Source organism: Vitis riparia, chromosome 11, assembly GCF_004353265.1.
Source record: "Vitis riparia cultivar Riparia Gloire de Montpellier isolate 1030 chromosome 11, EGFV_Vit.rip_1.0, whole genome shotgun sequence".
NCBI lineage: Eukaryota > Viridiplantae > Streptophyta > Magnoliopsida > Vitales > Vitaceae > Vitis > Vitis riparia.
In genome coordinates this window covers 15,929,044-16,070,069 of record NC_048441.1, presented here as the reverse complement: position 1 = coordinate 16,070,069, position 141,026 = coordinate 15,929,044, and the positions used below count along the sequence as shown (strand labels likewise).

The 141,026-nt window shown below is 34.3% G+C and overlaps 15 protein-coding genes and 1 pseudogene across 34 annotated transcripts in view; 13 read left to right on the top strand and 3 right to left on the bottom strand.

The window, feature by feature from the left end:
* The window catches only part of LOC117925198 (glucan endo-1,3-beta-glucosidase 8), a 2,936-nt gene extending 1,520 nt beyond the window's left edge, over window positions 1-1,416 (top strand). Inside the window, exon 2 of the mRNA XM_034844129.1 lies at window positions 185-1,416. Coding sequence (XP_034700020.1) covers window positions 185-1,292 — 1,108 coding nt within the window. The 3' untranslated portion in view covers window positions 1,293-1,416. The remainder of the gene's footprint in view (window positions 1-184) is intronic.
* A 949-nt stretch (window positions 1,417-2,365) lies between these two features.
* On the top strand, window positions 2,366-7,195 carry LOC117925721 (syntaxin-32). The gene is made up of 5 exons (XM_034844810.1): window positions 2,366-2,888; window positions 4,192-4,442; window positions 4,558-4,730; window positions 5,769-5,960; window positions 6,545-7,195. Exons 1-5 carry the CDS (start codon window positions 2,651-2,653, stop codon window positions 6,702-6,704), a joined length of 1,014 nt encoding a protein of 337 aa, XP_034700701.1. The 5' UTR covers window positions 2,366-2,650; the 3' UTR covers window positions 6,705-7,195.
* Window positions 7,196-18,928: 11,733 nt separating this feature from the next.
* On the top strand, window positions 18,929-23,485 carry LOC117924611. Its single transcript, XM_034843288.1, has 4 exons — window positions 18,929-20,136; window positions 21,973-22,191; window positions 22,326-22,417; window positions 22,607-23,485. Exons 1-4 carry the CDS (start codon window positions 19,024-19,026, stop codon window positions 23,313-23,315), a joined length of 2,133 nt encoding a protein of 710 aa, XP_034699179.1. The 5' UTR covers window positions 18,929-19,023; the 3' UTR covers window positions 23,316-23,485.
* An 839-nt stretch (window positions 23,486-24,324) lies between these two features.
* Window positions 24,325-29,491, top strand: LOC117924613 (nucleolar protein dao-5-like). Its single transcript, XM_034843290.1, has 3 exons — window positions 24,325-24,978; window positions 28,104-28,359; window positions 28,952-29,491. Exons 1-3 carry the CDS (start codon window positions 24,655-24,657, stop codon window positions 29,335-29,337), a joined length of 966 nt encoding a protein of 321 aa, XP_034699181.1. The 5' UTR covers window positions 24,325-24,654; the 3' UTR covers window positions 29,338-29,491.
* A 149-nt stretch (window positions 29,492-29,640) lies between these two features.
* Window positions 29,641-31,705, top strand: LOC117924612 (omega-hydroxypalmitate O-feruloyl transferase). Its single transcript, XM_034843289.1, has one exon. It carries the CDS (start codon window positions 30,105-30,107, stop codon window positions 31,497-31,499), a length of 1,395 nt encoding a protein of 464 aa, XP_034699180.1. The 5' UTR covers window positions 29,641-30,104; the 3' UTR covers window positions 31,500-31,705.
* Window positions 31,706-36,056: 4,351 nt separating this feature from the next.
* LOC117925764 (polyadenylate-binding protein-interacting protein 5-like) lies at window positions 36,057-39,745 on the top strand. Of its 3 annotated transcripts, XM_034844869.1 has the most exons (4): window positions 36,060-36,189; window positions 36,258-36,363; window positions 38,122-38,585; window positions 39,357-39,745. In XM_034844869.1, the coding sequence occupies exons 3-4, from the start codon at window positions 38,148-38,150 to the stop codon at window positions 39,513-39,515; spliced, it is 597 nt and encodes a 198-aa protein (XP_034700760.1). In that variant the 5' UTR covers window positions 36,060-36,189; window positions 36,258-36,363; window positions 38,122-38,147; the 3' UTR covers window positions 39,516-39,745. The 3 variants fall into 3 exon arrangements, with proteins under 3 accessions (XP_034700761.1, XP_034700762.1, XP_034700760.1); XM_034844870.1 differs by lacking the exon at window positions 36,258-36,363 and having other exon boundaries at window positions 36,057-36,257; XM_034844871.1 differs by lacking the exon at window positions 36,258-36,363 and having other exon boundaries at window positions 36,058-36,189.
* Window positions 39,746-41,273: 1,528 nt separating this feature from the next.
* LOC117924591 (dnaJ homolog subfamily C GRV2) lies at window positions 41,274-66,511 on the top strand. Of its 3 annotated transcripts, XM_034843249.1 has the most exons (22): window positions 41,274-42,134; window positions 43,366-43,599; window positions 43,808-43,895; window positions 44,040-44,248; window positions 48,241-48,342; window positions 48,420-48,482; window positions 48,618-50,888; window positions 52,067-52,429; window positions 53,079-53,219; window positions 56,019-56,411; window positions 56,532-57,026; window positions 57,633-57,856; window positions 57,964-58,308; window positions 58,928-59,222; window positions 60,059-60,517; window positions 60,591-60,936; window positions 61,016-61,359; window positions 61,443-61,910; window positions 63,267-63,391; window positions 64,508-64,631; window positions 65,388-65,456; window positions 66,014-66,511. In XM_034843249.1, the coding sequence occupies exons 1-22, from the start codon at window positions 41,661-41,663 to the stop codon at window positions 66,206-66,208; spliced, it is 7,827 nt and encodes a 2,608-aa protein (XP_034699140.1). In that variant the 5' UTR covers window positions 41,274-41,660; the 3' UTR covers window positions 66,209-66,511. The 3 variants fall into 3 exon arrangements, with proteins under 3 accessions (XP_034699140.1, XP_034699141.1, XP_034699142.1); XM_034843250.1 differs by lacking the exons at window positions 41,274-42,134; window positions 43,366-43,599 and having other exon boundaries at window positions 48,231-48,342; XM_034843251.1 differs by lacking the exons at window positions 41,274-42,134; window positions 43,366-43,599; window positions 43,808-43,895; window positions 44,040-44,248; window positions 48,241-48,342 and having other exon boundaries at window positions 48,468-48,486.
* Window positions 66,512-67,788: 1,277 nt separating this feature from the next.
* Window positions 67,789-68,802, top strand: LOC117924593 (protein YLS3-like). The gene is made up of 2 exons (XM_034843268.1): window positions 67,789-68,286; window positions 68,394-68,802. The coding sequence occupies exons 1-2, from the start codon at window positions 67,956-67,958 to the stop codon at window positions 68,654-68,656; spliced, it is 594 nt and encodes a 197-aa protein (XP_034699159.1). The 5' UTR covers window positions 67,789-67,955; the 3' UTR covers window positions 68,657-68,802.
* Window positions 68,803-73,194: 4,392 nt separating this feature from the next.
* Window positions 73,195-77,824, bottom strand: LOC117924592 (E3 ubiquitin-protein ligase At4g11680-like). 14 transcript variants are annotated; one of them, XM_034843256.1, is made up of 6 exons: window positions 77,716-77,824; window positions 77,162-77,320; window positions 75,472-76,305; window positions 74,360-74,485; window positions 73,990-74,275; window positions 73,195-73,608 (listed from the first exon to the last, which is right to left on the bottom strand). In XM_034843256.1, the coding sequence occupies exons 3-6, from the start codon at window positions 76,149-76,151 to the stop codon at window positions 73,417-73,419; spliced, it is 1,284 nt and encodes a 427-aa protein (XP_034699147.1). In that variant the 5' UTR covers window positions 76,152-76,305; window positions 77,162-77,320; window positions 77,716-77,824; the 3' UTR covers window positions 73,195-73,416. The 14 variants fall into 14 exon arrangements, with proteins under 14 accessions (XP_034699147.1, XP_034699148.1, XP_034699151.1 ...); XM_034843257.1 differs by lacking the exon at window positions 77,162-77,320; XM_034843260.1 differs by lacking the exon at window positions 77,162-77,320 and having other exon boundaries at window positions 75,472-76,293.
* A 6,124-nt stretch (window positions 77,825-83,948) lies between these two features.
* On the top strand, window positions 83,949-85,417 carry LOC117925477 (ornithine decarboxylase-like). The gene has a single exon (XM_034844494.1). The coding sequence runs from the start codon at window positions 83,964-83,966 to the stop codon at window positions 85,197-85,199; it is 1,236 nt and encodes a 411-aa protein (XP_034700385.1). The 5' UTR covers window positions 83,949-83,963; the 3' UTR covers window positions 85,200-85,417.
* Window positions 85,418-87,296: 1,879 nt separating this feature from the next.
* LOC117924932 lies at window positions 87,297-88,775 on the top strand (annotated as a pseudogene).
* An 11,052-nt stretch (window positions 88,776-99,827) lies between these two features.
* On the top strand, window positions 99,828-106,553 carry LOC117925270 (palmitoyl-acyl carrier protein thioesterase, chloroplastic). 2 transcript variants are annotated; one of them, XM_034844239.1, is made up of 8 exons: window positions 99,828-100,107; window positions 100,181-100,236; window positions 101,178-101,796; window positions 101,959-102,092; window positions 103,687-103,800; window positions 104,167-104,338; window positions 104,453-104,521; window positions 105,859-106,553. In XM_034844239.1, exons 3-8 carry the CDS (start codon window positions 101,290-101,292, stop codon window positions 106,126-106,128), a joined length of 1,266 nt encoding a protein of 421 aa, XP_034700130.1. In that variant the 5' UTR covers window positions 99,828-100,107; window positions 100,181-100,236; window positions 101,178-101,289; the 3' UTR covers window positions 106,129-106,553. The 2 variants fall into 2 exon arrangements, with proteins under 2 accessions (XP_034700130.1, XP_034700129.1); XM_034844238.1 differs by lacking the exon at window positions 100,181-100,236.
* A 2,178-nt stretch (window positions 106,554-108,731) lies between these two features.
* On the top strand, window positions 108,732-111,668 carry LOC117924554 (auxin-responsive protein IAA1-like). Its single transcript, XM_034843204.1, has 5 exons — window positions 108,732-109,046; window positions 109,149-109,333; window positions 110,564-110,675; window positions 111,176-111,237; window positions 111,344-111,668. Exons 1-5 carry the CDS (start codon window positions 108,766-108,768, stop codon window positions 111,376-111,378), a joined length of 675 nt encoding a protein of 224 aa, XP_034699095.1. The 5' UTR covers window positions 108,732-108,765; the 3' UTR covers window positions 111,379-111,668.
* Window positions 111,669-112,995: 1,327 nt separating this feature from the next.
* LOC117924552 (serine/threonine protein phosphatase 2A 57 kDa regulatory subunit B' kappa isoform-like) lies at window positions 112,996-118,870 on the top strand. 2 transcript variants are annotated; one of them, XM_034843201.1, is made up of 5 exons: window positions 112,996-113,348; window positions 113,767-113,868; window positions 114,551-115,725; window positions 116,997-118,522; window positions 118,667-118,870. In XM_034843201.1, the coding sequence occupies exons 3-4, from the start codon at window positions 114,586-114,588 to the stop codon at window positions 117,354-117,356; spliced, it is 1,500 nt and encodes a 499-aa protein (XP_034699092.1). In that variant the 5' UTR covers window positions 112,996-113,348; window positions 113,767-113,868; window positions 114,551-114,585; the 3' UTR covers window positions 117,357-118,522; window positions 118,667-118,870. The 2 variants fall into 2 exon arrangements, with proteins under 2 accessions (XP_034699092.1, XP_034699093.1); XM_034843202.1 differs by lacking the exon at window positions 112,996-113,348 and adding an exon at window positions 113,383-113,694.
* A 506-nt stretch (window positions 118,871-119,376) lies between these two features.
* Window positions 119,377-123,313, bottom strand: LOC117924553 (protein PGR). The gene is made up of 5 exons (XM_034843203.1): window positions 123,073-123,313; window positions 122,738-122,851; window positions 121,479-121,701; window positions 120,631-120,879; window positions 119,377-119,668 (listed from the first exon to the last, which is right to left on the bottom strand). The coding sequence occupies exons 1-5, from the start codon at window positions 123,216-123,218 to the stop codon at window positions 119,537-119,539; spliced, it is 864 nt and encodes a 287-aa protein (XP_034699094.1). The 5' UTR covers window positions 123,219-123,313; the 3' UTR covers window positions 119,377-119,536.
* A 1,437-nt stretch (window positions 123,314-124,750) lies between these two features.
* LOC117925464 (tudor domain-containing protein 3) lies at window positions 124,751-133,841 on the bottom strand. The gene is made up of 7 exons (XM_034844475.1): window positions 133,553-133,841; window positions 132,864-133,031; window positions 128,139-128,385; window positions 126,734-126,910; window positions 125,853-126,118; window positions 125,242-125,450; window positions 124,751-125,101 (listed from the first exon to the last, which is right to left on the bottom strand). Exons 1-6 carry the CDS (start codon window positions 133,799-133,801, stop codon window positions 125,295-125,297), a joined length of 1,263 nt encoding a protein of 420 aa, XP_034700366.1. The 5' UTR covers window positions 133,802-133,841; the 3' UTR covers window positions 124,751-125,101; window positions 125,242-125,294.
* Between the last annotated feature and the right edge of the window lie 7,185 nt (window positions 133,842-141,026).

Here is a 141,026-nt window from a genome sequence, read left to right as displayed (position 1 = left end):
TCTTTTTGGTTGCTGAGAAAATTGAGATTTGAATTGGGGTTTTCCCATGCAATGGTTTCCCCTGTTTTTCTTATTTTTCTTTCACCTTTTCCACTTTTGAAGCTCCCAGTTTCTCTATGTGCTTCTGAATGGGCTTTCATTTCTTTTGATGATCAGAAATCACCTTTGGCAATCTGTTTTGTAGGTATGTTGCTGTGGGCAATGAACCCTTCCTTCAAACATACAACGGCACCTTCCTAAAATATATACTACCAGCCCTCAAGAATATCCAGCAAGCCTTAAACAATGAAGGGCTTGAGTCGGTCAAGGCCACAGTGCCCTTCAATGCCGACATCTACTACTCTCCTGACTCCAACCCAGTTCCATCCGCTGGTGACTTCCGAGCAGAAGTCAGGGACCTCACCATTGAAATAATCCAATATCTACATTCAAATGATGCCCCTTTCACTGTCAACATCTACCCATTCCTCAGCCTGTATGGCAACGCTTACTTCCCCATGGACTACGCCTTCTTCGATGGCTCAAACAAACCCATAAAAGATGGCAACAACGTCTACACAAACGTGTTTGACGCAAATTTCGACACTCTTGTATGGGCACTAGACAGAGCCGGATACCCAGATGTGAAGATCATGGTCGGAGAAGTAGGGTGGCCAACAGACGGCGATAAGAACGCCAATGTAAAAAATGCAAAGAGATTCAACCAGGGTTTGATCCATCATGTTCTGAGTGGGAAAGGAACCCCAGCTCGAAAGGGTAAAATTGAAGCTTATCTATTCAGTCTGATCGATGAGAACGCCAAAAGCATTGCGCCAGGGTGCTTTGAGAGACACTGGGGGATTTTCGAGTATGACGGGAAGCCAAAGTATGAATTAGACGTATCAGGGTCAAGCGAGAACAAAGGTCTAGTTGCAGCAGAAGGCGTGAAGTATATGGTAAGGAGGTGGTGTGTGTTGAACCCCAATACAGATGATTTGGAGGACTTACCAGATAGTATTAACTACGCATGTTCCATGTCTGACTGCACTGCTTTGGGCTATGGCTCTTCTTGTAATCATCTCAGTGTGGCTGGTAATGCTTCTTATGCCTTCAACATGTATTATCAAGTTAACAATCAGCAGAGTTGGGACTGCGATTTTTCGGGTTTGGGCATAGAGACAGAGGAGGATCCCTCCGATGATGAGTGCCTGTTTCCGGTGATGATTGCCCATGGCTCTTCACTGGCACTGCATAGACTGGATATTTTGGCGTCGATTGTAGGAGGGTGGATGGTGTTTTTGCTTATGGTATAATAGGAAAAGCTTCGGGAGTCTGTCCTGGTTATTTCTTTCAAAGGAGATTTATGAGCCTGTAGGCTATAGGTTATTATAAAACTGATTGCTTTGTCAGTGAATTCATGTGCAGAATCTTAATGAATTTTGGCCTTAATTTAAATGAATCGACATCAACACTGAGGGCTGAGCAATGCTAGCTCAGAGGTTTGGACCTACAGTATAAATTGCTTCTCACCAGCATATCAAATAAATAAATGAAATATGAGATCCATGATCCAACCCTCAAGCAAGGAGATCCCATTTTTTGGGTGCTGAAATTGGAATCTATTTAGAAAATAGAGAACAAAGTCAAGACGAGGGTGACCCCATCCCACACCCCTCCATCCTGATATCCTTGGAAATTGAAAACCCTAAAAAAATAAATAATAGTATTTTCATATATATATATATATATATATATATATATATATATATATATAAATAAATAAAAGAATGACATCTTTCATTATATTTCATATACAAAACCTTATTCAGTATTTGATAAATTAATTTAATAATTTAAATAAATTTAATAACTTAATTTAAATCAATATATAAATTAAATATATTTGATAAAATCACTTAATAGTACAACTTAAAGTTAAAAATAATTTAAAGTAAAAATAATTAACTTATTTTTAAATTTATATTTTCATTTTACTTTTTTTTTTTTTATCATAATTTACCTTAATTACCTTTATGATTTTTTTTGCTATTTCACGATCTTCATTATCACTTGACATCCTTTACCTTAATTATAATTTATAAAAATAAATATATTAATTTGATGATTTAAGATAAATTTTAAGTTAATTAACCTTAATATTTAAAATAAAAATTAAATAATAAATTTTAATTCATTAACTTAAATATAATTTAATTTAAAATCAATTTAAGTAATAAGAATTAAGGTTTTATCAAACACCCATTATATGATTTCATATAGTTATACTTTTATTCAATAGTCTAAAGCAAGGTGTGGTGTGAGCATTAAGTTCGGGGTGTGAATAGCACTTGTATGCATATATATAATTTAAATGCCGTAAACATTTTAACCATGAAGATAATTAAGGTGTTGTAACGGGGTAGCCTTGAGAGAGTAGGCGTTGGAATCATTTCATCTTCAAAGCAAATCGCAATTTCCCCGAAACACTATGCAGATCCACTCTGCTCTCTTCAATTCATAATTTGCGTGCTAGCTAAGTCTTTCCTCTCAAATTTACAAATCCTAAACACTCCTCCAACCAGATCTAGGGTTAGGGTTTCAGATCTCGGCATTTTCACTCTGATCGCCCTCGTATTGATGCAATTGTATACGATTTGGCCTTCCTTTTGAAATGTCCATGAAGTCAGCGCAGTCGTCTTACCGCGATCGAACGCAAGAGTTTCTGAACGTTGCCGAGAGGCTCAAGAAGTCATTCTCTTCGGCTGCGCCGAATGCGGTGAGCAGTAGTGGCGCGAAGCCCGACGGAACGCGATCTTCGCTCGCGATTCAGAAGGAATTCAAAGACAGGGCTTCGCGGATTGGATATGGGATTCATCAGACCTCGCAGAAGCTCGCCAAGCTAGCGAAATGTGAGTAATTGAATTGGCGTTGTATTTTAATTTGATTGTTCTGACGTTATAATGATTTTAACAACATATAGCATCTGCGTTAACTGGGATGTTTTTAGGTCGAACATTGTGTTGGGTGTGAGAAACTTAGGCTGGTTTGGATGCGCGAAATCCTATTTGATTAGGAATTTTGGGTTGGTAGAATCCGGAAATTTTGGCTTTAATGTAGAATTGTTAGTATGATTTGGCGTTTGTGGAATTTGAGTTTTGGATCAATTTGTTTATGATGCAACCAAACAGTACCCCAATTTCACTTCCATTCAGCTAAAGTATTCTTTAGCATTTTTAGCTGCTGCTTTTGAGGCTTTAAAATCAGAACATCAAACATAAGAATTCGGTAGATGAGAGTGCGTTCATAATGCAAGAATAGAGAAGAATGGGTTGATAAGTTCATTGAAGTTTTTATCAAGTTCCTTTACTCCTTTTATCGTAAGTAAACCCTAGGTGGTGAAACATGCACAGTTTCAGTTTGGTGTTTTTATTTCTCTTTTGGTCAGTTTGGATTTGTTTGTAGACGGTTCCTGATAATCATGAAAGATATTGACTCTGTTCTCCATCTTGACAACAGGGACATAGGGAGTTTCCAAGATATAGTGTATACTGTTGTTCTTCTATTGTTAACTTCTGCATTATATGTAAATAATATATGATAACTATTAGAGGTATCAATTTTGTTCTTCATGAATACCAATAAAGGAGGGTTCTCCATGTGGAGAGGGGTTATGTCTTTGTTGAGATGAAGTTTTTTTGGTATCATATTTTGATTTTGCATTAAAAAAATTTAGTGGAATTTAGATTGAAAATGTAAACAGGTGGGAGAAAATTTTGTCCTTGCTTAATAATTTTATAGATAATAAGCAACATATGTTGAAGTTATTCTTGAAGAGGTCATATACGTGCTTTTAACATGAAGTGAAATGGTGTCATTTTTTTGTTTTAAGAAAGCATTTTATTTAAAATTATGTGACTCTAACAATTGCTTTCTATATTTCAGGCATGATACTTGAACGTGCTAATAAAAATAATTGAAATGTCCTATAAAAATAATTGAAAAAAGTTTGAAATTGAAATATCAAATATAGGAATTCACTTGATGCAAGTTTAAACTGAAAATTAAATTTAGGAACTCAGTATTTTAAACATTAATAGTAGTAATAAATCATGTGGCATGCAGTGAGGTTGTTGTTGATCTGTGATTGTGCACAGAAATGCAAATCTTTTGGAGAAAAAAGATTTTGAAATATTTACTCTGCTGTATCACCAGTGGCAAAGAGGACATCAGTTTTTGATGATCCAACAATGGAGATCCAAGAATTGACAGCTGTTGTCAAGCAGGATATTACTGCACTAAATGCAGCTGTAGTGGACCTACAACTCCTTTGTAACTCCCAAAATGAAAGTGGCAACATCTCAAGCGACACAACCTCCCATTCAACAACAGTTGTAGATGACTTAAAAAATCGCTTGATGAGTGCCACAAAGGAGTTCAAAGATGTTCTCACCATGCGAACAGAGGTATATTGATCTTGCTGTGCACAAGGTCTTGATTTCCCGCTACTAATTCCATCCTTTGGAACTTGTTATTTAATCATTATTATATTTATCAGTTGAATTTGTTGGATAACTACAGAATTTAAAGGTTCATGAGAACAGAAGGCAGTTATTTTCTTCAACTGCTTCAAAAGAGTCCACAAATCCTTTTGTTCGGCAGCGTCCATTGGCTGCAAAATCAACTGCCACTGCATCATCATCCCCTCCTCCTTGGGCCAATGAATCTTCATCCTCATCTCCCCTCTTTCCAAGGTAAAGATCTTTCTAATTGTTTTGGGTGACTTTTGACTATTCTAAGCATCATATAAATAAAAATGGTCATTTTTTGTGCTTGGCTTGGGCCTCCTTTTTGATAGGTGCCTTCTAATTCAATTTTTCTTTGCCTATAAAAAATTGATCATGTACAGAATCATCGTTTATATTTGGGAAAAATTCATAGGAAGTTTTCTGAAGTTGGAATATAGGATACCAACTAGTTGGTATTAAACTAGAAATTTCTGGTTGGAAGTTTCCATCCTCCAATATTTTGGAAACTCAAATTCTTTTGGTTACCTAACCATAAATTATTAGAGTATATGGATGCACTCAATGGGATCATGTTGATATAAATCAGATCAAGCCATTCTTTGGCTTAAATAGTCCATAAATGTATGGTGCCCCTGGAAAAAGATGGTCATCTTTAGTTTATATTTGGGAATTCTTCTAATAATTTTAGGATATAATCTCTTTTACTAATCTGCTTTTTGACAACTCTATCTCACTCAAACAGAAACATTTGGCAACCTTTGGAGCGCTTTTATCTTTTGGATATTTGACTGAATGCAAATCCTGTTGTGTAAAGAAAATCATTGTTTGGAAAGTTGAAATGATTAATAACACAAGCTCTATCTTTACCTATCAAAAAAAAAAAAAATAACACAAGCTCTATCTTTACCTATCAAAAAAATAAATAAAATATAACACAAGCTCTATCTTTGCAGTGAAATCAAAAGTCTATTTTTGAAGAATTTTGTTGTTTATTTCCTTTCAGCTTCTTGGAAACTTGACAAACTATTTCATAAAAATCCTTTTTCTACTTTATCCTTTCTGATGTATAGCTTTATGAATAACAACCAATAAGAAATTCAATAGACCATAAGAGAAAAAATAAATTCAACGGCATAAGTATTGATTTTTGGCTGGACGTTCCTGCATCACTCTCTAGTATATGATCCCTCTGTTCTCTATTGTTGCAGAGCCAAATTTTGATTTAAAGGATTCTGAAGATTGTATGTTTGTTTTCCTTCCCAGGAAACAGGGAAATGTGGAATCTCAACCATTGCTGCAGCAGCAGCAGCAGCAACAGTTGGTTCCTCTGCAAGACAGTTACATGCAGAGCCGAGCTGAAGCTCTTCAAAATGTGGAGTCAACCATTCATGAGCTTAGCAACATCTTCACACAACTGGCTACTATGGTTTCACAGCAAGGAGAGCTTGCAATCAGGTTGGTTAATCAATTACTGTGTTAATATGCACATGTAGTAACAGAAAAAAACATGTGTGTGGCTAGGTTTATGGTCATTAAACACCCACAAGTACATCCACTTCAGTGTAGGTTGACTTGTAAGGGGGTGACTATGCCCCTTTCTCTTCTGTACATTTTGAGTTGCTATTTTAGCGCCTCTTAGCAATACAATTCTTTTCTTACTTATAAAAAAAAAAATAAATAAATAATTGTGTAATTTGTTTTACCAAAGAGATCTTTTCAAACCAGACATTACAGCATTTGGTCTTTCTGGTGACCAATAACTGAATATCTCACTCTGGCACCGATTCCATTGCACTGAAAAATTTCATCAAACAACCAGGCTTCTAAATCCTCACCATGTGGTGAAAGAAGAAGTCAACTACTTAGGAATCAGTACATTTGACCATAGGAGGAGGAAGATAATTGACAACATAAGAATGCCTTAATAACTAAATTTGACATTGAAGAAAATTATTTCATATGTATCACCATTTATTTATTTGATGAATTTAGAAGTATCAAAGTCACCAGTCACAACTAGATAATGCTTTGGCTGGCAGGATTGATGAGAACATGGAGGATACACTGGCAAACGTGGAAGGAGCACAGGGACAACTGGTCCGGTACCTTAACAGCATATCATCCAATCGATGGTTGATGATCAAGATATTCTTTGTATTGATTATATTTCTTATGATTTTCTTATTTTTTGTGGCATAAGAACATTTTTAAAAAATAGGAAAATAAAGGGAACAATAGAGCATTTCCTTTTTTACTTTTTGCAATTGCTCCTTCATAGAAAATGGGGAATGCCCTCCAAGAAAAAAGTGTTATACTTTATCTAAGAAAAAGAGGTCAAATTTTGATGTGCCGATGCTCCTAATTAGAGAGGTTGTCATCCTATTATTGAAAAAGTGGGAGCCATCATCGGTATTATTATCATTTACAAATGGATCTGATGGTGTAAATTCTGTTTCCTGTTCAGTGACATTGTTTTTGCCTCGTTTTTTCTCGGCAATATATGGAGAGTTGGCCTCTGCTTGTTTATGTGCTTGTAACATTGGATCATGATAGGATGCTTTTGTGGTCTGTTTCTATTATTGTCATTTACAAATGGATCTGATGGTGTAAATTCTGTTTCCTGTTCAGTGACATTGTTTTTGCCTCGTTTTTTCTCGGCAATATATGGAGAGTTGGCCTCTGCTTGTTTATGTGCTTGTAACATTGGATCATGATAGGATGCTTTTGTGGTCTGTTTCTATTATTGTAATGTTCTGTGTTTGGATGATAAGAGGACCCCCTAACTGCAGATGGCCCTCTCTGAGTCCTCACCGGAAACAATAAAACTGATTGCTGCGGCTGTAATGTGGCCAAATATTTTGTTGCAGAACAATCTATCCCTCCCTCCCTCGTTCAGCCTTGATATGAGTTGGGCTTCCCCTTTGAAGCATGTTAGTCAGATATGATGTACCGACTACTTCTTTTCAGTCCATGTAAAATGTAAGCTAGGACCTAGAGTGTCAACCTTTTTCAGTTCTAATAGGCTTGGGATATGAATTGCGAAAGTTACCAAATTGTGACTTGAAGGCTAATTTGGGATATTGGTGCTGGGGATGGATGGCAAGGTGGCTGGTTTCGGAACAGTCAGCTCATTTTGATCTCTTCCTGACCATTTGAATCCATTCCCATCCCCATCCCCTCCCCCCCCCCAAAAAATAATAAAAAATAAAGGATATCTTCTTGTTCTATTTTTTATGTTATAATTTTTATTTTATTTTATAAGAAATCAATTTTTATATTGTTAAAAAAGGAAAATAAAAAATAAAATAATTTTTACTTAATTATTTATATATATTGAGTGGAGTGAGTAGGGGCAAAGTTATATCTAAATCCAAATCTGTTTCGATTTAATTTTCTTTTTAAACTTGCTTCTAATCTATTTATATTCGATTTAAGTATCTGACAAAACTTATTCCATTCTCTCATTGGTGTTGATTTGTAATTGCCATCCTAGTTGGTATTAATTTAACATTCTATTAGGTGATTTCAGCACAATCGTCTGAATTGCACTTCTATTTTTATTTCCACCTCTGGGCTCGAAAAACCAAAGAATGTATTAAGATTGTCTTTGTTGAACCTAAAAAGGCTTTGAACAAACAAATGTTTTGACTAACCATTAGAGTTAAATCAAAATGACGCTACACTATATAATAAAGTCTGTTTTCCTTTGATTGAAAAATCAAAATTAATTTCTAGTTATGAAAAATGAAAATAAAATTTATGAAACATTTTTTTTGACCTATTTTAAAAAATATCAGTAAAGCAAAATTCAAAATCCATTCGTTGGTGCCACACCATCTGATAAGCAGAGTAAATAAACTCATAACACATCTGCATCTACCCCTGCTCCAGTGACTCGCCAAAATACCCAAACCACCGAGCAAACCCAGTATCTACTCATTGGTACACAATCTGTTCTTCCACCATTACCAAATCTTCCCTCCTTGCATCAATCTCTTACTGTGAAGCTTGATGAGAACTACTATCTCATTTGGAAAAATCAACTACTCAAAGTCATTATTGCAAATGGATTGGAAGATTTCATCGATGGGTCTCATCCTTGTCCAACCAGATTTCTTGATTCTCTAATGCAAATCGTTAATCTAGACTTCACTGCTTGGCATCGCTTTAATTGACTCATTATGAGCTGGATTTATGCCTCTCTGACTGAAGAGATGCTATCTCAAATTGTTGGCTATCCAACTGCTCTGGAGATTTGGAATGCTCTCAACCAGATCTACTCTGCTGCGTCCAGGGCTCGTCTGACTGAGATTCGTGTTAAGATACAAAATTTGAGGAAAGGGGGAATGACTGTTATGGAATATATTAAAAAACCGAAGCATCTCTGCAAGACCCCAGATACCTCCCTTTCATCTTATTTTGCACCTACCACTCAATCCACCCCAAACAAGTCCAAACCTCAATGCCAAATCTGTGGAAAACTTGGCCATAAAGCCAACATTTGTTATCATAGGACAAATCTCAATTACCAACCAACCCAGCATCCTCCTAAGTACTTCACTTTTTTTTTTTTTCCCAAAAATTGAGACCACCAATCCTCCAATGTTCAACATGATGTCTAGCAACATTGCAAACTTGAGAGCTACTCATCATTTCATACCAGATTACTCCAAGTTGACCTCAGCAACACCATTCACAGGGTCTGATCAAGTGTCAGTTGGGGATGGTAAGAAAATTTCATTAATACATAAGCTTCTTATTATTCATTGATGATCATACCAGGTTTCCTTGGCTTTACTTGCTTAACACCAAAGATGAGGCTTCTTCCATGTTTCTTAAATTCCAAGCTATGGTTCAAACTTAATTCAATGCTACAATTCAATCTGTTCAATTTGATTGGGGTAATGAATACAGGTCTCTCTCCAAATTGCTTGAGTCTCAGGGTATCTTCCATAGAATTTCATGTCCATGTACCCCACAACAAAATGGTAAGGTAGAAAGAAAAAATCGCCATGTGGTTGAAATGAGATTGTCTCTCCTAGCTCATGTTCATATGTCTCTTAGTTACTGGCCCTTTGCTTTCCAAACTGCTTCTTACATCATCAATAGGTTGCCGACTCCAATTCTAGCTCATAAATCTCCTTACCATCTTCTCTATCACACACCACCATCTTACTCACATTTCAAAAAAATTTGGTTGCTTTTGTTTTCCTTTTTTACTACCTTTCAATGATAACAAGCTGCAATTTCGGTCTTGTAAATGTGTCTTCATCGGTTATAGTTCACAATATAAAGGTTATTTATGTCTTGATCGCCTCAGGCAGAAATTATATTTCTAGGCATGTTGTGTTCAATGAACTCTCTTTTCTCTTCTCTAATATTCAATCACCTTCTCCTTGTACAATTTGTCCATATTTTCCTATCACTATTCCCATTTTCCCTTCTTCTACTACTCATATTTCCCCTTCCATCTCAAACTTTACACCTACTCCCTTATCTTCTTCTTCTCTCTTACCTTCCTTTCCATCTCTCCGTCTGACCGGTGTTCTGATTCACCCACTACAGCCACCTCTTTTCCTCCACCACCACAACCTTCTACCTTTTCCACCATCTTGGTAGAGGACTTGCATATCTCTCCAGAGTAAACCAGACCACCAACTCACAATGATCACCCCATGGTGACAAGGTCAAAGTCTGGAATTTACAAGCCTAAGCTACTTTTGAGCACTCTTGCAGGACTTCAGGTTGAACCATCTACTTACAGCCAGGCCGTCAAACATGCTCAGTGACAACATGCTAAGCAAGCTGAATATGATGCTTTGATTAAGAACAAGACTTGGCACTTGGTTCCTTCTCCTGCTTATGGTAAAGTCATTAGCTGTAAGTGGGTATAAGAGCTTAAACTGAAAGCTGATGGTTGTATTGATCGATATAAAGCTCGTTTGGTAGCTAAAGGCTATCACCAAACAGATGGCTTGGATTTTTTTGAAACATTCAGCCCGGTAGTCAAGCCTGTTACAATCCGTGTGGTTCTCACCTTTACCATCTCTCAAAATTGGCCTATTTGACAATTAGATGTCTAAAATGTGTTTTTGCATGACGACCTTATTGAAGAAGTTTTTATGATGCAACCACCAGGTTTTGTTCACCCTGAATTCCCCAATCATGTGTGTAAATTGGAGAAAGCACTCTACGGTCTCAAACAATCTCCATGTGCTTGGTTCACCACCAAACTAAGCCATGCTCTTTCTCAGTGGGGCTTCACTAGTTCTCTTGCAGATTCTTTCATGTTCATCTACAAGTCAAATTCTATTTTTCTTGTCGTACTCATCTATGTTGATGATATCATTGTCACGGGCACTCATTCTAAGTCTATTTCCCAGCTTGTCCTTTCACTTGGTCATCATTTTGCCATTAAAGATCTAAGACCTCTTCACTATTTCTTAGTCATAAAGGTGCATCGTTCTACTTCTGGTCTACATCTCAGTCAGCATAAGTACATCACAGATCTTCTTGCTCGCACCTCCATGACTGATTCTAAGTCGTTTCATTCCCCTATGGCTTCTGGTTCTGCTCTATCCATTCATGATGGGACTCCTCGTGAAGATGGGCACTACATACAGAAGTGTAGTTGGGGCACTTCAGTATTGCACATTAACAAGGCCTAATATTTCCTTTGTTGTGAATAAAGTTTGACAATTTATGCATTCTCCTTCTAATGTTCATTGGCAGGCTATAAAAAGCATTTTACGCTATCTGAAAGGGACTTCTCATTATGGCCTTTCAATCCAAGCCACTCTAGATTACAATTTAACATGTTTCTCATATATTCCTTTGCATTTATCTCATTGTAATTGAGACAAGAAATATACCAGAATTATTTTCTTCCTCCTCTGTTTTCTTTTATGGCTTTCTTCTTCTTTTTCTTCTCCTCCAACTTAAAGTTTTTCTCTATCTAGTCGTAGCCTCAAGACTATGTAATAGTGTACTTCCAAAAAAAAATGTCTTTTTTAAACAAATTTATTTTTGGCTTTTAAAATACATGTTTTGTAGGAAAAAATAATTCTAAAAATATGCACTCAAATAATAACAATGATTAAAAGTTCAAAATTACCCTTTAAATTTCATTAGAGGATGAATCACTGATTGTTTGATCTTATCCCACAATATCATCAAAGAAATCAAGCAAAATCATCTTGAGATGATATAGTAAGTCTGAAACGAAACACTCTAGATCAAGACCTAAGAACACTTCACTAATCCCTCTATAAACAAAATATTTTCACAGGAATTGTCTTGATTGTCAAATATTATTGAGAAATAGTTATTTAACGATTTCTTATAATTCTTCCTAATATAGAATCCATGAAAATTCAAGTTTTTAATTAAAATGAGTTTTGTACACACCGTAGTCTTCTTTCAATCATTTTCGATTGTAATATAAGCAACAATGATAGAAAACAGTCCACTTTATCTCCTTTTTGAATATGACCCTATTGACTTAGATATCCCCCATATCCTTTAAAGCCAAGTGGAACTCTTGTCTTGAATAGGCATAAGGGTTGACATATGACCCTATTGACTCAAATATTCCCCCTATTCTCATTTTGAATTGGCATAAGGGTTTGCTCACCATGCTTTCCTTTCTTTCCTGCAACCCAACTAATTCATATTTTTTTTTAAATCTTAATATAACAAGTCAAGATACCTCCATCATGCTTTGGTATTTTTACACATGACACGTGACAAACCAATATGACACATTATTTTTCGTTTTTATCCCTCTTCTTCCATTTTACCTAAAATGTGATGTCACTTTTGATTTTTTTTTTTTAAATATGCTATTTACACATTTTTTTGATGAAATCTTTATAATTATTTTTTCATATTTATTAATTATTTATGGATACTTTAAAATAAGATAATAATATATAATAAATTAATATAAAAATAAATACGTAATGAACACATTCAAAATTTTTGGACATAAGATTCTATATATTCATGTTAAATAAAATATTTATTTATTTGATAAATCTTATCATATATAAATGAAATTAAAATATTTTTATCATATTATTTTATTATTTATACTATTTTAAAATTTTCTTGTGATAATCAAAATCAATGAACATGGTTTTAACTTTTTTATTTATATAAAACAAAAAATAAAATATATTTTTAGCAAAAATTGTATTTACTATTTTATATGAATTTTCTCTTAATTTATTAGGAATTATTATTATTATTATTTTTGCATAAAAATGTACACCTTTCAAGTCCCCTAAGAAAAAACACCCACAAGGGCACCAAGAAAAAATAGAACACCCTCAAGAAATATAAAATATTAAATATGCTATAAAATATGAGATACTGTACTACTATGGTAACTTGTAGATGATCATCTATAAATATTTTGTGTAACTCCCTATAAAAGGGAGAGACCCTAATGAAATTCAAGAGAGTTTTATATAGTCTTTACAAAAGAAATATAAAGATTTTTCTCTATTTAAAGAAATAAGAAAGACGTTCTTCCCTTTAGAGAAATAGAAATATCTTCTCTCTTCTTTCTCACAAAAAGGTATATGATAAACTTATATCATGATTTTCTACTTTATCACCCTTTGACTCTCTATTTTCACTTATTTTATTTGAATATATAAATTTGTACAATCCTTATAACCAGAAATTATGAGATAAATTATAAATTATAAGGTAAATTTATAACCTGAAGTTATGAAAAATATGTGCAATCCCTATAACCAAAAGTTATGGGAAAAATTATAAAATTACAAATAAATGACTAGAAGTTATGTATATGACCTCTAATTATTTATTTTTAATTATACGGTATAACTAGAACAATATTATAGCCAGAAGTTATAAAGTAAATAAATAAATAAACGTTCATAGTCTGAAGCTATGTACAAATCTATATAATGAAAGTTCATAGCCCAAAGCTATGCACAAATCTACCCAATGAATAGTTCATAGTTTGAAGCTATATACAAATTTATATATATATAAAACAGTTCATAACTTGAAACTATGTACAAATTTAAATATTTTCTTGTTTTGACAAAATAATCATGACCTAAAGCTATAAAAGATATTAATTTTTAATTTCTTTTAATTATATTGTGTAACTAGAAGTTATACATAAATAGTTCATAGCCTGAATCTATGTACAAATTTGCATATTTTCTTGTTTTTGACAAAATGATCATAATTTAAAGTTATGAAAAATATTGGTTTTTAATTTTTTATTTTGTACTCACTTATTTTTCACAACAGAAATTATGGAAAATAATTTTTATTAACAATAGTTTCATAGCCAGAAACTATGCATACAATTTATAATTCTCTTGTATAACCAGAAGTTATTCAAAACAAAATTGTCAATGAATCTTGGAGTTATGATCAAAGAAGCAAATCAAGCATTCTTGTAGGATCGCGCAAAAATACCGATTTTCCTTTGTCATCATCTCCATGAAGGTTTAACAAAAAATGAGCTTTTGATGAGAAATCACTAGTCTCGTCCAACTAGATCTGAATCATTCCCTGAAGTGAATGCAATATTGTCCCAAACTCGTGGACGATGACGATGACGTGGTCGTGGAAGAAATCCCCAATACCATGGTTCTTATAGTAATAATTTACCAAATTTTTAGAAAATAAAAGCCTCGTTGCACCACCAGAAGTAGAATAATACTGAGGTAAAACAACAAAATGGAAAGTGTTTACAAGATAAACCTCCTGAGAACCATGAGAATAAGTTTCATAGATGTGGCATGAAAGAACATTGGTCATGTACTTGTCGTACTTCAAAACATTTTGTTGACCTTTATCAAGCCTCAATAAAAGTAAAAGGAACGGAAGTTGAAATGAACTTCATTGATAGTGATGGCCCAATGAATCTAACCCATTTAGATGTTTCAGATTTCTTTGAGAATCCTAATGGGAAAATTGATCATCTAATTGGTGAAGAAATTGTTTGTTATGATTGAACGTTATGTTTTTATTTAGTTCTTTGCAAATAGGTTTATTTTGTTATCACCTTTGAACACATTGTCTATTGCTCATATTTTATAGTTTATTTCACATTTTATTATTTATCATTTAAATTATTTTCTTTTTTTATACTTGAAGATACATGGATCTCTCTTATATACCTTGATCCATCACTACAATTAGTTTGATTATTGAAATACTTCCTAGTTATTTCATGTATAAATTGTTCCACACTTACAAAATCAAATGTGTGAGATACTTACGAAATATATAACTTTAAATTATCTTTTCATATTTGTTTTATTGTGTTATAGATGCTTTCATTGTTTTTACACAAGTTATTAAGTTATGTCATCATCAATTATTAATATTTTTCCATTGATTTTAACTATTTCTCTATGATAATATTTCTTCAATGCTATAAAGACGAGGTCTTTATGACAATGTTTTATGACTTGTTACTTTGATGAAAATCTTGTCTCATTAATTGTACAACATTGATGATAGACAATGTTAATACTATATCAGGTGATAGAAACCTGATTAAAGGTTCCAGAAGAGTTTATACCATTTCACTAGTAGAATTTGATTCCATGTGAATGACACTTTATACTATGCTAGATCCAGAAGAATCTTGTAAGGCCAACTTGGTCCTCTAGGGTAAAATGTCGTATGGATGTATATTATAAAACTAGAAGTTTTTATTTAGTAACTAGTCTACATACACACTTAAAAGGTATAATGACATGTTGTGTAAATTATCATTTTAATGAAACAAATTTCTCGCCGTTAGGGGGAGAAGAGCCAGTTTCAGAAGAATAACATGAAATTATTTGGAATGTATTAACTTTGACTCATCTTAATCCTCGTACAAATCAATATGAACTAGAAGTTCAAAGGATCATTCATTTGCAAAATCTTGCAAATCAATTACCAGATGCATTCATTGATACAAAGAAAATGACAAAGTTATATATCCCGACTGCAAATACTCCAACACGGATTGATGTCCATGTAGGACAGTTAACAAATGAATCTAAGATATGCCTGAAACGTGGTAAACCTATCGGCTCAAATGACGTAACCCCCCGGAAGAGGAGAACCCAAGAAAAACTTGGCACTCTAGAAGAGACTATCAAAATGTCTGATCAGTTTAAAATTGATAAATCTATAGCCCTAGAAGAGACACAAATAATATAGAAAGCCCTTGAAGAGGCACATATTGAACAAGAAGCCCTTGAAGAAGCACATATTGAACGAGAAGTCCCCTAAGAGGCACAAGTACCTGAAAATTGTGAGATCTCAATAAGTTATGTGCACACGGGAGAAAAATGGGATAGAAATAATATTGTTATTAACAATATTTTCGCTTTCCAAGTGGCCTCCGATATCATAAGAAATGATGAAGATGTCGAACCACGAAATGTGGAAGGATGCTAACATAGAAATGATTGGCCAAAATGGAAAGAAGCTATGCAAGCAGAGTTAAACTCATTAACAAAACGAGAAGTTTTTGGACCTGTAGTCCAAACATCTGAAGATGTAAAGCCTATTGGGTACAAATGAGTATTTGTACAAAAACACTAAGAATAATAAGATTATAAGATATAAAGTGCGATTAGTAGCACAAAGTTTATCGCAAAGACCTGGTATTGACTACGAGGAAACATTCTCTCCTGTTATGGACACAATCATATTTTGTTTTTTAATTAGTTTGGCAATCCCAAAAAGACTAGATATGCGTCTCATGGAGGTTACTACAATATATTTATATGGATCCATGGATAATGATATATACATGAAAGTCCTTGAAGAATTTAAATTGTCTGAAGCAACTTTTACAAAGCCTCGTAGCATGTACTCAATCAAGTTACAACAATCCTTGTATGGATTAAAGCAATTTGGACGCATGTGGTACAATCGCCTTAGCAAATACTTGCTAAAAGAAGGGTATATGAATAACCCTATATGCTCATGCATCTTCATTAAGAAATCAAAAACGGGATTTGCAATTATTGCAGTGTATGTTGATGACTTAAATCTTGTTGGAACTCTTGAAGAGCTCACAAGAACAACAAATTACTTGAAAAAGAAATTTTGAGATGAAAAATTTTGGAAAAATAAAATTTTGTCTCGACTTGCAGATAAAACATTTCTAAATGGAGTTTTAGTACATCAATAAACATATATTAAGAAAGTTTTGAAGCGTTTTTATATGGATAAAACGCATCTTTTAAGTTCTCCAATGGTTGTTAGATCACTTGATGTGAAAAAATAACTCATTTCGTCATTGCGAAAAAAGTGAAGAATTACTTGGTCCTGAAGTACCATATCTTAGTGCTATTGGTGCACTTATGTATCTTGCCAATTGTACATGTCCAGACATTGTTTTTTTTTTTTTTTTGTCAATTTATTAGCAAAATATAGTTCCGCCCCAACTTGAAGACATTGGAATTGTATCAAACATATATTGCATTATCTTCGCGGAACTACTAATATGAGTTTATTTTACTCAAAGGAATCAAATCAACAATTGCTTGGATATGCAGATGCAGGATATTTTTCAGATCCACATAAAGGTAGGTCACAAACAAGGTAAGTGTTTAATTGCAATGGTACTGCTATTTCATGAAGATCTGTCCAACAAATAATGGTGGCCACATCATCAAATCATTAAGAAATACTAGCAATTCATGAAGCAAGTAGTGAATGTGTATGACTAAGGTCAATGATCCAACATATTCAAGAAACATGTGGACTACCTTCCATCAAAGGCAATGCAACCAAGTTACATGAAGATAATTCTGCTTGTATTGCACAAATTAAAGGGGGATTAATAAATAAAAGATGATAGAACTAAACATGCCTCCCTAAATTTTTTTATACTCATGAGCTCCGAAAGAAATGTGAGATCGATGTTCAACAGATTCGATCATGCAATAATCTAGCAGATCTATTCACAAAGGCGTTACCTTCAACCACATTAGAAAAGTTAAGGTATGACTTTGGAATACGAAGATTGAGAGATCTACCATTTGAAATGTTGAAGAAATCATAATTATGTTTACATTAGGGGGATAATGATAATATGAATATATTGCACTCTTTTTTCCTTCGTCTAGATTGTCCCACACTAGGATTTATTGGCAAGGTTTTTAACGAAACAGTTGTAGTAATCCAAAAGAATATTGTACTCTTTTTCTTTCATTAGGATTTTTCCCATATGGTTTTTCCTAGTAAGGTTTTAATGAAACATATTCTTATGATCATCCAAGGGCGAGTGTTATAAAATATGAGATTATGTACCATTATGGTAACTTGTGGATGATCATCTATAAATATCTTGTGTAATTTCTTATAAAAAGGAGAGACCCCTAATGAAATTCAAGAGAGTTTTCTCGTGCATTCTATTATTTCCTTCTTGTTTTTTTCTTTTCTCTCTTTGTTTTACAACAAGATATAATTTTTATGAAAAATATATTTTATTTTTTATTTTATATAAATAAAAAATTCAAAATTTTAACCAAACAAAATGTTAGAATTATGGTCAAGTTTTTATTTTATATAAATAAAAAATTAAATATTTTAATCAAGTAAAAAATAAGAATTACATTCAAGTTAGAATCATAAGTAAAAAGTTAAAACCATGATCATTAATTCTAATTTTCATATGAAAAATTGAAAAATATAAATAATAAAATAACATGAGAAATATATTTTTATTTAATTTATATATAATAAAATTTATCAAATAAATAAATATTTTATTTAGCATAAATATATAAAATCTTATATCATAAAATTCTAATTGTATTTACTATGTATTTATTTTTATATTAATTATTTTATCATATATTATTATTTTATTTTTAAATATTAATAAATGCAAAAAGATGAAATAGTTAAAAAAAAAATGAAATTCTAAATATTTTATGAGAACATGTGTAGTTAACATATTTAAAAAAACAAAAAAAGAGTAAAAATGACGTCATATTCTAGGTAAAGGGTAGAAAGGGGAAAAATGAAAAATAATAGGAAATATTGGTTCGCCACGTGTAAAAATTTAAAAATGAAAATTGAATTAATTGATTGCATGAGAGAATAATAAAAAGGTAATACTTTAATTATTATTTTTATTGGAGTGCATGCTTTTGAAATTATTTTTCTCCACATGTATTTTGAAAATCAAAAATAAAATTTCTTGGAAAATCTATTGCTTTGGGCAATGCGATATTACATGGTTTTTCCTTAAAAATTTATCCTGTAGGAAAAGTACAATGTTTTTGAAAAGGTAATGCCAGCGCAGCAAGTAAAACCTGGCCCGTTACATCATGTCCGTACCACCCCCTCTGAGTTTGAACTCGACGATTATAGCGCGCATTTGAATTTGAAATGCCTGCAACGGTCACATTTACTGGTCCACTCCTTCTATTATACATCTCTTCTCTCTCTCTAACACTAACACAACCCACACACATTCTCTCTCTAAGCCCTTGCTCTCCCTACAATGGCTTCTCTCACTCCAGGTATCCTTCTAAAGCTCCTCCAATCCATGAACTCTAACACCAAAGTCGCCGGCGAGCACCGTTCCGCCCTCCTCCAAGTCATCGGCATCGTTCCTGCGCTCGCCGGCTCCGATCTCTGGCCCAACCACGGCTTTTACGTCCAGCTCTCCGACTCCCTCAACTCCACCTACGTCTCCCTCTCTGACCGCGACACCGACCTCATCCTCACTAATCGTCTCCAACTCGGCCAATTCGTCTATGTAGATCGCTTCGACTTCGACTCTCCCGTTCCCCGTGTTTGCGGCATCCGCCCAATTGCTGGCCGCCACCCATTTGTTGGAAGTCCTGAACCACTCATTGCTCGCATTTCCCCTTCGAAAAAGGATTTTGTCATTCAGCCCGTTTCAGATTGGGATCAGTCGGTTGATCCAATTGCGGCCTATTTGTCGAACAAGAAAATTGACGATGTGAAAAATGATGGTAAGGAATCGAAAATTGAGACCAAGGGGGAAAAGGGTAGAACAAGGCAGGTTCTTGGTACTAGGGACAATAATGGGGATTTGGACGAAACTAAGGTTTCGGATAGGCCTCAGCGGTTCTCATCTCCGGCAGGTGCGAAAAGATCAGTCTCTGCTGGGAAGAAGAATGTGGCGGTTGTGGAGAGAGATCCGTCTCCAGCAGGGAAAGGGAAAAGGTCAGCGTCACCAGTACCATCTAAGTGTATGGTTCCTAGTTTGGTTGTGGCACGAGAAGAGAATAGGAAGACATCGAGGGAACCTGCAATTATAGTGCCTTCGAGGTATAGGCAGCCATCTCCAAATGGGCGGAAACAGGCCTCACCCAATGCAAGGAGAGCTTCAATTTCTCCAGGGAGAAGGTTGTCAGGCGGTTTGAAGTTTTCTCCTGCTGTTGGGGGTGCCCCAGATTCTACTAGCAAGAAGAAGATGGCAACTATAGTTGCTGGGATTTCAAAGGTTTCTGAAGCTCTGGTTGGGTCTGCAAAGGCAGGTAGGAAGAGTTGGGACGAACCACCAGCGGCGGTGGGCTCTGGGGAGCTGAAAGAGAAAAGCCTTTCAAAAATTAAACCAGATGTGCAAGCTATTTTGCGAACTCAGGTAATATTCTGTGCATATTTTCATAATTTCAGAATATTCACTTGTTTAATACTTTGTCCTGAACATCTGGTCACATAATTGAGATATATGATCTTACATAAGGAACTGAATTTTTAGATCCAGGGTAGATCATCATGATCGTAGGGGACTTTCTCCTTATATCATACTTAGTTGCTTCTGATATTTTTTGCAATCAAATTCATTTTAAAATTTATTCTGTCCCCTTTCCCCAATCACCCATCTCATATTTTGGTGATTGTGATATCATGGAGCTGCAAATAATGACTTCCAACAAGCCTCACGCTAACCATGTATTTTGATCATTAGGCTAATTCACATATGGATCTGATTCTTCTTGAAGTTTCAATCCACATTAATATTCCTCTCTAATGGAGAACTAACTTGGATTAGACCATTGCTTGTGCTAAAATTGAAAAAATGTCTTTGTGGGATGGAACATATAGAAGACCTAGTTCGAACACTTTGCAAGATATACCATTGTTGTGAAGCAAGTATGATTCATAAGCTCGTGCTCAGCCCCAGGAATAGACCTTGGAACTTCAAACACTTAGTCGCTTATTCATGAAAACTTTTAGCAAGAAATGGACCAAATAGTTCATTTGCTAATGGAGAAGCTCAAAGTTATGCAAGAAAGCTGTATGCTTATCAAAAAAAAAAAAAAATTAAAGACTTCATGAAAATCCTTGTTGACACAACCATCTCTGATACAACTATGCAATAGACTTTTCCCCCGTCATCGTATACAATATGATTAATGGCTCTGCAGTCTAGTAGGATATGTAATAATTTTCATTTTGTTTTAGGATTTGATTTATTCCATGCTTTAACCATTGCAACTATGCCAATACCTAGTGTACTAAGTACTGAAATTTCGATCACTCCCAGCTTACTACCTGCTAGCTGCTAATGCTCTTTCCTTGTGATTCTCAGAATATCAATTAATCTGTCCTGCATCATGTGCATATGGAAGTCCTGTTTTTCTTTTTCTTTATCTTTTTTATTTTTTATTATTATTGTACATACATGAATGCAAGTTTGATAATTAAGGCAAGGTAGAAGCTATTCCTATATAAAAGGATAATAGAGAAGTTAGGTAGTATGATTTATCTCTTTAGCTCTTCCCTGTGATAACTCTATCCAAGACTATATTAGGGTCAGTTCTTAAAAATGGTTATCAGTTGTTTTTAGGAGTAAATTTCTGATTGGGAACTCAAATATGAATAACAGTTTTCTCTACTTATTCTCCATAAAATGCCAATGTGCATTATACAATGCAAATGTTTGTGACTTACTTTTCTCTTTCTTCTTGTTTTGAGAGCAAATGTTTGAAACTCAAAACAAGTTACAAAAAGCATTTGAAAACAACTTAAATTTCTTCTAAAAGATCACTTTAGTTTTGTAATAAATTCTGAAAAAAATATTTTCAATCCAAAATTTGTTAAACATGTTTTTGAGGTTTGGAAAATTATTTTTTGTTCTAAAGAATTAAAACTTGTTACTGAGAACAGTTTCCAAATAGGCTCTTACTAACCGTACTCCCAATCCTTACAGGAACATGCAAGTTTTATGAAATGATTCTTATATATAAAATCGTGCTTGTCTGGCAGTTTAGGTGTTCATAAACTTTAAACGTGTGGCAATAATGCATAGAGATGAGAAGAAACTCTGTGCCTGGCACTTTCTGATGTTCAATTTAATTTTAGTACTTCTTTAATGTTTATACGGTTCATTTGCTGCATTTTCTTTGCCCTTGCATACTTAGCATGATATATACCCGCCTTCTGATAATTCTAACTTAGACGTGCAATCTTCCAGGCTGCTATTTCTAGGCGTCTAAGTGATGTGCATGGTCGACAAGCAAACCAGGATGATTCTTCTACCAATGAGAAAACAAAACCTAACTCAGCAGAAGGATGTCTGGTACCAGAGAAGCCGACCTGTGAGGCTCCAGCAATTACAGTTCATGAGAAGAAATGGACTGATGGCAGTGTTCCATTGGATACAGTCTCTTCCAGCCTTGCAAAACTAGGAAAGGTATGGATAATGATTAGAATGGAACTAAGACTCATTTGCCAGCAGTAACTTGGAATTCATAACATCTATGTTGAATCCCTTAGCGTGCTTGGAAGATTAAGAAAATGGGTTTCGCATATGTTGATTAAATGCAGGAGGCTATGCAAAGGAGAGTTCTTGCTTCTAAAGCCGCAGCTGAAGCTTTGGAAGAGGCCAATGCTACGGAGTCTATTATAAGGAGTTTAAGGTAATCATCCTATTTCTTCCGACACACATTAATCACTAAACCTATCTTAAGATACCCACCACATCTTTATCCTCCTTGTATCAGCAAAAGATGTCATAACACTAGTCTAAAGTACACTAATCATTGTTCAATATGCAAGGTTGGAAATCCTTGAACCACTGTTGACTGATTTTTGTCAATGTATTTCAGTATGTTTTCAGAGCTTTGTTCAAAATGCAAGGTTGGAAATCCTTTACCCACTATAGATCGATTTTTGTCAATCTATGATGAAGTCATGAAATCAACCGCATTCGCTGAATCAGTTAGCACTAGTCACCGCTCTGACATACCTCATGACAATTCAAATTCTACTTCTCTTTGGGTTGAAGCTGCTTTAGCCACTGATCTTGGCATAGTCTCACTCCTAACGGGCCTGAATATCGACTCTCAGCCAACATTGCAGAAGAGTACATCAAAACGACAGGCTCTCACTGCACCTGCCAAAAACCATCTGAAGGTTTCCTCATTGCCAGCTTCAGATCCTACTGTCGGTTCATGGAAGAGGGGTAATGGGATGAAAGAGACCATAGAACTTGCAATGAATTTGCAGTCTGAGATGCAAATGTGGTTTGTGAAGTTTGTTGAGGAGTCCCTAGATGCAGGTTTCCGGGTGTTTAGGGAGTCCAAGGCTGATGTCTGCAGCATGCTGCCTCCAGAATGTGGCCCAATTGCAGCAATCTTATCACAGTTGAAGAGAGTAAACGATTGGTTAGATCGCGTGGCTTCAAAACAAGATGAGTTGCTGACAGAAAAGATTGAACGATTAAAGAGAAAGATCTATGGATTTGTTATTCATCATGTGGGAACAAGTCTGGATAACTCCTCCTCCATCCCTTCCTCTTGCATCTCCATGTCCTAGTTGCTTAAGCCCATTAAGACAACTCAGGCCTCTCGACTGAATTGTTTCATTCTTAATGTAACCAGCCCCTCCATTTTCATTGAAAATGATATTTGCTTCATTCTCAGAACAGCTAGTTTCTTCTATCAGTAAATCATTTGAGATTTTGCTTCCTTGCAAAAGAAAGAAAATCATGACTAGGATTCTTGTTGTTTGGTAGTGGAAATTATGGCATTAACTTTATGCCCTTTTCTTGTCAAGAGGATAAGGGATAAACAAATTCGTACAAACACAGCACATGATGGAATTCTGATGGCCAGGGTAACAGGAGTATTGTGCTGTTTTCTTTTCTTCCTGAATTTTTCCTTTTTGGTGAAATTGGTAGGGGTTTTACATGTTGTTTCATTGGAAGGCTAGACTTTACACAAGATCCCTTGTCCGTCCCGTCAGTGCTTGTAAATTATTTATTTTAATTTTAAAAAATAAAAAATAAAAAATAAATTGCCGACCCTCTCACTGCCATAGGAGGTGAAATTGAATTCCCAATGTGTTTTGATTCTTGTCCTTGAAGTGAAAAAGGGGTTTAGTCATTTTCTGGATACGTTTCTCATATGTTTGGGCCCATAGGGCCCCTCTTAGCACCACAAGTTTGACCAAACTCTTCGTTGCTTTTCATATTCTTTTCCCCCTTTGGATCCAATCATAATTCGTATGAAAACAGAAAACCTACCACTCAAGATTTGTTTTTGAAAACAGTTTATTTGTTTTCAAAACAAGATTTTATGAACTGGTTTCTATTTTGAGGCCCATAACAGAACCAAACCGAGGCCCATTAACGCGCATGGGTGCCAAGTGTCCTCATCCACAACCACACGTAATGAGAAGCAGGTGCCGCCAAGTGGCAGTAGGGTCCACAAGAACCCATCTTGATGGGGTGCACGGTGTGGGCGCGAAGCTGAGAATCAACGCCCAGGAGCCACGCCGAGGTGGGGTGGTCACCCTGGGGGAGCTGGAGAGGGTTTCTTTCGCTGGTTTCTGTATTTATATATAAAACGCAGCCCCATTTTTTCATTATTCAGGTCTCGTCACCAGCTACGTTATCTGAATCTCTCATATGTACACTATCTTCACAAACCCTCGTCTCCGCATTTCGAAACCCTAACCCTACCCTTATCATCTACCTTTTCTCTCCCTATCTCAATCCTCCGCTCTCGCTCTCTTCCTAGATCCTTCCGATCGATCCGCCGCTGCCGATTCTTGGAAGAATCTGATCATCGGCGTGTTCTCGGAACTCTAATTCGTCGATTTGATCTCTGATTTTTCCTTGTTTGGAGGATTGAGCTTGTTGTTTGTGAGGGGAATGGCGGGAGGAGGGAATCGGAGGGACGACGGATCTCTGGTGATAAACAGCACGAATGTGTTCGCGGCGCTGGGTTCTCTGAGAAAGAAGAAGAAGTCGGAGAAGGAGAGTTCGTCGTCGTCGAGGAGCAAAGGGGCGTCGAAGAAGGCGGAGTCGACGGAACAGCCGCAGGTGTTTTGGGCTCCGACGCCTCTGACGGTGAAATCTTGGGCCGACGTTGATGACGAGGATGACGATGATTATTATGCCACCACGGCTCCGCCTCAACCGGGTTGGGGGCCGGCGGATCCGCCCAAGGCTAAGGAGAGTGTGACTCCTGTAGAGGTTTGGAGATTTTCTACCATTGTTTTTCAATTGGTCTGTTTTTTATTTATTTATTTATTGGATTCAGCATTTCTTCCTTGGATAAAGGATTGGTTATTGCTATTGAGTTTTATATTTGAATAATAGTGAATGTAGGGGAATATTTATATGTTTACACATTTTATGCCGAGACGTGCAACTAATCCTGTAGCAGGTTTCTGTGGTTTCGTTTGATGCTAATGAATTTTTGCATGGATAAGGTGGGCTGAAATTTCGAACCACTTGTTGGTTTATGCTTTTTACTCGATTGGAGATTTAGGGGTTATCACTATATGCGCTCTGTTATGTAATCCTTGGTGGGAGTGATTTATGCATCTCTTCATGAAGAGAGAGAGAGAGAGAGAGAGAGAGAGAAGGGGGAGTGGTTTGGGGAGGGCGGCAAACAGTTATGTATGTAAGGAAGAGGCGGCTTCCTACAGTGGTTTAATAGGAGAGGAATAAAAACAATGCTAGTGAAAATGGTGGGCTTGGGAAAGTATTTTTGTTCCCACTTGAATGACTGGGTTTATTTACTGTTGTTGTAAATTTACATATGTTAATTTTATGGATAAATTGAAAATCCCCTAGTCATGCAAGTGGCAGCTTTGTTGTCATTCCAAAGAAAAATGAATTGAGAGCCTTTTAGCGGGTGACATGGTGTATCTTTGATGCAGTGGGAGACAACTGTTGTTGAGTTTCCTGTGCCACTAGACTAACATGTAAAAAGATCCTCCAATTTCAGGCTATAGTTATGCTGCATTAATTCTGCCCTCCCACATTCACTCGAGGAACTTGTTTGCTTGGGAGCAAGCTAAGGGCACTGAAAAATATCTTCTAGCTTTTGGGAATACATACATTGCATGTTATTAATGTTAACTTAATTTTACTCGGTGGATAAGAATATGCAAGTAGTCTTCTCCTGTGCCTGGAGCTCCCTTTCAGTAATTTTTTTTTCATGACAAGGTGACTGGATTGCCATTAGTCATAAATCCTCAAGCACCACCCTTTTGTGAAGCAATGCTCCTTGTCTTATGTTGTGTTACAAGATGGTAAATTATTAATTTGATTCATTCTGTAACTTTCATTTAATGTCTAAATGCTAAAAATTTTAGGAGCCTAAATGACAACCTTTCTTGTAGCACAATTGATGGAGACTTGCTTACCATTTTATCATTATGGAGAAACTGCACCGGCATTGATCAAAATCGTTAAATCTATGCCCTAACTGAATCTCTAGATCTTTCTCTCCTTTGTTCTGTTTCAATAGGTAATTTACTACTGTTTTACAGATATCCATTTATAAACTTGAATTAATGCCTAATACTCTAGATGTCTAGTGGAGGCTAGTAGCTCAGGAGATGGCTTTTGATTTGGACATCTCAAATATAGCACATCCTACATGGTAGCTGTTGCACTGTTGTTGTTAAGAACCGTTTTGTTTGAATCTCAATGAGATCTTTAGGCTTTTACAAGATATCAAAGCTATTACAATGAATAAAGGACGCTGAGGATATGATGTAGCTCGTGGTTGTGGGAATCCCTTTATTGCCCATATTCATGTCAATTTGGCATTTGGCTTGATGAAGGCAACTCATAAGGTCAGAGATGGTTTGTTTGTCTCAAAGCTTCCCCATTTATTTGAATATTTTTTTAAAAAAAAATGAAAACTGTCTTTGTGTTAAGCATTGCTACACACCTCGCAAATCAATGGGTCTTTATGCTCTTTTGTATTATAGATGGTAATTTTTAGTTTAAAATACTCAAGTTATAAATCCAAATCAATGTTTAGTTGTGAAAACATGTAGGTGGGCTTAAGTGACAACCTTGCCAGTTGTCTTGTATTTGGGTGACTAGTGTAAATTTCAGATATGGGATGTCATCCATTGTATTTTGCTTTATTAACTTGGAGTGTGATTTCAAATCTTAGAAGGGGATATGTACCTGTTGAGAGTTGTTTAGAATCCCCATACCAGAATCAATTATGCAGATGATAGATATAGACATGCATAGTTGAAATCATGGAAACAACTTATAATAGTGAGAATGAGAACAATGTTATAACTAATTGAGTATAGCAGCAGGAAAATGCTTAGCTTTGAAAAAACAATACAAAAAGTTTTGCACAAGGCCAGATTTAGTCAAATCTGATATTTTAGCAAGGTCATGTTACATTTATAATTGGCCAGTATGGGTGAAAGGAATTGCATTTGGTCATGTTTTAGTTAGGAGCTCATTCAAGATGAAAAACATGTTCAATTGTTTTTTGGCAAGTGGTTTGCTGCTTATATTGGTTACTGGGTATACATTTGTAGGAAGCATTTTAGTTAATAGTGAAAACAGAACAGAGATAATCCTATAATCAGAAGCTGCATTTCTGTTGAAGACAGAGAATTAATTGAAATGCTAGTTAAAAACAAATAAAATTGGAAAAAAAAAACTCTAAGCATCAATTTCTGCATTGGAAGAAAATATGTGTCTGAATAATTGCTTTAGGTTCAGTATCAAGCGAAAATCATAGGATCTATGGAATGTTGACTCTCACAAAGCCCAAAGTGCTTGTGTCAACATGACTTGAATGTATCCTTACTACATTTGTTTATCTATCTCTTTGTCAAGCGATTATTCTGATTACCTAAGATTTATCACTGCTTGGTAAAATGTGAATTTAGATGCATGCTTGTAACACATGGATTGAATGCCCAAGTGGCACAGGTGCGTGCTTGGGTGATCAAAAGTGTACTGTGCTAGTGGGTCTTTGATAGTGATATTTCTATATTTAGAATTCATTCAAACTGGTTCCTAAACAATGTGTTCTCTAAATATTATAAATTACTTGGAACATCTTTATCCCTTTATGTTGATCTTGAGAATCAAATTTTAAATTTGCTGCACTAATTTTACCTTCCTTTTTATGCTCTTCTATTGTTTCTCCTAAAGTTTATTGTTATTTCTTAGTCTGTGCTGACTATTTTTTTTTTTTTTTTTCATTTTAGATAAGTTAGATGTCAGAATATGAGGAGTATTTCATGAAGGGCCTCTGTGCCTTGAGCTAAATTCATTAATTTACAGATTTTTTGGATTTAGTATTTTTCTGTACTGGATTCCAGGAAAGTGAAAGTGAAGAAGAAGGTATTGATGAAATTGATGATGATAACGAGGAAGAGCATGAGCATGAACATGAACCTGAGGTACCAGTGGAAAAAGAGCCAGTCATTAAGAAGCCTCCTGCAGCTTCTTTGCCACCTAAAGATACAGAAAGGCAGCTTTCAAAGAAGGAATTGAAGAAAAAGGGGCTGGAAGAACTAGATGCTGTTCTAGCTGAGTTGGGTTTGATAGAGAGCAGTGGCCAAGATGAATCCCATGGTAATTTAGTGATCTATTATAATACTTGAGCACACCCATGAGTTCCTTCTGTTCCAATGTGGATGGTATGATTGAGAGTTTTGTGCATGTGAGCTAGCTATGTGAAACAATATATGGAAGCTGATGGTTTTAGCTTCCAATGCCTTAGAGATGCTTTTCTTGATTAGTACCTCCAAGCCATAAGTTGAGTAAACCCCTCCCACCCTTCTACTTGTAAAATCTGAGTTTTAATTGTTTCTGGATCAGATCAAGTTTCATTTGATTGCTGGGAGGCTGAGACTTGTGTAATCTTACTCTCATTCTATCTCCTCCCCTAAAATTTTTTATTTTTTAGAAATCAATTATGTTCTTGCCTTTAGTTATAATGCCTAGGATATGTTATAGTGTTTTGCTCTTAAGGGGCCAGTGGAGTGATAGTTATCAAGCTTTAGTTCTTTTATTATATTGATCTTTTTTTTTACACCAAACATGCATGCATTTGGCTTGTGGTTGCAACTGGAGCTTCCTTCTAGCTTCCAGATATTGTTATAGCTGTGCATCTTCCCATTTGCTCTTTGATTCTTCTTACATGTTCTCCTTCTTGTATACCCAGGTGCTGGGGAAGAGAAAAAGGCAGAGAATCTCAGTGGAGAGTTAGAAAAGAAGGAGAATGCTCCTGGAGAGAGCAAAAGTGCGAAAAAGAAGAAGAAGAAGGATAAAGCTTCGAAGGAAACTAAAGAACCACAAGACCAGCCAAATGATGCTGAGGAAGGAAATGGGATGGAAGAAACTACTGTGCCCGAGAAGGCAGAAGATGCATCTGCTGTTGACATGAAAGAGAGACTAAAGAAAATGGCATCTATGAAAAAGAAAAAATCAAGCAAGGAGTTGGATGCTGCTGCCAAAGCCGCTGCTAGTGAGGCTGCTGCAAGGAGTGCAAGGCTTGCTGCTGCAAAGAAAAAGGAAAAGAATCACTACAACCAGCAGCCTGTGCGCTAAGATCCTTAATCCTTCTCTCTTCTTTCACATGTATGAGCATGTATCCTCTTGTTCATTTGTTGACTGGAAAATAATCATTGGGATATTTTCGAATGACTTTTAATAGGAGACTTTTGTTCTAATTAGAAAAGAATTATGGTTCTCTCTTTCTCAATGGTTTTCTCCCACCCTTGTGGCAGTTAAGCTTATGCGGAAACTTTCATAATTATTAACATGGTCTTGAATTTTTGTCTCATTGCTGCTGTTAGGTACTTATTTTTAATTTTTGGTTGCTTCCTTTTGCCGTGGAAAGCTAGAGCAGCAATTTTAGGAATGAACCAGGGTCGAGGGTGCCATTCTAATTCAGGTCTTTAAGTGTTTTTCTTCCCCAATGTTTCTCCATGTATTGCATTGATCTGTACCCAGGATCAATCGTGAGTTATTTAAGGAAGGCTAAAAGAGAATGTGCAGATGCCTCAATAGGGGATTGGAAACTGAATGGCTGGCAGGTGGGGGTTTTATTATTAGCCTTCAACAACTTCCTTTCATGCATTTTTCATGTATTATTCTTTCTCCCAACCCCACAAAATCATCCTCACGTCACACAAAGGATGAAGCAAAATTGACAATGGAGAAAGCTGAGAATTATGGTATTACTGGTATCACCAAAGGAATAATTTAAGATCCAATTCATATAAAGCCCAACTATCTTTGCATGCCAACGCAAATTCTTATGCTAAACTAGTACAAGTTGCACTACTTTGGCACAAGCATTAAGCCCTCCATCAATGGCTCCATGGGTTGAAGAACTCCATTTCCCTCACTTGGAAATTCCTGTAACCATTTCTCATGTTGGTCTTGTCATGCCATCCGGGATCGTTCCGACCGCACCTGGCCACACCCTCTACCTCTCTAACCTGGATGATATAATTGGTGCCCGTGTTTTCACTCCAACTGTATATTTTTATCCATCTCATGCTCTGAGTTCTGACCGGAAACTGGTCATGGAAATACTCCGCAATGCTCTTGCCAGTGTTTTAGTCCCTTACTACGCCTTTGCCGGTAGGATCAGGGAGACCAAAAATGGGAAGCTGGAAGTGTTTTTTGGGCAAGAACAAGGTGCACTCATGGTTGAGGCACGCACAGAAATGGCCTTAGCCACCCTAGGAGACCTTACAGTTCCAAACCCAGCATGGCTTCCATTGGTCTACTTCTGCCCCAATGAAGAGCCATACAGACTCATTAACATGCCATTACTCATAGCTCAGGTTACCTTTTTCAGCTGTGGTGGCTTCAGCCTCGGCCTGCGGCTCTGCCACTGCCTCTGCGATGGCCTCGGTGCCATGCAATTCGTTCGTGCGTGGGCTGCCACAGCAAAAGCGGGCACCTTAATAACAAATCCTAGGCCATGTTGGGATCGAGAATTCTTCAAGCCACGGAACCCACCCATCATAAAATATCCACACATCGAGTTCATGAGGATTGATGATGGCTCCAGCCTAACAATGAGTCTATGGAAAAAGAAGCCAATTCAAAAGTGTTATCGAATTAGCCCAGAATTTCAAGCTCAACTCAAAGCTTTAGGACAACCAGCTGATGGCAAGTTCACATGCACCACATTTGATGCCATGGCAGCTCATGTTTGGAGGTCCTGGGTGAAAGCCCTTGATGTGCAGCCATTAGACTACAATCTTCGCCTTACCTTTTCGGTCAATGCTCGGCAGAAGCTTCAAAACCCGCCATTAAAAGAGGGGTTTTATGGCAATGTTGTGTGTGTGGCATGTGCCACCAGCACAGTATCCAATCTTGTTAATGGCCGCCTCTCTGATACCGCCAGGTTGGTTCGAGAAGCAAGGCTCAGCATCTCAGAGGAGTACCTGAAATCTACACTGGACTATGTTGAGGTGAACAGGCCAAGAAGGCTTGAATTTGGTGGGAAATTGACCATAACACAATGGACTAGATTCTCAATATATGAGTCTGCAGATTTTGGGTGGGGAAGGCCAGTTTATGCTGGAACCATAGACCTCACTCTCACACCACAGGTTTGTGTTTTCCTTCCTGAAGGAGGGTCTGATTCAAGTGGTACAATGGTGGTGTGCATTTGCTTGCCTGAGTCTGCTACCAACAAGTTTACAAAGCATTTAAGTATGATATTGGATTCAAGCCATGAAAATTGTTGATAGCAGCAAACCGTATATCAGTTGTTGAAGCTGGGAATCATGCAATGCTGCATTTCATGGTTCATAAACATTTGATTGTTGAACAAAAATTTATAAATTCATTTAATTTGGGTGGGTGTGACTTCTTGTTCACTTTTTGTGTGTGAAACTCCCTTCATGGTTTTGTCAATTTAGAAGCTCTTTGCCCACATCTTTGTTGGAGAGAATTAGGATATATATATATATATAACACAAATATGGATTATCACATAGGATTATTATTATTTTCTTTTGTAAAAAGTAATATTTCAAATATTATTCTTTTTTGGAAGATAATTTTAAGAAAAAAAAACGAGTAATCTTAATATTATAAAAATATTTTTCAAGAAAATTGTAAAAATGATTTTTTTATACAAATTTTGTTAGGGTTGCAATAATGTTGTTTAGTTTAATCGAATGTTATAAAAGATTTCACTTTCTTCACTATACATCAATTGATTTTCAATAATCATCAAAAGTCAATTTAACAAATAGTATGAGATTCGAATTATTATAAATACCATATTGATGGTGGATGACGGACACGAAATTACCTCTTTCATTAATAAAATAAAATGTCATTGTCTCTCCCTTCGTTACTTGCATTTATATTATTAAATATAAAGCTTTTTTTAAGCCTATGAGAAGGGATCTTCCACCTATGAAAGGGACATTCTTAAGAATATTTTTTGAATTTCTCTTCATTCCCCTTTCTACCTTACATTACTTTTTATTTTACTTTGTAAGACATTATTAGTATGTCATTTTAAACAAAGAGTGAAATTCTTTCTTGTATTAGATACTTTCGAATTTTAAGTGTTTCAAATCATGTCGAACCTTGTGAAACTTGAGTTTGGACACTTCTAAAAACCATTATCTATTATAGATACCTAATGTTGAAATCCATTTTGATGTCATAAATCTTAAGACAACAATCAAAGAAGACAACAAGGCGTTCTTATGGGATTACATTAAAATTGCTTTCATACTTTAGACTGATTTGAAAAAACAATATAACCACTAAAAGATTATAATCCTTCCAAAGGCTAATTATGATTTGATGCATTTGAGGTTGCAAATCTTCGGCAAATATAATTTTGCATTATTCAAAATTATCTTTCAATTGAAGTTATGGAAATAAGGTACGTTAGGAAAAATATAAACTATTTTTCATGCCTCAAATGTGCTTCTACACCATCAATATTGAGTGTGAATTTACAAAGTGCTTTACATTGATCTCATGTCTTCTTGTTGTTTGAGCAAAACAATGAGCTTTTGCTAAAAAAAAATTATTATTTTCATCTAATTGGTCTTGTGTCATTGCTTAAAGCAAATGTCATCTTAGCTTATGATTTCAAACATAGAGGTAGACATAAACTTGAGTAAGAACATTTCATGTCATACCACTAGAAATGAAATAATATATGGATAACATAAGAAAATAAAAATAAAAAGATAAGCTTATCAAGACTTATGAAAACAAATGCTACAAATGTGACATGAAAAGACATTGGGTGTATACCTGACACCAAAACATTGAATTGAGTTTTATTAGGATTTAATGAAAGTATAAGGAAAATATATAGAAATTAATTTTATTGATAGAAATAAACTTATAGTTTAAGTTTGCTTGATGAAAAAGAATATGTATATTTTGGGATATCGTATCCCATTAAATAAGAAATGCATATTTAAGAATATTATTTGCAAGAAGATATGATATCTTAAGGTAGTATATTTAATGAAATATATTAGAATTTTTTTACTTTTACCACTTTATGTAGATTTGTCTTAGTGTAGGTAACAATGACAAAACCTCCAATAACTACTGATCAAGATTACCAAGAATCTTTAATATCAAGGAATGTACGATTATACCATTTCCTAAGTCAAACTAACTTTAGAAGATATTTTGATTTCAATATCGATGCTCTAACTTTTCATTCATTCCATCAGTAGTTCAATCTCACCCATTGTTTCCTTTTAGATATAATCTTAAGTTTTAATGTTTTTTCGCCGTAAGATAACTTTTTAACCTCTCATGAGTGTATTTTTACACACACAAACCATAAAAGAATGAGAAAGAATATTTCTTAATTTTATATCATTTCCGAAGTCAAATTAGAGGATATTTTTATTTCAATATCGATGCCTTAACCTTGAATTCATTCCATTAGTAGTCCAATTTCACCCATTGTTTCCTTTTAAATATAATTTTAGGTTTTCATGTTTTTCACTCTAAGATAACTTTTTAGCCTTTCATGAATGTGTTTTTACACACACAAACCATAAAAAATTAAAAATAAAAAGAAAGAAAGAATCTTTCTTGATTTTAATAAAATTAAAAATAATGCTTTATTCAATAATGTGAATGAGAAAGAAACCAAACCAAGAAAAACCTTGAATGTCTTTCTTCTTTCCCTAGAATCATCCAAAAAAAATCTCTTCACTTCCCCAAAAATATAAAATATGGGTTTTATATCAAAAATAAAAATTAACATGTGACATACTCATATAAGCCACTTATTTATCAAATAATTTCCTAAAAATAACAAAAGAATACTAAAATCTCAAATTCTAATCATGTAGGGCCCACTTAAGGTTGGTAGAGTGCCCAAGTTCTAATTCCCAAGGTGGAGAAAGCAAATCTCAAAGCGGCAATGGGTGATTTCGAAATGGATTTTGAAATCATAAGTTAAATTTTCTCAATCACCATTTTGAATTCAAAATAACTCTACTCTACCTAATTGTCTTTAAATGACCATAACTCCTTCATTTCAATTTCAATTTGCACATTGTTTGAAACATCAAACTCATAACTTCTCAAACTTCGAAATGATATATAATTTGATCAAAATTAACCTCACACAAGTTCTTTAAAAATTATGTCAAATTTAAGATATATATGTTGTTGTCAAGTTTGAATTCAAATTCCTATATTGAACTTTGAGCTAAAACCTCCAATCTTCTTTTTCATGTTTGCTTGTTCTCCATATCTCTCCATAATATTCATTTATTATCTCTTATATTATGCATTGCTCCATTTGCATTTGTTGCAACTTTCATCGTGTTCAAGAACTCTTAGAGCTCCTTTACTATCATGGATGAAAAAGGTTCCCGTAACTTGTGTCATTTTCATATCTTAAACTTGGATTTTAACTCATGATATATGTTGGATTCCTGACTAAGGTTTTAACAACAATTTAAGTTAAGTGGGATAAATTAAACATTTTTATCACATAATTTACTCTCTAATTGCACTATTAGAGCACAATTTGTGGCTACGATCACTAGGTCATTTAGGATTCTTTATGATACATCATATTCTAATTCAATTCTCATGGATATCCTTTAAGGAATTAGAAAATTCTTTTACCTAATGATTTCCATTGTGTTGCTTGCTAATAAGGTAAATTGGTTGTTAAATCAACTTTCACTAAAGTTATCTTCAAGTCACTTATGAGAGTGGGCTTATGATGAGAGAGTAGCTTGATGAGAATCACTAAAATGTCCATGGATGTCCAATCCATGGTGGTGAGACATTGGTCCTTTAGAATGAATTTAAGGGAACATATGTGGAATATATAGTTTTATTTTCATTTTTTTAATTTAGTTGCTTTTGACCAAGGTAGACCTTTGTTTTCACTATCTTTTATCTAACTCTTGTTTGCTTTATTAACATATTTTAATTACGTTATATCCTTTAGATATTCTATATTTATTTATTTATTTATTTATTTTTATAACCGTGGATGTTTGGGCTAATCCCACGAAACCTTGAATGGATTCGAATTGGTGTCCATTAAGGAGCAAACCCAAGACTGAACTAAATGAGCTACCCCTAAGGGTTAAAAACTAAAGAAAAAAATATGAAAGTAGTTTTTATATCAATATATTTTTTTTCCTTAGCTAATACTTGTTTAGAGAATGCGTGTTAGTTTGTGGTGACATTTATCAAGGACCGTTGAATTAGAAAAATTAACTAATAAAATATGACAAGTTAATGCCATTGAGAAAATGCACAAAGATTAATTCAATCTTTTGACCCCTACTCCAAACTTAAGTAGGTCTAAAAATTTTAAGTGCTATGGCACTAGGCATCTTCTGTATCTTTATATAACGATAACACAAATTAGATGATTTTTATCTTGAAAAAGCCTAAAGACAACTATAATACATATCATAACAAAACAAGAATTAGCCATTGAAAGCAACAATTGAAGGTGATGTTGAGTTACTATGGACTTCATTTACCATCGTAACACAAATGCTTTCATAATAGGTTAGAAATAATAAGAATCATCTATATGTTCATCAATCATAAGCCTTAGTATAAGTATATATATATATATACACGTATCATGTATATATTTGTTGGTGTCCTTTTAATGACTTCTGTGTCGATTATAAAGTTACAAATGAAAGAAAAATGAAAATTGATCAATTTTCCAAATAAAGCCATGGAGACGTAACCCAATTCTAAGTTTCTGACAAGCCAAACGCGGCACAACCTGAAATAATTACAACTAAAGCCCCAGCGTCAGCATCAAAAATCAATATATGGTTTCGTCAGCGCGCTTCTGCGTTACATTCACCTTTTCGACACTCTCCAATGGCTTGATCGATCTCTCTCCGATTCGATTCGATTTCCGATCCTTCTCGCTCCGTACAGGTTCTCATCTCTCTCCACCCTTCCACTCACGCCTTCAACGATTCTCACGAACTCTCTGACTTCATTAGGTATATGCGGGTCGTGCGATCTTCCGCTAGGGTTTTTATTTTCGATCAAGACGGAGTTCGGAGGTTGCTTGTGTTTGTGTTCTGTTTGGTTGCTGAGAAATAAAAGGTAGGCGAAGAGGAGAGAAGAAAATTATTTTTATGATTAAAATTTTTTTAATCTTGGAGCTTCCGACTCAATTCAGCATCATGATATGACTATTCGGTCTAGTTTTGACGTGGAGGTCACTTTTGAGTTTTAAGGGAACGAAAGGGATGGAATATTGTTTTCTTTTATGTCTTGCGGTTTCTCAGCAACCAAACGGAGTGTCACACTGTCTGTTTCTCTTTGTTTTGTGATGTTTATTTGTCTTGAAAGTTTTACGGTCATTTGCGGTTGTTTTCTGTTTGTTTCTTTCATTACCTTCCATTTGGAAGCTAAGAAAATGGAAGATAAAGAAGGAGAAAGTTTTAAGTCTTATGTTCTCTGTTGTTTTTGTTTCTTGCACATGAAAAAGTTGACTCATCTCAGGCCAGAAGTCCAATTAGGCTCTGAATTTTGGTTTCTTTTGTTTTCCTGCCTTTTCTCGGCAACCAAGCAGGGACATTTTTTATTTTTTATTTTTTATATTTTTGATAAACTCTCTGATTTTAACGAATGAACTTGTTCTACTCAATGCTATAATTTCTTGAAAGTTCTTATCATGAATCATGTGAATGGTATTGCCACTTTCTGTCTGTCTCTTTGGATATTAGATCCCTTGCTTGAACCTTTTGTCTACACTTTTGACTTCAACATTTCAATTTTCAATTACATGGCAAAAGTTATTATTTGAATCCTTTTCTCTTCTCACATTTACGTGCCTTTACAGTTTCATATTCCCATGGACTTCTAATTTATAGAATGGAGTTGGACTCCATTTATTGAAGTTAATAGCTAAGCGATTTATTGATTTCATACTGCTGTCCATGCAAATATAAGATTGCTTTCTCCTGCCAGCTGAACTCAGCCATAGGATGTCTTGCTTATTTTCTCTAGGAGAATACTCTTGGAAACTTGACCTTTGATATAGATGTAAAATGCATAAATGTTCTGTATTAATACATAGGACATACAGATTCATAGGCTGCAAGATATATAAATATCTTTAGGTATGTTATGCAGATTGGACCATAGATCGTAATTCTTTTAAGAACATAGGTTGTTGATTTCTATTTTTACATGATATGCTTCTAAAAGCTTCAGTTTTAATGAATACTTCTTATTATTCTGTCTTTTCTTGTTTTGAAGTTTTTCTGTGCGTGCAATCAACTTTGATTTGGAGGACAATGCCAAGAGCTAGTTTTTTTTTTACTTCAACCACCAATTAATGCAGTTAATTGAAAATCTTCTTTTGAAATGAAGGAAGCAATCAAATAAATCTGGGAATAGTGCCTCTCTTCTTGCCTAACTTGAATATTCAAATACATCTTTCAAGTTATTATTAACATCACAAAAGACAAGAAGAAAAGTAAAGCAAGCATTATGAGGGAGATTGAACACATTTGATTGCTTATTGTGATTGACATTATCATGAGAGAAAGCAGAAACTAGTGTTGCTTATAATTATTGATTTGCAAATATAACCAGACTGAAATGTTAGATTTTGTTGCTAATTATAGTTTTGATGACTATTCATGTGCTTTATGGAAATGCCTTTGTAATTTAATCAAATTGATACTATGTTCTTTAATATTAACCAAATTCATGTAAGCAAAGTGCTGCTTGCATTTCTCCAAATTAGAAGGATATTCTTATTTATATAAACATATGGCTTCTCTTCTAAATTGCTAAATGATATATTTTTTCCCCTGATAGTCACCATTTCTTTGCTTGTCTTTTCGACAGTGTGATCTGTTATACGAATTGAGACAATGAAGTCAGGAACATCATCTTTGAATCCATTTGCAGAATCTTACATACCGCTCTCCAAGAGAGAACCTAAAAATGAGGGCAAAGCTGCTGAGATCACAGCAGAAAATTCTTCAAAGAGTAGTGATGAGACTACTTGGTTTGACACTCGTTCTCAAGGCCCCAAGGTGACAAAACAAATCTATCTTCAAAGAGATGCTTCTTTTGACCTGAACATACATGGCATTGAGGAGCTACTCATTGGTGAAGATTTCATGAAGAAGGGCCATGAGAATCCAAGTAATGAGACAGAAAAATATTACACAGATGAAGACTCTCAGATGGATTTGGCTTATCTGGGGACCTTGTTTCCTGGTATATCAGATCAGTCCCTCCTGGATGTATACACTGCAAATGGTGGTGACTTGGAAGCATCTATCGATATGCTGAACCAACTTGAGGTACAAGTCTTATGCTCTAAAAGAAAATTTTTAATTATTTAATGGACCATCTTTTTATAGGTAATTTTTTTGTTCCTTGCTACATGCAATTAAATGGAGAACCTCACGATTCCCACCCCCAACCTTTGCCACCTGAGCCAGGCCTCAGGGGCTTTCATTGTTTAATGAACAATGTTAATTGGTAAGGGCAATATCACTTGGTCGTACTGTTACAGTTGTTTTAATGTTGTCATGACATTGTTAGCTATGGCGGGTTCTAATCCAGTTACAAGCTATTGCAGTAATTAAAAGGCCCAGAAATGTTGTTCTTGTCCAGCATTGCCACTTTGTTGAATTAATAATATTTGAGAGATGCTAGGATTCTGGATTTACGTGTGAGTTCTGTTTTGAAAATTTTCAACCCAGATTGGAAAAAGATTGGACCTTATCAATTGGGAATCATTTTAACATCATTTCTGCAAATTCCAAGAATTTGAGCTCATTTGTAATGTGGTATATTTTTGGAAGCCTTTTTACTTTCACAGCCCGTGGTTTGTTTTTGTTCTTTTGATATATTTTCTCTCATTTAGTTTGGTCTCATCCTCATATCTAAAACAAAACTTCCCTCCCACTTGTTTATAAATTTTCCTTTCATGCTATATGAAGGATGGGAGACCCACATTTCTTTCCATGGTATGTGGTATGCCAGATTCAATCCCAAATTTTTACCTTCATTCATTCAGTTTCTGATCATTTCCACACTGGATTGTTTTGATTATTTTGAATATGCAGTTCTACCCTGTTGATGCTCGCAGACATCTTCCGGAGAGCTTGGACATTGGTGATGTCTCAGATGTCAAATCTTCAGCTGAAGGTTCCTCCAAACTGAAGGGCATCTGCCCTGGAGAAGCCTGTGGGTCGTCTTCGTCTGGTCCTTCTCCATCCCCATGACTGGATTTGATTGAAGAAATCCTGCTGAGAGGGCTGTGGCTTAATTTTCTTAAGAAAGAATGATGGTTTTCTTTGGATGCGTGGCTGAATTTACAGTTTCTTCTTTGGTTCTTGTAGCTTGCATTTCAAATATGGTTCCTTCATTGTCTATCCCTCTGTGCAGTTCTCTTACAAGTTGAGACTTTTTGTTTACTCTATAAAAAGAGGAAAAAAAGAAAAAACATAAATAACGTGCCTTTTAAGTCTTTAACAAAGAACCTTTTCTTGTATGGGTCAATCTTGTGGATCACATTCACTCATCATGGTCAGCTCAGCGACCTTTCAATTGTTTGGCCCCAAATAAAAAGAAGGCCCAAACCAAAATTGTTCCTTTCAAGTGCTTCTGAAATTGAAAGGGAAGCTAAAATCCCTCAATCTCCGGAGCCAGAAAGTTTGGTGAGGGGGTAAAATAAAAATTTTGAATATTATAATAAATACAAATAAATTTTCATATTTTAAAAATGGTAACATCGGCGTCTTTCAATAAAAGAAGCAATTATTAATATTAGCTATAAAAGGAAAAAAAAATTATAATATGATAAATTAAATAATGAAAAGATTAAAAATATTGATAATAGAGTTTTAGATTTTATTGAAAGTTTATAAAAAAAATTAAATAATATTTGTGAATTTTTTATTTTAAAACATAGTAAGAAATTTGACCACAATTTTTAAAAATATTTTGGTAAGGAACTTTTAGAAACATTTAATAATTTATACACTAATTTTAAATAGTTAAATATAAATCACTTGATAAGATTTGGATTGTCAACTCTAAATTATTAAGTATTTAATTCAACCTAAAAATCTAAACATTTGTAAATATTTCTAAATTAAACTAAAAATAACCTACCACTAAACAAGATATTTAATAAAATATCAAATATTAAAACAAAATTAACTTTGATAAAAAATTAAATAAAATATATTTGAATAATTATGTACATATTCATGCTTAATTATACCAAAAGCGTCAACATCTAAGAAATCTCAAAATTAAACAAAATATTGCCCCAAAAAAAATTAATAAAGTATCAAATACAAAATTATAAAACATTATTTTGTTAGATTTATTATATATATATATATATATATATATATATATATATATATATAGATTTAAATCAATTTAATTTTATCAACATTAAATAAATTTAAAAGTCCAAACAAATTAATGTTTTATAAAATCTATTTAATATTCATATATTTTTTTCACACATAAAATTAGTTTTTTAAAAGGGAAAATTTTCTATATTTTTAACTTTCTAAAATTCCTAAATCAATAAAAGGATTTTTTATTTTATTTTATTTTATTTTTTAAAATTTGACGGAGTGCATGTGCCCCTGAGCCTATGGTGGCTCCGCCCCTGTCAGCTGCTTTCTTGTAAAATTATTGTATAAATGTGAAATAGAATGATGATGCAGTCACAAGGAAAACGATGGAAAGATGTACTTAAATTAGCGAGATGCTCTTAAAGCTCAGCGCGTTTTACCCATTTTCCTTTTGGGATATTTATGGCCCGTTGGTTCAATTTCTGGTACAGCTTCCCACGCTATGCCCAGGATTGTGAATTTTCTTGTAAGGTTCCAGTGCAAAAGAGGACAATTGATAAAGCCTGTACCGCCAACGTGCTCCAATTAGAACTCCGCACGTGGAACCAGAAACCCCGTAAGGTCACCGAGTTGTGAGGATAGTCCATCCAACACGTTCACTATTGACAGGTTGGTCATGACAAACAAGAGCCTTCCTCCCGTAGCTGGCTGCAGTTTCTCTCTCTAAAACCTCCTTTGGGATCCCGCTGGATCCATCCCACTCTTCTGATCCAAACAAATCTTTTCATTTTCTGCCATTTAATGTTAAATTTCGAAACCTAATCCACGGATTCTAATTTTCTTAATTCACTTGTTTTTTCTCCCAATTTTCCCTATATGAGATTGGGACTTTTAGGGTTTAGTAATCATCCAATCAAAACGATCCGGTAAATATCGTCAGAGCTGGGGGCGAATCAGTCTCACAATCGCCCGGCAGCGGCGCAATCCGGCATCGGAATCTTCTTCCTTCGCCCTAATGCGCCACGCACCCACACCCTCCAATATCTCCACCACATGGACTCCATGAACCGCCGCGCTGCCGAGCACCCTCCGTCTTCCTCCGCCGATTCCTCCTCTTCCCCTTCTCCCGCTTCCTCCGCCCCTCATGTCCCCGAAGAGCCTGAGTACTTGGCTCGATACATGGTTGTCAAACACTCCTGGCGTGGCCGCTATAAACGAATCCTCTGTATATCAACCTCTGCGATCATCACTTTGGATCCGTCTACTTTGTCGGTGACAAATTCGTATAATGTGGCGACGGATTATGAAGGTGCCACGCCGATCATTGGCCGCGATGATAATTCGTTTGAATTTAACATCAGTGTGCGGACGGATGGACGTGGGAAGTTTAAGGGCATGAAGTTTTCGTCAAGGTTTAGGGCGAGTATATTGACTGAGTTGCATAGGTTGAGGTGGAATAGGATTGGCGCTGTGGCAGAGTTTCCGGTGCTTCATCTGCGGAGGCGGACTGGGGAGTGGGTTCCCTTTGTAAGTTGCGCTTTTCTTAGATTAATCATTTTTTTTTCGCTAAGTAAGAGAATGTTTTAAAATGTGCTAAAAACTCAATAGTACACAGGACTTTTCTTGGATTAATCATAATGCAGTTTTGGATGATGCACCATGCTGGAAGCTAGTTTCTTGAATCTGCTTGTATGAAACATTTTAGTCTTTGGTTATTTATAGTTGCTAACTTGCTAGAGCCATGTAAGTGGAAATGGTAAAAAAAAAAAGAAGGGATCAATGCTTAATGGATTACAATCTGCACTTTAAACCACGCAGAAACACCAAACATCTACCTTAACATTGACTTTGAATTCTAGATAAGTGGGATAGATTTTAGAACTCAAGCTAATATTTGGGAGGGACAGACAGATGAGAAAATGGATGTTTCTTACTCCTATAGAACTCAAGCAAATTACTTATGCAGCCTTCTTTTATGATATCATTTTTTTAAGATTTCAAAACACGGTAAGGAGGTCAGAGGAGTCTTTGGCTCTCTACCCATCTCCTAGAGAAATTTATTCAAGGTGGGAATCATTTCCTTCGACCATGTAGACAAGCTCATTAGGATTTTATTTATTATTTATTATTGATTATATTTATTTTTTGTCTTTTTTTTTTTTTAAATTGGCCAAACTTCTATGTCAAACCAATAAAAATAGGAATTATGGTTTCCCAAATGTAGCTGTGCTACTATCATGTGGATGGATTCAAGTTCAGCCTTGTGTTTGGAGGCATCCTTTGCTATGATCTGTTTCTCCCTGTTTGGGAAGTTAGCTATTGTCATTGGTGTTAGGCAATTCTCACACCAGCTAAAAAATTGTCAATCCAATTACATATTTATTCTATTGTGGTGTTTTTGGCTATATTGGAAGTACTTGATGAAAGCATTTACATCTTTAATAAATTATTGGTAGAAATAGAAAAAATAGGATAAATCTTGGTCACCGATTAAATGTAGCTAGGATGTTATGGAATTAAATGGTGATTCATGTAGTTATAAAATCACCACTCCTTTGAAAGCCTAATTTTATCATTGGGCCTTGAATTACAATAATTAACCTCCCATTGATACTGGTATAGCTATACTTATATCAAGTGGCTGTATCAATGTCGTAATGTTTCAAGTAATCAATTTCCAGCTTGCCTGATGTGCTGAATTTTCTGTTTAACTATTGAACTTCTGCATTGATAACTGGTGATCAAATGTCTTGTACAGAAAATGAAAGTTACTTATGTTGGACTTGAACTCATTGAATTGAAATCTGGAGATCTTCGCTGGTGTCTGGATTTTAGAGATATGAATTCCCCTGCTATTATTCTCCTCTCTGATGCTTACGGGAAGAAAAACACTGAGCATGGAGGTTTTGTTCTATGCCCTTTATATGGAAGAAAATCTAAAGCTTTCCAAGCTGCTTCAGGGACTTCAACTACTGCCATTATATCAAATTTGGTATGGTTGTTTCTAAAGGTTTAATTCATATTTCTGTTTCAGTTGAATTAAAAATTGTATGATCTTCTGCTTTAAGGCTTCCTTCTTAGCTTCTAACTACCCTCCTCTCCACCCATAGGAAGGTTGTTTGAACTTGCCTACTGATTGGTGTTCCTGTGCTTGAAAATATTCTGCATCAGTTGTAATTTCATTGAAAAATTTTGTGCAGACTAAAACAGCAAAATCCATGGTTGGGTTGTCACTAGTTGTGGACAGTTCTCAGTCACTTTCTGTTGCCGAGTACATAAAGCGAAGGGGTAGCTTATTCTAAACCATGTTTCATGCGCTTATCCACCACTCTCTCTCTCCTTGTTTTTCCTTGTTTTTGTTTGTCCTATTACATTTTTCAAATGTGATTTGATTCATTCACACCTCCTATGTAACATATGTAAAAAATACAGCCAAAGAGGCAGTTGGAGCAGAAGAGACCCCTTGTGGGGGTTGGTCTGTGACAAGGTTGCGGTCTGCTGCTCATGGAACTCTTAATGTTCCAGGATTGGGTTTGGGAGTGGGGCCAAAAGGAGGACTTGGGGAGCAAGGTGATGCTGTATCTCGTCAACTCATTCTCTCAAAAGTTTCACTTGTTGAAAGGCGCCCTGCGAACTATGAAGTGAGCATATGAATTCATTGAATTTTAAATCATTGGCTTTAGATACATGTCAAAATGTTGAGAGATACACATATAATTCATCAAGGCTTTCTTAATTTCAAAGATGTATGCCTTTATGAGATAAGCAAAATAAATGGTTTGCCTCACGGAATTTGTTAATTTTAGATAGTTGATTGGTGTCTCTAAAGTTTAAGGGTTTATTTTTTTGCTTTAGGGACTGTCCCACTGGACATATATGAATGAATCACTGCAATTTTTGTTTTAATTTTTATTTTTTGAAAGTACCAAAATTTAATTTATTTTCATAATTTCAAATTTTATTTTATTTTATAAGGATAAGTTAAAAGGAACTTAAGATGTACTTGAAATGTAATTTAGCTTATGCATTTGAATTTATTTAAAGGTTTTTTTCCCAAAGAGTGTAGCCACAACAAAAAAAGTTGTCTTTGTTAAATTCTAGGCTGGAAGAGACAATTTTCTCAAAAGCAAGGTTCAACTCTAGCGTTTCAGTCTTTACTTTTATAATACAATATGATTAACATGCATGAAGAAGTACAATTGCTTTTATAGTTTTTGTATGTTTTCTATTTTATGTTCATTTATACTTTTTATGTGCATGTGGCTAATATTATTGGGTGGAAATGCAATTAAAACATCATTGTACATTTATGCTTATAAGCAAAGTTGTTGTATTTAATGTTTGTTAAAACCTAGAATTACACACCTATCTTTGTCCCTATTTCTCACCTCTTTTTTTCAACTAAACCGCTGTCTCACCTATAGTGCTATAAAAGATATTTAATTTCACATTTAAACATTTTTTTTTGGAGTAAAGCAAGATAATATATTAAAAACAAAAGACACCTGTGAAGCACCCTAAAGTACACAAGATGTATACAAAAGACGCCTCACAGTGCCTCCAAAAAAGAGGGTCAACAAAAACACCGCCCTCCTCAAAATGAGCCTAACTAGTTCACAAATTCTATTATAAATGGGGATTAGAAACTAAAAACAACTTAGACTAAGACCAAAGATTGCAAAGGAAGGAATGTTTTAGTCTAAGCATAGAATGCTCTTCATTCTCAAAAAATCTGCAGTTTCTTCCTTCCAAATTGTCTAGAATAAACATCAGGGAGCAGTCCGCCATGCCTTTTTCCACTTTTTACCTACAAAAGAACCGTGCTAACCTAAGAGTGTCTCTAACTGTGTAAGGAAGCACCCACTCTACCCTAAAGAGGGAGAACAATAGATGCCACAACACCCTTGTGTTGACATAGTGAATAAGCAAGTGATTAATGAACTCTTTCTCCTCCTGACAAAGAAAAGATCTATTTGCCAAGGACCAACCTCTCATCTTCAAATGATCCAAAGTTAAAACCTTTGACCAAGTAGCCTCCCAAACAAAAAAACTCACCTTTGGTGACACCTAAGAGTTCCATATCACACATGTCGAAAACAAAGTTGTACATCGCAGTTCTAAAATTGTATAGAGAGCTTTAACAAGGAATTTACCATTTTCGACCTTATCCAAATTTCCTTATCCTCCTCTTCGCTACTCACTCTCTTCCTATGCAAGCTCAATAGGAACCTTTTCCACTAAATTCACCTCCCAATCATTTAGGAGCCTAAAAAAGGGAAGGGCCCAACAACCCTTTTCATTTGATCGATTCCAAACATCCACCACCCAAGCCTCCTTAAAATCAACAAAAATAAAAAGAGAAGGGAATGTAATACAAAATGGCTCATCACCACACCACTTGTCCTTTCAAAAGCTAACCCTCTACCCATTCCTAATTGAGAAAGCAACTTTGCTAGCCACAGGATCCCAATCCTTCCTAATTGCTTTCTATAATCCTACCCCATAACTTTCTCTCACTTTCTTGGATTGCCACACACCCTCTTCTACCCCATACTTTCTAGATATTACAAGCTTCCATATAGCCCCCCTCTCCTCAGCCCCATTCTCCTATCCTCTTCCAAATAATCATAAATAAAACTAAGTACACATTTCCTTTTGAATAAGGACCTGATTACAAGAACTGATGGTTGGAAACCTTCTTAAAGTGATGTAGAAGCCCACATGCAAGAAAGTTGGTGGGGTAATATGAGGGTGGAGTTAATAAATATATTTTTGTTGAGTGTCAAGGTGCTTTTTGTGCTCTCTCTTTCAAGGCCTTGCTTTAGGCGCTCCTTGTTTATGTCTTGTGTACTTTGGTGTACCTTATTCTTTTACTAATTTATACATACCTATCTTTACCCATAAAAATAAAATAAAAAATGTACCTTTGTAACTTGAGCTCTTTTCCAAGTAATGCCAATATCTATTTGGGGGTGGGAGATTAATCTTGTTAAATAGTATTCTTTTCAAGTTCACCTATATACTTTATGTCCCTCTTTGTTATTCAAAGGAAGATGTGGATGAGACTAGAAAAGATTGAACATGATTTTTTTTGTGAGAGCCACTACTTTGGGAGATGAAATGTTATTTAATAAATTGGTCAACTATTTTCTTGGATAAAGGTAGGGGTGATTTAGGCATTAGAGTCTTGTCTTTGCCCATTGATGCCCTTTCTGGAAAGTGGTTGTGGAAGTATGGATGGATTGTGAAGATGTGTTCTTTTGAGTAAGCTTGAAGGGTTGGTGGCTAGGTGGTGTCCTTTGAAGGGGCAGGAAAGGTTTGAAGTGTGCTTGTGGAGAATGATGAGATAAGGTTGGAGGAGTTTTGAAGTAGGGTCAAATTCATGTGGGTCAGGTTTTGGCATGGCTTGTGTTGCAGTGATTTTTCTTGGGCAGCAGATGATTGGGAGGAAAGGGATGGTGTTTGGTGTTGGAACCCTTGTGTTTTAAGGACTTTCCATGATTGATGTTGGAGAGTGTTAAGTCATTTCTTAAGCAAATTTATGAGGTGATGGCTTACAGGGATTGTAACAACAAGTTGATGTGAAGAACTGCTAAGGGTAGGAAGTTTTTTGTTAAATCTTTTTATGGTTTGATGGAGTTTGTTCCTTGGAGTACTTAACCAGCTAAAGAATTTTGGGGGCCACATGTTCCCACAAAAGTGGGCTACTTTGCATGGAGTTGCTCAGGAGAGTTCTAACTCTGGACCAACTTAGAATCAAAGAATGAATGTTAGCTAAAATGAGATTATTTTTGTAAGATTGCAGAAGAATTGGCTAACCCAATCTTACTTTATTGTAGTGTGGCTAGAAGCTTGTGACATTTATTTATTCTCGCCATTTAGGTTTTGTTGGATTTCCTTCAGCTAGTGAAAGAGGTGCTTTTAGATTGGCATGAGAGTTTTGTGGGAAGGAAAGATGAAAAGTTTGGAACTCTGTGTTGTTTGTTGTGGAACATTTGGTAGGAAAGAAACCAAAAATGTTTGAAGGATTGAAGTGGTCAATTTAAGTGATCAAGGACTTCTTTATGAGTAATCTTTTCCGTTAATCTAGATTTTGCTTGGGAGCAGATTGCTTTGTCCTTAGTTCCTGTTCAGATTAATTCTAAGCCTCTTAGGATCACTTTTGCAATAATTCTAAGCCACTCGAGACCAGGAGCTATTTGAGTTGCACTAAGAAAGACATTGGGCAGTTTTCTTCTTTAATCTGTTCACTTAAAACGAGGGATGGTTGGCCAGGTCAATGGATTCTTTTCGGTTTTTGGGAAGTTTTATTTTTTGTGATGTCAGGCTTAAATATTTTTTTGTAAAAGAACTGCGCTTCATTTTTTGTTTAAAAATGTTACAATTTTTAGGTGCTTGCACTTTATGACATTCCTGAAGGAGGTATAGGAGTGCTTTGGTTGCAATTTTGCTTTTTAAACCTATGCTTGGGAATTTGTGTAAAATGAAAATTGAACGAAGTGAAAGACTGTCTTTCTTAGCGTTTAGGAGCTATTTGAGTTGTGCTTAAAAAGACATTGTGCAAAGGATAGTTATGTTTCTATATGTTTGATGGTTATGTCAAGTGTTAAGAATCTCAATTAGATGTGTGCAGGCTGTTATTGTTCGACCTTTATCTGCGGTAAGCTCCCTTGTTCGATTTGCCGAGGAGCCCCAGATGTTTGCAATAGAATTCAATGATGGATGCCCTATTCATGTGAGTAATTGTTGCCTTAACTGCATTTCAGATATAGCTTCTGCATAAAGTGTCTCATACCTTGGTTTGAACTTCAGGTTTACGCAAGCACATCTCGTGATAGCTTACTTGCAGCAGTTCGTGATGTGTTGCAAACAGAAGTAGGTAGATGGGTTCTCTCTTGGATATCAATTTAGCTTTTGAACTCATAATTTGAATATCATTTGTCACACTCTTGTGTTCTGTGGTGATTTAATCTCATAAAATGTGATGACCTTTTGGTTTGCCTTTTTCAGGGCCAGTGTGCAGTACCAATTTTACCAAGGTTAACTATGCCTGGCCATCGTATTGATCCACCTTGTGGGAGGGTTCTTTTGCAATTCCAGCAATCCCCTATTGGACAACAACGTCCTGTTTCTGACGTGGAAAGTGCGTCCATGCATTTGAAGCACTTAGCAGCAGCTGCCAAAGATGCTGTTGCAGAAGGGGGCTCAGTTCCAGGGTCACGAGCTAAACTGTGGCGTAGAATAAGAGAGCTAAATGCATGTATTCCTTACACTGGAGTGCCCCCAAACATTGAGGTGCCTGAAGTGACATTGATGGCCTTGATTACCATGCTTCCAGCTACTCCAAATCTTCCTCCAGAATCCCCTCCTTTGCCACCTCCTTCTCCTAAAGCTGCTGCAACAGTGATGGGATTTATTGCTTGTCTACGCAGATTATTGGCTTCAAGAAGTGCAGCTTCACATGTGATGTCTTTTCCTGCAGCTGTTGGAAGAATAATGGGTTTACTCAGAAATGGTTCAGAGGGTGTAGCTGCTGAAGCTGCAGGGCTTGTTGCAGTTCTTATCGGTGGTGGTCCTGGGGATACAAATGCATTGGCTGATACTAAAGGAGAGCGCCACGCCACATATATGCATACCAAGTCTGTGTTGTTTGCTCATCATGGTTATGTTATTATCCTTGTCAATAGATTGAAGCCTATGTCAGTATCGCCTTTGTTATCAATGTCTGTTGTTGAAGTTCTTGAGGCTATGATATGTGATCCACATGGTGAAACTACCCAATATACAGTTTTTGTTGAATTATTACGGCAAGTGGCTGGCTTGCGCCGTCGCCTGTTTGCATTGTTTGGACATCCAGCTGAAAGTGTGAGAGAAACTGTGGCTCTAATCATGCGTACGATTGCAGAAGAAGATGCAATTGCAGCAGAATCAATGCGTGATGCTGCTTTGCGTGATGGTGCTTTGTTGAGGCATCTGTTGCATGCTTTTTTCCTTCCTGCTGGTGAGCGACGTGAAGTTAGTCGACAGCTTGTTGCTCTTTGGGCAGATTCTTATCAACCGGCTCTTGAGTTATTGTCTAGAGTACTGCCCCCTGGACTGGTTGCTTATTTGCATACTCGTTCTGATGGGGTTGTACCTGAAGATGCACAGAACATACCGAATCAAGAAGGATCACTTATCAGTAGAAGACAGAGACGCTTACTTCAGCAGAGGAGAGGCCGTGTCGGTGTAGGGAAAGGAATAACATCTCAAGATCATTCCTTACCTTCTGTTAACAACTCTGATGCTGGTGATCCAACACGGCAAAGTTCTGCTGCTTTTAAAGCATCAGATAGCTATTACAAACCTGCTCCTGATCCAACTTCTGGACAGGTTCCAGCTGGACATCCATCTGCTGCTCACACAGGTGAAAACTTAACAAATGAGTTGTCCTCTACAGGGGTTCCACAAGTGGATTATTCAGCTGCTGTAGTTTCATCCGATGCTCTGGCAATGAACACAAAGGAGGCACTGGAATCGATTGCTTCAAATTCTGTTGATTCTGATCCTAATGTGGCTAATTTCCAGAATGCAGGCCTTCCAGCTCCTGCACAGGTTGTTGTGGAGAACACACCTGTGGGATCAGGAAGGCTTTTGTGTAACTGGCCTGAATTTTGGCGAGCTTTTAGCCTTGATCACAACCGGGCAGATTTGATCTGGAATGAGCGCACCAGGCAAGAGTTGAGAGAGGCTTTGCAGGCCGAGGTCCATAAACTGGATGTTGAGAAGGAACGAACGGAAGATATTGTTCCTGGTGGTTCGACAGTGGAGATTATGAGTGGTCAAGATAATGTGCCTCAGATATCATGGAACTACACTGAGTTTTCTGTTAGTTATCCCAGTTTATCAAAGGAAGTTTGTGTTGGTCAATATTATCTGCGTTTATTACTGGAAAGTGGCAGCAGTGGCAGGGCACAGGATTTCCCACTGCGTGATCCAGTTGCCTTTTTTAGAGCGTTGTATCATCGATTCTTATGTGATGCTGACATAGGGCTTACAGTTGACGGTGCTGTTCCTGATGAACTAGGCGCATCTGATGATTGGTGTGATATGGGAAGATTAGATGGTTTTGGAGGAGGTGGAGGCTCTTCAGTAAGAGAGCTTTGTGCAAGGGCAATGGCTATTGTATATGAACAGCATTATAAAGTAATAGGCCCTTTTGATGGTACTGCTCACATTACAGTTCTCTTGGATAGGACTGATGATAGGGCCTTGAGGCATCGCCTTCTTCTTCTTCTGAAGGTAATCAATATTACTTTCCAAGCTACCACTCAAAAAAAAAAAAAAAATCAATATTAGTTTCCAAGCTACTATTTGTTTATTTATTTATTTTTATAGTTAATTGATGAACTATATAGGATGCTTAGTCAATTGCTTGTTTTTTTAATTTTGGTGTTAGTTTTAGGTGAATATATTCTATCTGCTTCTTTGCACAATATCTATTCCACTTATTTGTCCTCCATAATTATTCACCTCATGTTTGTTTAAGAGGAACATGTGAGAACTATGCTTGAATATTGTCTTTGAAGTACATTTGAGCACAAATTTGTACAAATCAAATGGGCTTGCTCATTTCCATTATCTTTACTCTTGATCAAATTCACTAATTTGTTGACATGGAATTTTTCTTTTAATGCATTTTTTATTGAATGGTATAAAACCGATTCTCCTTTGCCCCTGATCTTGTTTCTCTCTTAACACCTCCCATGTTCTTGCTTCCTTCTAGATCTAATGGTGACCCCTTTTTCTAGTGGCTGAGTTTTCCTCAAAGGTTCAGCTTTCTTTTTGTACCTTTTCCCCCTTATTTTGCTTGAAAAGTACTCATACTTGCATCACTTTTGTATTTTTTTTTTATTATTTTGGATCAGAAATAGTAATTGTAATTATACTATATAGAAGGATGTATGAAGAAGGATGAGAGATCCTTCATAAAGAGAATTTGTATGGATGTTAAAAAAATAAACAAAGAGAGATCCGCACAAAAAACAAGAACCCTTTTGTATCCTAAAATTAAAAACTCAAAAGGGGTAGACTGCTAGAAGAGAATGAACAATTCCTCTCTGGCAAGATCACAATCCTTTGAATGTGATGAATATTTCATGATTCTCTATCCATTGCCACCCAAGAGAGGATTATCATCGAGTCTTCTTCATCCATAAGATTGAGGACTCTCAACCACTTTGCAATTTCCAGGCCTTTAATAATGTCAGAATCTCTACTTTGATAGCTAAGCTGAAACCAACTACTTTTGAGAAAGCTCAGGTTGTCCCAATTATAGAAAACGGTTTCTACCATATTGCCAATGAAAAAATGGAGGAAAAGATGTCCATCTTCTCTCTCCCCAATTACACTAGCAGCAGTCAAGGCTAATGGTTTTATCAGGTCTCCTGAAATTAGTGTATGTTTCACTGTATGTGCAGGTGCTAATGAAAGTTTTATCAAATGTAGAGGCTTGTGTCTTGGTGGGAGGGTGTGTATTAGCCGTTGATATGCTGACAGTAGTTCATGAAGCATCAGAAAGAACGGCTATTCCTTTGCAATCAAATTTGATAGCTGCTTCTGCTTTCATGGAACCATTAAAGGAATGGATGTTTGTTGACAAGGAAGGTGTACAAGTTGGACCACTGGAGAAGGATGCTATCAGAAGATTCTGGTCAAAGAAAGGTATTGATTGGACAACAAGGTGCTGGGCTTCTGGGATGTCAGATTGGAAGAGATTACGTGATATCCGTGAACTTCGGTGGGCACTAGCTGTTCGGGTTCCTGTTCTTACTTCAACGCAGGTACTGTTGTATTATGCATGTTTACTTGAGTCTATATTACATTGTGAATGCTATATTGCACTTTGAGTTGATTTTGACTAAGTTTACTTCACCACAAACTGCAGCTACTGGTGGACTGCATTTGTAGTTGTATCTGGTTTGGATTAATGTTCTTTTCATGATTCTTTTGTTCCATTCACTGCCTGAACTTGTTGATTTTTTATGGATATTCAAGTTCCATATCTTTTATGTTAAATGACTGCGGTCTTGTATCTGAAGCTGTCTATATACGTTGTCATTGACTATTTTGAAAAGTCCTTGCTCACTAGTTAACTTTTAAAATAATTTTTGGGCATGCCTGTATGAATCAGTTTTTTAACGTGGATTTTATTGTTATTTTAAACTTCAATGGCGCTGATAGTGTCATCCTTCTGTTGTAACACTAAAAATGTATTTGAGGAAAAGATCCTTCCTCGTATATCTTGTTAGCATCCTTGTGTTGCTGGAGTCCAGCATCTGGAATGTTTGAAGATGTATTTTGTGTAGATTCAGTTCTGCATATGAAATAAGTACTAGTGCTTGTGATATTATACTTCTTTCTTCAACTGTTTGTCGAGTGCATCATATCCGTTCCTCTTATCTCATGTTAGTTTCATTTGTCTACATTCAGGTAGGGGAGGCAGCATTGTCCATATTACATAGCATGGTATCTGCACATTCAGATTTAGATGATGCTGGTGAGATAGTTACCCCAACTCCTAGAGTGAAATGGATCTTGTCAAGTCCTCGTTGTCTTCCACATATTGCACAGGTGATTCCTGGAGTTGTTATGACTTATGATTTCTGTATTATTCAGAGCTGTTGTCTATTTAAAAATTTAATTAGCATCCATGTTTGTGTGTGGGGAAGGGTGGATTTTGGAGGGGCTTTGTTCTCTTTCTTTCTTTCTTATATTTTTTTTTTCAAATAAGGATTGGTTTATTAACGTGGATTGTTAATCTAGAACTGTTTTCTGGCTGTCCTTATCCAACTTGAATGCAGGTGATCACAAACTTTAAGGCATCTGTCCTTTTTTATTTTTTATTAATCAGAGCTGGAACCTTAAACCTCTGACATTACCCACCCCACCTGTTGTCATGTGAGTCAGGCCTCGAGGGCAAAGCATCCAATCCTAAATAATATGCTACATTTCTATTGCTTGTGATCTGAAATTTATATATATAGTGTGTAGTTCTATTATTTTGACTTTCCACTTTTCCCTCTATAATTTCATGCTGTTGAAAATAATTTCAATACTGATTTTTAAGACCTGGGTCATGGTTGTCAGAAACTTACAGTGCATTATATTATATGCATGGTGCAATTCATTTTCACATAAAACACTATTTATCACCTATATACATTGCATCTTGACTATATCTAGTGATAGCTATATGATAGATAATACAAATGATACAGCCACATTTGACTGCTTTTAACAGCTTTTATGAAATATCAGATTTAATCTTTTTTCTTAAAAGGGATTAGTATATTATTGTTTAAAAGGTACTTTAAAGTTGAAAATGGATGAGAAAAAGGAAAAGAGAGGGGGAAAATGGAAGTGTAAACATTGCCTAGATTATGAAGGCAAGCATTGAAATGCTCTAATTAATCCAGGTTATTATTTAGATTATTTGTGTGTTGACATTGGGAATGACCACAGATGAAGAAAGATTTTGGCTTAGTGTATTGAATCTTCATTTTGAGTTCTTTTCCCCATTTAGCTGCATGATTATGATGAACTTTGGAAGTTAGAACTTTAATCATAGCTCATAATCATTAGTCCATGCAAGTACATGGTAACACAGCTGTATGCACTCTCAAGTTGCAAGGGGTTGGGGTGGGGGATGTGTGAGGTTTGAGTTCCTGGAGGGACCAAAAAAGGTGTTGCCTATCATAAAGAGTACATAGTTACCCATGCTTGATCATAGTTTCTCTTAGGTAAGGAACTTGGAAGTCTTGGCATAATTATATTTTTGAGGGGCTAGTTGAAATCTGTAACTTAAATGGATAGTTTAGACCCTATTTGGTAACTGTTTTCAAAAATAATTTGAAAAAACAGTTCTCTTTTTATTTTTTGATAGACAAAGGCAGATTAAATTAATAAACGCCTAAAAACAGGGGGTGCACCCTATGTATATAGGCAATATACAAACAAAACCCAACCAGGCTGCAGAAAGGAGAAACAAGACCTATAATAGGGAGGCTAGTCTTATTTTAGGACACCCAAAATTTCAAAAAAAAAAGAGGGATTATCCAACCCCAAAACCTGCTAGGACCACTCTAATATTTTTTTGTGAATTTAGTTATACATTGCTTACTTTGGTCATGCTAAACAGATATGTGTGTCTGCCTGTATGTATTATATATTTTCTAATCTATTTTTGGATATGTAAAAAGACTAATAAGACATGATATGATACGATACAATACAATTTACGAGTTGGCATTTGCTAATCACAAGTATTTTGTTCCATATTCATGGCCCTCGATTTTATTATTTTCTGCATAAGTGATGCGGAAGTTGATGCAATGATGGTGATGCATTTGCAATAATGGTGACTGGATGCAGTCTTATATTTAACTTTCTTTGAATCTGGATTTTTTTTTTTTTACCTGTGGTCTTGTGTATTCCACACCTCTTTGAAAACCTGAAAAATGGACCTTTTCTTCCAATGTGCAACATCAGTTCTGCTTTCAAACTCTTTTTCTTGGGCCATCTCATAGATTAATGCCATAATTTTTGCTCTTTTCTTTCTAGCGGTGGCATGCTCGGTTGGCGCTCATTAGTGAACCCCATTTTTTCCTTTTTTTTTTTTTTTTATTTTCTAAGGAAAATTTGTGTAATTCTTACTCAGTGCACTAAACTCTTCACATATCTAAAAGATATTTAATTCTTTTTTTTTTTTTTTTGATAAGAGAAGCATTGGATTACAAGGAAGTGCTAAAATAGTGACTCAAAATGTATAGAAAAGAAAAGGAAATACTCACCCCCTAACAAGAGAAACAAAAAACTGTCCACAATGATATACAAAAAAATGGCCCCTCCCTTAATGGGAACCCACCCAATCTTAAAACTCCAAAAAGGTCGATAGAACATCTTTAATAAACAGTTTAGTCTCCGACCAAAGTGAAATAAAGTTGTTTGAATTTCAGCCATTTATAAACTAAAAAGTTCAAATTTATAGATTAACTCTTCCAGTGCAAGCAACTTAATGCCTGGATCAAACAAGGCATGCAGTGTGGATTCAATAAAGAACAAGTATAACAGTTTCTATGGTGTTGAAGCATCCAGTATTTTTATCTTTGTTCTAAGTTTCATTTTAACTATGTATTGTTCATGTATGATAAGAAGATATAATTTTTTAGTGCGCTATTTGTCAAGAAGTGTGCTTAGAATTTGATACAGATTAAAATTCATTTAATTTCATAAGTGAACCTTTGAGGTTTCATTTTAGTAGGCCTTTCCTATTTGTCTAAGGTTTCATTTGAGTAGGCCTTAACTATTTGTCTAAGTGCTAAAATTGGATGTTTGAGTAGTGATATCTTTCTTTCTTTCCTGTCTCCAAAGGCTATGCTCACTGGGGAACCAAGTATTGTGGAGGGTGCAGCTGCTTTGCTGAAGGCTGTTGTTACTAGAAATCCCAAGGCAATGATACGTCTATACAGCACAGGTGCATTTTACTTTGCCCTGTCATACCCTGGATCTAATCTCCTTTCAATTGCCCAACTCTTCTCAGTGACTCATGTCCATCAAGCATTTCATGGTGGCGAAGAAGCTGCAGTTTCTTCTTCGTTGCCACTAGCAAAACGTAGTGTATTGGGTGGACATCTCCCAGAATCCTTGCTGTATGTGTTGGAGCGTAGTGGTCCTGCTGCGTTTGCAGCAGCTATGGTATCTGACTCTGATACTCCTGAAATTATATGGACACACAAAATGAGAGCAGAAAATCTGATCCGGCAGGTAGTTGAAACCTTGAATGAGGCACACTGCAGATTTGTTTTGGTTTATTTTCTATGATATTTTATTTTAAGATTTTCCATGATTCCTGGAATTTTTTTCATGCGCCTTTCATCTTGTCAGGTGTTGCAGCATCTTGGTGATTTTCCTCAGAAATTGTCACAGCATTGTCATTCATTATATGATTATGCTCCAATGCCACCGGTAACATATCCAGAGCTAAGAGATGAAATGTGGTGTCACCGCTATTACCTTCGAAACTTATGTGATGAGATTCGGTTTCCAAATTGGCCAATTGTTGAGCATGTTGAGTTTCTACAGTCATTGCTGGTAATGTGGCGTGAAGAGTTGACAAGAAAACCTATGGATCTATCTGAAGAGGAAGCTTGCAAAATACTTGAGATATCTTTGGAAGATGTATCAGGTGATGATGCTAGTAACAAACACTCTTCCGAGATTGCTGAGGATATTACGAGCATATCCAAGCAGATTGAGAATATTGATGAAGAAAAACTCAAGCGACAATATAGGAAACTTGCAATGAAATACCATCCTGACAAAAATCCTGAAGGCAGGGAAAAGTTTCTTGCTGTACAGAAAGCTTATGAGCGCTTGCAGGTAATATACTTGCTTCTAAATCTAGTGCATATTAACAATTAAGTTTCTATTAACAATTAACTTGCTTAAAATTATGAAGATGCCCTTGAGACCATTAGACCATCATACATTTTGTAGAAATTCATGTATGTGTATGACTGCTGGTACTTGCAAGATGAGCTCTACAAGAATGAACTATTTCAAAATCTAGATTCAATATCTGAAATTTGAACTTGTATTTTATTTGGTATCTTAAGTTCTATCTATGAATTTAAGGGAATTTCAGAATGCTATTCTTTTCAGACATGGAATGTGAAGAGGCCAAAAATTGTAGAGGAGCCGGTTGTGCAAACAACCAAAGCGACTATTTTGACCAACTTTAAATATTTTTTTTCCTGTAACTAGCTTATTGGATGGTGATGTGGGTATGAAAGTTCATTAGATTTGTACAAAGACCTATCACTTTCTAATTGTGGGATGTGTGATATCTCTTCTTTCTTGTAAAACATGTTGAATATGATTTGCATGGTCCAGAGATGTCGTTGTTGGAATATTTGAACAGTCTGTGTCTGATGTCATCTTGCTTTCTTAAGTTTTCTCAACACAACACAATATCTTTGTTGACAGGCTACCATGCAAGGCTTGCAAGGCCCCCAACTTTGGAGGTTGTTGCTTTTATTGAAAGGACAGTGCATCTTGTACAGGCGATATGGACATGTGTTAGAGCCCTTTAAATATGCTGGTTATCCGATGTTACTCAATTGTGTCACTGTGGACAAGGATGATAACAATTTTCTTTCCTCTGATAGAGCACCTCTCCTTGTTGCAGCGTCAGAACTCATTTGGCTAACGTAAATGCTCATCTGCCATTATTTTCTTTTGTTAAATTTCATTATAGATTTTGAAATTTGGGAGGGAGATTGACAAATTTCACTTCAATCTTTCTTATGTGTTTTAGATGTGCGTCTTCTTCATTAAATGGTGAAGAACTTGTAAGGGATGGTGGGATCCAACTTCTTGCAACTCTTCTTTCCCGTTGCATGTGTGTAGTTCAACCAACTACTCCTTCAAGTGAACCATCCGCCATCATTGTGACCAATGTGATGCGAACCTTCTCTGTTCTGAGCCAATTTGAGAGTGCCAGATTTGAGATGCTTGAATTTTCTGGTCTAGTTGATGACATTGTCCACTGCACTGAACTTGAGCTTGCACCTGCAGCTGTTGATGCTGCTCTACAGACGATTGCATATATTTCTGTATCCTCTGAATTACAAGATGCCTTGTTAAAAGCTGGTGTTTTATGGTAAGTTAGGTGGTGTTTGTTTTTCTACTTTTTCATAACTTATTATAAACTTTTTACTAAATAGAAAAAGCCAAAATATATAGCTTTTTTTAAATTGAAAAAATAACATATTAGTTTTTCTTTACTTTTTAATACTTAATAGAAATAAAATACTATAAAACAAACAATCTAATATTTAATACTATTAAGCATTAAGGTTCTATTTAGAATTAAGTAAAAAAACAAACATCACCTTAGTTTATTATATTAATGTTTTTTCCCCATTATTTTTTGGTGTCTTGCCCCAGCTTCTTTTTAATGTGATTGCTATACCTCAATTCCAATGACATGTATATCTTTCTTAACCTGGTTTGAAGAGTTGTTTGAGCAAAGATTACAACATAGAAAAAAAATATTGAAACATCCGGTCCCTTCCCATCTTGGATTGAGTGGCTTTCATTGTCTTTTTGAATTAGAAGAGAACTATGATGTCTGTTAAAACCCTGGTATTCCATCATATTAGGTGTACCTTTTCAATTCTCACGTTCATTCTTATTGTCTGTGTCTTGTTTGTTTAATGGATTGTAGTTATTGAAACATATCAAAACCTGTCATTTAATGGTGTTGAACATGATTTTAGGTATCTATTGCCATTGTTGCTTCAGTATGATTCAACTGCTGACGAATCTGATGCGACGGAGGCACATGGTGTTGGTGCTAGTGTACAAATAGCCAAAAATTTGCATGCTGTTCGTGCATCTCAGGCCCTGTCAAGGCTTAGTGGTTTGTGTACTGATGGGATTTCAACACCCTTTAATCAGGCTGCAGCTGATGCACTCAAAGCTTTGCTAACTCCAAAACTTGCTAGTATGTTAAAAGAGCAGTTTCCCAAAGACTTGTTATCCAAATTAAACGCAAACTTGGAGTCACCAGAGGTAAGAGGTCTCACTCTTCATGTGGAAGAAATGAGTGTTTGTGTATGAGCACGTTGACATTTCTTCAGTGAAAGTTCATTTAATTGCTTGTGAGGCAAATAACAATGCCTCTGTGGCTTTTTGTTTATAAGCATTTATTCATTTTTCATCTGGGAGGAGGATATTGTTTTATCCTTTTTGTTATAGAAGAAAGGGATAACATTATTAGTTTGAAGTTATACAAATTCTTATGAACAGACATTGTTAGATGACTTTCAATGTGCTTAACTGGAGTTGAAATGTTTAGTTGTCCTGCCATTTCTTTTGGCCGCAAGTCCATGGCATAAACATTTAGTATAAATTAGAGTCACTAATGTGTACCAACTACCTAGTACGTAAACATTCTCACCCTAAACCCTAGAAAAAAAAAAGGGAAAAAAGGTTAGTCAGCACAAGTTAGGAACTACACCAATTGGGTCCAAGGTTCAAATATGGTGTTCTTGTATACGTACTTAAAAGAAGGTAAGGACCCACAGAAGATCACAGATAGTTCTTATTATGTCCAAGGGTTTGAGACATTGCCCTTAGGGTCCTGCAGAGTTTCACGGGATCCATGCCCAAATGGTATTAAATAGTTCCTTCCATGAGCTTTAATGGGTACAATTACATGGGAGTGTTGAGTGTTGATTTGGAGTGCAAGTGTTAAGTTAGTTACCTGAGAGGTAGCCTACTTGCTTTTATCATAAAGTATTTAGTCCATCAATCATATTTTTTAGGCATATGGTTCTCCTTCAACTGTGAAGTTACAATTCAACTTTTACTATGTTATTTAGTTTATCAACCTTGTGTTGTCGCAGATTATCTGGAACTCTTCTACTCGAGCAGAATTACTAAAATTTGTGGACCAGCAGCGAGCAAACCAAGGCCCAGATGGTTCATATGAAGTGAAAGATTCACATTCTTTTGTATATAAAGCATTATCAAAAGAACTTTATGTTGGCAATGTGTACTTGAGAGTCTATAATGATCAACCAGACTTCGAGATCAGTGAACCAGAAGCATTCTGTGTTGCTCTTCTTGGTTTTATTTCAATTTTAGTCCACAATCAAGGTGCTGCAGTTTTGGATGACCAGGACACACTTAATCTTGTTGGCTCATCCTTCAATACATCTGAGGTTCAAACTGATACAGCAGATGGATCAGTCACTGTACAGAATGTTTCTGATGATTCTCTGGTAGTCTCTGATGGGAAAGTAACAACTGATGAAAACTCCGAACTGGTTAAGAACCTTCAGTTTGGATTGACTTCTCTTCAGGTACATTGCTGAGTGGTGTATGTTGTCCTGCAATTCAGTTAATGACTCTGAAATTTATGTTTTTTTATTGCAGAACTTACTGACAAGCAGTCCAAATTTGGCATCCATATTTTCTACTAAAGAACAGCTGTTGCCTCTTTTTGAGTGCTTCTCTGTGTCTGTTGCTTCAGAAACTAACATTCCTCAACTTTGCTTGAGTGTGCTGTCACTGTTGACTATGTGTGCTCCCTGCTTGGAGGCTATGGTTGCTGATGGGTCCAGTCTTCTCCTTTTATTACAAATGCTCCACTCTGCCCCTAATTGTCGTGAAGGGGCTCTTCATGTTCTTTATGCCTTGGCAAGCACACCGGAACTTGCATGGGCAGCTGCAAAGCATGGTGGAGTAGTGTACATTCTTGAACTTCTCTTGCCTTTGCAAGGTAAATATTTTCCCTTTACCTTCTATGTTTAAACTTTGTGTAAGTTCATCCTTAATGACAAAAAGGCTTCATCATGCAGAAGAAATTCCCCTACAGCAGAGAGCAGCAGCTGCCTCATTGCTAGGAAAGCTTGTTGGGCAGCCAATGCATGGGCCAAGAGTGGCCATAACTTTAGCAAGGTTTCTTCCAGATGGCCTAGTATCAGTTATTAGGGATGGACCTGGTGAAGCTGTTGTATCTGCTCTTGAACAGACAACAGAGACACCAGAACTTGTATGGACACCAGCCATGGCAGCTTCTTTGTCAGCGCAAATCGCAACTATGGCTTCAGATCTTTATCGTGAACAAATGAAAGGTCGTGTTGTTGATTGGGATGTGCCTGAGCAGGCATCTGGCCAGCAGGAAATGAGAGATGAGCCACAGGTATCTCCTGTTCTATTCTGTCCTTTTTATTCAAATATGTACCTGTACTGTTGAGTGGATTTCAAATTTTCATGGTCATGCAGGTTGGAGGAATCTATGTTAGGCTTTTCTTGAAAGATCCCAAGTTTCCTCTTAGAAATCCAAAGAGGTTCTTGGAAGGACTGCTAGACCAGTATCTTTCATCCATTGCTGCCACACATTATGACATGCAAGCTGTTGACCCTGAACTACCTTTGCTTCTGTCTGCTGCATTGGTGTCATTATTACGAGTACACCCTGCACTTGCAGATCATGTAGGATACCTTGGATATGTGCCTAAACTTGTGGCTGCAGTGGCCTATGAAGGAAGACGGGAAACAATGGCCACAGAGGAAATGAAAAATGGAAACCATACTGATGGAGCATATGAGACGGAGGAAGGGTCAACACAACCCAATGCACAAACACCACAAGAACGTGTACGCCTTAGTTGTTTGCGTGTTCTACATCAACTTGCAGCTAGCACTACATGTGCTGAAGCTATGGCAGCAACTAGTGTCGGAACACCTCAAGTATGTTCAGAACTATCTGTTCTTTTCCCCATGAAATTAATTATATATTCATAACATGAATGTGCTGGATTATCTTTGAGTTTGTCGGAATGATGAATTCCCTTGTGGTGTGTGGGATCATGTGGTTTAGCACATTACTTAATCTACTTGAATTTGAAAATCCGAAGTTGATGTGTCTGACAGGCGTATCTAAAGGGTTCCATCTTTTTGTTCCATTGTTTAAAAATATATAGTTTTTCATTTCTTTTGGCAGCATTAGAAGTTTAAATGCTGGAATGAAGCCTGATTTAACAATTAGGGTTCAATTATATTCATATAATTTTCAATTTTTTGAAACATAATTCTCTGGGTTAATATCTTTTGGGATATTTTATTTTTTTTGTAAAAATTCTGATTTACTGAAATAGGTCAGGAAATTTTAGGAAAGAGTGTAAAGAGAGGAAAAAGGCACTGCAAGATATATGCACCTATGACACCTTGGAGAGAGCTTCCATCAAAGTGTTAACTGACTAATTATGCAGACAAGAAATGGAATTGAATCTCACATGTTGTAGATGCTCCAAATTATTCCATGAATGAAGGAGAGTGACTATTGATAAATATGAGGACTGCGTCTACTTTAAATGGATGGATGAATGATCTTGCAAAAAGGTAGTTCATGAGCTGCTGTTGTTAATGTTGAATTGTGAGAAATGGATTCTCAAGATGCCACCTTACATTGTGATTCCATATGAAGTAAGGAGATTGGTATTTAATCCTTCACTGAAATTAGTCTCCTAACTGAATTTACTGACTCCAGGAATTGATTCTGGAGTTCCTAGTTCCTACTATTAGATCATCATGTGCAATCATTCTTCATGGTTATTTGTTTGACTGCAATGATCAGATATTCTGGCTTTAGCATCTTGGGAAACCCATAAGTATTGCAATTAAATTTTGGTTGTTTGTAGACCATTCAGGTGGTTTTAACAGTAATTTTTTTATGACCGTTTTCTGGATTCCTGCAAACAGTTTCCCAATGCCTGATATGTTTGTCATTTATTTGTAAAGTTTGAGTGGGCTAAAATATAGGCTTACTTGTTCTTTTTGTTTACTCTGTTAAAAATATTTATGCCAGATGTGTCATTGGCATCCAGTTTTTCTTAGGTTGTTCTCTGTTATGTTCCATTAAAAGATTGTTTGTCAGGTCAGATCACTTCATGAAGCCTGTGATGTAACTCAAAACTCTGGAAGACAAAATTTGAAATTTATTGATCCATAGTTGTATTTGACAACTTCAGACATGTGTAGTGCTCTGTGTTTATCTTATATATAATCGGTATCTAGAGATTCATTCTTGTTGGTCTTTGCTTCCAGGTTGTACCACTCTTAATGAAAGCTATCGGATGGCAAGGTGGAAGCATACTAGCTCTTGAAACACTGAAACGTGTTGTGGTTGCTGGAAATCGAGCTAGGGATGCACTTGTTGCCCAAGGGCTTAAGTGAGTGGCTTTTATAGTATAGATAACATATTCTGAGTTTTTTATGTTTTTATTGGGGTGTGGTTTTCAATTTGCAAATCCATGTCCAGGTGCATGTCATAACATGTATTTGGACACACAAGCAAACATAAACCTACTTGGCATGCTCATTGATTTTATTCATATTCTTCCTAATACTAAAATTTTTTGAATGGGATAGTTATTTTGTAGTCTTAAAGACATAGTTTGGCTTAGGGTTAATTTCACTCACCTCCCTTAAGGTTTTAGCTACCATTGGTTTGAAAATTCATCAAATACCTCCCTTTATTTTGAATTAGAGGGGAGGTGAGGGAAAATCTCAAATGAGAAGGATAGGAGAGGCATTTGATGAAATTTCAAACCAATGGATACTAGGTGTATTTAGCCAAAACCTTAGGGGAGGTCAATGAATTTAACCCTTTAGCTTATTTTTAGGTCAAATTGGGCTAAGTGAACATTGAGAAAGTAGGATCAAATACTTAAAATAATTTAACTGCATTCTGGATTGAAAACTGTGGTGCACTCTCCTATAATTGCTACAAAGAATTAAACCTGAAACTTGCAAATATTGGAATACCCTTGCTAATTTAGCTCAATTCCTGAAGTTCTGGGTAAATATTAACATCTTGTTAAGGGGCTCTTCTCCTATCAACTCGATGATAGAAAAAATTGTCTGATATATTAAATACAATAGGTTTATGCTTGTTATGAGGCAAGATTGGGCATTTGAATTGTGATCATCTGCTCCATTATGGTCAATAGCTATGTTGCATGAATTCAGACACATGTGGTAGGTGTGGGTGTTTCAAGCGCTTGCTAATTGAATAGAAAGAGAGAACCTTATCAAGGATCTCTTTTGGACTTAAGATGGGTGGGTGCACAATGTTATTGATCAAATAGCACTTGGAAATGATTTGTTACATTCTGCTTTCCTTGTATATTATTTTTTTTTTTTCATATTTAAAGAGAGTTTTGATGTATTTGGAGGATAAAATTTAGGCACTTGTATAATACCCAAAGAAAAAATCAATCCCCCTTGTCAACTGTGTCTCTATTGTTAACAATTTTTTTTCGATGCAAATTTTGTGGATCATGCAGGGTTGGCCTCGTGGAAGTACTCCTTGGCCTTCTTGATTGGAGGGCTGGAGGGAGGAATGGACTTTGCACTCAGATGAAGTGGAACGAGTCTGAAGCATCCATTGGACGGGTGCTTGCTATTGAGGTTGGAGTTTTGTTTATAATTATAAATCTGACCTAGACTTTGCAATTTCCTTTCGTAGGGCCTGTTAATTAGATGCTTCTCTGAGTGTGAACTCTGAACTAAATTCCCATTTTTCTGTCAGAATTCTGATCTAGTGTAGTTCCCCTTCATTTTCTATTCTTTATTTCATTTAATTACATAACCATTCCCATGAGTTTTATATTCACCTTAAAAAATTTCCATTCCGGTTCCTTAAATGTGAAGATGGGTTCTCAAAAGAGTGTTGTATCTATTTATCTTAAACACAGGTGGCTGTTATAATCTTTTTCTTGTTCAATTGTCCTATACTCCTATTTGAACATATCATAAGCAAGTTTTCACTCTTTTAACTGCTGTTATGAACCAAGTGTTACATATTTCCTAATTTTATTTAGGTATTTCTATTAGGAAGGGAATAATATGCATTCCATCCATTGACTGCCTTATTACTGGCTTACCCAATGTCAGTTTGTGAATCACTTCTCTTGTTAAGCAGCTCTAGCTTACAGGAAACTCTTAGGTCCCCATAAAAGCTCAATCTTTCTCCCAAGTGTTCGAAAAGCTCTCTATTGATGGTGTATTCACAGTATTCACATATGAATATGATGAAAATTTACTTGGAAATTGGTTTGTTTGCTCCTTTATTAATTAGTTTAGTTCAATATGCATTCTCATACCCCTTTCAAGCAAGATCTTCACTTGTTTTACTGCTTGAGTTTTCTAATTATATTATTACAGGTCTTGCATGCATTCGCAACTGAAGGGGCCCATTGTTCTAAAGTGCGTGACATATTGAGTGCCTCTGATGTAAGTCTTGACACATTTGTTTCTTCCATACTATTCATTCACATAGTTTCAAGTCTTGACTGGTTAGTGCCTGTTGTCTATCTTTTCCAAAACTTCCCTATTGTACAATCAGGGGAGTTGATTGCATATAATTTTTCATTGTTAAGATGAGAGTAAAAGACAGGACACATCTAAATAGAACTGAAAGCAAAAAAATTTGATTCATGTGCCTAACCTAGTTGGAATATCAAACTTTGTTGCATCAAGTTTTATACTGGTTTTGGCCTGAATACGAGAATCCATTTCTCAATACCCAGGTTTTCTATTTGTTTGAGGGTTATCTCTATTAATTTGATTAGTTGCATAAAAATTAGAAAAGACCTGCTGTAAGTATTGCCACTTATCAAACTTCTCATTTCTCTTGAATCAAAACACCTGGTTTCTATTGGCTCTACAAATTATTATTAGCTACTCTTCAGAAAATCCCGACTCTGTGACAAGTGGAGGTTGAAGTGCTGATCTTTTGAAACCTGCCCAAAAATTTGTGACCAAATTCCTCATCTTCGCTGGATTTGCAGGTTTGGAGTGCCTATAAAGACCAGAAGCATGATCTATTCCTTCCTTCTAATGCTCAATCTGCTGCTGCTGGAATTGCTGGTCTTATTGAGAATTCGTCATCCAGACTCACTTACGCCCTCACAGCTCCTCCGCAGTCTGCTTCCTCAAGACTTCCTACCTCAACCACATATGACACTAATGGAAAGCACGATTAGTAATCCATGATCAAGCTATTGTTAAAGCTTTCATACTTGATGCATCTGTATAGCGTACTGTACAGTATTCTGCTTTTTCTCCGGTCTTTCTCTTCCCAATTTTCTCACAGAAAATTCAAAGGATAAAATCAGTCTTTCCCTGTAAAGAAAACCTCTAAACTATTTGTATATTTAAGTCGGTCTATTGCCCAATTTGTTATAAATAGGTGAGGTGATTTTGTATGAATTCATGAGTAATTTCTATTTTTTGAGTTGAGTTGTACGCTTCTCGTTTGAGCATATGAGCAATTTATATGTTGGGTGCTTTGTTGCCTTTACTTTTTCTGGAAGACCATTCCATTTGTTCCCATGCAAAAAGATTTCAGGGATGAGGTATTTCCCTCCTACCAATCCCATATTTTCAATAATTTACTACAATTTGAAGTTTTTTTTATTGTAAAATTGGATAAAATAAAGAGAAAAATGCAAAGAAAGGTGATTTTTAATTTAATGTCATTCTATTAGCCATGATGAAGTCTTAATGATAATGATTATGATAAATATTTTTATAATATAGGTATATGAAAATTTTAATATAAAGAATGGTGATAATCATAAATTTTTTAACATATTTATCACTCTTCTTGGATGGCAATCATTTCTAAGATATTCATTATTAAACCTTACTAGTCCTCTGGTAAAAAATCTGGTGCCTCCAAAAAAAAAAAAATGATATTCCTAGTTACACTATTTCATTAACTATTTTGACCAAAAAAAAAAAGTATAATACACTAATATCCGTGTAAATATACACTTCATCGTTTTAGTATGATTATACTCTCTTAAATACTTTATTTTAAGATCTTTGAATTGTCGTATTTTGATATTGTATTTTAATTTCTCCATTGTAGTAGACGGTAATGCTTTCATGAATAAATTTGCTAAATTATCGCATAATCATATTTGTTGAACCTCAATTTCAACGCTAATGAGTGCAGATGAACTTTGATGATATGATCATCATTTAATACGTGCAATGCATGCAATATGGTCGATGAATCCCAATTTTCAGAGGTAGCAGGACAGGAGGTAGAACAATTACAAGTGAGACATGAGAAATAAATGGGAATTTCATTGGGAATATAACCACCAAACAAGAATTGAATTTCGTTCTGATTTTCCTTGGAAGATGGAATTCCTTTTCTCAAAGCCTGAACTGAATGAGTCATCTGCCATTGCCATTCTCCATATCCATATCCAAATTTGCATTGAATGACAACCTTCTTCCTTTCTCAAATTACCCCCCACCCCCCAAAAAATAGGGGAAAACAAATCCCAAACCATGGGACTCCAGCTGGAGTCCCGGAATCCCAAACCAAGTTTTCAGTTTTAAAAAGCTGTGATTTCAGAAAAATTATGAACAAAATTTGAATACCCGGTGAATTATTGAAACCTCTGAGGATAGAACATGGAAGACTTGACTTATGCTCTATACAGTGTCCTAGTTGACTCAGCAGGAAAATCCCCAGTTGGACCACCCAGTTTTCACGAGGCGATCGTGGTATACATTAACCAGCTGGGACATCAAGTTGCTGTATCCCTCATCAATCACCACACCACTCTTATCAATATGTCTACATATAGCCTCTAGAATTTCATAAGTACCTAACTTAACTAACCCTATAAATACCCATGCAAGCCCACAAAGGGGAGCCAACCGCCTCAAAGAGAGTGGGAGGGAGAAGGTATACAAGGGGGCAAAAACAAAATGGGGAGAAGCAAGAAGGTGATGGTGTTTAGCTTTGTGGTGGGTTTGTTGGTGGTGGGATCCATGGGAACCATGGAGGACGACGAGAAGGATTGCGCGGACCAGCTCACAAACCTTGCTGCTTGCATTCCGTTTGTGAGTGGCACTGCAAAGAAGCCGACGCAGCAGTGCTGCCAAGACACCCAGAAAGTGAAGAGCAGCAAGCCTAAGTGCCTGTGCGTTCTCATCAAAGAGAGCACTGATCCCTCTCTGGGCCTCCCTGTCAACACCACTTTGGCACTTCAAATGCCTTCCGCCTGCAACATCGATGCCAAAGTCTCTGATTGCCCAAGTAATTTCTCCTATCCCAAAATCTTTGAATAAGTATTGCTTGTCTTTGAAGTTTGAATTAACACACCAGATGTATTATTATGTCTTGTTGGTCTGTGTTGTTCACAGCTTTACTGAGCCTTCCACCAGATTCAGCAGACGCGAAGATCTTTAAAGAAGCAGATTCAAGTGCAGAGTCCTCCACAGATTCTCCACCAGCTTCAACTTCAACTTCATCTTCCTCCTCCTCCTCCTCTGGGTCCAGCTCAAGTGCGGACTCAAAGGCAACTCCAACGAGCAATGGTGGAGGAAAGTTGAAGTCGTTTGGGAGTGGAAGCTTGCTGATGATAATGGCTTCAATTGCATGGATGTTCATCTCAACTGCCAATTGATCCTTCATGGCTCACCTGAGGAGGCAAAGTTAGGAGTTTGGAGAGGGAACACTAGTAGTAGGTAATTGATTTGGGGTTTTCCAGTTTGTTCCCTTTCTACTTTCATAAGATAATAAAATAAGAACAGTTGATCAGTTGATCTGTCCTGTGATGATCTTTGTGATGGAATGAGAAGATTATAAAATGCAATCTAATTGGTGAATCAATGCTTAATTAAAAAAAAAAATTACTCTTAAATTACAAGAGCTAAAAATGTAGAATATTTACATAATCATATAAATTAATCATACATGATTAAAGAATACTAACAATAAAAAATCACTATAAAGAATATATCTGTTTGAGTCATCAGAAAAAAATAAGTGATTGATTGTTGCAACCAAGTCGTCCTCTCAATGATCTTGATAACAACTATGGTGACTTTATGAGAAAACAGAAAAACTCTTTATTCAGATTAGAGAGGGGACTTAGCATAACTCAATATTGGGTTTTCATTGGGCCCTCCCATAATGAGCTTCAATGAGACTCATAGCCTACACTTGCCACTCAACCGAGCTTCTACTCAAAAGATGCAAAACTCAATCCAAATACGATCACTAGCTAATTGAGCCCATTATATAATAGTCTATTCATTAACCCTTTTTTTTTGCAAATATAAATTATTCAATTAATATTAGCCCATATAAAATTTTTCCAACAAAAAATTGAAAAGTGTATGATTAAATTTTTTTTTGAATATAATTATGTATTATTTTACAAGCAATAAAGATATTTCTAGGAATTTTGCAACGTCATTAAACACTTTATTCTTCACAATTTCTAGGAATTTTGTATTACTTAAAACCAATGTTTTCAAAATCAAACCGGTCATTAAACCAAAAAAGTTACTTGTTCATGATTCATTAGTCGAATCGGCGATTAAACCATGGTCAAATCGGTGACATCATAAATATATATTTTATATATTAGTAAAATTAATAAATAATTTACTTTTAAATCAAATATTTATTTAAAATTTAAAATTTAGAATTTCATTTGAAAATCAACAAAATTTTCAATAAATTAAAATATCAATGTGCAATAAATAAATAAAAAATGAAAAAAAAAATCATAAATATTAAAATATTAAACATGACATTAAATTTATAATAAAAAATTAAGACATTAAATATAAAACATAAAAATTAAATTTAAAATAAAAATAAAAATGGAAGTTTAATCTACAAGAGAAAGAGCTGGGGGAGGGTGGAAAGAGTGGTTTGCTATGTGGACAAGGCAAGCGCAAGCGTCGGCAACTGCTACTGGAGCTAGGGCGCTACAGGGGTGAGTTGGTTGGGGGTAGGGGGTAAAAAAGATATTTTAATAGTCATCAAAACGATGTCATTTTGATGCTTAAAAAAATGGTTGAACCGTCCAGTTCAAAGAGAACTGGCTGATTCAAAGAGAACTGGCCGATTCAAAGAGAACTGGCTGATTCATCCGAATCACCAGTCGAACCGTCAGTTCAACCGGTCCGATTCCGGTTCAACCATATTCCTGTCCAATTCATTTGATCGAATCGGAACCGTGACTAGCTAGTCCAATCCGGTTTTTAAAACCATGTTAGTGAGCATAACAATAAAGAGGCTTGCATTTTGATATCAAGTGCAATTTTCACGGTAATTAACTAATTTATTATGCTTTGAAACACATTCAAGTAATCAGCTACCAAATTTCCTTTTTTTAACTTCATATTCACTAACTTCTTTAGCAAAAACATTTTCTTACCAACGATCTGTTTTAATATTGACTTCAACTTCTAAGAGAGATAATGGCATACACTAGTTTCATTTGCCACATGGTAAGAAGTTGTGCTAGTTTATTACAAGCAATTGCCTTCTTTAAATCTTGTTCATCTTCTTCTATTCACGGTTAAAAGTATATATCCTTAAGCCCCTTCTTTATATTCAAGAGTGTCTAATAGATCTTATGGTGCGAAAATCTTTTATAATAGACTTTCACATAGGCAAATTCAGATTATTAATTAAGTTCTACCATTAACATAGAGGTAGCTTCAATTCATTTCCATTACTATAAAAATATACCCTTGTTTCAACAAAATTAATCCCCTTAGCATTACCCCAAAGCAAACATATTGTTGATATGTCGGTATATTAGGGCAAATTAGAGTCCCTTTAACAGTCATTTTAGAAAGTGTTTTTAAATTTTTTAACACTAAATTTTTTTTATCAAAAGAGTTATTTTTAAACGTTAAAAAAACTAAAAATAATTATTATAATCACTATAAAACGAGCTCCCAATGATCAAGAGTTTTGATAATCATGTCAATTAAAAGAACTTATCACTATCCCTAAATGCCCAAATTCCTCAAGACAAAAGTAGTGCGAATGCTCCCAAATCCTCGTACCAGTGATTGTGTGTGCATGTTGGGCACTTGGCATGTTGTGTTCTTTTTTATGCTAACATGTAGAATCTTTTAATTAATTTCCTTAATATACACCAAGACCAAGAAAATTAAACTAAGAAAGACTAAATCGGACAGGGTAACGGATTGGTTTGCAACTGATTCACTCAAGTTAAGTCAAATGGAGGTTGGAATAATGTAGGTTGACTAAATCTGCTTGCTTCATATGGTCTTTAATAAATTTCCTATGAGATTTTAGACTTAGATGATGAGAAAATTTTAAAATAATACAAATGTTACTCCCATAAATTTCATATTAATAATTACAATAAATAATAATGGCCAAAATAATTTAAATATTAATTATTATAATGAATATTATATAGTGGGTGAATTTATTTTATATTAGTAATTGCAATAATAATAAGATGTTACAATTTTAAAAGAACTTAATAAGTAAATTTTTTTAACCTTATTATTATCAACTAATAAAAATGGAATAGAAGTAAAATAAAATAAGAAAAATTTAGGGGGGGAAAGTCATTAAAACCATTTATTTTTGTTATTTAATAAATCATAATAAATATAATAGGAAAATTATTAAAAGAAAAAAGTCATTAAAATCATTCATCTTCATTACTTTGTTAGTCACAATAGACCATATCAATTTAATAGATATCTCACATTTTTCTTTAGAACCCACCAACATACAAAATCAATTTTCCATATAAAATAATAGATAATTAAAAAAATGGCATACATCCAAAGAAAAATAAATAAATAAATAAATAGGATAAGTGCCAATTTAATCTATCAATAGTTAGAATAAGAATAAAAGTTAAATGAGTTTGTGATATTAAATAAATGGATGTTACACAAATAGTAATGAAGACTTAATCGAATGGTTTTATGGTATTAAATAAATAGATGTTACACATAAAAATTTGATATTAATAATTGTAATAAATAATAAGAGGAAGTGATGTTAGAATGATAAAAATAATTTAGAAACTTATAAAATTAAGGAAAGAGAAAAACAAATGATATAATAGGGGTATTTTAGGAAGGAAAAAAGTGTAAAACATATGGTATTTTTATAAATAGATAATGACATGAATAAGAAAATGTGAAAAGTGGGTTTTAACTCACTAATATGAAAATATTTGAAAAAAATAACCTCAAATTTTTTTAATCAGTATCATCTTCATTTATTTAAAAATAATTTGAAATACATGTAATTTTTAATAAATTTGTCATGTTATTTTACGTAAATATTTCTCTTCCTTTTAGATAAATTATAAATTTTATTTCCAATAAAACTCAAATTTATCTATAGTCTAGCAGGTTTCACTATTTCTAATATCCATACTCTTCAAACTATCTCACTTTTATTGTAAGATGTTTGTTTATAGAGAGAAAAAAAAAAGTCTAACTTTTCTTACAGGGTGTTTGCTTTTAAAGAAAAATATCCCAAATAATAATAATAATAATAATATATAAAAGAAAGAGAAATATTTATATGGAAGACTCTAGTTGTTAATTGATGTTGATAATATAACAAGTAAAAAGAGCAATTTAAGGAATAATTAAATGACTCACTTAAAAGTACATATATTTCAAATTATTTTTAAATAGATGAAGATAATACATTTAAAAATTTTGAGATTTTTTTTCATATATTTTAACAATAGCAAGTCAGCACCCACTTTTTCAGAAAATTTTAAAATCAGAAAATTTTAAAATTCTAATTTAAGGAACTAACAATAAAATATTTTGTTTTAGATGAGTTCAATTTCAACCTTACAAATAATAAAAATACTTCTTATAAATTAAATAGAATTTTTTTCATAATTTTACTGTTTATTGTATTAAAAAGATTCTTTGATAAAATAAAATTGAAAAAAAAAAACACTTGGGAATTTTCAAATTCAGTTGTTATGTCTTGTCATAAATATTTAACCAAATCGTATTATTAAACAAATTGAATGATTCTTTGATGGTATAGTTTTTAGTTTTAAATAATTTAAAATAAATGTTGGCAAACATTCTTAAAAAAGGGAAATTCACCAAAAAAAAGTTATTTTTAATTTTTAAATGGCTAATTCTTTTGTCAAAGGCCCCCTTCATTGTTGAATTACTCATCCATCAAGAGACTAGCAATATGGCAGGTTTTGAAAATTTCTGTATATCATACAAGGCTGTGATAGAAACTAGACAATCTCAGCTGTACAGACCAGATCCAGTTTATGGCCAATAACACAGGGATCAGTTGAAAAATGGTTATTTCAACTTGAGAAGAATACTTTCATCCTTAGACACATTAAATTTTGATTGGGAGTTTTAACCCATAAATCTTTCATCGTTGCTGGGCGGAGTTTGATGAAGATGGCAAACTCCCAGTATTCTCACCAACCTCGCATTTGCAGAGGGGACAGGATGCATTGATCTTCAGCCATTTATCCACACACTCACTATGGAAGAAATGAGAGCAAGGCAGCTCCCTCAGCTCATCATCATCTGCATATCTTGTCAAGCAAATGCAACAAACCTGCACAGATTAAAAATATTCCCTGTTCATCAAAACCCAACTGTTAAGAAGATAATTGAAGTAAAGATGGTAAGTATGCAGGTCTAGTACGGGTCAGGGTCACAAACACAGGAAGAAAATCTTATTGCTTTGCCACCCTGCTCCTGTATAGGATATTGAGATTCCAGAATTGTCACCATTTCGTTTTAGAATTTAGGGCTCATCAAACCCATCATTGCTCCGTCCCGAGTCAGGCATTAGTAGGGACAGATCAGGGCTGGATGAGGCCTAAAACAGACTTGTATACCCGGCTATGCATAACCTAAGGCAGCAGCATTTCAGGCTACACTTCCCTAATCACATTACAGAATATGAAACCTAGACAAGCATCTCACGACTTACAGCATCTTCCCCTGAGATAGCACGCTCCTTTTCTGTTCCCGCTCCCACAACCCCACCTTCAACTCCAGAACTAATTTCTCCACTGTTGCCACTTCCATTTTTCTTCAACTTGAATTTGTAGGTTGGTAAAGCATTAATAGATTCTGCACTGGCTCCTCTAACTTGGCTCAGATCCCCATGGCCAAGAATTGAAATTATACAAGGCAAGCAGCAGCATATCATTGCACATAGAATGAAAGGCATAGCGTATCCAATACAGCTAAAGGTAAGAAACACAATACATAACCTGCAAGCAATCCCAAGAAACAGGTTGGATTTTCATGCAGAGTGAAAATAAAGGGTCAATATGTAAGCAAGAATTGACTAATACCTGTACAAATTTGGAGCTGCGGTAAAAGAGGAGTGTCCTCCAAAAATCCATACATTACCAACCACAAACCACACAGCAAAGAAGCAATCCAGGGCCATCTTATAGTAGTCTGCTAATACACTGAGCCTGTGGGGAAGAATAGATATTACCGGGGAAACTACATCTTTTCATAATTAAGATTCTAATACAAAGCATGCATAGAAACACAGTTTTACAAACACTACGTAGATCCCAATTAAGAATGAAAATTGTCACATCACACACAAACCTGGGCAAAGCATGTAAGATGTGGGCATTTGTGTGTGCATATACATATGTCAAGTCCATACAACCACAAAATCTTCAGGACAATGGGTTGACTGAATTGTTTCATGATGTATCATATTTTTTATATCGTGGGTTTAAATCAAGTATTCAAAACACATTGTATCAAAAAGAAACAGATTAAGTGTTTAAAGAAACATCTAAAGAACTAAAATATCTAATACATAAATGCATTCGTGCCCATGTATATGTACAACTCTATACATATACACGCACATGTATATCAACATTATTGACATAGTAAATTGAAACTAATCCAAAACTTTTATACAAGGAAAGCAGCCTAGTTAAGACCAGTTGCGATTCAATGTATTATTTCCACCAACTGAGAGGAAATAGGATGCACCTGTTTCTGAAGAAGTGAGTATTCTCTCTTCAGAAGTTATACTTAGATGTAACACATCAGAGATCTATTATAAATTCCAATTGAAGAATGGTTTTGAGTTGCAAGCATCTGAGTGCAAGAAATGGTAGTTAGAATTTAATGAGAGAATGAATTTAGAGAGAAATGGTTAATAATTTGGGAGCTACTCCAATAACTAAAACAAATTTAAGCTAGACCTCTCATCAAATCCAGAAATGTCTCAAATCCATATTAATGCCTCAAGTCTCTTTCTGACATATTAATGTAATCAAATGAACTGGGTAGAACAGCACAAAGCACTTCTGGTAAATGACTGAATGCTAAAATAGAATTCTAGGAAAATCCCTATACCCAATCAATAGACATTGACCAATGTAGAATTAGATGAAAATATACCACAACCAACAAATAAACAAGTGGTTACCTAGCATTTGAAGCACCCATAGTATGACCATTCCAAGTGTTTGTAGATGCATCTGGGAGATTTTCCTCTGCTGCAGACCGGGTCAATGAGATAGTTATGTACGAATTAGATTCCAATGTAGTACTTCCTTGTGATGAACCCTGAAGCATATGATTTAAACCTTGCTCACCATCATGGTTGCGGCGAAGATAACGCCAGAAAAGAATAGGAAGGCTTGCTGCACATCCAGCTGCATAACCCACAACCCAAGCAAACAACGGAGTTTGCGGTTTCTCATCTCTTGACAAGGACAATACTACTATGGATGCAACAATCAGGCTTGTAGTGAAAAATATCTCAATGGAAATCCATAACCCCGAATTAAACGGACTCCAGCGACGACGCCCTGGCCCATGAGCTCTGGTTATGATTGAAGAATTCCTAGACTCTGATACATCGGATGAAGACGGGGAAGATTGAGATATGGGGACCCAAGCATCAGTTAATGGTCTATTTTCATGGTAGGTTGGATTTGAAACATGAGCAGAATCTTCATCAGATGAGCTTGACGAGGAAGCATCACCAGCACTGACTATGTCAACAATGTGCTCATGATTCTCATAGTTTTCTGGCCGTTCCATGAGCAAAGGATACCTATCAGCTTGGCTCTCGCAACTTGGTTCTTGAGAAGAAACAGCCATTTAAATCCACTGAAACAGAATTGATGAAAGCATACAATAATTATGGATCTTTTCTCTTGCTCTTCCGTGATGTTAAACAACAACTTCAAGACTCCAATGTGGAATACAACATATGTTCACAAGTCTACAAATTTTCTCCTACCTGAGAAACAAGCTGCCACAGTTTAACTCATAAGTTTCGAATTTTACAACAAAAGGATTGTGTTAAGGAGAGATAGATCTTTAAAAAGAATCACTTAACCAAGATATGTTTAGGAATTCAATTTGAATTGTTCATTGTATTTAATATAGTTTTATGTTTTAAGAAAAAGTCATAGAAAAAGGAGCCACATCCAAAATTGGCAGTCCTCTATCACAAATTAAAACAAAAATTTGAAATTAAAGTATTTCAGGAAAGCATAGAACTCATCCATACCATCAGTTGCAGTGATGGCTTGAATTGTTTTTGGTGGTCCTGGTTTAATAATGAATCTGTGATTTTAGATTCTATATAAAATAGTTGGAGCTGCTCAATTTCCTATAGATAACCAAACATGCCCCTAGAAGCCATGAAAAATCACAGAACATGATGCATATTTCCTGCTTGTTTCAAAGCATATATTTTCAAAAAACAGAAGAAAGAAAAGCGCAAGTGCTACCTGAAGGAGCAAACAAAGAAGTCAGAAATCTCGTGTTTGACAATCAAGAACCATGACCACACAACCACCATTGAGTTTCTCATCGTAGAAAAAACACAGAGGATATAAAATTCTACTCAAAGATGGTAAGAAATTAAGCACCTGCAACACCAATTGTCCCATACCTAAAACAAATCGAATAAACTCACACCTCCAAAATGAGAAAAAGAAAATAAAAAACATGCATAAAGTTGAATTTTGAAGAAACTAATATGCAGAATGAGATGAAAAGATCAAGCACCCGTGCTAAACTGATAAATTTACATTACCCTTGCTTAAATGCGAAGCAAAGGATACCAAATACAAGAGGGAGATCACCATTGAAAGCAATACCTTATTTTCAACTGAATCTCAAGTCTAGAATAATAACAACACTGACCCACAAGCAATAATCACCTCGCAAGCCCATCGGAGACCGAATCACTGCAACCCGCTGTTTGGTTGCCGATACAAGGTAGGAAGGGAAGCACTAGCTTTGGGTCGTATTTTGCCCTGCTCGGGAACAGGTAAAACAAAAATCCCCTCTCAACTGAGCTTAAAATAACAGTTTGGTTCAATTAGTGTCAGATTTTAACCAAATAACATAACCGCAAGATTCAAAGTTTTCTTTTCGTTTCCTTTCTCTCCTTTCCCTTGGTTTTCTCGCCAACCAAACGGGACGTAACCAACCAACCCAAAACCCTAATCGTCAAACCCGTATTAATCTCAATTAAACCAAAGAAATTGTATTTAACAAATAGCAAAATACAACCATCGAATCAAGAAACAAGAACTTGAATAAAATAAAATAAATCAGAGACAAATTAAAGGGGTTTGAATCTCTTTGCTCAAACTCGGAATTAAAATTCAAAAATAAAAATGAAGCGAACACGAGAAACAACTAATACCCGTAATTTATGCCGTCGAGAAACAAAGAGGAATTCAAAGTTTCAGTTTTCTCGGGAAAATAGAGTCAGCTCTCACCCACTCTTTTTTTAAAATGTGTACGAGACGATGGTCTATTTAGAAATTTGCTCATTTTTAAGTGTCAGATATTTGTTTTTATTTTTTTCTTCTTCTTTTTCAATGATCAGTTCCTATCCGGTCTCTTCCCTGCAGTGAAATCGGTTGTCCAATTCAAGTGACGCGTCATTATCCTATACGATCAACTTAAGAAAGTGAACAGATCCGGACCGTCAGTTTGTGGCTACCCCATACGGATGGTACGGGTTCATTCATTATTACTTCCCTTCACAGGGATGATTAACTAAGACATGTTTAACCATGACTACCAACAAAATAAATGAAAATTTACTTTGCTTTTACCGTTTCAGATGGTTCTTAGAATAATTATGATTTCTTTGTAATTCAAAGGTTTACAAAACATTAAGGAATTGTTATTTGGACCGTTAAAATTGTACGATGAAATTTGATTTGTTAAATAAAAATGCAATAAATTAATATACAAATAAATAATATTAAGATATAAATAAATGAGATTAAAATACAAATAAATAGGATTAAGATTTAAATCAAAATTTAGAGTAATGAGACTTCGCTAACTAACGATATTTAAATGTAATCTAATGGTGGTTATGGATTTTGTTTTAATTTATTTTTCATTTTTTTGAAATGTAAAAAACTATAAAATAAAATAAAAAAAAAAACTTCTTTTTTATAATCGAGGAACCTTTTATGCTTAAATTCTTAGAACTCTCCATAAAAACCTAAATATCGGGGTATTGACTTCCTTGCAATAATCAAGAAAAACAAGGGTTATATTTTCTTTCTTTCATTTTCTTAGCGTATTTGAGAATTTATTTGTTTTTCCTAATTTGTATATATTTTGTTTGCTATTTCCTTGTTCATATATCTTCTAGTGGAGTATTTTTGTAATTGAATGTTAATTTATTCGTCCTTAGAAAGTTCTCAAGATAATAATAATAATTGAATACAAGAAATTTGTACATTAATCCTTAAAAAGTTTGTTTTTATTATTCTTACAATTAGCTTTTTGTATAAAAGAAGTTTCTTAAATTGGCTTTTAAGAAGAGTCAAGAAACAAGTTTTTCAAAATCTTTTAATGAAAATTTAAAATATTAGAATATTATCAAAGAAAAAAAATATTTAAAAATCCATGCTTACAAAAGTTTCATTTTAAGAACATAGAGCTTTTAAAATAATTTACTCTTAAGAAATTTTGTATTAATTTTAAATTTATTAAAAAATTGTTTAAAACTTGAAAATCTATAATTTGTGAATCTTTTATATAAAGATTCCTCCCTTAATTACATCTTCTAAAGACACCTGATTGGAAGACGAAAAAATTGTTTATCTCCTTTTTCCTTTTTTGTCTCATTATTATTACTTTTCTTCCCATATCTTCTAAATGTAACTCTAAAATTTCTAATAGCGTTCCAAAAAAAAAAAAAAATCACTACACGAACCATTGTTTATGTGCAAAAACGCTACGATCTTTCATTCAATACATAGCCTAATATTTATAGTTTCCACATTCATTTCTTCTTCTTGTCTTTTTCATCCAAACTTGATCTCCACAATGCTATCCTAATTTCCGTCAAACCAAGCTTCCTTTGTTGTTTCATCTTCTTGGACAAACCAACTATCATTGCTACAAATAAAGCATAGAACCTTCAAGCCAAAAAATTAGGTTGGCAAAAAAGTAGGGTTTAGGGATTTTAAAAGTTAGGTACAAACCAAAAAAAAAAAAAAGAATTAATAGAAAATGAAAATAAAAATTAAGATTTGGGGAGTTAGGTTTCGTTGATGTCTTGTTTTGTAGAATATACATATACCACTCATTACATGTCATGTGTTAAACTTTTGGCATGTAAGTTTTATCATAACTCCACCAATTACAAAGCAGGTATCTTCAAAATAAGTGCAACATGTTCAAGATACTCTTTATTGAATTATAGTATGAAAATAGCTAATTAAATTAAGATAAACACCCGAGAGGAATAGTGAATTAGGTATTAAATCCTTTTTGAAAAACAATTAACTAAACAAGATAGTGGAGAAACATATAATAATACAAGAACAATATTATAAAGAAGTTGAGAAAAGAGAAATGTAAACTCTTTTATAGTGGTTTGGTAAGTCATCTATGTACCTTCTCCTTAAACTTCTAATCAAGTAAGAGTTCCATTATCTTCAAGATTTTTGTAGTTGAAGTTTTCAAACCTTTTACACTTTGATTCCAAGATTCCAATAGACTTTTACCACTTCTTCAAGTATATAATCCACTTAAATAAATTCTTTCACAAGAAGTAGCAAGCAAGAATTTAAGGATTTCAAACTTAGTAGCAAGTTAAACTCTCAATACAAGAAGAAACTGAGATGGATTTGAAGGTGCACAAAAAGATTTGCAAGTTAATTTGAACTTCAATACACTAGTGGAAGAGTTTTGAATGAGAAAAAAAAATGTTTTTCAAATGAATACAATTGTTCTCTTATCAACAAATGTTCTAAAATTATTTAATTTATAGGTTTCTAGTTTGAGGACCCTAAAAGCTACAAATAGGCATCAATCGATTAAGCAACCAGTTTAACCGGTTCACTAGCTGTTATGCATTTAATGCACTAATAGGTGATTATTAGGATTCGGACTCTTAACCAATTGAGAGCAATCAATTAAATATACTACTACATGAGAGAGTGTAAAAGACACCCCTCAACCTATCAAGCTTAATGGGTTAAACCAATTTCTTACTTCCTTAATCGGTTGCACTATAAAGTACTTAAAAGACCCATTTTGATGCTTGGAACTTCCAACAACCTAAGTTAAGCTTATAAAAACCTTTTAGGATATGTTTAGAAAGAATTTAGCTCTAGTTTAATTTAAAACAAGAATTCATCCAAATCTTTGGTAAAATGATCATTTTTAGTTTAAGGAATGATTAAATTTAATATCTAAGTGCATGAAAATGATTTAGACTTCAGTGCATCAGTCAAATACCATCTTATAATTAATCCTAAGTCACTTCAAATCTTCAAGGATCCTAAATCTTTATGGTATTGATTTTCTTTCATTGTTGCTTGAGTTTTCTTTGAAGTTTCACAACTAAACCTCAAAAACTTAACTTGATTTGAACCTTTAGTAATATTAACTTTGTTTTGTTATATTAAAACCTGATTTGGAGAACTGTTGGGATAATATAGAGATTGTCATGTGTCTTGAAACTATGTCACACGTTCAAACAATTCTCTTTGCATCTTTCTCCATCCCACCATATACTTTAACATTTGAATATAAACGTCATCTCCAAGTACACTTCTAACTCACCCACATGCTTAACATGAATGCCCATGAGTGGAAAACTTCAAAATGGTCTTTCTTACTTTAGTTACTAGCAAGGATTAAAATATCGGAAATTACAACAATAGCAAGGGTTGGATTTTATGAAAATATAAAATAAAAAAAAATACTAAACAGAATTTAGAAAAAAAAAAATCTATGAAGCAAAAATTAATAATGGATGTTATAGGCATGAAATACTAGTCATGGATGTTATGGAATGAGATTGAGGGCAAGCGACCATAATAGAGGAGGTTTGAAGTAAATGCAATCAAGCTCACATAGAAATTTGAAACTCAAAATCTACTAAGTAACACATACTCTGAATTTAAGATAAAATCTGAAGCATTTCTTAGGGTCAATTTTGAGTAAGTCATATACAACTTCAAAGCTTAGGAAGTCAGGAGTCTAATATTTCAAACGATGTGCAAATCAGAGTTGAAACAAGAAAGTTATGCGCATTAGAAGCGAACTAGCAGTGGATGAGTTTAAAATTCACAATGAATTTCAAACTCACCACCTTGATTTTGAATTGAGCAATTTTCCTCCACTTATGAATTCAAAATTGATTTGGAACTCACCTCAATTTTGAATTCAATCACTGGTGATTGAGTTTTAAGTCATAAAACATGTTAAAACAAGTTTTAAATGCCTCCATCTAAGTTGAAATGCATGATACTTATTTAGAACTCATAATATTTTAAGATTTTTAGGTTGTTTTTTAATTTTCTTTACAATGACTGGCCAATGGAAATGTGTCACATGTGAGGTTATTGAATTTATCATATAAACTCTTTTAGTTCTAGGTTTAAGAACAGGAGAGAATGATGGAACATAGAAAAGAAGATTGATCTCCCATCTTGCAAATATTTAATAAAGTTTTAGGTCTCTTTTTTTTTAATCTTTCTATTTTATTTTCTTAGCAATCAAGCATGCCCATGTTTGGTTAACTTGATTGATCTGGAGATGCTAACAAGAAGGTGAAAATTTCAAAAAATAGTAACAAGAAACGATAATGTATTTAATAGTTTAATTATGCTTTCAAGTTTTAATTCATAAGAATAAATTTTCTATGTTAGATCACCCTACATAAATTACAGAAGATTCTTATCAAAAAACCAATGGTTTGTTGGAAGGCTTTGATCACTAGTTACTATAATTTGATCCTACTATTAATGAATCTAAGGATCAAATCTACAAAGATAGATATGGATTTTTAATTGAATGAAAATCAAAATCAAAATTAACCATCATATATTATTATTTTAATAATTATAACAATGAGATTAATGAATGATGGGGTTACAAATTATTGATCCTTAATCCTATTCTTGTGAGTTATATTAAGAAATGATATGATAAATTATTATTGGATACTAATGATTCTTCATAATTCTTAATCATTAGTTATACTAGTCTTCCCTATATCCACACCCTAAACTGCAACTCCCCTCGGTCAATTAAGTGTCTTTCATTCTTCCTCGCATCTCTATCCACCTCATATAGTTTTTATATATATAAATTAATTTAATAAAAAGTTTTAAAAAAATTATATAATCAAATCTAAAATGTAAAAAATAAAAATTAATTTGGGTTAAAAGAAAATTATAGAAAAAAAACTAATTGAAAATAATTGAACCTTTCATGAGAACTTTAAACTACACTTTATTCAATTTCACCTTACTTTACCCTTACAAAAATTAAATGAAAGAATATGGAACATGGAAAAGATAGAATGATGAATTTTTAGTAGGAACCAATTTTAGTTTTTTTTTTTATTCTGTTTTCATTTAATTATGGATGATAGATGACACATTTTCTATTCCATTATAATGGTAGAAAATAAAAAGATAATATATGCATATTTCACTACTTGATGATTAGGAAAATTTGTGTGACAAAAAAATGAATTGTCTTTTTAAAAATAATGAATTTAATATAAAAATAAAATGAGTAATAAAAAGTATCATATTTTTAAATTTATTTTTTAAAAAAATCCCCAAAGTAGGTTGTCATATTTTCAATGGCAAATTCCTATGCTCTCGTCAAAGCCATATAGGATGGTTTCAAAATATCCCTTTTAATAAGAATTAAAAGACTGATAATCCAATCCAAATTAATATATTTTCACTAAATACAAATAATTAAGAAATATTTTTATATGTAACAAAATTAAATGAAATCTAAAAGAGTTTATAAACTCAGTAAATTTACATGAAATGATGCATGGGAAATTAGAAGTTTTTCATCATGAAAACTTGTCCATGCCATCGTCCAGTTCTACACTGCACGGGTAGGCCCACCACCAGCCACTGTCGGCTACCCAATTGGAATATATATATATATAAAGATTTTCCATGAATGATTGAATGATCAGAAGCCCAGAAGGTTATCAACGCCTCCGTTTTTTAATATACCTGGCATGGATGCGCAGAAGGATTATTTGAAAATATCTAAGCTTCGAGAGATAATACAACCATATCAAAGTTGATCTCCCAAATCTTGATACTTTGGTCATATGAATTAATTAATCTTATAATTTTTTTTTAATTCTGCTGTGTGAAGTACCATTAGGGTTTGAACCACCATGATCACCTCCAGCCTGGAGGATATCTTGATGATTGAATGCTCAGCCGCGATGTGATCGCCTTCACAGTATTCAATCAGTCTCCTAACTCTCCAGTCTCCACCAGCCTGGAGGCACAGTATGTCGTCAATCAGCCTCCCCCAGGCTGGAGGCATGGTCATGTTAGTAATATATACTTATATATATGTACCACATCCACGGCCTCCAACGTAATCCTATTGGGTAGAGCATTCATTCAAGATATTCAAAAAATGTCGGCCTCCGCCAGCCTCCAACTCCGATTGGGTGCGACCCAGCTCAAGAATTGGGACGTTCACCGAGTATCAGGAGATGGATTTACGGCTCTCATCCGATCAATTTCACAGAAACAAAAGGATCGTGAGCCATTCTACATATTGGATTTGGGAGCTGTAGTGAGGCTCATGGACATGTGGAAACAAGCTCTTCCCAACGTGGTGCCATACTATGCTGTTAAATGCAATTGCCAACCTCCATTGATCACTGCGCTTGCCTCACTGGGCGCAAACTTCGACTGCGCAAGTCGTGCTGAGATTGAGACGGTGATGGCACTTGGAGTTGGTGCCCAACAGATTGTGTACGCCAATCCATGTAAGGGCGAGTCCCATATAAAGTACGCAGCCAGTGTGGGGGTCAACCTCACCACCTTCGACTCCATGCAGGAGATTGATAAGATTAAAATGTGGCATAAAAAATGCGACTTGCTGCTTCGAATCAAGGCTCCGAATGATGAGAAAGGTTCATGGCGTTCGCTTGGAGCCAAATTCGGAGCACTGCGGGAGGAGGTGGTGCCACTTCTTCAGCACGCCAATGCAGCGGGGCTGAGGGTAATTGGGGTGTCATTCCACGTGGGGTCTAAAGTGAATGACCCCCAAGTGTACCGTGGAGCAATAGGTTCTGCTAGGGGTGTGTTCGACGCAGCTGCCCAGCTGAAGCTGCCTCCAATGCATGTTCTCGACATTGGAGGGGGGTTCCAGGAAAGCCCAACGTTCCACGAAATTGCTGCAGTCATAAAGGAAGCCATCAATGATTATTTCCCAAGTTCTGAAACATCTGAAGATCTCAAGATAATGGCTGAGCCAGGGAGATTCTTTGCTGAAACTGCATTCACGCTGGTGTCTAATATAATTGGGAAACGGGTGAGAGGCGAGAAGAGAGAGTATTGGATTGATGATGGGATCTACGGATCCTTTAACCTTCCAGCATATGATAAGTCGTCCATGATGGTGAAACCGCTGCTTGGAGGATCAGAGTGGATGAATAAGGCTAAATTCTGTTCGACTGTGTTTGGACCAACGTGTGATTCCATGGACATGGTGGTGGCTGAATCTCAACTGCCGGAGCTGCATATGAATGATGTGCTAGTGTTCTATAACATGGGGGCATACACTGCCTCCGCTGGAACCAGATTCAATGGCTTTGACATATCATCAATTTCCACCTTCCTGACGTACGTTTACAGGCCATAATTAAATAAGGCAAAAACAGTACTCCCTCTGTGTGTCTTCCTCTCTGCCTGCACCTGCATTTAATTATTTTCTTAGTGGAGCCATATCTGGCCTTTTTGCACGTCTTATGAACGAAGAAATCCTCCTTGTTGTCGCATGGGAGATTAGGTCATATCTCTTGTTGAAAGGATTAACAGATTAGTAAATAATGGAATCCATGAGTCTCATTATTTTACTAACCTTGGTATTTGTATGGGCTGCATTAATGAATTAAAGCAAGGGCTGCATTAAAGAAAAGCAAACCAACAAAATCAAGAAGGGTCAAGGGAGGAGGTATGATGTTCTAGAAATTGCATATACTAACATTATTTGTGACCCTTTAAAATATGTTTAAATGGTTAGATAGTTCATCAACTTTATTTATTTATATATATATTTATTTTATGATAAGACTGAAGCACGAAATTCTTTCAAAATCTATAAAGTAGAGGTAGAAAAACAATTGAGCAAACAAATTAAGATAATACAATATGATAAAGGTTGAGAATATTACGGTAAGTATACTAAATGGAAACAATTACTTAGTCCATTTGTAAGGTTTCTATAAGAAAAAAACATTGTTGCTCAATACACAATGTTGGGCTCACCGTTGCAAAATAAAGTGGCTCAGAGACGAAATTGAATCTTAAAAGACATGATGAGGAATATCATTAGTAAGTGTATATTGAAATAAAGCTCTTAAAAGCAAATATGATGTAGCAAGTAAGATTTTAGTTTCCACTATATTATTTATGTTTGCATTTATCTTAATATTTAGACATATATTACTTATATTGTACATAACTTTAGTATATTATGAGTAGTACAAAACATCGAAGTTATGAGTTTCTTACGAATTGATTAATTATTCACAACCAATTCTTGATTAGTGAGCAGAGGAGTATCATCTGTCATTTTCCTATTAAAAAAACTAGTTGTTAATAGGATATTTTATTATTTTTTACTTCTCTATGGATAAGTATTGTTATTTAAAGAAACACAACATGAGGTTTCAAGTTATGTCTTTCAAAGTAAGATTTTAATTCTTTTATTAGTATTTTAAATTCATTAAATATTTTTAAACAAATTCAACATTCTTTTAAAAATCTGAATTTTTTAAAAAACTGAATTGAAAGGAAAAAATCATTGTCACTTTTTAATCATCTTTGAAAATAATGATAGGAAATAACATAAATTAAATGAATTTTTCGTTGAACAACCAGATCTTATTGATTAAAGTTAATCTTTAACTTTAATAAATTATTTTAAATAAAGAAATAAAGGAATAAATTCTCTTTTACACAATGAAAGAAGTGATGGAAGCAAAATAATTGAAAAACCAGCATCAATCAAGGAGCAAGTCAAGCACCAACTCCTTTAAGTCTCTCCTTCAATCTTCAAACTTTGCAAATTCAATAATAATTAATTTTGATCAGGGGCATTTAGAGAAATGAAAAAGTTTAGAGTAACGAAAAAGTTTAGAGTAACCTCAAATTCTTGGGTAGATAATGTGATTCATACTTGACCCAAGTGCCTTTGAGCCATCATGACAGTCAAAATAATAAAAAAATTAATTATTTTTATTTATTACTTAAAATTGATTTTTATTTTAAATTATATTATTAAATTATTTTACTGAACATACTTAATTTATCTTAATGACTTAAATTAAGTTATTAATTCACTTTAAATTATTAAATTGATTTATCAAATACTCACTAAATTTTAAACTTAAAATACAGGAATGTTTTTACTTTTTATTCAAAGTATTTTTAAAAGAATCGCCTATCATGTGATTGAATGCTCAGCCGCGCTATGATCGCCTTCAGAGTATTCAATCAGTCTCCTAACTCTCCAGTCTCCACCAGCCTGGAGGCACAGTACGTCGTCAATCAGGTATAAATGCTTGGTTGTTTAACTCAGTGTGGAGAGTTAAAACCTGTGACGAGCATTAAAGGCCCATTACTCTTCGTCAACCAACCTCCCCCAGCCTGGAAGCATGGTCATGGTAGTAACATATATTTATATATATGCGCCACCTCCACAGCCTCCAACGTACTCCTATTGGGTAGAGCATTCAATCAAGATATTCAAAAAATGTCGGCCTCCGCCAACCTCCAACTCCGATTGGGTGCGACCCAGCTCAAGAATTGGGACGTTCACCGAGTATCAGGAGATGGATTTACGGCTCTCATCCGATCAATTTCACAGAAACAAAAGGATCGTGAGCCATTCTACATATTGGATTTGGGAGCTGTAGTGAGGCTCATGGACATGTGGAAACAAGCTCTTCCCAACGTGGTGCCATACTATGCTGTTAAATGCAATTGCCAACCTCCATTGATCACTGCGCTTGCCTCACTGGGCGCAAACTTCGACTGCGCAAGTCGTGCTGAGATTGAGACGGTGATGGCACTTGGAGTTGGTGCCCAACAGATTGTGTACGCCAATCCATGTAAGGGCGAGTCCCATATAAAGTACGCAGCCAGTGTGGGGGTCAACCTCACCACCTTCGACTCCATGCAGGAGATTGATAAGATTAAAATGTGGCATAAAAAATGCGACTTGCTGCTTCGAATCAAGGCTCCGAATGATGAGAAAGGTTCATGGCGTTCGCTTGGAGCCAAATTCGGAGCACTGCGGGAGGAGGTGGTGCCACTTCTTCAGCACGCCAATGCAGCGGGGCTGAGGGTAATTGGGGTGTCATTCCACGTGGGGTCTAAAGTGAATGACCCCCAAGTGTACCGTGGAGCAATAGGTTCTGCTAGGGGTGTGTTCGACGCAGCTGCCCAGCTGGTGAATGAAGCTGCCTCCAATGCATGTTCTCGACATTGGAGGGGGGTTCCAGGAAAGCCCAACGTTCCACGAAATTGCTGCAGTCATAAAGGAAGCCATCAATGATTATTTCCCAAGGTCTGAAACATCTGAAGATCTCAAGATAATGGCTGAGCCAGGGAGATTCTTTGCTGAAACTGCATTCACGCTGGTGTCTAATATAATTGGGAAACGGGTGAGAGGCGAGAAGAGGGAGTATTGGATTGATGATGGGATCTACGGATCCTTTAACCTTCCAGCATATGATAAGTCGTCCATGATGGTGAAACCGCTGCTTGGAGGATCAGAGTGGATGAATAAGGCTAAATTCTGTTCGACTGTGTTTGGACCAACGTGTGATTCCATGGACATGGTGGTGGCTGAATCTCAACTGCCGGAGCTGCATATGAATGATGTGCTAGTGTTCTATAACATGGGGGCATACACTGCCTCTGCTGGAACCAGATTCAATGGCTTTGACATATCATCAATTTCCACCTACCTGACGTACGTTTACAGGCCATAATTAAATAAGGCAAAAACAGTACTCCCTCTGTGTGTCTTCCTCTCTGCCTGCACCTGCATTTAATTATTTTCTTAGTGGAGCCATATCTGGCCTTTTTGCACGTCTTATGAACGAAGAAATCCTCCTTGTTGTCGCATGGGAGATTAGGTCATATCTCTTGTTGAAAGGATTAACAGATTAGTAAATAATGGAATCCATGAGTCTCATTATTTTACTAACCTTGGTATTTGTATGGGCTGCATTAATGAATTAAAGCAAGGGCTGCATTAAAGAAAAGCAAACCAACAAAATCAAGAAGGGTCAAGGGAGGAGATATGATGTTCTAGAAATTGCATATACCAACATTATTTGTGACCCTTTAAAATATGTTTAAATGGTTAGATAGTTCATCAACTTTATTTATTTATATATATATTTATTTTATGATAAGACTAAAGCACGAAATTCTTTCAAAATCTATAAAGTAGAGGTAGAAAAACAATTGAGCAAACAAATTAAGATAATACAATATGATAAAGGTTGAGAATATTACGGTAAGTATACTAAAGGAAAACAATTACTTAGTCCATTTGTAAGGTTTCTATAAGAAAAAAAACATTGTTGCTCAATACACAATGTTGGGCTCACCGTTGCAAAATAAAGTGGTTCTGAGGCGAAATTGAATCTTAAAAGATATGGTGAAGAATATCATTAGTAAGTGTATGTTGAAATAAAGCTCTTAAAAGCAAATATGATGTAGCAAGTAAGATTTTAGTTTCCACTATACTATTTATGTTTGCATTTATCTTAATATTTAGACATATATTACTTATATTGTATATAACTTTAATATATTATGAGTCGTACAAAACATCGAAGTTATGAGTTTCTTACAAATTGATTAGTTATTCACAACCAATTCTTGATTAGTAAGCGGAGGAGTATTATCAGTCATTTTCCTATTAAAAAAACTAGTTGTTAATAGGATATTTTTTACTTCTCTATGGGTAAGTATGGTTGTTTAAAGAAACACAACATGAGGTTTCAAGTTATGTCTTTCAAAGTAAGATTTTAATTTTTTTATTGGTATTTTAAATTCATTAAATATTTTTAAACAAATTCAACATTCTTTTAAAAATCTGAATTTTTTTTAAATCTGAATTGAAAGGAAAAAATCATTGTCACTTTTTAATCATCTTTGAAAATAATGATAGGAAATAACAAAAATTAAATGAAATTTTTGTTGAACAACTCCATCTTATTGATTAAAGTTAATCTTTAACTTTAATAAATTATTTTAAATAAAGAAATAAAGGAATAAATTCTCTTTTACACAATGAAAGAAGTGATGGAAGCAAAATAATTGAAAAACCAGCATCAATCAAGGAGCAAGTCAAGCACCAACTCCTGTAAGTCTCTCCTTCAATCTTCAAACTTTGCAAATTCAATAATAATTAATTTTGATCAGGGGCATTTAAAGAAATGAAAAAGTTTAGAGTAACCTCAAATTCTTGGGTAGATAATGTGATTCATACTTGACCCAAGTGCCTTTGAGTCATTATGACCGTCAAAATAATAAATTAATTAATTATTTTTACTTATTACTTAAAGTTATTTTTTACTTTAAATTATATTATTAAGTTATTTTATTGAGCATACTTAATTTATTTTAATGACTTAAATTAAACTATTAAGTCATTTTAAATTATTAAGTTGGTTTATCAAACACTCGCTAAATTTTAAACTTAAAATACGGGAATGTTTTTATTCGAAGTATTTTTAAAAGAATTGCCTATCATATATTTTTTTTCAGAAAACACTATAATTAATTTTCTAATACAATAAGTGATTTTTCAAATTTTTAAAATTATTTTCAAAATTTTATCAAACATCTAATATTTTTTGAATTAAAAGTGTTTCTTAAAATAACATCAAACGAAATCTTATCTTTTATGAAAAAGAACAACTTTAATAATTGAAATGAGATTGTCGAAATAATTTTAAACTATCATATTTTTAAAAATGGCTGTAATTTTTTCAAAATCCCCACAACATTCTATCAATGTATTCTAAAGATTCAGGCTTTAGCCCAGCCTAGGAATCATGAGGAGCCACGATTTAACTCCATTCTCAGCGGTACGGCGAGCTTAATGGGCTAGGTTCCAGGACCGTCAACCTAAGCCCACAAAACCAGAATACCGGCCCAAAAAGCCTTGACTGTTTGGGCCAAGAAATTCTCAGTCCATTTCCAATTGAAGGCCCTTTTATCCGTGTCCACGGGGATCAGTCTCCAAAGGAAACTCCCTTGTGTCTGACTTTCTGCATAATTCATAAATGAGATTGAAAAAGAGAGAGAAACCGAATGGGGAAGCAATTAAGACACATTTTAGGGAGGGTCCACTGGTGCAGCACTAGACCATGAAAGTGTACCATTAATGAGTGTATAAATACATCCATACCACCGAATATACAGATTATGTGTACAAATTTCTTTATGATGTGCACATGAATTATGCTCTTTTTCTAATATTTACATAAAAAATAAAAATAAAAATAAAAAGTGGGGGAAGAAGAAGAAGAAGAAGAAGAAGTGGGTGTGGGCGTGGGGGTGGGGGCGTGGGGGGATGTGGTCCTGGTGCAACCCCCCATATATGCCTTTTTCATGATACAGCTAGCATTTGCCAATGGCCATGCAATTTTGTTAGTATATCTTCAAATCATCCAAACTTGACCACCCATCTATGGAGTTCGTTAGGGTTTGGTTTCATCAAATTTAATTCTCATCATGAATCAACCAATCCTGTGACTTCTCCCATCAATGACTTTTCTTTTCCTACCCTTTATTACCTTTCATTTTTGTTGGCCAAACCCATATAATGGACTCAAAGTAGACTCATAGCAAATCAGCTTCATGTGAAGCTGAGAGAAGCTGGTGCATGTCCATTTCTATGGAGAGTTTTAGGGTCCTTTTCTTGAGTCTTCTTCAAAATAGTTTTCTATCTTCACAACATAAATTAGTTTTCTAACTTAAAAAAAAATATATCCTTAATATAATAATTTAAGTTAATTTGTTGACTTAAAATTTATTACTTAATTTTTATTGTAAGTATTAATATTAAGATTATTTGATAAAATTAATTTCAAATTTATTTTAAATCATCAAATTTACATATTTATTCTCATAAATTATAATTAAAGTAAAAAAAAAATAGAGTAATAATAGAAGTCATGAAGTAATAAAAGACATCGTGAAAGTAATCAAGGCAAATGAAGGTAAAAGGTAAAATGAAGATGTAAACTTAAGAATAAATAATTATTTTTACTTATTATTTAAAATTATTTTTTACTTTAAGTCATATTATTAAATTATTTTATTTTATTTAATGGCTTAATTTAAGTTGTTCGATCACTTTAAGTTATTACTTTGGTTTATCAAACACTTACTAAGTAAAAAATATAAAGTGTATATTGTTTTACTTAATTCTAAATATAACTTAAACTTAAATAGTATTAATAATATTAAATATTATGTTGTTTATTTTTATAATATTTTATTTCTATTAAGCATTATAAAGTAAATAAAAACTAACATATTACTTTCTTTTCATTTTAAAAAGAATCAAATATTTTGGTTTTTTCCATTCAGTCAACAATTTATAATAAATTATGAAAAAGTAGAAAAACAAATAATATATAGTCTGAAATCAAATTACTTTCAATAAAAAAATTAAAAAAAAAAAACGTCCTTTCTCAAAAAGAATTTATCCTAAGGCGTACAATCCTTGGGTGATAAGGAAAATAAAAAAAATGGTTTAGAATTGATTAAAATATTTTATAAAGGGTAATCTTGTATACCTTTGTACAATTAGTACATTTCCCTTGTACAATTAGTGTAATACTGTTGTATAATGACACAAATTTTATATCCCTCCTAAGTTATGTGTCCATGTCCACGTAGGAGTGTTTAACCATATTTCCAATGGTTTAGTTGAGAAAATGGTGGATGACTTAATGTCAAAAAAAAAATTCCCCAAATATAATTATTGGAGAAAGTATTGGAATTTCCGAGTGGGAATTAAATAAAATGCATGACATATATGCACAATTCACTTAGTGATAAGAAAAATAAAGGATGACTTTTAATCTATTATAATCTTTCACAAATAGTAGTCTTGTATGTCTTTGTACACTTAATACATTTTCCTTGTACAGTAGTACAATAAATGAATAAATAATTTTTTTTTCATATAAAAAAATTGTACTAAACAAAGTTTTCAATTTTCATTTTTAAAAATAGATTTTATTTTTTAATTAAACGTATTTTCAAAAAGAGACAATATAGAAAATAAAAATTATTTATAAAAAAAAAACTAGAAAAATATTTTAAAACCAAACTCAAATATAATCTATATAATTTTTAGTTACTTGTTTTCATCTAAAATAAGTAAATATACATTTCAACCCTTTTATATAAGAAAAATTAAATTTCTACTATGTATTGATATAATTCACTTCTAAAATTAGGTCATATAAAAACATTTTAATTGAATACTTAAAATAAAAACTCTTCATCCATCCTCTTTATTTCTTTTTCTTTTTCTTATTTTAATAAATATTTAATTAATCAAATCATTAAAAAAAATTTAATAAACAAATTTGTAATATTTCATATAACTTATTACTAAAAGTCATGTTCAAAAAGTTATTAAAATAAGGAAGGAAGAAGATTAAAAAAAAATTAAATTTTTTATTTTATAATAGTAAAAAAAAAACTTTAAAATACTTTTTAGTGTCTAAAAAAATTAAAAATTAAAATAGTGAATATATTTATTTCAAATGGTATTTTAATCATTAAATTATTTACTTCTAAAATGTAAAAGACAAAAATAAATGTAAAATGTAATTTTTATTTTATTTAAATTAATATTTTTTTAGAAAGTATTTTCCAAAATAGTCTTTGAATTATTAATATAATTTTTTTATTTATAATTTAAAAATAAAAAATAATGTTAATTTTTCAATTATTTATAAAAGAGTTTAAAAAAATAATAAAAAAATCCAAAAATGGTTAAATAAGAAATAATAGTGGCAAGTAGTATAATAAATACAAAAATGAGTTAAATAAGTATTTTTGTTAATTACTATCTCATATCCTTATCATCAATTATGAGTGGTTGGAAGACCTTATCTTAATTATGAACCCTATATGGGTTGAAAACACAATTGTCCCTTTTTAAATTCTATTTGACTTTTAAACGTTGTGTTTAAAAACTTTTAAATGTGCGAAATTTCATCATCTACTTCAAGTGATTGTAATTAAGATTATCTTATATGTCATATCCTTACAATTATACGTCATTTTCTTATTAATTATTTCTATGGAATACGGTATCTATTGTCAAGGTTCACATAATTGATTTATAATTCATCGTCACAAATTCGTACATTATTCATCATACGCAAGAAATTAAGAAAAACTTTTACAACTAACAAAATTAAATGTAATCTACTTTAATTTATTGATAGAAAGGGATTCAAATCCAACTTAATCCAATATATCATATCAACTCAAGAAGATATATGTAATTTTTTTTTTATGAAATTAATATAAAGATGGTAAATTATCTTTTTTTTTTTAGTTGGAGTTGATTTCTCCTATATTTGGTTCTAAGAAAATTTGAGTGAAGGTGTCAAGGAAGAAAAATAATAAAAAAGAGAAAGTGGATAAAAAAAAAAAAAAAAAAAACTTAGATTAATGTTATAGTTGGTTGTGAAATGAAAAAGAAATTATTAAAAAAAAAAAATCTTTCATGTTTGGTTTAACACAAACTCTAAAATATGAAAAATGAAATAAAAGTCTATATATTTTCAAATTAATGATGAAAAAAAGGTTAAATCGATTAAAAAAGTATATAAAAATAATTTATTAATTTTAAATTTAAATTTTATTTTTCTCTTATTATTTTCATGTTTTTTCCTCAAATATTTTTTAGAGCTTAAAATGGTATGACAATCAAAGATTCAAACATAACTATAATCACTTTTAATATTTCTTATTAAATCAAATATGAAAAAATATAAATATTTTTTCTTAATATTTATTATCCTCGGAACTCTGCGGAACCAAATACAGCCATAACCAATTAAAACCTGCCCATGCCATCGTCCACCAGGGCGGTACACCACCGCCACCACCGACCGCCAATCAGAAAATACAAAAAGAAAATAAATGGAGACGTGGAGCCGTCGACCACCAACAAGGCGGGCAGTAACGAGGCCTTAAGTTGTAGCTCAACAAACCCTAGCTACCTTTGGCTGCTCTAAACATGAGACCAAAATTCAATTTTTGTATGAATTATGAAAGAGGGAATGCTAGTCTTCCTTTTTTTCACACTGCATGGAAGCGTCATATGATGTGATAGCCCAACTGTGAGAGTTAATGCAACCATATTTTCAATTATTAGAAAGTGGGAGTCCATATCTCACTTCTCCCAAATCCAAATATTTTTATTTTTTTACGGAACGCCAATTAAAGTTTGAACTTTCAAGTAGTGGGAAGTTAGCAAGTAGTTTTCTTATCTTGAATCTTGAATCTTGAGTCTCGATTGCAACAGCCGTCAGTATCATGGATTGATTTTGATGGCTAGTTTGTCTTTTTTTTATCATCTCTGCACAATACCTTGAATCAAGGTGTTGTGTACGAAATCAAATTTTCATTTGAATATATATATATTTTTTTTTGGATAAGTATCAGGTATCTTTGCTGTTTTTGAAAATTATTCTAAAAAATTGGTTTTGAGAACGATTTTTTGTATTTTTTTTTTAAAAAAATATATGTTTGATTGAGTTAATAAAAAAATATTTAGAATAAATAAAACAAAACATGTTTAAAAGTTTTTTTTTAATTAATAAAGTGTTTTCTTCCATTAATTTGATATTAGAAATATATAAATAATTTTTATATACATAATTCATTTAAATTTTTAAAAATTATTTTATTTTGAAATTTTTACATTAGTTATAATTTTCTTAAACAAATGATGACTTTGTAACTATGTATAAGTATATTAATTTCAATAATTTAAGAAAGAAAAAAGGGTTTACGGGTGGAGGTGTGGTGGTTGAGTGGAACTCACCTTTATGGAAACACAAAAAGCAGCTAAGAAAACACAAAAAGGAAGAAAGAACACAAAAAATAATTTATTCTTTAAATAGTGAAAAAACAATGAAAACATCTTTTTATTGTTATAAAAAAAATAGTTTTCGAGAACACGAAAAACACAAAAAACAAAAACACACCCCCTTCCCCAAACAAGTTTTTTGTATTTTTTATTTTCAATAATAGAAAACAGTTATTGAAAACATAAACCAAACATGCCCTTATATTTATTTGCGATATTATTTATTTATTTATTTATTATTGATTATATCACATTATTTTATTCAAATGTAAAATAAGATAAAAATTATAAGAAAAAATAATGATATTTGCTACATTTTAATTATATTAGAGTAACGAGTTTATCATATTTTTATTTAATTTTTAAAATGTATTTAGTAGTTAAGATTTGAATTTATGAGTATTTTTTATTTTAATTATTTTACAAACTAAAAGTTTTTAATTAAAAATTAAACTTATATTTAAAAAATATTTGTAAAAGAAACTGAAAATTAATACTAATATATGCATTATTTATTTTGAATATAATATAATATTTATTTTATACAAATATCCAACATTGAATTGGATCCCTTTTCATCAATAAATTCTACTAGATTGCGTTGCAATTGTAGGCGAACGATAGATCTTCCATGCCTTATTTCTCACTGTAATTCACACGTACAGAGCAATAAATGAAAAAGGAGTACCTCTTTTCTCTTCTGAATCTTCAGTGGATTTTTATTTTTATTTAAAAAATAAAATTATTTTTTAAAAAATACATTATTAAATAGAATAATTAATTATTGGTTTAACAATGATTTGAAAAACGTTTTTAATCTAAAAAATATTTTTGAAAACAAATTAGGTATTAGATAAAATTTAGTAAACACTTTTAAAAATCTAAAAAAAATCATTTTTAATGTTTTTAAAAAAAATATTTGATAAGTGATAATCTTAAAAACATTTTTGGTAAAAATACTATCAATTGTAATTCAAAAATCAATTTGACAGTAATTTTAAGAAATACTTTAATCTAAAAAATGTTTTTAAAAAAAAGGACAAAAATTTATGAAATATTTTTAAAAATATTAAAAATCACTTTTAAGATTGAAAAATCATTTATAGTGCTTTCTAAAAAAATAAAAAATATTTTTATATGTAATTTTTTTAAAAAATACTTACACTAAAAATACTTTAATTAAAAATACTATGAAACACATTTTAAGAATTCTACGAAACTTAAAAAACGAGTTGTTTACCAAAGTAATTTACTACATCAAAACATTGAATCCATTTTTAAAAAGATGAAAGATAAAATCTTGACCTTTACATGATTTCATTTACCATAATTCATGACAATTATAGAAATATTTTTAGAAAAAAAAAATATTTAACACTTATTATAGGGAAATAAATAGCATGTCAATGGAGCCTCAATCGTAGCTGGTAAGCGAAGTCACCGAAAAAAAATATAATTATTATCAATGAATAAAATGAACTTACTTTAACCTACCAATTGATTTCCATTCATATGGATGGGACGTGACCATAATCCATCACTCTAGCTCATAAAAACTTCTCTCGACCCTACTTTCTTTCCCAATCCATATCATTTTTTATTTTTGTAAGCTAAATTTCTGAATTGAATAAAAAAATAAAAAAATAAAATCAAAATAAATAAAATCCATAACTTATTTATGCCTACCTCTTCCTTTATTTTTCCTTAACTTTTTGCTTGCTACCATAAATTACATAAGCAAACAATATTAAAATTACAAATTCATAGAGAGCTTCATAATCATTGCATGAAAAATTAATCAAAATCATTATGAATTATTCATAAAGAAATTCGATATTAAAAATGATTTATGAATGATGATTAGATTCAACTAATTTATATTTGTTCTTATATTATATAATTAATTAAGATAAGGTGTTTAAAAATTAATAATTAAAAAAATAGTAATACACCATATTTTTAGATGTTTTAAATACAAAAATTTAAATTACTAATCTAATATTATTATCTCTATAAAATAATTATTATGTCTTTTTAGCTCCATTTTTTATTTTTAATTTTTTTTTAAAGAATTATAGATGAAGTATGAAAATTCAATTACACCAATAAATAACGATTTACATGAAAAATTCATTATATTTATTAATTTCATATCCGTAATACAACAATATTGTGCTTCTTTCTGGCTCTTCAACCAATTAAAATCGCATGAACCTAAGAAAGTGAGTCATAAACTTTTTAAGAGTTTCAAAATGATAGTGAATAATGAAAATATTTTATTTTTAAATTTAATTTTATTCATAATTTTCAAAATACCATTTTATATCATCTATATATTTATTATTACTCAACTCAACCATGTTTATATGTTTAATCCCGAAATAACTCTAGTACCACCCGTTAAGTAAAAAGTGTTAAGATATCATAAATCACTTTGAATCATAATTTTTTTTTAATCTTATGAGAAAATTCGGGATAAGAAATTAATTAATTTTGAATAAAAGATCCCAAAAAAACACACACACACGCGACTTTCAATCAATTCTTGATGACGAATCTAACATTACCGGTAATTAAAACATGGGGAAAGAAAAAGGAAAAAAGGAAAGAGAATATTCAAAATCGCATTAAGAAAAGAAAAAAGAAAAAATAATTGATTGACATAAGTGGTTAGCAGTTCCTTAATTGAGCATTAATTCAAGTTTGATTTACAGGTTGGAAATTTGAAATTTCCCGGGTGGGACCACGCTAGTCGCCAATTTAACGTATACGCATTAACGGCTCAATTCCAAATGCTTTCATGTTTCCAATAGTACCCTTACCAAACACCAAAAACAACAAGATTGCCACTTGTCACCTCCCCCTCGATCCCTCTCATTTCTTCCTCACAAGAAACGTACCCGAGTAGGTTATCTAAGCTTCTAGGAAAGCCAATGGACATTGATGGTCAAACACACACTACTTATTTATTTGGTTTATCACCATGCCACCACAACATCCCAAAAAATAAAATAAAAAATAATTACTAATTAATAAAAAAATTCCTGAAAAATAGATAATTTTTTTCCCCACTATTTGAGAGGTCAACAAAACCTCCGGTCGGACCGGTCCAATTGGTCAAGCAGCCACTGCCACTTCAACATGCGGTTGACCTAATATAATCTTTTACTATTCTTTCTCCTTTTTTCGGAGTATATTACTTTGGAATTTTTTGCTTTTACGTTTTAAGCTCTTTTTCATGTGAATTTAATAGTGTATGTCATAAATTCGTTTAAGCCGACCCCACCTAAGAGAGAATGGGTGAGATGTAGGTTTCATAATTTTTATAAAATAATGTTTGGAAAATGTCAAAGAGTCCAATTTTTTTTACTCACATGAAGAGTTTTATATTGTTCAAATTCAGCGAAGGGAGGATTTCTTGCTCGAGCCGGAAAATTTGGAAAATAAACAAAAATTAACCTAGTTTAGAAAATATATTATTAATTTTAGATTAAGGATGACAAAATTTGATACATTTGTTTTTATATATTTTATTTTATAAATTTAAGTTAAATATAATCTTATTTGAATGCTTACATAAAAAGTTATTTTCCACCTATTATTTTAATTTAATTTAATTATATTAATATTAATACCTTATGTAAATCGATGGATTCAAGTACACAAATTTGTTTACACCACCTTTTACTCTAGTCAAGATCATTGATCTTCCTCCTAGGGAAGTGAAACAAAGAGGCCATGGGATTTAGGCCAGGTGGCAAAAGTATCTCTAGAACATGCTCACATTGGTGGCAAAGGTGGGTACGTGTCTCCATGACTTAAACCACCTTTTCGTCCATAGCTTGTTATCTTACCTAATGTTTAATCGTCACCTTTACTAAATTTTTAAAATTTGAAAGGGTGGTATGAAAATTGGGATCATATTTTAAGAAAATTCAGAAATTTTTTTATGATAAATTAAGGGGCATTGGGGAATTTGTGGTAACATTGGAGAAATTTGTCGAGGGGAGACTATAAAAAATTAACCAAAAAAATAATATAATATAATAAAATAAAGGAGGGAGGCGGGACAGCCAGGTGGATACTATAAAAGGGCGGAGATGGAGGCCAATCCTCTACCATCCACTGAACCGCTGGCCCCAATTCAACCTCACTCTCTCTCCTGAGTTGTGTGTTTTTTTTCTTGCGCTTTTCGAAAGTTGAACGAAGCCTCGGAACAAAATTACGAGAAAGATCGCAAACCCTAGAAACCAATCCACCACCATCTCTAGGGCTTTGCAGATCGAATTTGTGGTCGTTTTCTCTCTAACCACTGATATTTTCCCCCATTTTCCTCCTTCCCTCATTCACACTTAGCTCTTTTCTTTCGTTTTGCTATCTCTCGTTGGAGGTACGGACCTTTCATTCATTTGTTTTTGTTTTTACCTCATTTTCTCATCTGATCTGGTTTCTCGTCTCGCAAGCTTGTTTGGTGGCTGCGAAGCTCTGAGAAAGGAGAGAAGGTGTTTTTGTTTTAAATGTATGGTTTTTTTGTTTGGTTTTTTTATGTGCAATGGAAGATCTGAGATTTGAAGTCTGGGGTCTTGTTTTGCTTGACTGCATTTTCTCATTAATCGAAGTGTCTCCCTGTTGTTGGTTTTTTCAGAAGAATTGTTCGGATTGTTAATTGTGATGGGTGGAGGGGCAAAATGGGAAAATTTGGGATTATTTGCGAGCTATTGTGATATTTGCTCGAAGAACAGATGAAATGTTTTCTGATTTCTCTTTGGGTCTTTTCTGGTTAGAATGCCAGATCTGATGTGATTTTTAGTTGCAGACTCTATGCAACATTTATAAATTATCTGCAGTTTCTGGCCTTGTTGGTTCTATGATGTTTTGTCCACACCTCTTTTACGATATTTCCCCTGATTTTTAGACGTGACCGTGATAACTTGTTTATTTAGATTTTTAGACGTGACCGTGATAACTTGTTTATTTATTTATTTCTGGATTATTTAGAGGAGTGCTGAATTCCTCTGCCTTCCATTCAATTTTATTTGGGTCTGGTTGCTGAGAAAATTTAGGAAATGAAGAAAAATGAGAAATTTGAATTTTAGAGGATTGATTATTTTAATTTAAATACATGCTAACTAATTTGATTAGATGACTTGAAGCTATCATTTAGAACAAGCCAAAGCAATCGAAAACAGAAAAGCCTTTTGTTTCCTCTGATTCTCTGGAACTGAATGGAATTTTCCGGCATATTTTCTCTCGATTTTCTTGATGTATAAATTTACCCTGCATTTTGTTATTTTTTGGTGTCTATTTCTAGAAAAATTTGGAAAATTTCTAGGCACAAATCTTTGTTGGTTTTTCGTTTTTGAAGCTATTGAAAGAAATGAAAATGCGGTTCCTTTGGTATATTTTTCTGTTCTGTTTTAATTTTGAGAGATTCTGATTTGGTGATAACACGGCATGCAGGAACATGTCACAGCCAACCTCATTCTGGTGAAGACCAACAATTTTCTGTCCCTCCTTTCTCTGAGAGCCTTGATTCAGACAACTAAGTGCACATCTGTTTTACATTCTCATCATGGTTGCCACTGCAGCCACTTCTGCATTCTTTGCAGTTGCTTCTCCATCTTCTGATCCAGATGCAAAACCTTCCACCAAGCCGGGGGGTGGGTCTGCAATTTTGAGGGGAATCAAGTCAAGAAATGCTCCTTCAGGCAGTTTGCAAGTTAAGGCAAATGCCCAAGCCCCTCCTAAGATAAATGGTACCACAGTTGGTTATACCTCCTCGGCGGGAGGCGTGAAGACTGAGGATGACATGTTGTCGCCTCCACCTAGGACTTTCATCAACCAATTGCCAGACTGGAGCATGCTTCTTGCTGCTATTACAACCATCTTCTTGGCAGCTGAGAAGCAGTGGATGATGCTTGACTGGAAACCAAGGAGGTCTGACATGCTAATCGACCCATTTGGCTTAGGGAAAATTGTCCAAGATGGTCTTGTTTTCAGGCAAAACTTCTCGATTAGATCATATGAAATAGGTGCTGATCGAACCGCATCCATAGAAACGTTGATGAATCATTTACAGGTATGAACAATTAATTCATCACATTTATGTGGCCAAAAGAAAGAGAATACCCCTGTTTAAAAATGAACACTCATAAGGCATCTGGTTGTTTATCATCTTGATTGGTGTGTGTAAGCCTGCTTGCTCCTTCACAAGCTTGAAGTTTCTCTCCTTGCATCGCAGGAAACTGCACTTAACCATGTTAGGACTGCTGGTCTTCTGGGTGATGGTTTTGGTTCAACGCCAGAGATGAGCATAAGGAACCTAATATGGGTGGTCACTCGAATGCAGGTTGTGGTAGATCGGTACCCTACTTGGTAAGCCATCCAAAGCCTAGCTAGCAAAGCTTTCCCAATTAACCATATGATTTTTTTTTTTTTTTTTTTTTTTGTGGTCATGGTGGTTCCACATCATAAGCCAGCCAGAACCTAGGTAAACATGGTTTTCTCATTTAATTACATGAGTTTTCTTTAGTGGTAATGATGGTTCCACATCATTGATAGGAATTTTCATGTGTGCTTTGTTCATGTTCAAATTTGCAAAATTTCTCATATAGTGCAAATTAAGAAACTTGTGAGGCTTTCTTTCTTTCTAATGGTAGCTTAGTGCTTATGCCCTATCCTTAGGGCCCTACTGAAAAAAAATAGAAAAGAGGGCCATTAATGTTGATGTGATGCTTACTTCCTCGACTTCTAGAGAATTTCTTTAGTTGGTCCTGTAGTGGTGGTTTGGTTAATGTAGATGCGTGTGCATATGGTGATTGTTGATGCCAAATATGAAAATTAAGTTAGGTAAGAAAGGCTAATGTTCTAACAAAATAGCATCCTGGTTTTCTTGGGAATATATTTGAGAATGCTTTGTAGTTCTATTTACACAAAACCAAATTTTAGTACCCACATCAAGGCCTAAGTGCAATCCATTGATTAGAGTACTACAATAAGGTATACCCATAAAAAAAGTACTAAAATAAAGTATGGTTAAAGTTTTACTTTTGTCTGTAAGTTCTGGACTACCATATTGGGATGAAGACTATAATATTGAAAAAAAGTCTTTAACATTTAATTGCAGAATTTGAAATTTTGAATTATTAGATAACTTAAAATGGATGAAAGTGAAAGTTCTGACACTTGGGACAGTTTATTGCATATTACATATGCGTGCAACAAATTTCTTCTATTTATCCTGATGTGCAAGCCATGTCCACAAAATTTCTTGACCACATTCATGGCAAATCCTAGTAAAAAAAAGGAATGATTCATTTTGCATGCTCTATGCATTAATACAAATGAATAAATAACATTTACTACTGTAGACACTACAGTGCCACATAAGAGTGATATACATCAAATTTGTTTGAAGATTGGATTTTTTTTTTTAAATTTCGTCTTTTATTTACTTTAATCCTGGAATGTCCTCTACTTTCCCACAAGAATCTGATAAGTGACACATGTATATATGATATGAGGAGAACCACTTTTCTACTTTGGTTTTGGTGGTTGACCCAATGAATATGTCCGGCCACTAGCATCCTGCAATGTTCTTAATATTTGGTGGATTATGAAGGCTAGTGCCTCATTCGTTTTGACAGAATGGTGTCAGAGTGAGTTGCATTGTAACTTCTGAGCGTATGTAGTTTGCTTGGAAAGGAAAGTAGCTCAATACAGACTACTCATTGGAATGCCTAACAGAATTATGAAGGCTGTAGCTGGAGAGTCTATCTCAATTATAAATTTAACCTGTATTGATATTCAACTTCATATTACTGTCCTAAAACCTATTTTTATTGGCCTTCTGTTTGCCCCATGACAGAAACATTATCTGTAGAAAGCTACAAATGATTATTCATAAACTTCTTTGGAATATTTAGAAACTGATAGAAATTGATGGATTGAACTGATTTCCATCTTGCAGGGGTGATGTTGTTCAAGTGGATACTTGGGTATGTGCATCTGGGAAGAATGGCATGCGTCGTGATTGGATAATCCGTGATTGCAAAACTGGGGAAACTCTAACCAGAGCCTCCAGGTTGGAAGTTGTTTTGTAGAAACTCATGATTTTCCAGTGTTGTTCAATTGTTTTTTTTCTCAATGCTTATGACAAACATTTTGGAACCGTTCTGCCTTTTTTGAATTTGGTGTAGGTGTATTTTTATCAGTATTGGAAGGGGCAAGATATTAGATTGTTTTGTTTTAACACAAACTTATATTTACCTTTTATCTATCTTGTTCTATGTACAGTAGCCTAAAAGAATGAAACATGAAAATCACATGCAATTGCATTTTTGTTTTTGTTAAAAAATTCCTGATTTTGGCATTGGGAAGAGTAAGTTATAAATTTTTGTTCCATAGCCACATTTATGAAAACTGAATGATTTTTGTGAATCATTTGCAGTGTGTGGGTGATGATGAATAAGCAGACCAGGAGATTATCAAAAATTCCAGATGCAGTTCGAGCTGAAATAGAGCCTTATTTTATGGATTCTGCTCCTATTGTGGATGAGGATGGCAGAAAACTGCCCAAACTTGATGACAGCACTGCGGATTATATCCGCACAGGACTAACTGTAAGTCAAATGTTGTTGAATTATGAAGGTTATTGACATGTTTTATGTGTAGTAGTTTTTTTTCTATTGCTGATTTTTGGTTTCTCATTCTGATATTATATTTTCAATTTACAGCCTAGATGGAGTGATTTAGATGTCAATCAGCATGTTAACAATGTGAAGTACATCGGTTGGATCCTTGAGGTAGGTTTTGTGGCCAAGCAAATTATTTTTATTTACAAGTGCTAAACCCCTGCTTCACCCAGTTGGAGCAAGAGAAATGGATTGGAAATGCCTGGTATCTTTGAGTTTTTTAGTGCAGCTGCTTATAAACTTCTAAATGGCTAACCAGATAAAACAGTTCATCAGAATTGCAAATTGGACTGGGTTCAACCAGGACTATTGCTCTTTCTATTTTGATTGAATCAGATAATGTACTGATCAGAAAAATCACTAAAAGCTGGTTTGACTGATCATGCCTGTTGATTTGCTAGTTTGTCAGATTTAATTTATAATTTAAACCTTATGATGATTGAACAGTAGTTTAAAATTCCTTGAATCATGCAACCAAGAAATTTTTTATTTTGTACTATTATTATTATTTTTTGCACAGCTTTCCTTAAAAATTCAGTTTTGTGATTAAATAGCTGCTATTAGTTGTCGAACTTAATAAGACAACAATGATGCCTTTCCATTTCAATAAATGTTTTGGTTTTTATGAAGTTCATTTCAACCACAACAGTTTGGGTAGGTCTCTGTGTGTAGCTGTCCATGTGCAAATACACTTGCTTGCTTTCTGGTTATGTAACATAACAATAATCCAAATGTTTCTTTTATGCTTGTGATATCTGTCCTCTTTGGACTTATTGCTAGAAGGGACACTTCCTATTTTCCAAAGCACATGGCTGTTTAATATTTAATTGGGTATTCCTTGGCCTAGATTTTTTGCAAAGTCCTTTGAATACTCGAGGACATCCACTGTTCATTTTGTTCTATCTTCAAATGACTTGAAGTATATTAAGTTGTGGGGCAGTTGGATGTCCCATGGGAATTGAATTATAGTCCTCCCACATAAGAAATGAATTTACTATGGTTTTGATAGCATTTAGACAAGTTTGGTTGTTTCTTCAAACTAGTTGAAATAGAGCATTTTTACAAATTCAATGACCATTGGTAGTGATGTCTGCACGTCGCCTTGCCCACTGGTGTGTGTGATGTGTATTAATGTGCATTCATGTTATTGACCCAAAAAAAAAAATAATAATAATAATAACTAAATAAAATTGGAAGAAAATAGTTGTTTGAAATCTGGAAGAAATAGGAAAATATAAAAGGAAATAGTTGGTTACTCCTGCTAGTATGCAATGTTTTAACTGTGCACCTTATTCGCCTCAAACTATGGCCATGTTTCTTTCATCTGTTTATACTTTTTTCCTTGGTTGTGATTTTCTTGTATCTTCCAAGTCTAAGAGTACTCTGCATTTCTTTTATTTATAATTTACACACAATTTGATTGAAAGGTCTCATGATGGTTGTTGCAGAGTGCTCCACTGCCAATCTTGGAGAGTCACGAGCTTTCTTCCATGACTCTGGAGTACAGGAGGGAGTGTGGAAGGGACAGTGTGCTGCAGTCCCTCACTGCTGTCTGTGGAACTGGTGTTGGTAATTTGCTGGATTGTGGAAATGTTGAGTGCCAGCACCTTCTTCGACTTGAGGAAGGAGCTGAGATTGTGAAGGGAAGGACCGAGTGGAGGCCAAAGTATGCCCACAGCATGGGGGGTGTGGGCCAGATCCCAGCAGAAAGTGCTTGATCTCCTTGCAGCTGGAGTTGCAGTAGGCCCTATTGCTGCCACATTGTTTCCGTAGAATCTTGCTTGTGGGTTTTTTTTTTTTTTTTTTTTTGGGATTTATATATATGTTTTTTTTCTTTATATATATATATAACGTATATGTTCCTTCTGATTAGTCTTCCATTGGAAAAAGAAGAAAAAGAATCAGAAGCCCATTGTAATTAGCTCTTCGTGGACTTAGCATCTTTATTCTCTCTTTTAAGTTGGATTCTCAAATTGTATAGTGGGGGTAAAAAGGGTTGAGTTGGTCGGTGGATGGGGGGCCAGAGAACCGTATGCGATATGCTTGAGGTACCCAAGCCCTTGGCTGTGCAAAACATGTTGGAACTATACATTCATATTTATTTTTTCGTATTGTGGAATATTTATTTATTCTCTTTTCAGGATCTCTTTGCTTTATAAATGGTGAATTGTAATTGTGAAAGATGGAAAAAGCTCATTACATGTAGCTATAAATGAATCAGAAATTCAGGTGCAAGGCAATGTGCATGTGCATGTAAGGACAAAAAAGAGTGCGGGTGATGAGTCATAGTCTAATAGATGAAGACATGCAGCAGAGGCCATGTCTGTATTTTTCACATTCTCTTAAAACAACAATAGGTCAGTGCCAAAACCATGGACACCCACCTGGTTTACAAGAAGAAGATAATATGTGGCACCAGTACATCTGAAAGAAGGTTGGTTGGCCTATTAGGCCCCTCTGAAAGGTTAACCTTGGGCTTGCTTTTCACTTTTATTGTGGTGTAATTGCTACACTGCACTCCATAACTACGTCGGTCTCACTTTTGCCAACCCCAGCCGCATAACAAAACCACTTTTTATTTGTGCGGTACCTAAGATAAAGAAAACCAGTTGGAGGGCATTGTGACCAAATTTCACAATTCTAATCTCACTATTTCAAAACAGCAGGAGAAATCAGTTCATATACAGCCTTGATCCCTCTGTGATTTTTCACTTGGGCTCCATTTAGATGTGAAATGTGGAACATCCAGTGCATGTATACTCTTTTGACTCTCGACTCAGTTCATGCACATAGAATTGAGAATTACCAATTCCCTACGCCTCTATATATATATATATATATATATACATATATGACCTAATCCTTATCCTCGGTCTATGTATATTGTTTAGGGCTAAGGTAAGTGCAGTGCATCCATATAAGCATTTATATATACTAATCAAAACTCCATGTTCTCCTGTAAACTTGTGCATGTACGTGAAGGAGTAGGCATGGCCACCGTGAGACTTCACATGATTTGGCGTCCATCCCTAAATGCTAAACCATTCTTTATTTGTTCAGTGTTCACTGTCAATTACCATATTCACAAGGTTGAACTACATTATTAACATATTGAAAAATGTGATTAATCATATTATATCACATGTATACTAAAAGGTTTCATTCTCTATACTGAATTCAATCTCATTCTTTTATACCATGATCTTTCGTCCATTTTATCACACAATTAGAAAGGTGTTATGAAAAATTTCAAGTTATTAGTACTGTTTATTTTTGGATATTGAAATTAGGGTCAACCCTGCATTTATTCGGCGGTAAGTAATAAGGTACGTTTGTGCCGCCTTTGTTCCATTGAATTTGCTATTTCTCGCATTGAATGATGAAGTGTTGATTAGTCGGAGGTTGACAGTGCAGGAAGCCCCTGGAAACAAGGGCTGTCGATGATACATCCTGTACCGATTATCTACCCACCCGTATCAGTATGTGATTAATGTGAAGGTCCGTACAACCTTTTAAGTTTGAATCCAACTCATTTTCTCTTCCTATCTCCTGTCTCCTTTCTAAATTGTTTGTACCACACCCTTTGGTTTGAAAATTGTACATGAAAAGACGAAAGTAGCCTTGAGACCATCAAAAGCCGCGTGCGGCAACTGGTATTCAAAACAACGTGTGTAAGTGGATGCCGCGACGTGATGAGAAAGCGACACGTAGACGACATTCCGACACAGTCACGTGCCTGTCGCCCGTCCCAGTGACCCCACCCTCCTTTTTCCCTCTTTTAACTCTTAATTTTTTTTCAAAATTTTCGGCTCATACTCTAGAAGACTCGAAGCCTGGAGGGCTGGAACACACCTCTCCTCGTCCGGTGAAACGACATCGTTTTGCCACTCGACAGGCCTCATTTCGCGTGCTTGGTCATGTGTGAAAAATGGCGAGCAAGCATGATCGGAGTCAAGAGGGAAAAAGTACGTGGTACGTGATGATTTTATATTTATTTAATTTAATAGCATTTGCTTTAAATGAGTAGCAAAAAGGAAAAAAAAAAGATCAACTTTTTTGACTAATTACAATTTCAAGTTATAAGTTATAACATTGAAAAAACAATATTTAAACAGTTGCTGCCACATCAGCGGGGCACAAGTGGTGGCTGTCCGCTGTCGCCCTCTCCAGACTCATGTTGAAACACGGGGGATGGGCTTTCCAAACTTCTAAGCTGCTTCCCCACCACTCTCAACTGATTCTTTTTCTTCTCACGTGGCACTTTTCTATTGGTTCTCCTTTCCAACTTCACCAGCGCTCTATATATAGAGGGAACTGGGAAGAAGTCCACACGCTCACACTACCGCACAACAAGGATGCAAGACTTCAAGTTTGACACGATGCCGTCCAACACCGCGGACCAATCGCCGGACTCTAGCACCACCGGCATGAGTTTGAAGGATACTGAGTTGACCTTGGGCTTGCCTGGAGAGGCTCAGGTGGTCATCGTCGGAGGGAAGAGCTGCTCCAAACGTGGATACTCCGACACCGTTGATTTCAGGTTCCGTTGCTGCAGCGGCGAGTCGAGCGCAAAGGCTGAGCAGGTTGATTGGCCGGGAAATGAGATCTCCGGCCCCGGGAAAGCTCCGGACTCAAAGTGAGAGCCGTGGAACATTTTATTTATTTTTTGGCATTTTAGGGTAGGTACATGAGAATATTGAATCATAGTGTGAATAATTGTTGTTGGATTGTGAATTAGGGCACAAGTGGTAGGGTGGCCACCGGTGAGATCGGTAAGGAAGAAGGCGTTGAAGAGTTGCAAGTACGTGAAGGTGGCGGTGGATGGAGCACCGTATCTGCGGAAAGTGGATTTGGAGGTGCACCGTAGCTACCAGCAGCTGTTGATGGCCTTGGAGACAATGTTCGATTGCTTCACCATCAGTAGTAAGCATTTTTTTTTTTCTCTTCATTATCTCTTCTTCTTATAAAATATGTTACAAACAAACAAGTAAGCTTGCGCATTATATTTTCTCTTATTTAGGGAAGAAAAACCCAAAATTTCTAATGATTATTATTTTATTTCTTGAAACTTGATATGTGCTTATGTTCCATGTATAACAATTTTGGCTTTTTACTAAATTTAAAAAAAGAAAATCTTGGAAATTTGGAAAGAAAAGTTTGAATGAGATCCATACATATCAAGTAAGGGTTTGTTTGGATTTTTTTTTTAAAATATCTTTTTTGGGAATAAAAGTATGTATAAGAACTTAAAATGTTCTTAATTGTTTTCTATGTTTCCAAATATTTCTTAAAAATAATTTTTATATTTAATATTTTATTTTCAATCATTATTTATGTTCGTACTACTTGTAAAACCAAACAAAAACAATTGCCAAGAATTAAAATATGTTACAATAAAAATTCCTTGTCTTCAGAATAAGTTTTTAAAAAACCGCTTTATGTTAAAATTGTTGAATTGTTTTCGAGTTTGAAAAATAGTTCTCAAACTTAGATAAAAACTTTTTTATTAAAAAGTGTGTTACAAAAACAGGGCGAATTAAAATACTAAATAGAAGAAAAGAATCAAATCTTGACAACAACTAGATTTTATTTTTACGAAAATAAATAATTATTCCAGCTGAAAATAAGAAATGAAATAGATAGATTTCTCATTTTCATATCCTATCATAGCATTTCAAAAGTGTCCTAAAAATGTTATTAAATTTGAGATTTATATATGATCATGTATCTTTATCATTGGTCTTAAATTTTAAGACTTTTTAATTATAAAGAATGTTAAAAAGGTTGTAAAGGGAGACTAATCGAGCTAATAAAATTTGCAGACTTGCCATTTTTATAATTATAGATGTTTTGACTGAGAAGACACACAGCTACGAAGTAATTCTTTTTGAAAAATGAGATTTGATTATCAATTGTATCAATTTAGGGAAACAATTAGGGATAGGCTTCATCATTTGAAACAATAATCTCTCTTTTTTTCTCTAAACAGATGTCATGACATGTTAATTCCCCTTCAAGGGTTGAGTTGAGAGTCCCGAGGAAAGAGTAGAATCATGCATTGCATAGATGCTCTGTGAGACCTGTTATATGATTAGTCCTAAGCAAATGGGAATTAATTTTGTAGTAATTATTTTGATGTAAATTGTGGTTTAGGCAATGATTTGGAAGAAAGCAAGATCATGAATCCCGTAAATGGAGCAGAATATGTGCCAACATACGAAGACAAAGACGGGGACTGGATGTTAGTTGGAGACGTTCCTTGGAAGTAAGTTTCCTGCACTTGGTATTTAAGTAGTACGCTTGCTTTCTAAGGAGATCCATGGCATCTTTGTTTTCTAATTCTTAATCATCTCAGAAATTCACATCTTGCCTACTTAAGTTGAAAGTTTAACCAATAGGATCAATTAACACTTTGGGTTGTTGCTGTTGGTTTTTTTTCCTTTTTTTGTTTGATGAAATTGGTACTTGGGCTTTATTATGATTGGGTTTATGCATAAAGAGCATTGAGAGGTGGTGCTTTGGATTCCTTTTGACAGGCAGTCACCACACACAATTCACTTGTACATCTTAAAATTATGAAAGTTAAATCTAATATATTTTAATAATCATTATTTAACAAAAAAAAAAAAAAAAAAAAAAACCCATGTGCCAGTTCATTTCATTAGTCACACAAATGCTAAAACATGGTCGTATGAAGGATTTGGAAATCAACATAGTCATTGTACCTTGTATTAATAATCTTCCCTCAACTTTTTCAAATGGCAGTATGTTTGTGGAATCATGCAAGCGGGTACGGTTGATGAAAAGCTCAGAGGCTATTGGGTTAGGTAATGATGTCTTTTTTAATTGGAATTTAGATTAATCTAATTTTTCCTAATCCAATTTATATGGATCTTTTCATTGACAATTTCTACATTATGGATGTTCATGCAGCACCAAGGACCCCTTCCTGCACAAGCACGACTTGATTCAGAACCAAATTACTGAGTCCAGGAATTACAAAGGGCACGTATATATATATGTGTAAATGTACAGAGGTCAACCCCTATTTTCCCAGTTGGGGAGGAATGAGTATACATATGGGAGCTACACCTGAAAAATAGAAGAAGCCTGCTTGTAATTATCCTAATAAAAGTATTGTTTCAGATACAGATACAGATACAGATACGGTTTTGGTTTGGAATCCATATATTGTCATGCTTATAATTGGCTAGTAATAAACAAAGCCTCAAGTTAAGTGTAGAGCATGTTGATTGCAGCTGGCCATTTGCCTCCATCTCCGGTGTGTGGCTGCCACCCTCTGAGAGCTGGGGTCTATTTTATCAGAATTCATGGTCTCTGTCCAATATCATTGTCCTACCAAAAGATGAGAAGACCCTTTTTCAGGCTTTCGTAATATAAAATATAATTGAATACTTGTATTCACATCAATAGGACAATGAGCACAAGGGATATTTCTCCTCAACCGTGCCCAAGAAGCAGCTAAATTGGCAGCTACTTATAATGTGATTGGGTGCTGAAACCTAACTGCTTTTCCTTTAAGCTTCTAAGGGCCCTGTTTCTTGTGACTGTTTTTGTTCTTTTCATGACTGAAGCTTATTGCTAAATAGAAAATTCAGGACTACAATCATTGAATTTTAGGACTATTTCCCGATTTTTATCGAATGGCCGTGTCAAGTGTAATGAATTTCTGGATATTGGTATATTGCTTTGTTTAACAGCTTCCATTACTTTCATGGTGTTGCTTTCAGAAACAAGACATTAATTGAGTTATTTCGTTCCCGAACTTGATCATGTCACTGACTGCTGTTGCTTCAATCAGCTAACCAAATGTCCCATTCTTTTACCTTCCTTAAGGACAGGGCCCATCAACCCAACCTTGAACCTCAAATTCATGGTGGTTCCAAGGTTCTGTCAGTTGCTTTTGCTGAATTCCACAATGTTATCTCTCTCCCTTACCCCAAACATCATCCATTTTCATGGTGTCTCTTTCTTATATATGCTTTCTTAATTTCTACAAATGGAACTATTCCCTTTGTTTAGTACCTTAAAGGCTTCAACATTTATGCTACTTTCTCTCATGTATTTTCAAAAAATAAGAAAAACAAAAAAATATGAAAACACCTCAAACAAAAGCACTTTCTTCTCTGAGTTCAATGAAAATGGGAATCCATCCCAAAGTCTTCACTCTTCAGTGCATGTAAAAATTTTACCAAATTAATTAGCCTTCATGCCTTTGAAAGATATTTGTGATACAGATTCCCCCCAACCCCTATTTTTTTTTCATTTTTTTTTATTTATGTTTTGTGGGTGTAGAAATGAATCCACATAATTGATGACATGAACATCATCACATGCCATCACCCTTTCAAGGCAATAATGGCAGGATTAGCATGGTGAAATGAATCCAGTGATGAAGTTTTCTAAATGGGTTTCACCATCATGAATGATAATAATAAAAACAGTAATAATACTAGTAATAATAATTAAAAAAAAAAAAGAATGGAGGAGAGTGATGAGTGGTGTGATGGTACTGGATACACAGTGAGAGGGTAGCAACTGCATAGTTCAGAGGAGAGAGGACTCAAGAATCGAGGAATGTGTAAAAACATATAGACAACGAAAGGGAGGGCCAAATATCAAAAGCAAACTCTCATGGAAATGGGGCCATCCACCACCCATCACTGCCCCCTCAATTCTCTTCATTCTTATTATTATTATTACCTCTTCCACCTAAAGTAAAATTCATCCCTTTCATTTTTATCACTGCCATTACTCATCTTCTTTGCTCTGCTTCCACTCCACTCTCCTCCCACAACTCGCCTCCCAAGCTTCCAACAACCATCTTCTCTCCATTTCTTCTTTTCTTTTTGTGGGTTTATCAGTTGAACCTCTGCCCATTTCAAAGTTTTTTTTTTCTTTTTCTTTTTTTTTTTGGGTAAGTAGCTGGATCATTTTCTTTTTTCTCTTTTATTTTGAAAGTGTTGGGTTGCAGTATTTAGTGGGTGTAGCGTCTGTGATGTGGTAGATCTTTGTGTAGGATCATGTGATATTCTCAGATCTGGGGTTTTACCCATCAATTTAATGCTAATGCTATGACCTAAATCCTTTTGGGTTTTTCTTTGCTTGATGTTTTGGTAAAAACAGGCATGGTTGGATTTTTTCTAGTCCATCATCGTGCTTTTTTTTGGGGGGAATTTTCATCTATGAGATGTAGCTTGTTATGACTTTGATCTGGGTGTTCTATGCTGGGAAATGTGGCATTGCTATAATGCTTTGAAAAGGTTTTAACTGTCCTTTTAAGTCATAAATATTCTTTAAATTTGTTTGTTTTGATGGAAATTTTCTCCATTCAGGTGTAATTGAAGATAAATGATGGATCTTCCTCAAGCTTCAGGGTAGAATTCCAGTGGAGAGGGAAATTTTTCCAGGAGCCATTTTCTGCCTAACCAAACAGCGTATGCAATACTATTCTTGTAGAATCCACTTAAACTTAGATCCCAAGTGATTTTTCTTTTTATTAAGAAATAAAATCATTCAGTAGCTATCATACTCATTCTTATTGTTTTCTACTAATTCCCTAAATTAGATTATGGATTTGGTATTAATGACAGTGATTTGGATGACACTACTACTAGCTTGGGCAATGATTTAGAAAAATTCCTTTCAACCTAGCTGTTAACCCATTGATTCTTTTGGCAGTTTTACATGGATTTCATCAATTTTCTCTTTTGTATCATGGTTCATCCGTGATTTATACACTTTACTGTTGGAGGCATATTACCCATTAGCTTTAGTTATGAAATTGTTCTATTCAGGGTATCTTACCCTTCTCTTTCTCTATCTCTAGGTTACTTTTCAATGGAAACTTATGTGCAGAAATTGTCTTACATGTTAAGACTTTGTCTCATAAATAGTTTGCTTGCATATTAAGAATTTCCTTGTACAGTCTTGTGATAGCAATTCGATTTTGTTTTTCCTTTTTTTGATATAATTCAATCAGTTTCTTGCTCAACTAGGGTTGGGGATTTGAGCAAAGGGAATCTTAGAAAAATTCTAGGTTGCATAAGTTGTCATTCCTTTTTGTCTTGTTTTTCGAATATTTTATGTATTGCATTAATCACCATAACCTTAATCTAGGTTTTCCTTCTGTTCAACATTGGGGCATTGCTACCATGATTAAGCAAATTCTTAGCAAACTCCCTCGGAAATCATCAAAATCTGACACATTGGCTTCTGCTGGGAGTGATTCGAACAACAATACTAACTTGGGCAGTAGTATCCAGTGTAGCAATGGGTTGAATGTTGTTAGACGGATGTCTTCAGCTGTTTTCCCATCAATGGTTACAGCTGGAGCGGAGGCAGTGGAGCCCCATCTATCCTTCAAAGATGTTCCAAATACAGAGAAGCAGAAATTGTTTGTCAGTAAGTTGAACCTCTGTTGTGTGGTTTACCATTTCAATGATCCAGACAAGGATCAAGCAGAGAAAGATTCTAAACGCCAAGCCTTGATAGAGCTTGTTGATTTTGTTGCTTCTGGATCTGCAAAGTTTAGTGAAGCAGCAATTGCTGCAACATGCAAAATGTGTGCAATTAACCTTTTTAGGGATTTTCCACCAAAGTATCGCTCTAATTCTACTGGTGGAGAAACAGAAGATGAAGAGCCAATGTTTGATCCTGCTTGGTCACATTTACAAATTGTGTATGATCTACTCCTCCGATTTGTCAGTTATAGTTCTCTTGACGTAAAGGTAGCAAAGAAGTATGTTGATCATTCTTTTATTTTGAGACTACTTGAGCTCTTTGATTCTGAGGATCCAAGGGAAAGAGACTGTTTGAAAACAATTCTCCATCGGATTTATGGGAAGTTTATGGTTCACAGGCCTTTTGTTCGAAAGGCTGTGAGCAACATAATTTATCGCTTTGTTTTTGAAACTGAGCGACATAATGGGATTGCTGAGCTTTTGGAAATATTTGGAAGTGTAATTAGTGGGTTTGCTTTGCCATTGAAGGAGGAACACAAGATGTTTCTATCAAGGGCTCTGATTCCTTTGCACAAACCAAAATCAGTTGGTATTTACCATCAACAATTGACATATTGTGTTGTACAGTTTATAGAAAAGGAGCCAAAATTGGCCAGTGTTGTAATAAAGGGACTGCTAAAATACTGGCCTGTAACAAATAGCCAGAAGGAGTTGATGTTCTTGAGTGAGTTGGAAGAGATCTTGGAGATGACTGGCGTGGTGGAATTTCAAAAGATCATGGTCCCATTATTTCGGCGTATAGGATGCTGCCTCAATAGCTCCCATTTCCAGGTAATTTTTCTTTTATTTTTCTGTAGTCTGGTTTCAAATTTCCTTGGGTAATTTATCTTCTTCTGTGACTTAAGAGAAGCATATTCAATCTTGGTTAATGAAGAATTCCAGTAGATTATTTATCACTCCATTCCTTCCTTTTCATAATGTGGTTTGTATTTGTTATTTTTTGTTTTTTTATTCAGAGAGCTTTTGACTACTGCATATTTCCTGTCCGAATAGAAAGGAATTGTGATACTTTATCTTCTGGAAGTTCAACTTTAGGGTATAATATGCCACAAAACGACTGTCAGCACCAAAACTACAACATAGTTCATATATATCTTGTCAATTTTTTCCTCATAATAATGGTCTTACCGCATCTTTCCATATTTTCACCAACTTTACAACTTCTTTGTCCAAATCCAAATCCCAAATATATGCTAGGGAGAAATATACACAAGTAACCCACATTTCTGGTCAAACAATGAAAATAAATATTTAATCCTTTCAGCAGTGTTCATCTAGCCAAGTCTTAAGATGTGTAATCTTTCCATTGTTCTGTTTTCCTTCCATCTTGAATTTCATGTGACAATTCAATCCCAGAAGTTGACATCTACTTCTATCCTAGTACTGCCCTTGTACTAATGAGGCTTGCATTCCTGGTGTTTGTCAGAGAAATTTCACTTGAGGTTCCAATCTGCTTGATGAGCATTCTATACTTGCTTTACATGCTTGCATTTATATGCTTTATTAGTTAGCTTTTTATTTGGGTTTATTTGCCTTTCAGATGGTCTGATGACTATCTTATTGTCAGGCCAGTCCAGGGTTACTTTCCCCTTGCACTGGGAAGCAAACAGGGTGAGGGTGGGGGGGGATTCAGTTGTGGAATGAAAAAGATGGGTCAACCATGGAATTCTTGCTTCCCATTCCTTTACTTTCTTCTTTTTGCTATAAACTTATGCTGCTAAAGGAATGTGACAATGGCACTGGTGGATGGTGTTCAGTCTATAGAACAAAATTATGAAATACACTTGTCCTTAGTTATAACCATGCAGGAGAACAGATAACATAAAATGGTCTGTAACCCAAATTCTCAGGGATGTGCTTCTGTACCATTTTCTGTACTGCAAACAGGAGCATCTATGCTTGAGCAAATGGAGCTGTAGTTCTTGACTTATTAATTTTTTCTATGCATTTCCTGTTTAATTAGGCATCCAGCTGGTATTAGGCGTTGCTCTACAGAAAATTTTAAGATTGTTTTCATGTTCTTTTGTTTTGGTCATTTTCAGGTGGCTGAACGAGCACACTTTTTGTGGAACAATGAGCATGTCCTCAACCATATAACACAAAACCGGCAGGTAATTCTGCCTCTTGTCTTCCCAGCCCTAGAGCGGAACACTCGGAACCACTGGAATCAAGCGGTGCTCAATCTGACTCTAAATGTGCGAAAGATGTTTTGCGAGATGGATGAAGAACTGGTACTTGCCTGCCAAGGTAAATTGGAGGAGGAAGATTCAAAGTCAAGTATGGCAGCTGAGAAGCGGAGATTGACATGGGAGCGCCTGGAAACTGCTGCTAGCTTCCAGCCTGTAGGTGGTGGTAATATTTCATTTCTGGTAAATCCAGCCACATGCTCTGTTACCTGCTGATTGCTCAGGTAGTGACCCAGTAGTTTTATGTACTTGGGAAGCTGAAACAAGCATAGATGTAGCAGTTCTGCTTGCAGTATTAAAATTTGGTTCTTGAATTTGGTAAATTTGGAATGCCAATAGGGGTGAGGCCAGTGCTGTGATGTTTCACCAGTTACCATGTCCAGCACACTCCCTCTACTGCCTTGAAGCTTTCCAAATCCATACCCAACCCAGGGAGAAGAGCTGTTTTGCTTGCAAATCATTTCATTTGTACTAACATCTCTTGTAATCCTTATCCAAGGGCTGTTTGCTTCTGCTCAGGCATTATGTATTAGTAAGTTCTATTTTGCTCATCGTTAAGAATATGGGTTGTCAATCTTCCCCTGAATCATGTCAAGAGAACATTCAGGCAGTTTGCTTTTGGGGATATCGAAGATGTTTGCTGATTCCAAATTCTCCCTTTTAATGTTGCATACTTCCATAGCGTAATAGCTGGTAGTGGCTTGAATTACAGCAATACTCCGATAGAAGAAAGTTGTTTTCTGTAATGTGATGTGGCAAATTGGCAATAGCCAAGCCCTTATTTACTCTCAACTTTTAACTCCTTGGCTAGCCTAGAGCAGACCACCAAAACAATATATTCCCTGCTTGAGCAATGCCATAGAGATAAAGGACATGGCCACACCATTAATCTCAAGGCACTCCCTACTAGACCTGCTGGTAAATGGATAATTGCAGTGTCATGAGCTGTGTGCGTTACAGGACTCCCAATGGGACCCCATTGCCCGAATAATGGTCAAATAAACACTGATTGTTCTGTCGTCTTCACGTGCATAAGAATTCATATTGGGACACCATTGGACCCTTCATGGACCCATGGGGCTAAACTCCTTGTACTCAAGTGTCAAGAATGAAAGAGAATGGGACCTTATCATCCCATGCTTACAGGTTAAGAAAGAAGCAGCCACCGTGAAGTTTCGTCCTGTGTCTTTGCATATATATCATCTTACCACTCAGAGCCTTATATATTCACATGCTTAGTCAGTCTTGGAATCAATCTTGTGAATTGTAGGGAGAATTATTAGATAGAAAGAGATCATGTACGCACCACCAGGATATCAAGAAATGTCATACTATGATCACATCCAAAGAAGGCACCAAGATAGAGGCTGCCTCTATGCAGGGTTGGTTGTTATTATATGATCTTCCTCTACCAAATCCTAATTTCTTTTTCTATTTGTATTTAATCTTTGCATTATTTCTGCTTCAATCTTTTGGATGTAGTAACATAAACTCATAAGGTCTTACTAGTATTGCATCATGTGTAGATTGTTCGCGATGTGTTGCTGCTTCTGCTGCTTTGAGACTTGCGAGTGTTGCTTAGATGCACTTTGCTGTGGCTGCGATTAGAAGATCAATGGATGGATGCACTTGCTCTATGTATTAGCATTAAATTTGAAACATTAATACCCTTTTGGGCTATTGAAAAGCAATACTAAGGAGAGCTCCAATAAAGTCCTACTCATATCAAATTTTCAATGTGGATTACCTAATGCTTCTCTTCTCGCACTTCTCATCCTTTTTTGATTCCAAAGTCAAGTAAACAAGATCCAGGATGAGTCAAGGAATTGATGGGTTAATGAATTCCTATTTAAACAAACTGTAGCCCCAACCTCCCACTATTTCAACTCTGGTGTATTTGAACAAAGGTATACAGAAGCATTATTCATTTTGATCCAGATGCATGAATGACAACAATTTCATCTAGTTAACTAGTTCAAAAAGAGCCTTAAGCCTTAGCAAAAGGCCAAATCGATGAAATAACAGAGGAACCTACCTGCGAGACCAAATATAACATTTTTGAGCTCTTCTTTATTAATCATCATGTTATAAAACTCTTAAGCCACTTTGAAACAGAGGAAGAATGTGATAAGACAGATAAAAACATGAAACGATGATATAAAGAAACTGATTTAGTTCCATCACTACACTCGCAAGAGGTTATCAACAATTTTAATGGAAAATATGACCAAGAAAAGAGTAGAAAGGCAAAAAATTATTTTAAAGCATTGTTCAGCCAAATTCAACACATAATCAAAATTTTGACAATTTTGCATCATGCAAGTTCTTATCAGTTATGAATAATCATCCTGGAACATGAGATCTCAAAAGTTGATAATTCAGTATAACTGATGGTTTCAGAAAATGTACAAGCAGGCAATGGAAGTCAGCATTGAGGTCAACGATATAGACACGAGGTTCACACCATTGTTGTCAAGGATGCTGATACCTGAAATCTTCCTCACTGTTGGTCCCGGTTTCCCAACAACCTTCAAAGATGATCAGAAAACCTAATTTGAGCATTGATTTTCTAAGAATATTCAAAACAATACCGAAGTAGCAACAAAATAAACATTACTAAATAAATAATTTTGTAAATTAATCACCAAGAAGCTGCAAGTTCAAGGGAAGAAGAAGAGCATGGATGGTAAAAAATAAACAGTAGTTCTACACAAAATGGAGGGAACTAAATAGCTGTTTGTGACAACTGATCTTGTGGTCAATACATGCAGCCACAACGCCATTAGGCCCATAAATAATGGCTCATGTTACGAGGCATTTTACCCTTTTGCATTACCTAACATGGTTAAATGCATCATAAACCACAAAAGTAAATAAAAGTAAATCTAATTCACGTACCCATAATCTGTTATCTAGAAAGTTTAAAATAAGACTCTAATTTGTGGTCATAAATGGTTTGGAAGTAGGTACTAAAATGCTCCATTCATCCTACAGGATATTTCATCAAGATCTACCAATCTGTCAGTGAAGAATCTTTAAATGGTAAATCATAGGAGGATTTCACAACTGAAATAATATATTACTTGCTACTATATATTCATAAATAAATAGTTTGCATTCTTATATACGAATGGAACCCACCCTCTCCCTTTTTTTGGGCAACAACAGCCTACTAGATAGTATGTTGTATATTTGCAAAGAAATTTGAATATGTTTAAGCGTGTACATAGGTAGGTAAACATATACTTATTTTGGTATAAATGGATAATGGAAGCCAAAATGGTGGTAATTAAAATTTGACAGAATAGAAGCCCACCGAATTTTAAGTCATTTATGATAAATCGATCTGATAGTTCGCCCATGTGATTATGACAGTACACCCATATCCAATGGCCAATATTGACTAAAGGAGGTACTCCCAATATAATTTACCAAGGTTGAACTTTATCATGGTCACAAATAATATATCAAAGTAAATTGCTGAAGTTACCTTATTACGAACACTGCAGAATCCACTGTATTGAAGTGTTGCTCCCAATAGAGAATCTATTAGACTTCCACATAATCCGGCAACTGCAGAAAGTGGTATTACCAATAGCTGCTTCAAAGCTACATCAGAAGCACATTTTGTTGTGAAAAATCCAATGAGGACAAATGTAAGCCCAATGACACCACCAGCTGCAGTAGCTGCTAGGAGGCCTGTTTTTGTCACACCACCATTTGTACCCTTTCGAACAGGCTGATAACCATGTGGGAAGACGTCAGGATTCAGAATCTCTATTGAGTTTGAGAAGCAAGTTAATATCCTTTTGTCTGCATAATTTTTAATAAAGGTACAAGGCAATTTGTAAATCATCCAGAGAGGCTTTCAACATGACACACAAGGTCTTATGGGAAAATAATTTGCAGTATGTTGCAGGGTACATTGGAAAATCCATTAAAAGTGGTAGACACATCCTTCTCTCCACCTAGAGATACTCAAGGCTTAATTCTCATGAACTAATTATGTTATGCTCCAGCGGCTTATATGGATAAAACTGTGAGCACAAGTGTCATGCATTAAAAGCTTGCAACAAGTGCAAATTTAAAGGGTGGGGAAGTGCTTTAATAAGTTCTGTCAGATGAGAAAGTTAAGCAGCAACTAGAGCAAAAAATTGAATCCCTCAAGCAAGGTGACCATCATATGCCACCTCCTTCACTCCCTTAGCTATATTAAATGGTGGCAGCAGGCAATCAAAGGCTAGTGCTTTCTCATCATAAATAAAAGTGAATGTGGGATTAGTAATGTGACAAGAATAAAAAATTCATTACAGATGATATGAAGGGGAGAATATTAACCTTGAAGGTTGTGATTAATCGAGGCTGTGAATCACTGAGTATCCCAAGCTCTGAGGACCAAGTGTCTCCATTGCAGCAGGAGTAGTGACCAATAATTCCACCAATCAGAGAAGTGATAAGACTTGATTCTTTTGAGTCCAAACACTTGTCCTGCCATCCAGTCAATCTCCAAAGAATCAAAGCCAAAACTGCACTGATGCCACTATTGAAGAGAACTTGCTTCCTGAAAAGAAGAAATGAGGCTATCAATGTTCCTTTCTTCTAGCTTTGTCATCCAAAAGGCTTGGCATATTTTAATCCTATCTGAAAAGGGCACTAAGTATTAGTGTTTGCAAGTCAGATGATTCAGTTTTATCATAAATATTGGGTTTTTAAGTGATTTAAATTCCCACCTAAATAAGTTTGCTAAGGGAGTATTAGTTTATCATCTAGTATTTTATCTTTAGATAATTAAGAATATCTTTATCGATTCTACAAATCATATCAGAAGGGGAGCACATACAGTCACGATTCTCTCGAGAGTGACTATCTTTGAGCACCAAGACAAGACCTCAAACTATCATAACTAGGCTAGTGTAAGGTGCTGAAGTATGTTGTCGATGTATGCTAAGGTCTTATTGAACTCGTTGAGTCCTACTTCTGGCTTGGGCAGGTGAGCAGGATCAAGGAGCTCTGCCTTGAGTACCATTGAGGCCTCCAACAACCAATGTTGTGGGCATACAAGGAGATTCAGGAGTCCAGTGAAGGGTGGATGTACACATGAAGATGCTGCAATCTCTCAGCAGCATAGGATAACCCAAATTCCTTTCAGGATTCATTAATTATCCCTATCTTCAGTATGCAGTACGGCAGCACAGCCCACTTGGATTGATTAATAAACATTACAAGTTACTGTAATGACTAAACAATTTTATCCGTCTGCAATGAATGGTCTGCTTTAAGAAGATGAATGTAAAAAGATTCAATGAACATAGAATGTCCTGGCAATTCAATATCAAACCCATGTCCCAGAAAACACTAAATGAATCATCTAAAAGTCTTTGAGAATAGTAATAAAAAAAACCAAAAGAGAAAATTTTTCATTGGTTAAGAATAACAAATGAAATCTCAACAAGAGTCTTGGGCATCAAGCAGAAAACCAGCATTATAGTTATGGAGAAGAACAAATTAAAAGTCCCCATAGAAGCAACAACCCTCCAAAATTCTGACCAAATTAAGCTTTTAAAACTTAAATCAATCCAATGGAAACGAAGTAATACCAATTCCTTTGACCACCCTCCTTGAAATCAGCATCAACGAGTCGCTTCTTTTCCTCTCCAAACTTGGTAAGCTTAGACGAAGTAAGAAAGAACGCGAGCAACATAGCTCCATACCTAAATAAATCATCAGAACACCCAAAAATCTAAGCAAAAACTCCAACAGCAATCCGTTTGGTCGCTGACACAAAACCACAAGAAAACACATTCAAACTAGAAACCCCACAAATGTTTTGCTACCATAATACCCGTTTCAAAAAAAAAAAAATGAAAAATTCTCAGCAACCAAACGGAGAAAAGAAAAATGAAAAAACCTGTACTAGAGAATCAAAGTGAACCTGTATCCGACTCCAAAATGAATAGTCAAGACAGCGAAGCCGGCGAACGCTCCAGAAAGGTCGAGAGATTTTCTTCTGAATGATCTAATAGCGATTGCAGCTGAAAAGAGAATAGCTATGATTGGTTGGATCGGAAAATTCTCCATTTTCTCGGCGGTTCGACGAGACGTTTGACTCGGGTTCTATGAGAACTCCGGCACGGTCCTTTTGCTCTGCTGTTTGCTGCCTTCTGCCTTTCTACTCCACACTTGAACGCATAAAATAAAATTTTCCTGATAAGTATTTCTATTCATATTTGTCACATTTTTTTGAATTTAAATAATTAAAAAATAAAATAAAAGAAAATAAAAAAGAAATTTTAGAATTCATAAAATTAGATAAAAAGATATAAATTTTTTTAATTCCGCTATATTAAACCATCCTAATATTTAAAATATGATTTTTATAAGGGGTAATATTTTTTTATTTTAATATTAAATTCTATTTTTTTTTTATTATTATTATTATTATTATTATTAGATTCATTTTATTTATTTGGATTAAAATTGGACCCATAACTTTTTTATAAAAAAAAAAAATTACATCTGAAAGTCTTATTTTAACACTAAATAACTAAATATAAATTACATACCATATTGTTAAAAATAATTCAATAAATTCTTGGTTATTTTATTTTTCCACTGCTGTCCTTCACAAATCCGTAGAACCAGAAAATTGTTGGGTCAGAATATACATGTACCTAACAGTATCCCAAACCACATGCACCATAAATGTGGTAACCCTCCAACATACCAAATATGTGCGATAGAAACGTTCAGGTAGTGGGCCTAGTGCAATTCACTTTGCTTTAAAACAGTCGGTTGGGCTTGAAATGGGCTAAATTACAATACTGGAATTCATTATATGTTTGAATTCTCCATGTGAGTTGATAATTTGGCTATGACAAAAATGTATTGTAAATTATAAAAAGAAGGAAATAATAAATATTTTAAAATTAAGGAAAATAAACAGTATAATTTTTTATTTTTTATTTTAAGAGTAAGACATTTTGTGAAAGTAGGTCAATCATTTTTATGAAATTCGATCACATCTAGAGAAGGTTTCGAGCCTCCTCTCCTAACTCTTATATTATAAATAGTTTGATAATTTCACAATGAAAGTGATCAATCTTGTTAATTTTTTTTTTCAAAAATTTATGCAAGAATGTATTCTAAATTATAGAAAGAAATAAATAATAAATATTTTAAAATTAAGAAAAATAAATATTATTTCCTAAACTTAGAGAATCAAATATTATTAATATTTAATTATTATTGATTTATGAAAACATTAATTGAAATAGATTCTTATAATTATTTTGTGTATTACCTTTATCATCATCTTTGTATTAAAATCATCGTTATGATAAAATGGAAAATCTACAATGTTATGTTTAAGAATTATTTTCATCTTACAAAGCGGTGTTCTAATAACTATTTTTTTAAATTATTTTATGATATTTTGTAAAATAAAAATTTATTTGAAAACTTAAAATATTTTTAACTTGCTTTTTATGCTTTTAAATATATATTTAAAATAACTTTTATATATAATGCTATATTTTTAATCATTTTTCATATTTGTATGATTATTTTTTAAAATAATTCTCAAAAAATAAATAAAAATAACTTAAAAACAATTAAAAGATTATCTAAAAACATTAAATCCAAATATATCACAGGGAATCCACATATTAGTTCACAATCCCCCAACTAGAAAGGCATACACAAAGGAAAGAGGCCGATGTTTATGTGGAAGCACAACAGCTTACAAACCATTGGAAAAGGGAAAAAGAGGCTAAAATGAAGGCAAAACTTGGGACCTGTAAAAATGGACTCATTATAATGCGAGGAATCAATGAAGTATCACACTCACTAAAAGAAGCAGCCTGTGTTGCTTAAATACAAACTCGTCTCTATGCTATGGGAGCCGTGAGATCATGATGCAGGGTTGTTGAAACTGGGTCCCGATCTCTGCTGACAATCAAAACCTTCAGGAGGAAAAAATGGAACCATTTTGTTACACAACTCAGAAAAAGCACAGATAGACAAGAGAATTCTTTACAAATTTAGGAGTCAGCACCTTCAAAATGGCATTCAAATGAACACAAGTTGAGGAAAAAGTAGTTACCAGACAAAATTTGGTAATATGGGCGAAATAATAATGAGAAGTGGGCCAAACGATCAACCAAATCTCCCTTTGCCTCTTCCTCTACCTCTTCCCCTGCCTCTTCCCCTTCCTCTATGACCAGTTCCCTGGTTCCTATCCTCATCTCTTTCAAAATTGAACATGCTCATTCGTATATTCTCTGCTTCTGCCTTGTGAGTATCCCTCAGCACCTGAACAAATTGGAAATCAATGGCATCAAACACTACCACAACTATAATCAATTTATTGTAACAACAATAGCATGTAACAAGAAAAAAGGGCACTCTAGGACATATTCTTTGATGCATCACTCGATTTCTAAAAGGGTCCTACCATAGAGATACTCCAAGCATAAAACCATCATGACCAGATAGTTTGTCAGCATTTTTTTTGAAAAAATTCAACATTTTCTCAAAATTTCAAAAACTACATCTAGTAGGAAAAAATGGATGGTCAGTGACAATGGCTCGTTCAAAAAATATACGAGCATCTCTTTTATATTGCACCCGTTTACTATCATTTCTGATCTGCTTGTAGACTTTTTAAGGAGCTTCTAGGATTTTGATGATGATAAAAGATGGGTAGAAGCTGACATTATCTTCCACATCAAGTTGGTTTTGAAGCTGCCATGCAAGATCCTCATCCCGGCTAACATCTGTAAGCTCATCTTTTATTGAAGTTTTTGGCCCAGCTTTTCTCTTTTCCCATTCATCTAGAGTGTAGACTGGCGCCTCTTCTTGCTTCCCCTTTCCCCTATGTTTTCGACCTTTGGAATGCCGATCATCCCGATTTGGATTATTCATCTTCTGGAGAAGTTTTTGAGCAGCTGCTTGATTTTGAACAGGTACAGATTCAGCCACTGTCAAAGTTACAAATATTAACGTCAGTGCAGAAATTGAAACTCAAAATTGAAGAAGTTCCGACATTAAATAAATAAATAAAAATATGCGACCATTTGAAACCACATTCTTACAAAACCCATTATTTTTGTCTCAGAGTAGTTTAGATGTCCTTTTATTTTTCTACCAGCATTGATGATGAATCTCTTGACACTTTTTTTATAGGCTATGAATTTCAAAACTTACTCTCAATAAGTTACCAAGTTCACATTAGGAATTCAAGAAATTATCTCATTTCTAGTTTATATTATTAGCCTCGGACAAGGTGGTCACTCCATTTTACATGACTACATGTTCTACAGAAACACTATTATACTAAACAAAACAAAGATTTGGGTCCCTACACTCAAATTTCCAAAATTATCCCCTTCATTTGTTAAATGCTCTTATTGAGTCCTGGAAATATTCATTTCAACGGTTTTTTTTCCTCACTAAAGAGAAAATTCAATCCATGTAGCAAGCACCATCTGCTATAGAACTGAACATGAAATGTTCTCTTTCCTCTGAATTTCAAATGCGCCATAAGATAACAAAAGTAAAAAGGAAGTTTAGTTAGAACACAACTAAATGGGCACCTTCTTTTGGTCTCATTTCTGAGCTACTTGGTTTTTCTTCAGTTCTTTCAATAAGGGAGGCTGCTTTGAGATCATCCTCTGTATTTTCTGCTTTCAAATGAAGGTTATGATCTCTTCCCATTTGTCTAGTTTCCGCAACAGTTGGTCTCATGTTCTTGGATGTTGATCCATAGCAAGCTGCAAATCATCACCTTCCCTTTATAAATTACATGTGTACCTGCCTTTGGAAATAAGCCAGCACTAGATTGCAATTATCATTGAAACTTTTGTCCCTACTACAACTGCTGACATATCAATTTATGTTTTTTTTCCCAATCTAGTCCCTGGAATAGTACCAATAAAGTAAACTCAAAGTCATCAATAAACATGTAAAGCATTCTTTTCCTTTCTAATCTTTTTTTTTTTTTTCTTTGATAGGTAAACAAGAAATGCACGAAAAGTGTCAAAAAGAGCCCACCAAAGTACACAGGACGTATACAATGGCTGCCAAAAGATAACCAAAAAAATAGGTAAAGGGAACTTTCCAACTTTTAGTCATGCAATATTCTTCATTTGTGCATGTTTCATCTAGAATACCTATAGAAAAGGTATAGAGCTTAATTCTTTTTTTTTTTTTCTCTTTGATAGACAAAAGCTTGTATTAAGAGACACCAAAAAAAAGGGGCACACACAACATATACAGGCAGTATACACAAAAAACCATCCCAAGCACCAGCAAAGAAAGAAGAAGCCTAGAATAGAGCAAGGCTAGCCGCAATAAAGAGCATTCAAAAAATTCAGATAAAAGGGAATTCCCAAATCCAAAAAAATCTTTTAACTATATCTTAGTTTTTTATTAGATGGCATAATTAACACAATGAGGAAGAAGGGGATTCCAGTGCATCAGCATGTAATATGGGCAAAAACACAATTATATAAGCACCAGGAAAAAAAATTGTTAACATGCCTATGCAACTGGTTTAACCAACAGAACACGGACTTTTTTTTTTGAACCAAGGAACCTTCCATGGAAAAACCCTTCACACTCCCCATGGGGACCCAAACACCAAGGTGCTGACCAACAGAACATGAACTATATTGTAAGCTTTAACTGTGACTAGTTCCAATAAGTTAAAAACCTAAAAAAAAAAATGTCATAACTAACCCCATGTAACAAAAATTTGAGCCTCTTGATCTCTTCTGAGGACAACTTGAATGAAAAAGTTAAAAGCATTCTTAAGTTTGTCCTTAGAACAGTTAATGTCATCAATGTTTTAGCTAACAACATAAATCTGAGTCCAACAAAAGTTTTGTGTATTCTAGAACAAAACCTAATAAGAATATTTGAAAACAGTTAGAAGTAGGAGTGCCAAAAAGAAAAAAAGACAAAAAAAATGATAAGAATGGAAAGGTTTAGAACTCTGACAAGAAATTCTCCCTTGCTCAGAAGACCGACGTGTGGGTGCCCCAATTTGCAGCTTCTCAAAAGGTGGAGGGCCACCAGTGCCACTTTCCTGTGATAGCCTTAAGGATGAACGTGAAAAACCTGAATACTTTTGGTTCATCTGCCATTCTTCATAAAGGGATTTGACAACACCTCCTAAAACAGTTATTACTTTAGGATTCAAACATATTATACCGTTATGTATTGCAGCTTTTTTTTCCAAACGAACCTGCCAAACAGAAAGCAGCAACAGAAATTAAGAGGAGTCATGTACATTGTGTCAGTACAATATGAATAAAAAAAAAAGATAAAGGAGATAAAGAGACACAGCAAAGAAGAGTTATCATAATTCCCTTTGTTTTATAAGCAAATAAAAGTCATCATAGATTCTTTTGAAAATGCCAGATGCAACATTCTGTATTAATGACTAAAAGGATTGTTATACCTCCCAGTTCATTTTGATCAGGTAAAATCCAATTAAATTTTAAGTTTTCCCTGCCAACACAACTTTCACAATATTGAAATTTTCCTCATGCATATATGAATAAAATCCATGCTGCAAATGCCCTTTTACACATCTTGTCTCCAGGCAAAATTTCTCATGTCATCCTCACTTGTTGACATAGTGTAATTACAAATCACATAACCTGTTGAGATATTAGGAATGCTTTCCTTATATCATTATTTCCTTATATCATTTAGTGTTGAGATATTAGGAATATTTAGATATTAGGAAAGTTGAGATATTATGAATATTGATATATTAGGAATATTGAGATACTAGGAATATTGAGATATTAGGAATATTGAGATATTAGGAAAGTTGAGATATTAGGATATTAGTTGTTATTTCCTTATATCATTCTTTCCCATTCTTAGAATGGTGATTACCCTCTATATATACTCTGTACATGAACAATGAAAGTATGAATGAAAAACTATCATTCATCAATTTGAAGATGGTATCAGAGCCAGGGAACTGAAATCCTGGATATTTTGTTGTAAGACCAACAATTGCCCCTCCTTTGCGAGAGAAAAAAAAAAATGAGTGAAAAAAGTACTATTGTTTTTCAATCTGAAGGTATTATCAATCCAGGAATTATTTTGACTGAATCAAACTATGACGTTTGGTCACAACTCGTGGAGATGCATATTGCCGAACGAGAAAAACTTTCCTACATCCGAGGTAAGACAAATCTACCAAAAGAGTCAGAAGATGGATATGAAAAATGGTATGCAGAGAATCAAAAGGTGAAGAGATGGTTGTTAATGTCCATGAGTCCAGAAATTATGAAGCGTTACTTACGCTTACCCACCGCTCAAGAAATTTGGAGTGCATTATCAAAGGCCTTCTATGATGAAAGTGATGAATTACAAGTTTTCACTTTGAATCAAAAAGCCTTCACTGCCAAACAAAACGGCAGGTCTCTTTCTGAATATTATGGAGAGTTAACTGAACTTTTTTGCGAATTGGATCATCGAGATAAGGTAGTCATGAAAGACCCTGAAGACATTGCAGCATACCGGAAATCCATTGAACGACAACGGGTGCACATCTTTCTTGCTGGATTGGGTGGTGACTTTGAGCAAGTTCGAGGAGAGATTCTACGCAAAGATTCTCTTCCCGATTTGGAAGAATGCTATGCACTGATTCGACGAGAGGCAGTACGTCATGCTAGTATGAAAGCAGAATCTGACAACCCTGACACCTCAGCTATGGTAGTCCGACAACAATTAACCCGAAATTGGCAGGACCAATCCAAGACCAACCATCCTAAGACAGACCCTAATATTGATAAGTCAACCTTCAAATGCACTCACTGCAATAAGACTGGTCATACCAAGAGTCGTTGCTTTGAAATTGTGGGATATCCAGATTGGTGGGATCACAATCATGATCAACGGAAGAAAGATTCCAAGAAAACCTCGACTACAGCTATTGCCGAAATAAAAACAGAGGCTAATGTTGATGAGAAAGCCTCTGCATTGATAGCCGCTACAGATTATGGTGGTAAGTTTTTAAATATTTCCACACCTGTTATTAATAATGCATGGATAATTGATTCTGGTGCTACAGATCATATGACTTTTGATTCTAGACAGGTCTCACCTGTTAGACCTTCCTCACAAAAATTTGTTTCCACAGCCAATGGCAACACAACGCCAGTCATTGGGGAAGGATCCTTAACTCTTACTGATACTTTGAATTTGGATTCTATTTTAGTTGTTCCATCCTTAAATTACAATCTTTTGTCAGTTTCTCAAATCACTGCAGCCTTATCTTGTATTGTCATTTTTTGGCCTGAATTTTGTGTTTTTAAGGACATCCAAACAAAGACAGACGATTGGTTTTGGTATTAAGCGGGGAAAACTCTATTATTTGGACTTGCAGTCAAAGGATTCAAATAAGTTGCGACAAGCCTTGATGACAGATGGATCTGAGGGGGAGAAGAAAAAGTCTGAAATTTGGTTGTGGCATCGACGTCTGGGACATGCTTCCTTTGGTTATTTAAAAAAATTATTTCCTAGTTTGTTTGCAAAGAGTGATATTTCTGGTTTCCGTTGTGATATTTGTGAATTGGCTAAAAGCCATCGTGCTTCCTTTCCATTAATTTTGAATAAAAGTCCGTCTCCTTTTATGGTTATACATTCTGATGTTTGGGGCCCATCCAAAGTCCCAACTTTGAGTGGTTCGCGTTGGTTTGTTACTTTTATTGATGATTGTACCAGAATGACATGGTTATGCTTGATGAAGACCAAAGATGAAGTGAACTTGTTGTTTCAAAAATTTCATAAAATGATTGAAACTCAGTACAATGCAAAGGTTCGGGTTCTGCGTAGTGATAATGGTGGAGAATATCAAAGTTCTGATCTTCAAAAGTATTTGGAAGGACATGACATCATTCATCAAACTACTTGTTCCAATACACCCCAGCAAAATGGAGTCGCTGAACGAAAAAATCGGCACTTGTTAGAGGTTGTTCGTGCTTCTTTGATAGCAGCAAAAACACCGATATCTTATTGGGGAGAAGCAATCACATCTGCCGTATACTTGATCAATCGGGTACCTTCTAGCTCAATTAACTTTCAAACACCTCTCCAAGCTCTTACTAATGCCGTAGTTGCCCCAACCGTCCCAAATCTACCTCCTCGTGTTTTTGGTTGCGTGGCATTTGTGCATCTACACAAGCACCAACGCACTAAGTTAACTTCCCATGCATTGCAATGTGTGTTTGTTGGATATGCATTGCACAAAAAGGGATATCGATGTTACCATCCTCCAACTCGACAAATGTATATTACAATGGATGTGGTGTTTCATGAAGATTCGATGTATTTTTCATCTGAGTTTGAACTTCAGGGGGAGTACCATAAGGAAATTCAGACTCTTGATTATGATTATCATATCTCTGAGGAAGATGAATCTGGACAATCTGAACTAGTGAACCAGGAAGTGGGTGAGTTGGATATGAGAGGTCAACAATTTGGGTCCGAAGATGTCTTCACTGAAATACCAAACCAATCGTCGTCTGTTGAGGGTGTTCTTAATTTGGAACCCGATCCACCCGATCCATTCATGAAACGGTTACCACATCGTCATAATAGAGGTATTCCTAAACCCACATATGAACCTGATTTGTCTACCAAAGTCAAATATCCCATGAGCAACTATGTGTCTAACCATCGTTTGTCTTAATCAAATAAGTCATTTGTAAATCAATTATCTACTGCAATTATTCCTAACAGTGTGCAGGAAGCCTTAGTTGATCCAAGGTGGAAAGCAAGATTGGTTAGCCGATATCCTTACCAAAGCTGTCTCAAGTCAAGTGTTCTCAAAATTTTTAGACAAGTTGGGCATGTGTGACATCTATGCACCAACTTGAGGGGGAGTGTTGAGATATTAGGAATGCTTTCCTTATATCATTATTTCCTTATATCATTTAGTGTTGAGATATTAGGAATATTTAGATATTAGGAAAGTTGAGATATTATGAATATTGATATATTAGGAATATTGAGATACTAGGAATATTGAGATATTAGGAAAGTTGAGATATTAGGATATTAGTTGTTATTTCCTTATATCATTCTTTCCTTGTATCATTCTTTCCCATTCTTAGAATGGTGATTACCCTCTATATATACTCTGTACATGAACAATGAAAGTATGAATGAAAAACTATCATTCATCAATTTGAAGATAACCTTCATTGTCATGCATATGAAATTATATGCCATCACCACCATGATTCTAAATTTGTATAAGATACATGAATTTCTGTTTTACCTGAATCAAATTTATGTTCTTCCTATTCTTAGATTTTTTTTTGTTTTTTTTTCTTTTTGATAGGCAAATAAACAAACAGCACCTACCAAACGAGCACGTTAAAGTATACACAATGTATACAAGGGCGCCAAAAGCCCACACCAAATTTCCAACTCTAACCTAAACTTAAGCCTATCTCAATTCTGCCCCAATTTGATCCAGAGTGATGGTCCATCTGACGCTCACCTAATAGTCACTCAATTTTACAACCATGATCAACACATTCATCAAATTTTCTTTAACACTATTTTGAAGAACCCAGATAAAAGGAAAGTTGTATAAGCAACAATAGAACTATTACAGAAAGCTCCATAGAAAATAGAAATCAACCAAATAAACAAAGTTGAATAGCATATTAGACCCTAACTAACTGAGAATACCTTAGTACCAGGAACAACATTATCAGGAATCGCTGGTATGGGAGAATACTCTATAGCAGTCATCTCAGTGCAACCATCAGTGAGATTCAACCTTAGGAGCCTCCGGCTACTTGAATTTCCGGAAGAATCGGCAATGCTGCTTTGGGATATGTCCCTCACGGAAGATATCTGATTAAATAAAATAAAACATAAAAACTAAAGAAAATTAAGCAGTAGATCGCAGAACAAGAAAATAAAACGTATGAAAACACTCTGTCTGGTTGCTGTAAAGCAGAAGGAAACAGAAGGCAAGAGGAAAATCGAAATTTCCATTCTGCCGTTCCATTTCACCAAAAAAAAAAAAAATTTAAATCACAAATTAAGTATTGCACGATTACTTGACTGAGTTAATTTGAGTGTTCAATTTCCAAGAAATAATTCTCCATTTGGTTCTCAGGAAACGAATGAAAAGAAAAGGGCAAAATTTAGTACCTTACCACCTAACGCAACTATTTGGCTCAGATGAGTTGAGCTTTTCACTTTTCAGAAGCCAAAACAAAATAAAACCAAGGAATTCAAAATTTTAAAACAAAACAAAACAAGAAAGTTAAAATTTCCAATCTTTTTCTTTTTCTCTCCACAATTTTCTCGGCAACCAAATAGCGTAAAAAGCAAAATTAAAAGAGAAAGATAAGATAAAAAGGTGTTGCCTGAAGAACTTTGGGGCCGTGAAGATAAGAAGATTTGCGGAGAAGAGATGGATCAGGCAAGGACTTGGCTCCGATGGATCTCAAATCCATGTTTGCAAGTTCCGATTCAACGGAATCGACAGTACAGCCTTCGTCGTGCAAAGCTGAATTGATCATGATCACTGCTTTCACTTCTTCTACGTTCCCAAAACACCATCCTCTCTTCGTTAGGGTTTCTAACATCTCCTCTGTTGGAACCGAGCTCTCCATTTCAGCTCTGTTCAGGTTGCTGTTATTTGATTTTGATGCTCCTTTATACTTTACGCTTTAGGAACCTCTTCTCTGACCTAAAAGACGGTCTGAAGTCTGAACCCACTGGGCTAGTCTTGGGCCTAAATAGGCTCTAATATGACATGGACTCGATGGAATTGAGTTGATCCGGGCTTACAATGCGTTGGGCAACGTTTATAATTTTTTAGTTGAAACGTTTTTTCGTGAATTATTTTTCAAATGTTTTTTTTTTGAAAAAAAAAAAAAAAGACATTACAAGTGATTTTCCATAAATGATTTTTTAGATTTTTAAAGATGTTTCTTAAATTTTATCATATTTTTGTTTTTAAAAATACCTTTTAAGATAAAAACGTTTTTATAATCATTGTCCTTAAAATGTGTTTGATATTGATTCAAAAAAATATTTTTAATTTTTTTAACACTTGAATGGTAAAATTTGTCGATTGTTAAAAATGTTTAATATTTTATAAAAATAAGGGTGTTTAGTATTTTATATAAAAAAATGTTTAAATAAGTTGTTTAAAATATTAATTCAATTCAATTCAAGTCTTATTAAAATGAAAATAGTTTTGTAATTATAAATAAATTAAAAAATAAATATTTTTTAGTAAAATATGAATAATATTATTATTATAATAAAATAATAAATTATTTTATTTTATAAAATATATATATACTATTTCAGTATATGTTATAAAAATATAAATATTAACATCTCACAAAGCATCATTCTTTTCTTTCTTTCTTTCTTTTTTGTTAAAAATGAATATTAATAATAGTTTAAAAATAATAATTGTTACTAATATTTTTATTGAAAATAAATTTTAAAATTAATAAAGTTTAACTTTTTAACATATAAATTACTCAAAATTTTCACATTTAATATTCAAGTATGCAGATAATATTTTTGAATACCCCAACTTAATACACAATTAATAGGATTATTTTTTAAATTTCAAATTATTATTAAAAATTAGTGGATTCATTAAATAATTTAAATTATTAATTATGTTTCACTTAATTTATAATCTATTCACCTAATGAGAAAATTCAAAGTAATATAGTTATGTTTACAGAAAAATAATAAAGTTAGGACTTATAATGTATTGTTTTTGTTTAGTTTTTTGAAATTTTTATATCATTTTTAAAAATTGTTAAGCTCATTAATAAATTGAATTCAAAGTATTATTTGATTTGAAGTTTATTTATAAAAGTATAATTATGTGCATAAAATAAATAATAGAGTCATTATAAACCAAATTTTATCCATAATTTTTTTGTATTGATTGAGTTTAAAGTAATTATAAAAAAAAATATTAAACTCCTTAATAAATCGAATGTATTAACTATTAAGTCTTATTTAATTTAGACTTTATTTGTCTACCCAAAAAAATTCAGAAAATTGTAGTATTATGTATAAGAGAAAAAATAGTTATTTTGCCCATAAATTCTAGTATTAATTGAATCGTTATTTGAATTTCAAATTATTTTTTAAAAAAAATGTTAAACTCTTTAATGAATCTAACATATTAAGTTTTGTTTTATTTGAGGTTTATCTATCTATTAAAAAAAATAAAAAAATGGGTTTGTGTATAAGAGAATCAATAAAATCATTATTGACCAGTTTTTATTTATTATTTATTAGTTGGATCGATCTTCAAGTTTCAAGTTATTTAAAAAAAAAATGGATTCACTAATAAATCCAACACATCAAGTCTTGTTTTGAATTCCAAATTATTTTTAAAAACTAAAAGACACATTAAATAGTTTAAATTATTAATTACATCCACTTAGTTATTCTTTAAATTTTTTATTTCTATGTCTTCCTTTTATTTTTAAAAATTGAAAAAAATAACTTATGCTTGTTATTTAAAAAATAATTCCTTTTTGTTTTTAGGGAATAATGACATCTTTTAAATTAATTTTTAAATGAAATAGTGTTATAAAATTTTAAAATATGTTTAAAAAAATATTGTTTTTAAATCACACACTAAACAAACTCTTACTATTTAGTTAAAAAAATCTCAAAAATATTTTTTAAATTGGAATTTTAAAAAAAAATTATTTAAAACAGTGCAATTTGAGAGGTTTTTTTTTTTAATGAAAATAAAAAAATTATTTTAAACTATCTATACGGTTCATTACAACCTGATAAAATAAATGCTAATAAGAAAAACACCTTAGAGAATTCAAACTCAGATTCTATAGTGGTTCGACACTTGCTTGCCTACATCCACTTTCTTCAAACTCCTAATAGAGTGAGGGTTCCACTAACTTAAAGCTTCAATCAAACTTCTAATTTTCTTTACACTTGAATCCTGATTCTAATGGGTTCTTACACAATCTCTTTAAGATTTAACACACTTGAAGGTTCTAACACTCAATTTACAATAGTGATCTTCTCTCAACCTAGATCAATAATGGCTCAAATACAAATCAAAGCTATGATGACTTACAATGGTGCACTAAAATATATGTAAGTGGAGATTTAATGCACCAAGAAAGAAATGAGAGTTTTTAAGGCAAGAACAAGTGAATAAATAATTGATTGCAAGTGTTCTATATGTCATAAATGAAGCGGAGCTCTCAATTTATAAGTTTCTAACATCAGGAGCCAAGAAAAACATAAAACAACCTCAACCGGTTCAGTATTTTGGCATCGAAAACCTATATTTTTCAGTTCTTTTCCTTTCTAACACTTAGGTAAAGTCTTTAAGTAAATTAATATGTCAATTTTAAAACGTTTTGTCTAAGGTACATTTGATAAAACTCGGGTTTTAATGAAATTATAACTTTAAATAATAAACCGAGTTTTCTAAAAATGCATGAAAATATATGTAAAACCTAAGTGCACCCATGAATTCATTTTACATTTGTTTCTTATGATTAAAAATATTTCAAATGTTTTGATCTTGTATCCATTTGACCATTTGGTGAATTTCTAAATTTATACTTGAGATTCTTTACGATTCAAACCAATTAGTCATTTAACCATGATTTGTTATCATCAAAATCCGATTAGGAGAACCTTTGGGCTAACACAACCTAATATTGAAATATGATCCAATAATTATTTCAATCTTACATTTCTAAGAGCATCCAAATACAAAAATTGAAATGATAAAATTCATTTATATTTAGAAATAGAAATTGAAACAAAATATTAACTTTACCAAACATGATCTTATGTTTGTCGGAATGGAGTTAAACACGTGACATTATCATTATCAATCAAATTATGACGTGGTCCTTGTTTTGATTGGGTATTAAAGCACACCAAGATCCAGCTATACCCATCACATGGCTTATTTTTGAACCATTCATTTCATTCAATTAAAGCACAAAATACCGGTGGGATGTGACAAAATATTAGATTTATTTTGAAGTTAAAGAATAAAAAATTCTTTTTATTTTAAAAAATGGATGAAAACAACTCTTATTTTTAATTTTTTTTTATTTCACTTTATTTTTTAAAATTATTTTTAGAAATAAAAGTCAAACAGTATTAAATTTTTTTTAAAAATAGTTTTCTATTTTTAAAACAAAAAAAAAAAAAACTTTTTTTAAAATCATAAGACAAACAAAGTCTAATATGCAAGGTGTGTATTTTAAAAATAAAATAAAAAAAGAAAATGGCATATGCTATATGTTTGCATTTATTGAAGATATAGTTGCATCTACCATTTCAAAAATGTATTACGTGTTTTATCTAGTATAAATGTTAAATGATAAAATAGATTGGATTAATATATTATATTGGAACAGTGACAGAGCAATTAAGGCTAGGACCACATGTGACATGCCACCCTTCAAAATTTATATTAAATTATTTAAAAAAAAAAAAAAAAAGTCTCAAGTTTTTTCGCTAAAAAAATTACTAAAATTATGAAGAAAAAAAATTATATGGATAGCAAAAGTCACTGTAATTAATTAATTATGTAGATCGCTTTCCAAACAAGCCCCAAATGACGTGGAACTTGGATGAAGACTCAAGTGGTTCAAAAAGCTTTCACTCCAAAAAAGGGGAAAAAGGAACAAAGAAAAATGAAACCCCTGAGATGTACTTTGACCTTTGCGGTTTTCACAAGGCGGGTATGAAATTAAAGTGGGGCGTTAGACGCATTTATTAGGGTTGGCCTCGACTTCCAATCAACAGTGTGTATACATGGAAAGTGGGCTGTCAGCTTATATTATTATATTATTCCTTCACTTCTTTCAATTTGATGATAATATTGTTATTGTTACTAAAGGCGAATGATAATGTCTTTATTGTTACCAACTCCAATGCTATTTAAAATTTTAAACCTTTGGATCATACTGGTAACATGATATCTTCGTCATAAATAAGTGTTAAAACCTTAGGATAATTTATTTATTTTCTGATATAATATGCGAATGATAATATTTATTTTTTGTACCCCCAACTTAAAATAAAGCTATTCATTTGACAAGGCCATGGGATACGGACACAAAGCAAGGTGAGTCGGTGACTGCAGTAAGAATTATAGAATCAAGCAAATTGGCATACAAATGAACGATTCAAGTGTACCAATTAAAAGCAAACCCTCAGATTTCACATCACATGGACCCAAACAGGGGCAGCAACTCAATAAATGGTCTTTATTTTTCACACCATATTTTCAAACTCTATGTGTCAAGGTTCAACCCCTATCCCATTGTGGACATTTCTGGTTGGTTGTGTAGCTACTGATTTCACAAAACAAACGTGTGAAACAGAAGATTTTTATCACTTGGATAAAAAACTCTTTGATGGACTGTGATCCATTCAATGAACTGCATGTTGAAGCAACACAAGTCTACAATGTTAGCTGCAGAGCACCGTTTTGAATTAGACCACTCGAATCAGTTTGTTGTTGTGCATGTACTAGACATGTTTTGGTATTAATTCAAGAAATTGCACATTCAGACCGGAACGGATGGCCGGCCAGGTTTGGTTACAATATTAAAGAGATACCCACCAAAATATACGGCCAATTAGATCATCTGGCATTTAGACTTATCCCATTCATTTATACCTTAATTCCATTATTTGTATCTATTTCCGTTCTTATATACCTTAATTCTATTATTTGTAATTTTATTTAATAACTTAAATTTTTTCAAATACTTTCAATGGTGAAGATCGAGTTTGATAGTTACTTTTGGGATATGTAAGGACCACCCCTAAGTGTACACGTGGCGGCCTCACAAGGCACTCATCCATTGGACATGTGGCACGCCAACCCTCTGTTCAGACGATCGCATGGACTGACACGTGGTACGTCCAACCCTCTGTCCGGACGATTACATAGACTGACACGTGGCACGCTCATCCCCTATTTGGACGTCCAGTCTGGACCTAGTGGCTAGCGTTTCAAACAAAATTCTTGACCGTATTTTACGAGCAATCATTATTCATTTCGCCAAAATCATACTCGATAGGACCTTCCTGGGTCTCTACAGGTGACTTGCCCCGCGTCACCTGCAGAGCGAAAAAACAAAGGTGATGGCAAATCATCACCCCAACAATCTTTGTCAACTGTCTGTAGGATAATGATGACTCTGCCACCCTCTGAATACCATCATGACCGCAAAAGTCAAAGAGTCTCCCCACCATTCAAAGGGACAAAGTTCTTAACACTACAAGAGGCCCTTGACGACCCAGTCAGAGGGGAAGGTAAGTATTCCTAAGGAGAGAAGCCCCAAAAAAATATCAATATGCTAGAAAGCAAAACTAACAAAGACATCGGGCTGTCCGAACATCTTTTACAGGACAAAAGAAGGAAGCATCATCTTCAATTGATGAGATGAGTACGTCAGGAAATTGCAGTGACCCTGGCAACTCCGGTCATCAACAGGATATATAATTTTATCATTTCTTTAAATAAATAGAAAAGCATCATTGTCATACAAGTTCCAATATAGAGTAGGAAATATGGAAATAGTGTAGGGGTGAATGGGCATAGGTAAAAAAATACAAGGAAATTGGGAAGTTGGGTGTGGGGAAGGTGAAGGCAAATAATGGTAATAAAGAAGCTCGACATGAAGGTGTGGAAAAATGAATCATACCCCTTCAACATAAGGGTCAACAAACTATGAAACATGTGTCATATATGAATGGCATGCAAATATCGTTCGAAAATTTAAAACATTGGCCCCAAGTCTTTGTAGCGTTGATGCCCTTTACTCTACAAAGTCCACATTGTTGGTTGGAATGATATGCTTTTCCATGGCATAGAGATCGTTTCCTTATGAAAATCGACTTTGATTTTGGTCCAAATGAGTAGTTTTGCTTTGCCAGCCCAAGCGTTTATTAGGAGGTGGGCTTCTAGAATGATCCTCTTCTAGTCTAAGGTCAACAACCGGCTATGGAGGAGGACTGATTACTCACACAATCTATCTTAATATCATGTACATATGAATTGATTTAGTTATTAATTTTCATTTAAATTTTGGGAAAAAAATAATTTCATGTATGATGCCATTTTGAGGCGGGAATATGAATTTATTTATTGCATAGATATTTTTATTATAAAATGAGAATTTCTATCACGTAAGGTTTTTTTTGGAAATGACATAATTTATATACTTTAATAATATTACCTTTTGTTTAAATTTTCAATAAATTAAACTAGAAGAAAAATAAGAAAGAAAGAACGCGTTTGATAGTATTTTTATTTGAAGTGTTCTTTTGATATTTATCAAAATATTTTTTATTTGGTCTTATAAGTATGTTTTTTAATATTTTAAAATTGTTTTCTAAATTTTACTTAAATGTTTAATTTCTCTTCAAAAATAATTTTTTTTCATGTTAAAAGTACAATTTTTTTTCCTAAAAATATAAAACATAATGTTTTCTTATAAATATAGAAAATTAATTTTTTCACTGATTTTTTAATAATTATACCAATATAAAAAAATGATGATAAATAAAGTATTGTAAATAAAATTATTTTGTAAAAATATAAAAAAATTTAGATTAAAAATATTTCAAGCTTTCAATTTGAAAATACTTTCCAAAATATATCATTATTTTATTCCCCGATTTATTTATAAGCACAACTTTCTTGAACATTTATTTTCTGAATTCCCATTAATTTTGGCACGTTTGTTTTTTAATTAAACAGTGCAATTGCTGAAAAAAGGACAAAAGTTAAGAAATATTAAATTTCGGTGCCAGAACAACCAAAAATTAAAACCAGAG

Coding starts and splice junctions, on each gene's coding strand:
- LOC117925477 (XM_034844494.1), top strand. CDS start 83,964: ATGTCGGCCTCCGCCAGCCTCCAACTCCGATTGGGTGCGACCCAGCTC.
- LOC117924611 (XM_034843288.1), top strand. CDS start 19,024: ATGGCTTCTCTCACTCCAGGTATCCTTCTAAAGCTCCTCCAATCCATG. Junction 20,137..21,972: donor AAGCTATTTTGCGAACTCAG/GTAATATTCTGT, acceptor GCAATCTTCCAG/GCTGCTATTTCTAGGCGTCT. Junction 22,192..22,325: donor GCCTTGCAAAACTAGGAAAG/GTATGGATAATG, acceptor GATTAAATGCAG/GAGGCTATGCAAAGGAGAGT.
- LOC117924612 (XM_034843289.1), top strand. CDS start 30,105: ATGGCTCCATGGGTTGAAGAACTCCATTTCCCTCACTTGGAAATTCCT.
- LOC117924593 (XM_034843268.1), top strand. CDS start 67,956: ATGGGGAGAAGCAAGAAGGTGATGGTGTTTAGCTTTGTGGTGGGTTTG. Junction 68,287..68,393: donor CAAAGTCTCTGATTGCCCAA/GTAATTTCTCCT, acceptor TGTTGTTCACAG/CTTTACTGAGCCTTCCACCA.
- LOC117924591 (XM_034843249.1), top strand. CDS start 41,661: ATGGACTCCATGAACCGCCGCGCTGCCGAGCACCCTCCGTCTTCCTCC. Junction 63,392..64,507: donor CTTGTTGCCCAAGGGCTTAA/GTGAGTGGCTTT, acceptor TGGATCATGCAG/GGTTGGCCTCGTGGAAGTAC. Junction 64,632..65,387: donor GACGGGTGCTTGCTATTGAG/GTTGGAGTTTTG, acceptor ATATTATTACAG/GTCTTGCATGCATTCGCAAC.
- LOC117924554 (XM_034843204.1), top strand. CDS start 108,766: ATGCAAGACTTCAAGTTTGACACGATGCCGTCCAACACCGCGGACCAA. Junction 109,047..109,148: donor GGGAAAGCTCCGGACTCAAA/GTGAGAGCCGTG, acceptor ATTGTGAATTAG/GGCACAAGTGGTAGGGTGGC. Junction 109,334..110,563: donor CGATTGCTTCACCATCAGTA/GTAAGCATTTTT, acceptor ATTGTGGTTTAG/GCAATGATTTGGAAGAAAGC.
- LOC117925270 (XM_034844238.1), top strand. CDS start 101,290: ATGGTTGCCACTGCAGCCACTTCTGCATTCTTTGCAGTTGCTTCTCCA. Junction 102,093..103,686: donor GTAGATCGGTACCCTACTTG/GTAAGCCATCCA, acceptor TCCATCTTGCAG/GGGTGATGTTGTTCAAGTGG. Junction 104,522..105,858: donor ACATCGGTTGGATCCTTGAG/GTAGGTTTTGTG, acceptor TGGTTGTTGCAG/AGTGCTCCACTGCCAATCTT.
- LOC117925721 (XM_034844810.1), top strand. CDS start 2,651: ATGTCCATGAAGTCAGCGCAGTCGTCTTACCGCGATCGAACGCAAGAG. Junction 2,889..4,191: donor GCTCGCCAAGCTAGCGAAAT/GTGAGTAATTGA, acceptor CTGTATCACCAG/TGGCAAAGAGGACATCAGTT. Junction 4,443..4,557: donor TTCTCACCATGCGAACAGAG/GTATATTGATCT, acceptor GGATAACTACAG/AATTTAAAGGTTCATGAGAA.
- LOC117924552 (XM_034843201.1), top strand. CDS start 114,586: ATGATTAAGCAAATTCTTAGCAAACTCCCTCGGAAATCATCAAAATCT. Junction 115,726..116,996: donor TCAATAGCTCCCATTTCCAG/GTAATTTTTCTT, acceptor GGTCATTTTCAG/GTGGCTGAACGAGCACACTT.
- LOC117925464 (XM_034844475.1), bottom strand. CDS start 133,801: ATGGAGAGCTCGGTTCCAACAGAGGAGATGTTAGAAACCCTAACGAAG. Junction 126,911..128,138: donor TGAGCAAGGGAGAATTTCTT/GTCAGAGTTCTA, acceptor GATGATTTGCAG/CTTGCTATGGATCAACATCC. Junction 125,451..125,852: donor AACTTGATGTGGAAGATAAT/GTCAGCTTCTAC, acceptor CAATTTGTTCAG/GTGCTGAGGGATACTCACAA.
- LOC117924613 (XM_034843290.1), top strand. CDS start 24,655: ATGGCGGGAGGAGGGAATCGGAGGGACGACGGATCTCTGGTGATAAAC. Junction 24,979..28,103: donor AGAGTGTGACTCCTGTAGAG/GTTTGGAGATTT, acceptor ACTGGATTCCAG/GAAAGTGAAAGTGAAGAAGA. Junction 28,360..28,951: donor TGGCCAAGATGAATCCCATG/GTAATTTAGTGA, acceptor TTGTATACCCAG/GTGCTGGGGAAGAGAAAAAG.
- LOC117924592 (XM_034843256.1), bottom strand. CDS start 76,151: ATGGCTGTTTCTTCTCAAGAACCAAGTTGCGAGAGCCAAGCTGATAGG. Junction 74,486..75,471: donor ATGGGTGCTTCAAATGCTAG/GTAACCACTTGT, acceptor TCTTCCCCACAG/GCTCAGTGTATTAGCAGACT. Junction 73,609..73,989: donor CTATCTCAGGGGAAGATGCT/GTAAGTCGTGAG, acceptor TAATCTGTGCAG/GTTTGTTGCATTTGCTTGAC.
- LOC117924553 (XM_034843203.1), bottom strand. CDS start 123,218: ATGGAGAATTTTCCGATCCAACCAATCATAGCTATTCTCTTTTCAGCT. Junction 120,880..121,478: donor GATTAATCACAACCTTCAAG/GTTAATATTCTC, acceptor CATGGTTATCAG/CCTGTTCGAAAGGGTACAAA. Junction 119,669..120,630: donor TCTGCAGTGTTCGTAATAAG/GTAACTTCAGCA, acceptor TCATCTTTGAAG/GTTGTTGGGAAACCGGGACC.
- LOC117925764 (XM_034844870.1), top strand. CDS start 38,148: ATGAAGTCAGGAACATCATCTTTGAATCCATTTGCAGAATCTTACATA. Junction 38,586..39,356: donor ATATGCTGAACCAACTTGAG/GTACAAGTCTTA, acceptor TTGAATATGCAG/TTCTACCCTGTTGATGCTCG.